The sequence below is a fragment of the Tenrec ecaudatus genome, chromosome 1, assembly GCF_050624435.1.
Source record: "Tenrec ecaudatus isolate mTenEca1 chromosome 1, mTenEca1.hap1, whole genome shotgun sequence".
Lineage (NCBI taxonomy): Eukaryota > Metazoa > Chordata > Mammalia > Afrosoricida > Tenrecidae > Tenrec > Tenrec ecaudatus.
Genome location: NC_134530.1, coordinates 1,768,903 through 1,882,878, shown reverse-complemented (window position 1 = coordinate 1,882,878; position 113,976 = coordinate 1,768,903). Strand labels below are relative to the sequence as shown.

General features: G+C 54.4%; 4 protein-coding genes, 1 long non-coding RNA gene and 2 other non-coding genes across 8 annotated transcripts; 5 read left to right on the top strand and 2 right to left on the bottom strand.

Annotated features, from left to right (window-relative positions):
• The first annotated feature begins 7,469 nt into the window (after positions 1–7,469).
• On the top strand, positions 7,470–7,576 carry LOC142438150 (U6 spliceosomal RNA). Its single transcript, XR_012782579.1, has one exon. It is a non-coding gene; the product is annotated as a U6 spliceosomal RNA (small nuclear RNA).
• Positions 7,577–8,801: 1,225 nt separating this feature from the next.
• Positions 8,802–8,906, top strand: LOC142438178 (U6 spliceosomal RNA). Its single transcript, XR_012782606.1, has one exon. It is a non-coding gene; the product is annotated as a U6 spliceosomal RNA (small nuclear RNA).
• Positions 8,907–12,616: 3,710 nt separating this feature from the next.
• Positions 12,617–22,235, bottom strand: LOC142442942 (uncharacterized). The gene is made up of 3 exons (XR_012783490.1): positions 21,871–22,235; positions 19,981–20,056; positions 12,617–18,770 (listed from the first exon to the last, which is right to left on the bottom strand). It is a non-coding gene; the product is annotated as an uncharacterized LOC142442942 (long non-coding RNA).
• On the top strand, positions 22,074–35,776 carry SCAMP4 (secretory carrier membrane protein 4). Its single transcript, XM_075544429.1, has 7 exons — positions 22,074–22,159; positions 29,259–29,309; positions 30,950–31,078; positions 31,600–31,756; positions 32,882–32,983; positions 33,730–33,847; positions 34,287–35,776. The coding sequence occupies exons 2-7, from the start codon at positions 29,303–29,305 to the stop codon at positions 34,464–34,466; spliced, it is 693 nt and encodes a 230-aa protein (XP_075400544.1). The 5' UTR covers positions 22,074–22,159; positions 29,259–29,302; the 3' UTR covers positions 34,467–35,776.
• ADAT3 (adenosine deaminase tRNA specific 3) lies at positions 22,100–28,138 on the top strand. The gene is made up of 2 exons (XM_075544369.1): positions 22,100–22,159; positions 27,083–28,138. Exon 2 carries the CDS (start codon positions 27,097–27,099, stop codon positions 28,126–28,128), a length of 1,032 nt encoding a protein of 343 aa, XP_075400484.1. The 5' UTR covers positions 22,100–22,159; positions 27,083–27,096; the 3' UTR covers positions 28,129–28,138.
• Positions 35,777–54,301: 18,525 nt separating the features above from the next.
• CSNK1G2 (casein kinase 1 gamma 2) lies at positions 54,302–66,130 on the top strand. 2 transcript variants are annotated; one of them, XR_012783488.1, is made up of 12 exons: positions 54,302–54,557; positions 61,303–61,757; positions 63,554–63,594; positions 63,697–63,766; positions 63,842–63,990; positions 64,092–64,326; positions 64,419–64,504; positions 64,571–64,655; positions 64,722–64,845; positions 64,945–65,028; positions 65,116–65,222; positions 65,317–65,347. XR_012783488.1 is itself a non-coding variant. In XM_075544352.1 (12 exons), the coding sequence occupies exons 2-12, from the start codon at positions 61,571–61,573 to the stop codon at positions 65,369–65,371; spliced, it is 1,248 nt and encodes a 415-aa protein (XP_075400467.1). In that variant the 5' UTR covers positions 54,305–54,557; positions 61,303–61,570; the 3' UTR covers positions 65,372–66,130. The 2 variants fall into 2 exon arrangements, 1 of the variants encoding a protein (XP_075400467.1); XM_075544352.1 differs by having other exon boundaries at positions 54,305–54,557; positions 64,722–64,870; positions 65,317–66,130.
• Positions 66,131–78,536: 12,406 nt separating this feature from the next.
• BTBD2 (BTB domain containing 2) lies at positions 78,537–99,494 on the bottom strand. The gene is made up of 9 exons (XM_075544377.1): positions 99,055–99,494; positions 84,493–84,612; positions 83,164–83,320; positions 82,339–82,444; positions 81,986–82,183; positions 80,127–80,319; positions 79,722–79,809; positions 79,465–79,611; positions 78,537–79,243 (listed from the first exon to the last, which is right to left on the bottom strand). Exons 1-9 carry the CDS (start codon positions 99,456–99,458, stop codon positions 79,082–79,084), a joined length of 1,575 nt encoding a protein of 524 aa, XP_075400492.1. The 5' UTR covers positions 99,459–99,494; the 3' UTR covers positions 78,537–79,081.
• Between the last annotated feature and the right edge of the window lie 14,482 nt (positions 99,495–113,976).

Below are 113,976 nucleotides of genomic sequence, written 5' to 3'. Positions count from 1 at the left end.
TGACATATGCCACCATGATCACCAATACCAGGATCAATACACACACACACACACACACACACACACACCTCACTGCCTTGATGGTGCTAACCAGGACCCCCATGGGCACCCTCTAGGACAGAGTAGAACTGCCCCCTGTGGGTTTCTGAGCCTGCAATTTTGTCCACAAGTAAAAAACGTCAGCTTCCTCCTTCAGAGTGGCTGGTGGTTTCAAACTGCTCCTCACCTCAGAACTCACTACACCACCAGGGGTTCTTGTGTGATCCTTAGCCTGAAACTTTTAACTGTTTGAATGTAGATTTATCACTCCCCTAGCAAGCCCTCATACTCCTATCAAGAACCCTATAGGACGTTTCAGCATGGATCACACAGCTTTGAGTTTGTTTGGGGGGTTAGCCAGCCCTGGTGGCATAGTGGGTTAAGCATGGGGCTGTTAAACACAGCTCAGCAGTTCTAAAATACCAGCTCCTCCACGGGAGACACACAGGCTGCCTACTCCCATAAAGAGTTCGTGTCAGAAACCCACAGAGGCGGCTCTACCCTGTCCTGTAGGGTTGCTATAAGTCTGAATCAACCCAAAGTCAGTAACCCAGCACTGAAGGGGCCCTGATGGACTACACAATGGGCTGGTAACCTCAAGTCAGCAGTTCTAACCCACTGGGATCTCCAAGGGAGAGAGATAAAGGTGTCTGCCCCCCCACAGTTATAGTCTTGACCCAACCTAAGTGCAGGTATCTCTAGCTTGTTCCACGATAAAACTTCTTCCATACTCATTATTTGTACTTTTACCTTTTTATCATTATTAGTTTATCTTTATCACTTTATTTCGAGCTTGCTCTTTATTGATTTTATTGTGAAGCACAGAAGGAGTGCAAGGGTTTGTAGGGGAGATAGGGGTGAGGGTGGGAAATAGGGAGGGTGAGGGGATTTGGAGAGTAAACAATGAAGGGGAGATGGGTGGAGGGAGCACTAGAACTGATTGTGGTTACACAACTCATTTTAAAGGTGATTTAAATGAGGTCTTGTGCCAGAAGATGAGCCACTCAGGTCATAGGACACTCACAAATTCGATGGAGAAAGAGCCACCTTCTCAAATTAGAGTCGGTCATAATGATGTGGGTGGAGTTAAGTTTTCAGGATCTTCATTTGCTGATGGACAGAGACTCAAAATGAGAAGAAACAGCTGCAAGCATTGTTAGGTAGCTAGATTTAGGGACAGGGGCTTGTGCCCCTATGCCTGCAAGGCCCCCATAGAGGAGGGTGGAAAGAAATCAGGCAATCATTAGACGCCTATGAAGACGCTAAACTGCGCATGCTCATACTCAAGCCTCCTAGCCAGGTGGGAGGTACACCTGGGCGGGCCTAACTAGGCCCAGGCTCATGACATCACCCAGGTGGGCTTAACCCAGCCAATGGGGCCAACCAATACTTCCAACCACACTTTCCCCCAGCCAGGGGGTGGGTTAGAATAAAGGCAGGGAGCTCTCTCTTTTTTGCCCTGCTCCTGGTCAGTGGCAGGCCTGAGGGTGGGGGCACACACACACTGCCTCAGGGTGTGCACCCACAGGCCCTGTTCTGGCGCTGCTAGGGGCCCACAGCCTCTCTTCCCCTGTGCTCTGCCCCCCTTGCTCTCTGGCTTCCTTGCCCTCCTGCCCCTTGCTCCCTCAACACCCTGGTCTCGGACCCGCACCCCACCCCGTTGTGCACGTGTGGGTACTCTTTTTCACGAAGTTGCTTGTGTCCAGTTGTGAACCCCTTTGAGGTTGTAGAACCTGAAACTTGTCCTGTCCTTCATCAAAACCCACTTGGATCACGAAACGGGCTTCGGTGAGAATTCTTCCACAGTGCAAAGCCAAGAACTAAGGAAGCACCCACTCGAGAAACCTAACAGCATTGATTAATAATCCAAATTTAGGGTATACTAAATATGAATCTAGGAAAATTGGAAATCCTCAAAAATGAAATGGTGTGCCTAGCGCTCTTGGGACACTAACCTCTGACCACAACCCCAGCATGGACTCTTCAGACCTCCCCCCAGCTCCCTTTGGGCTTACCCTAAGCCAAGAGGGATTCTATGGGCCCTTCTCACCCAGCTAATGCCTGCAGTCCCATTGCCCCACCCACCCCCAGCCCGTCAACACGTCAGACTTTTTATTTGCTATATCACAACTCATATATTTCAAATGGACAAAAAAATTCATTTCATGCACAGTATCTTTTTAAAAAAATAATTTTATTGGGGGCTCATACAAACATCCATCCATTGTGTCAAGCACATTTATACATTTGTTGCCCTCATCATTCTCAAAACATTTGCTTTCTACTTGAGCCCTTGGTATCAGCTCCTTGTTTTTCCCCTCCCTTCCTGCTCCCCCCTACCTCATGAACCCTTGATAATTTATAAATTATTATTATTTTGTCATATATTATACTGTCTGATGTCTCCCTTCACCCACTTTTCTTTTGTCCTTCCTCCAGGGAGGAAGTTCTATGTAGATCCTTGTAATTGGTTCCCCTTTCTACCCCACCTTCTCTACACTCTCACAGTATCATCACTCTCAACACTGATCCTGAAGGGATCATCTGTCCTGATTCCCTGTGTTTCCAGTTCCTATCTGTACCAGGGTACATCCTCTGGTCTAGCTGGATTTGTAAGGTAGAATTGGGATCATGATAGTGGGCAGGGGAGGAGGGGGGAGAGGAAGCATTTAGGAACTAGAGGAAAGTTGGATGTTTCATTGTTACTGCACTACCCCCTGACTGGCTCATCTCCTCCCCAAGATGCTTCTGTAAGGGGATGTCCAGTTGCCTACAGATGGGCTTTGGGTCTCCACTGCACTCCCCCTCATTCACAATGAGATGAATTTTTTTGTTCTTTGTTGCCTATACCTGATCCCTTCGACACCTCATGATCACACAGGCTGGTGTGTTCTTCCATGTGGGCTTTGTTGCTTCTGAGCTAGATGGCCGCTTGTTTACCTTCAAGCCTTTAAGACCCCAGACGCTATATCTTTTGATAGCCGGGCACCATCAGCTTTCTTCACCACATTTGCTTATGCACCCATTTGTCTTCAGCAATCATGTTGGGCAGGTGGATATGGAATGCCAGTTTAATAGAACAAAGTGTTCTTCCATTGAGGGAGTACTTGAGCATGCACATATCTTAAGGTAACTTGCCCTTGAGTGGGAACTTCCTTTCTATTGCTTTCAGGTCTACAAGGCATATCTAAACAAAAAAAAAGTCGTACTGTGGAAAACGAAGACTGCCTGAGTCGAATGGGGGGGCAGAGAGGGCCTGTGGTGTTTCCTGATGATTAATTCTATAGCACTGTCCTCGGATGGCTGTAGGAGGTTCATCTTTTCTTCAGAAACCATTTGGTGCCGGGAGTTCCTGCAGTACAGCCTGCAGTACAGCCTTGATGATGGAGGAGTCCGGCCATGATGCTAGATGGATATGGCTCTCGCGTCCACCACGCCACTGGAGCAGTGATCTCCGTTCTAAAGGGCTCAGCAGTGACCTACAGTTCTCAGGCCTAGTCTGCATCGCTAATCCTGTCTCCACCCCCCCACCTAGCTTAACGCAACACCTCACAGAAACCTCCCCTCTCTTCACCTGTCTGCTGGTGCCACAGCTGATAGGGGGGAGTTGTAAAGATTTTTGTTACAAATCTTAGGGCGGTGAGTTGGGTGTTCCTGGGCATTGAGATCCATGTTTGATTGTAAGGCACATGTGTCTCCGGTTGGGTCCATTGTCTGAGCCCGACTCCGCCTTGTGTCGCTTTGGTGACTCCCAGCTTGGTCTTTATCACAGCGTGCTCTGAGGCTCCAGCTGCGACTTTGACCCCCAGTGTCTGAAACTCCCAGAAGGCCGGCTATGGTGCGGTGTGCCTGCACACAGGGAATGTCCACCAGCTGCCGAACACGGTGTGGCTTCGCGAGGAGACCCAGCAGCGGATCTGGGCTGCGTCTATGTCCCCTGGGGAGAGGAGCTCCGGGAAGTCCATGCAGAAGGGGCTTCGGGTCTCAGACAAGAGTTTCGCCTTGGGCTGCTGCGTCGTCCTTGTCAGGGGCAGGGTGGGATTGCTGGTCTGGGCGTGCGGAGCAGGGGTGATCCTTTGTGGGATCCGGCGGGCTCTGGAGGAATCAACTGACCGGAGAGCCATGGAAGCAGATTCCCAGACTGGTGCCAACTGCCTGCACGGACGCATAGGAGGGAGGAGCAGCTGAGGGTGCTCCCTTACCCACAGGCCTGCCACGGGCGCTGTGTGCACCCCTGACTCGCTCAGGCCCCCAAGACCTGCCCCATATGTATGCAGTCTGCGCATCGGCATTCTGGGAAAGCTCAGGAGCAATAGGACGGTGAGGAGGAAGGAGAGCCAAGGGACCCCTCTCCTGGATTGCAGCCCCAATCCCTCCAACCTCTTTTGGCTTCTTGGCCCCATCCTGTTAGGGAAGCCAGCCCCTAACACATCATTCCAGGTCTGGTAGGCACAATTGTAAAGCGATAATAAGTGAAGGTCATAGTAAAGTTATAGAGAGCATGAGAGACAGAAGAGAAGTATTGAAATTAATGGAGTCAGACATGATTCATAGTAGCATGCTCACCTCAGCCCTGCTGATGGTCCAAGTGGAGGGAGAGAGAGAGCTTTAATGCTAGCCCAGGCTTTTATCGTCTCTGGGGACATGCAAGCCCCCTAATTACAGGTGAGGACAAACATCACAGGAAGGGGCTGTGCTATAGGTAATACAGTAATGAGAGGGGGTGGTCTAGGGACATACATGCAATAGGAAGAGGAGGGATTGGGGGTATACATGTGACAAGATGGGCTGATCCTAGAGTCAGGATGGCAGCCTCACCTTGGTCATCCTTGGATGGATTTGACCTCTCTGGGGTCTCCTACAAGGAAACAGACAACTACTATTCTTATCCGAAGGGAATGGGTCCTACTTGTGGGATAAACAGTGGTGTCTGCTTGCTCTAGATGGCTGATAGCTCTTAGGGAGGAAGAATGACCCTGACCTACTTCTGATGACCTCCAAGTGCACAGTCATTCACAAGCAGCTCAGTTTGGCATATATTTGGGGGAGACAGCTTGGGAGAAATCTTTGTTTCCCACACCATCCCTTTGCTTTTACTGGGCCCTCGACAGATACACCACACCCTCGCCTTCTCCCACTCCTTCTGGTGGCCTGTCTTCCCTCCAGGCCTCTCTGTGGGGGGTGGGGGGTGTTTGGGGACCATCCAGCTCCAGGTTTCTCCCTTCCTCAACCCTTTTTGATGGGGTTGGAGAACAAAGAGACTGGGTCTTCACTCCTTGATTAATACAATTGTTTTGTTGGGGGGCGGGGTGGGGGGTGAAATGAATGCAAAGATCCATATCTCAGGCATTGTTGCTAGGTGCCCCGTCAGTTCTGACTCAAAGCCACGGTGTACAACGGAAGGACACACCACTCAGTCCTGCGAGGTCCGTGTTTGAGCCCATTGTCGTAGCCACTGGGTCCATCCATCGCGTCAAGGGCCTTCCTCCTTTGCTCTAGCCCTTGCTGTACCGAGCGCCATGTCCTCGGGGCCTGGTCTCTCCTAATCACCCATCCAAAGTATGAGAGGTTACATTTTTGTCTCTAAGGAGCATTCTGTCTGTAGTCTTCCAAGACAGCGTTGTTTGTTCTTTTGGCTCCAGCATCATAATTCAAATGCATGGATTCAGGGGGAGGGGGCGAAATGAGGAGCTGATGCCAAGGGCTCAAGTAGAAAGCAGGTGTTTTGAGAATGATGATGGCAGCAGATGTACGAATGTGCTGGACACAACGGATGGATGTATGGATTGTGATAGGGTTGTATGAGCCCCTAATAAAATGATTTTTTAAAACGCATGGATTCTTCTTCTGGCTGCCCTGTGCAGTTCCAGCGCTCCGAAAACCTTATGCTTAGCAGGCATTAATGAGTTGAAGTAGGCTGTTGTTGGTCATTTTGAGTGAGATAAATCGTAGGATTGACTCTACTGGAAATGACAAACTCAAGAACAATGTCATATGCATCTTCAAAAGGGACATGTCGAGCTCTGTCTTGAAGAGCCTTCATTTCAGACAAAGAGCATTGCAGACTGAATTTTAGCACCAGGAGCCCTGGTGGCCTGGTGGTTATGGGTTAATCGAATAACCTTGAGGTCAGAAGCTTGAAACCACCAGTGGTTCCTCGGGAGGAAGGTGAGGCTTTCTACTCCCATAAAGAGTCGCAGTCTTAGAAACCCACAGGACCAAAAAAAAGAAGAAGGAAAGAAAGAAACCCAGGGGCCATTTCTACTCTGTGATACAAGGTTGCTGTGAGTCAGAATCGACTGATGGCAGGGAGTTTAGCTTGAAACTGAGTTAGGCTGGAATCTAACACCTGTGTTAGATCTCCCTTTTGATCCATTTTTAATTGATTGATTTTTAATACTTTCTGCTTTCTTTTGGATTGAGGTTTTTCTCTTTTGTTTGGTCAGTATTGCTGGGTCCTTTTCTCCTTTCTTGTCTTCATTTTTTGTGTGTTTTTCTGTAGCGGAAGTCAGAATGGGTGGACCTATGAAGGTGGTAACTGGACTAATAATCACCTGGGGCACGGATGGGGAGGTTGTGGAAATTAAGCGTCGATGATAGCAGTGGTTCAAAAAGGAAGATCATGTTCCAAAGATGATTGTGGTGATGATTGTACACCTGTCTTAATATAAGACTTCAACTAGCGGGTTGTATGATATGTTAATTGTATCTCTTTTTAAAGAAGACCTTGAAGTGCAATGCTGTCTGCCATAGGATACTATCTACCTGTCTGCAAGGGCATCCAGTTAACACAACAATTATTCAAGTATATGCACCAACAACTAAAGCTAGTGATAAAGAAAGAAGACTTCCACTGACCACCTGCTTTAGTCTGAAGTTGATCAAACATGCAAGCAAGATGCATTGGTAGTTATTGGCGACTAGAGTGCAAAAGTGAGAAACTAGGAGGAGGACATAGTGGTTGGAAATATGGACTTGGTGACAGATGTGAAGCTGGAGATTGCATGATGGGGTTTTGCAAAACCTACAACTTCTTCATTGTAAATATCTTTTTTTCCAACAACGTAAATGATGACTGTATACATGGACTCCACCAGCTGTAACACACAGGAATCAAATTGACTACATCTGTGGGAAGAGATGATGGAGAGGCTCAGTGTCAGCAGCCAAAACAAGACCAGGGGCCGACTGTGCAACAGACCACCAATTTCTCATTTGTAGGTTTGGGGTAAAACTAAAGAAAACAGAAACAAATCCACCATGAGAACCCAAAATCCAACCTTGACTCCATCCCACTTGAACTTGGAGAACATTTCAAGAACTTATTTGATGCATTGAACACAAATGACAGAAGACCTGATGAACTATGGGAGGACATTAAAATCATCATGCATGAAGAAAACAAAAGGTCCTTAAAAAGACAGGAAAGAGTGCTCGCTTCGGCAGCACATATACTAAAATTGGAACGATACAGAGAAGATTAGCATGGCCCCTGCGCAAGGATGACACGCAAATTTGTGAAGCGTTCCATATTTAAAAAAAAAAGACGGGAAAGAAAAGATCAAAGTGGAAGTCAGAAGACATGCTGAAATTTGATCTAAATCACAGAGTAGCTAAGGCAAATGGAAAAAATGACGAACTCAAAGAGCTAAACAGAAAACTTCAAAGGGCAGCTCAAGAAGACAAAATAGAGCATTAGAATGAAATGTGCAAAGATCTGGAGATAGAAGCCAAAAAGGAAGAAAACACAGCATTAAAAAAATCATCTTATTGGGGTCTCATACAGCTCTTATCACCATCCATCCATCCACCCATCCATTGTGTCAAGCACATTTGTACATTTGTTGCCCTCATCATTCTCAAAGCATTTGCTTTCTACTTGAGCTCATTTCCCCCTCCCCCACCCTCCCTCCCTTATGAACCCTTGATAATTTTTTTTCATATCTTACACTGACCAATGTCTCCCTTCACCCACTTTTATGTTATCCATTTCCCTGGGAAGGGGTTTTATGTAGATCATTGTGATCGATTCCCCCTTTCTTCCCCCACCTTCTCCTTCCCTTCCTGGTAACGCTACTCTCATGATTGGTCCAGAGGTGGTTCTCTGTCCTGGATTCCCTGTGTTTCCAGGTCTTATCTGTATCTGTGTACACACTCTGGTCTAGCCGGATTTGTAAGGTAGAATTGGAGTCATGTTAGCGGGGGGGGGGGGGCATCATATTTCAAGCTGAAAGAACTAAATAAAAGTTGAAGCTCCATGTTGTAATATTGAGTGACTCAATCGGCAAAATATTGAATGATGCAGGAAGCATCCAAAGATGATGGAAAGGGGGAAAAAAGAGAAGTTACTATATCAAAAAGTGGTTGATGATCAAACATTTCAAGAGACACAATAAGTTCAAGAGCTAACAGTTATTAAAGGCAAACTATAGAAGTGATCCCTGAAAGTATAGTCTTTAACAGTTATTAGAGGAAGAGGTGCATGCTGCACTGAAAGCATTAACAGAAGAGCAAGGTTCTAGGAATAGATAGAATATCAATTTATTTTTTAAAGATAATTTTACTTGGGCTCTTACAGCTCTTGTAACAATCCATACATCAACTGTAGCAAGCATGTTTGTACATATGTTGCCATCATTATTTTCAAAACATTTACTTTCTAGTTGAACCCTTGGTATCAGCTCCTTTTTTCCCTCCCTCCCCCTCCCACCCTTGTAACCCTTTGATAACTTATACACTATTATTTACAAATCTTACACTGAGTGCTTGCTTTGGCAGCACATATACTAAAATTGGAACGATAGAGAAGATTAGCATGGCCCCTGCGCAAGGATGACACGCAAATTCGTGAAGCGTTCCATATTTTTAAAGAAAAAAAAATCTTACCCTGATTGTTGTTTCCCTTCCCCCACTGTTTCTGTTGTTCCTCCCCTAGGGGTGGTGGTGGTTCTGTGTCAATCATTGTGATCGTTTTCCCCTTCCTCCCCTCCTCTCCTCACCTTTCCCTTACCCTTCTGGCATCGCTACTCCCATTTCTGTTTCTGAGGGGTCCATCTGACCTGGATTCCCTGCAGAATATCAATTTAAAGGTTCAATACACTGGTGAAGCAGTAGTACCCACTGGTCTGTAGCATGGAATTTGGAAGACAGCCACCTGCTCAAGCCACGGGCAGAAATCCATAGTTGTACCCATCCCAATGAAAGGCGCCCCAGGAGGACGTGCAACTTATTGAATAATATGATATCACAGGCAAGTAACATTTTGCTGAAGGTAATATTTAAAGAGTGGCAGTAGGTACACCAGGAGGGTGCAATTCAAGCCAGAAAATTCAAGCTGGTATGTCGTGAGAGGTATCAATACTTTTGTCAGATGGATCTTTGTTGGAAGCAGAAACTGCCAGAAAGATGCCTACTTGTGTTGCATTGACTACACAAAGGCATTCAACTCTATGGATATAGCCTTGAGAAGGATGGGATTCCAGAACACTTCATTGTGTTCTTGCAGACCCTGTGAATGAAAGAAGAGGCAGTCATTCCGACAAAACAAGGGAACACTGGATGGCTTAAAATCGGGAGAGGTGTGAATCAGGGTTGTATCCTTTCGCCATACTTATTCAACCTGTATGCTGAGTGAGTTAGTTTATTGTGCCAACAAGGCCGATAAACACATGTGAAGCCCACAACAAAATACTGCCTCGTCCTGCACCATCCCGACAGGCCTTGTGTGTCCTCTTTTTGCTGACCTGTTTCCAAACATGGTGTCCTTCTCTCAACAACATATCCAAAGGACATGAGACAAAGTCTTGACATCCTTGATTCTAAGGAGCATTCTGGCTGTACTTCTCCCAAGACAAATTGTTTTTTTCTAGAGCTCTTAATACTTTTTAATTTTTATTTTTAGCTCTTAATACTTTTCAGTACTCTTCCTCAGCATCAATTCTCTGGCCTTCCTTATTCATTGTCCAGGTTTCACATGTATATGAGAGCCAAAAACAACCACCCAAACCCAATGCCTTCTGGTTAATTCTTACTCAGAATCACCCTATCGGGCAGAGTGGAACTGTTCCTTAGGGGTTCCAGGACGCTAAATGAGACAACTGAAAATATCATGCTTTGGGGTCAGGCACACTAGTGCCCAATGTGACAGCTTTTTCCTTTAACACTTGAAAGAGGTCCTTTGCTGCAGATCTGTAGCAGCGGAACAGCTAACTCCTGAATGCCCCGGAGACCTGTGGCAACCCTTCCATTTTGCGCTTGTGCTGGACTCTCCGTGCTCTGCATCTGGGCGCTCACTTCGCTCTTGGGGAGAGAGGCACATACTTCTTCACGGGAAAGGGGCGAGGAGATTGGCTAAGGAGGGGGGCTGGGAACAAAATGAAGAGTGAGGCAGACTGGGACATCTCTGAGGAGGCGGCAGGGCCATGTCTCTGAGGAGGCAGCAGGGGCATGTCTGAGGAGAGGGCAGGGGCGGACAGGGCTGGCAGGGCGCAGCCTGGGGGCAGGGGGTGGAACTAGCAAGCCTATGCACCTGCCCCATCCCAGGCCCCACTCAAGCCCTGGTCCCGAGGGCAGAGATGAGCCCGCGGTGCAGCTCTGTCCACCGTCCGCCTTCCCCAGGGCCCGGCTCCGCTCAGGGGCGCAGAGGGGCCGTGCCTGCCGTGCCGGAGGAAGGGGTTTCTGGTTTCCTGGGGGGCCGCTCTCTTCCACCACTGGAGTAGGGGCACCCCCAGAGCCCCAGCCTCAGGAACTCAGGAAGGCCTGGCAGCATGGACTGGCACTGAGGGCGACGCCCACCATGGTCGCAGCGCTGCCGCTTAAGACAGCCCCCAGCCCCCAGCCCTGGGCGAAGCGGAGAAGCCTTGGTAGCACAGAAGCGTCTGCGTGCTGAGCTGGTAGACAGCATGTCAGTGGTTCGAATCCACTAACCCCGCCGTAGGAGGAAAGCGAGGCTGTCTGGCTCCCATAAAGATATAAGAATTTCAGGGAACTCCCAGGGGCCGTTCTAGCCCTGCGAGATTGGTGCTGTTGCCATCTTGAAACTCCCAATAGCTCTGGAGCTTGAGGCTGCCCCTTAGGCTGGAGCCAAGAACAGAGCGGCCTCATCCGGGGTCTGGGTGAACCGGGGGTGGTGAGAGATAACCCCTACATGCAAATCTGCCTTCACCGACCCCACCCAAGGGAAGCAGTGAAGGTGCTGGTGAGCAGGAAGATTCCTCACAGCCAGGAAGGAAATGGGGGGGCAGTCACACCAAAATAGCTCCACTCAATCAGCTGGTCAGGGGTGGGGGCAGGGATGTGAGATTTGACTGGGGTGAAATCGGTGGAGAGGGCCCAGCACCCCAGCACCCATCCCTCCTCTTCCCACCCCCCCCCTACCCACTCACTGCTGGCCTTAAAAAAAGGCCATGTGGGGAGCTTTGGGACTTCTTTTGTTTTTCCTCGTTTAAGGTATAAACGGAGAAGAAAAGATCGTCCAGAATAAAATGCAGAGACTTTCCCCCGCATTGGGCGGACAGTGGCCCTGGTGCAGAAGCTGTCGGAAGACAATGAAGTGATCATTTCAAAAATGGAAGCCTAACCACGGACAGCAAGGCGCACACCTTGGGAGCAGGTGCTCCACGAATTTGCACGGACATACCTGGCCTTCCCAGGAACCTGGTGTCCGTGGTTACGAGAGGGTCTCCCGACTACTCAGTCAGCACTTTGAAATCACCAGCTTTCTACTTCCGTACACAGTGCCCCTCTCAGAGCCCCCGGGGGCAGTTCTACCCTGTCCTGTAAGGTCACTAGAGTCACCATCAACTCGATGGCAGTGGGTTTTGTTTTATAATCCATAGGCTATTCATTCTGATGTCTGGTGTAAGCAGGGACCAAGATTTTTTTCCTCCTGAATATAAAATGCAGATTTTTTCCCCTTCCGGTCAACACTGCTGATGGGGTCGGCCCTTCTCGTGGTGAGCCTGTCGTGTGCATTGTGGGATGTTGGGCCGTATCCCTGGACTCCACCCACTCGATCTCTGGAACACCCTCTTATTGTCACAGCATCAAATATCCCCTCCTCTGGTTTTCAAACTTGAGCTTGTACCAGACTGCAGGAAGGCCCATCCGGTACAGCCTGGAGTTTCTGGTTTTGTGGGTGCAGGGTGAGGCCCCAAGAACCCGCATTATTTCCAACAGAGGATGCTGCATCTGGCTGCGGACAAGCCCCAGCTCTGCCTCTCAGGGTGACGGTGAGCGAGGTCTCCTTGCTGGGTGCTGGTGCTGGGGGTGTACAGGGAAGGAGCTCCAAATACTCATTCCAGCAATACTGCCTTTGGCCAGCAGGTGGTGACGTGCCCTCTGCTCTTTGGAGCGTGGGAGAGGGAGGCGCTGGGGCCTGGCCAAAAAAACAATAAAAGGATTTCCTAGGCTGTAAATGTACTTTTAAAAATAGTTTATTGGCATCGACTTCACATACCATACAATTCAATCGTTCAGTCGTATTAAGAAGAGTTATGCAACCATCACCACAACCCATTTCAGAACATTTTCTTCTTCCCCCCCCCCCCCCTCCGCCCCACACCTCTTCATCCTCCCCTGGGCAATTATTAATCCAGTTGCTGTCTCTGGCCTGGATTTCACACGCAGAAAATAATCAAAAACACAAACAGGGAGTAAACCCACAGCAATGACTAGACAACACAGAGAAACGCCTCAGACAAAAAGCAAGCTGAACATGCTTAAAAACGGAAACAACTTTAAAGTGGGTCAAGAGGGAGATCAAGTGATAGGGTATTGCCTTTTAGCTGAACACAACCATCTTTACTGTGCTGTGGGCCTGATCGTCACGTCCCTGGACAATATTCAGAGGGGATTCACTGGAAGCTTCCCCCTTGTGTGGGCCTTGCAAGTGGATTTTGGGTAGGCTGTAGATGTGTAGAGAAGCGCACTTCCTCATCCTTCTCCTGAGTAGTGGCTGGTGGATTTGAATGACTAACCTTGTGGTTAGCGGCCCAACCCTGTGCACCACCAGTTTCTATGGGGCAGGCTGCCTATTAAAATTCACAGACAGGCGGTATGATTGTACAACACTGCTTGATATGGTTGAACTACTGAATGGTAGGATGCCTGGATGATGTGTTTAACAAAATTGTTTAAAAAACAAAAGACTCCACTACCGTAGAGTCAATTCAGACTCACAGCACCCCTATATAGGGTCCCCGAGGCAAGGCTGTAAATCTTTACGGGAGCAGACAGCCTGATAGGTCTACCAAGGAACGGCTGGTGGGATTGAACTGCCCACCTTGTGGTTAACAGCACAAAACCTAACCCAGAGTTCCATGAGGGCTCCTTAGGCTTATAGTTCCTAATAAATAGTTCCATGAGCACCCTAAATTCTTTGGTCAATGTGTTAGGCTGGGTTGACTAGAGAATCAAATCCAGGGCCACTCATATATGGGCAAGAAAGAGTTTTATATCAAGGAGTAATTAAGCATCAATAAAACATTCCAGCCCAGTCTAACTCAAGTCCATAAGTCTCATACTAGTCCATACATCCAATACTAGTCAATAAATCCCTCCTCGGACTCACATAGCTGGTGGGTTAAAAGTTTTGTGGATCCAATGGTGGTGGAAACATCTCAGGTTTCAGCGTGGCTCCTCAACAGAAATGTGAAAACAGAGAGAGGGGCTGGTTTCCAGAGAGCCATTTATCTCGGTTTCACACCCAAATGTGGTCATCAAGCTGGGACATGATTGACTAGCTAAATTCCACCCATATCCTCTTACAGGTGCCATGTTGGCACACAAAAAAACCTAATTATCACAGCCCACCATGGAAAGGAGGGAAGAGTCAATCAGAATAAAATTAGTATATACTGAACAACAAGTGATCTAAAATTGATGGCGAGCAGGATGTAGGAGGCCTGGTTGGGCTTGATCAAGGGCAATGTAACCGAGATAAATTACTAAAACCCAAATGAAGGCTGAACATGATAGTGGGACCAGAGGAAAGTTAAAACGAAATAGAGGAAAACCTAGGAGGCAGAGGACATTTTTAGAGGTCTAAATACAGGGATGTACATATGTAAAGATATTTATATGTGATGATGGGAAATAGATCTATGTACATATATTTATAGGTTTAATACTAAGGTAGCAGATGGACATTGGTACTCCCTCAATTCAAGAACATTTTGTTCTATTACCCTGGCACTCCAGGATGCTCACCTTCCCAACACAATCGCTGAAGACAAAGTGGGTGCATGAGCAAGTGTGGTGAAGAAAGCTAATGGTGCCTGGCTAGCAAAAGATATAGCGTCTGGGGCAGCGGTTCTCAACCTGTGGGTCACGACCCACTTGGGGGGTTGAACCACTCTTTCACAGGGGTCTCCAGATTAATAACAGTAGCAAAGTTATAGTTATGAAGTAGCAACAAAAATAATTTTATGGTTTAGGGGCCACCACAACATGAGGAACTGTATTAAAGGGTCGCAGCATTAGGAAGGTTGAGAACCACTGGTCTGGGGTCTTAAAGGCTTGAAGATAAACAAGCAGCCATCTAGCTGAGAAGCAACAAAGCCCACATGGAAGAAGCACACCAGCCTGTGTGATCACGAGGTGTTGATAGGAGCAAGTATCAGGCATCAAAGACCCAGAACAAAAAAAAATCATACCATTGTGAATGAGAGGGAGTATGGAGTTCAGACCTAAAGCCCAACTCGACATCCCTTTACAGAAGGGTCACGGGGAGGAGATGAGTCAGTCAGGGTGCAGTATAGCACCGATGAAACATACAACTTTCCTCTAGTTCTTTAATGCTCCCTCCCCACCATTATGACCCCAATTCTACCTTACAAATCTGGTTAGACCAGAGCATGTACATGATTACAGATAAGAGCTGGAAACACAGGGAATCCAGGACAGATAAATAACTGGAGTAGTCACACCAGGAGGATAAGGGGAAGGTGGGAGGACAAAGGGGGAACTTATCAAAATGATCTACCTATAGCCCCCTCCCAGGGGGATGGGCAACAAAAACATGGGTAAAGGGAGACATCGGTCAGTGTAAGACATGAAAAAAATATATATATTATCAAGAGTTCATGAGGGAGGAAGGGTGAAAGAGGGGGGATAAAAGAGCTGATACCAAGGGCTAAAGTAGAAAGAAAATGTTTTGAAAATGATGATGGCAAGAAATATACAAATGTGCTGGACACAATGGATGGATATATGGATTTTGATAAGTTATACGAGCCCCCAATAAAATGATTTATTAAAATTTTTAAAAAGTAGTCTATACTTGAGGCAAATGTACTCACCAACCACAGGCACACAGACCTTGAACAAACCTACATCAGAGAGCTAGGGAAGTCCTTCACTGCCCACACTTTCTTCTGCTTTTTAAAAAACTCAACCCCAGCTCATTGTCATTGCTTGTCTCCTGTGACACGGAGCATCCTATAGTCCCTGCAGATGCACCACGACCCACGTGTAGAACTGCTTCCTTTACGTTTCTGAGGCTGTCGACTTTCTGGGAGCAGCCAGCCTCATCTTTCTCCCTAAGAAAGGCAGGTGGATTCAAACTGCTAACCTTGCAGTTAACAACCCAGTGCATAAGTAACCCGCTGGGCCATGAGGGCTCCTTGAATCTAAGCTCAAACATGCATTCATTCTGTCAATGAACAAACATGTGGGGTATGTTTTATCTGTTGGAAACCAATGGGTTTGTGCAGGTTTGGTATCATCTTTATATTTAAATTTCTGTCTCATCTTGAGTAGCCATGAGTTCAGCTTCCAATATAATTGAAAGACTTAAATGGAGTGGGTAGGAGGGGTTAAGACCCAGAACTGAATTCTTCCCTTGGGTTTCTATTTTGAGATCAACATTAACTTAAAGGGGGGCGAGAAAGTTTATTGTGCCAACCTGGCTGATAAACACATGTGGGGGTTAATTGAAGGGCGAAGAGATAAATGGCTTAGTGAGCCTCCCCTTTCTAGTTCTCGGGTCTCTTGCTTTGTGATGGTCAGACTGGGGTGCAGCTGCCTTAGCTAGTTCCCTGCTTTAGCTGGCAAGGCTCACTTTCTGCAAGACATCCCTGAGGAGAAGCCACATGGACCCACCCTGATGCAGCCCTGGGTGCTGGAGCAGCCGTGTGGAAGCCCCTGCCAGCACTGAGATGCTTACACATTCACTGACTCGGCTGTCCTCCTGCAGTTGGCATTATTGTGTGTGTTTTGCAAGATGGAGGAGGACTTTGTGGATTGGTTTTGGACATATGGGCTAATGTTGGACCGACCTGTGGGCTTGGGCAGCAGTGGGTTGGGATGTTTTGTTTTTTGATGTGCACTTACCCTTTATATAAAACTCTCTCTTTTCCATATGAGTTTCTGTGGATTTGTTTCTCTTAAGTACCCAGATTGACACAGGGGGGAGGGGGGACAGCAGGAAGCAAGGCCTGGAAGGCCACTGGAAAATCAGGGAATGGAGAGCCTCTGGCTCACAAGGGGGAAATCCCATTGTGCAAACAGTCACCATGAACCACCCAGATGATAGCTTCCATAAGGTGCACAGAGCACTCAGGCTGTGTGTACACCAGGACCACGAGTGGGGTGTGCACTGACCTGCTAACCCCACTGCTAGTCAGTCATGGGAATCCACCGGATAGAGATGAGGCTTTCTCTCCCATACAGATTTGGCTCTGAAACACAAGGGGGCCGGTCTACTACACTGATTTATAGGGGAGCTATATAGTCAGAATCGCCTTAATGGCAGTGAGTGACTTAGAGTCTCTGAAACTTACAGGGGCAGTTCTACCAGGTCCTATAGGGTCACTCTACGTCAAAATCAACTCGATGACACTGAGTCATTGGGACATTTCTAGTGATCTATGGGGTAGCTAGGAAGAGGCCCTGGGGGCATATTGGGCTATGCACTGAGTTGCTAACTACACAGTCTGAAGTTCAAACCCACCAGCAGTTCCTCAGGAGAAAGATGAGGCTGTCTGCTCCCATAAAGATCGACAGCCTCAGAAACCCAGGTGGGCAGTTTGGCTCTGTCCGATCGGGTGGTTATGGGTCTGGATCCACTCGATGGCATGAGCGTGGGTTTGAAGAACCAGCCTTTTGAGATCTAAAGGGCAGCGTGCCCTCCAGGAGCCAAAGTTCAGATGGCAGGAAGGAGGAGGAAAGGGGAGTGGGGACTGAAAACACTGGGAGGACGTGGGATGTGGCACGGTGCAGTCAATGGCATGAAGCAAAAGGTGTGTGACTTGTCGAAAACAGAACTGTTCTATGCGCTCTGTCCGCCTCCACCTGGTTCACTATGAAAAAGGAATGTTCAAAGGATGGTGATTTCTAAAATAAGGAGCTTTCAAACAACATACCTGGTAGACTGGATTGAAAAAATAAAAAGTAAGTGTAACCTAGGGTCCTATCCCTCAATGTAAGACTTGACTGTGAAACCCTGTTCTGTTGTGTCCGGGGAAGCAATTATGAAGTAACTTTGAGCTATAAAACCCCACAAACAAACCAAACTCACTGTTACCAAGTTGATGCTGACTCAGCCACTCTATGGGACAGGGTAGAGCTACTCCTGTGGGTTCGCGAGACTGTAACTCTTTGTAGGAGTAGAAAGCCTCATTTTTTTCTTTGGCAGAGCAGCTGGTGGTTTTGAACAGCTGACCTTTTGGTTAGCGGCCCAAAGAATAACCACTATAGCACCGGGGCTTCTGTCTCAGTGATAAAAGTGCACTGAAACTTCTAGATAAATTAATTATTTAGTATAATAAGGCCTTTAAGTTATTGCTTCTTCATGGGATCCTATAAAGTGCCCCGAAGTTGTTGTTGTTGATGTCAGGCACCATCAAGTGTGCTCCGATGCATAGCGGCTCTGTGCACCGCAGAAGGAAACCCTGCACGGGCCTGCACCATCCATGGATGCGGCCAGCGTCTATCCATCGCATGGAGGCCCTTCCTCTTTTCTGCCGCCCCTCCACTTTACCAAGCATGACGTCCTTCTCCATGGACTGGGCTCTCCTGACAACACGTCCAAAGTATTTAAGACAAAGTCTTGCTATCTGTGGTTAGTTTATACTCTGTTGTCAATTTGAGAGGATTAAGAGTGAAGGGGTGGAGATTAGCCCGTCCAACAGATCGCTGCTTGATGACCTCATTTGGAGGGGCTAAAAGATAAATAGCTCATTGGAGGTGGGATACATGCGCACTCCTTGGGAGACATGGCAGCTGACAAGATGAGACAAGGCTGATGGCAGCCAGAGCCTTAAAGCCATGTGGAGACAGACCCTTGACAGCGCTGAGATACTTCTACCACCACTGGACCCACAAACCTTCCCACTCACTGGCCTGTGTTCTTCCTGCATTTGGCTTCATTACATGTATTTTATGAGTCTGAAGAGGGCTTTATAGATTGGTATCGGACATATGCGCTAATATCAGACTTAAATGGGCTTGATTTGGACTGGACTGGGATGTTTTCTCAATATTCAATTGTTCTTGTATATAAACCTCTTTCTTATACACACGAGTGTCTATGAACTTGATTCTCTGGTCCACCTAGACTAACACACTATTCTTGCCTCTAAGGCGGACTCTGGTCATACTTCTTCCAACACAGATGAGTGTGTCCTTTAAGCAGTCCACGGAATTTCAATCGTCTTCTCCAGCCCAACATTCGAATGCATCCATTCCTCTACGGTCTTCCTTCTTCAGTGTCCAACGTTCACAGGCATAGGCTGCAATGGACCACACCATGGCGTGGGTCCGTGAACCTTAGTCTTCAAAGTAACATCCTGGCTCTTCAATGCTTTAAAGAGGCCTTGGGCTGCAGACCCAAAGCTGAGTAATAATTGCTCACCTCTGGATGGTGTTACTCTAAAGGCCTGGTAGTAAATAAGTACTAACCCACACTAACTTAAGTGAAACCAAGCAAACCGAACCTGCTGCCACCGAGTTGATTCCAACCCGTGGCAAGTCTATAGTGTTACTAAAAGTGGGCAGTACTGCCCCATTGCTGTTAGGTGCCACGGTCGAGTCGATGGAAGTGAGGGAGCGACCTGTGTGCCAGTTCTTACACTATGGTGGCTTCCCCATTGCCATATTGCCAGACAGGATGCCCCCCCAGTATGTTAAAAACACCCGGGCTGGAACTTCCAAAGACCTGACAATCTGTGGTGGGGGGTTGAGTGGTGGAGCTTCAAAGAGTTGGTTGGAGAACGGAATCAAAAGGGGATTTTTCAAGGAAGTGCTTTTGAAGCCTTCCATTTCCAAAAGTTCACCAGTTGGGGGTGGGGGGAGGAGAACCTTAGGCATCACCGCAGACTGTTGTCTGACTCGCTTCCTGTGGACAGATCGCAGGGTGGGGGGAGGACGTCAAGTGGCAGGCCAGCCAGGGTGAGGGCGTTGCTGGTGCTCTCGGTGAAATGGCTGGAGTAGGGCCAGCAGGTCACTGTGCACGGGGCCCACTAAGCAGCTGACATAGACGGAATGTCAGAGGGGATGCCGTGCGATACAGCTATGAGTGGCCAAGGAGCGCCCAGTGTCACCTGGGCTCACTTGCTGCCTATAGGCAGCCTAGCCCCGCCACCTTTGCTTCTCACCCAGCCCTGGTGGGATCTTTGGAATATTCTGTGCTGCTCAGAGACAGCTCTGTGATCGCTGTCTCCCTCTGGGAACTGCTCGGTATCGTACATGCTACTCCTATTGCAGTGTCTCATTGTTAAACCCACAGTTCAGGATTATCGTGGGACTTGAGTGGTGGAGAGGACCTGGAAAAGGACAATGCTTCCCCAAATGTGCACTCTGGTGTCAAAGTTCATAATCACGATGTACTCTGAGGACAAGCGAGGTGTCACCGAGATCACATGCGTGGCTGCTGGTCTCCCCACTGGGGTCACCTTTTAATACACGTCTATTGTCCTGATGGTGTGGTGGTATAGTGGTTACCTGTTGGGCTGTGATCCACAAGGCAGGCAGTTCGAAATCACAGTGGTCTTCTGGAGAAAGGCGGGGTTTTCCACTGCTGTAAAGAGTTAAACAGTTTCTTTGTGAGCAGTTTTGCCAGTTAGTAAAAATACACACATAACAATGTGTCCAAGGTAGAAAACCTTCTAGAATTGAATGTGGTGACAATTGCACAACTCTTTTTAATATGGTTGAATTGTACGATATGTGGATAAAGTGCTAATAGAACTGTTAAAGAAAAAAGGTACGGTCTCAGAAACTCACAGGGGCTGTCGCGATCCTTTTTTATAGAGAGTCACTGTGAGTCAACATCACCCCATGGTGGGGCGTCGTCTCACTTGCAGTGAGTGAATTGGCTCCACTACTCCAGGGCACAGGCCAGTCTGAGAGGTTAACACAAGGATCCCAGCACCCCTTAGAAAGAGCAGAGAGGCCCCAGGGGGAACCTACAGGATGGAGAACCAGAACAGCAAGTGCATCTGTTTCTGTCCTTAAATGCCTCCCACACACATATAACACACACACAACTGGGGCACTGAATTACAGCACAGGCCATTGTGATCTTTGCCCTACTGGGCAGGGTCCAGTGGATTTTCTCCACCTCCCTGTCCCGCCGTGGAAGTGGAAGGAAGTCTCCCCATCCTGCTTCTGGGAAGAGACTGGGCTGAGGGGGCCCACAAAGGGAAACACCTGGAGCTTATGAAACCGCCCACAGCAAACCCACGAGGAGAGGCAACAGGATGAGCAGCGAGACACCCAGAACAGTGGTTTCGGCTTGGTCCCTGGAGGCTGCGGGCAGGCGGTGTCTGGCAAAACCAGCTCCTCCTCCGCGGACTGACTTTCAAGATTGTTTTTTGCAATCTTCCCGCACCAGAGGGGTGTGTGTGTATTTTTGACTTTTGATTGTGAATTGGCTGAAGGCTTACAGGGCAGATTACCGGTCTTACATTCAACAACTTACACACAGCTTTGTTTCAATTCCTCCACGGTCACCCCCTCGGTGTCCCAGCCCTTATTTCTCTTTCTTCTCAGGTTTCCTGTTTGTGTTCCTCTTTTCCTAGAACTCTGAACTCTGTCCCTGGGGAAAGGTCACCCTTCAGATGTTAAATGGTGGGTGAGTCGAATAAAGGGGCGGGCTCAGGTTCCAACCTGAAGGAGGGCTGTGGGTCCTGCTCTTCGGGTCACCTTGATCTCTGACCAGTACACCTTTCAGGAGCCGTGGTGGGGGTAGTGGTTACACAGAGTGGTGCAATCCGCACGGTCAGGTCGACAGTTAGAAACCATCAGCAGCTCCCCAGACCAAGACTGGGCTTTCTACTCATGAGCCAGCGTGGACTCCACGTCAATGAACTCTGCTCTGCCCAGCTCCTCCAAGGGTCTCCCTACCTTTTTTCCTCCCTGGCCAGTCTGTGGCCAATTGCTATGGGGAAGGGGGGGCGGGAAGGCCAGTGTGTTTTGTACTGACTTCTCCCTGCCTGGTTGTCACAGCATTACCCCCACTTCCAGGAGGCCTGCAGAGGCTTCCCGTTTGCTGGGGATCCTGGGTGAGGTGCCTTTGGGTGGCTCTGCCCACCCCATCAATCCCTCCATTGTCACCCCTTCTGAAGCGAGCATCCCAGCCCGTTTCTCTTTCTCCTCGGGTTTCCTGTTTCTGTTCCTCTTTTCAGTGGTGCCCAGGAGGCCTGTTCGTCTATGGGGCCGACCGGAACAGAGGCCTGCGACCCCACCCATGGGCCATTCCTCCCGAGCCACGTGACACCACTGGGTTCGCCAGGGGACGCTACGCAGGTGTCATGCCCCCTTTCCGCCCTTATCTCCTCACTTTACTCCTCTCCTGTTGGCTCTTGGAGCTACGATGATGTCAGGACCCACCTGGCCCCGAAGCAAGCCACACTGGGCGTGCGGAGCGGCGCCGCCAGCGCGGCGCTGGAGGCGGTCACGTGGCCACAGCTCTGGCGAGGGGGCGGGGCGCGCGTACGGCGCGCGCGGGGCCTTCTGGGGATTTGAGTCCGGGCCCCGTCTCCGCCCTGCGCCGCCGAGGCCGGCGAAACTACGTTCCCGGCGCACTTTGCGGCGGCAGGAGGAGGCGTGGCTGCCGGGCAGGAGGGCCGGTTGCTAAGATCTCGTGAAGCGCTGCGCTGATACGGGCCGTCTCTTTCAGGTAAGGCCGCGGGTAGTGGTGGGCCTCGCTGCGGGGCTCCGGACGGGGAGCGGGGCTCTCGGGCTTCTAGGGCGCCGGCCACGCGGGGCGCCAGGGTGCGGCCAGGCTTGGCCTGCGCGGGTCGCGGGCCAGCGCGCGGGCGCGTGAGAGGGACGCCGGGCGGCTCTGCGCGTGTGCGTGCGCAGAGGGTGGGTTGGGCCGCGGGACTCCCACTCCCATCCCTCGGGGGCCCGTCGCTTCCATACGTGCGCGCGCCCTTGCTCCCCTGCGTTGGGGACCCCATAGCCCCAGGCCGCTGGTCTTTGCGGCCAGCCCCCCCGCCCTCGGCCCCCCCGCCCTCGGCCCCCCCGCCCTCGGCCCCCCCGCCCTGTGCTCCCTGCCCACGGCGAGCTTGGCTCCATACATGCCACCACTAATGAACCCCAGTACTTAATGGCAAGTTTAGAGACTTAAGGGCTTCTAAGTAGTGAGATCTCCCCTGTATCCCAAATGCAGGAGAACTACCAGAGGGGTCGACCATTTAGCCCCAAATACCAGACACCACATGAAATTTGACTTTGTGGTGTCCAGTGTCAAATGCTCTCGTGTTTGTAGGAGAAGCCCTCAAATACTGCACGGGACACGCATTTTTGTATAAGATACGGCCAAAAGACACCACTGCCGTCAGGTAGATTTGAACTCATAACACCAAAGCCATATTTGCAGCGGTTTCGACTTAACAGGACAGAGCAGAACCTCTCTGGAGGGTTTGCGAGGCTGTAGCTCTCGACTGGAGCAGAAAGCTGGCTTGGTGAGCCGTTCAACTCCTAACCCGCTGCTGCTCCTGTCGCTGTTGTCAGATTCCATCTCAACTCAGCGATCCCGTGTACACCAGAACCAAACACCACTCGCCCTGCCCTGTACCATCCTCACCATTGTTCTTGTGTTTGAACCCTCTACGGCTTCTTAGAACCAAAAACTCCCTGCCACCCAATCAATTCTGACTCATAGTGACCCTATAGGACAGGGCAGCACTGCCCCTGTGAGTTCCTGAGACTCCCTCTTCACAGGGGTGGATACCCTCATCTTTCTTCCTCGGAATGATTGGTGGTTTTGAAGTGCTGACCTTGCGGTTAGTAGCCTGATTTGTAACCACCATGCCACCAGGGCATCTCCACTACAGCTTCTAGGACAACCTTACATGGGGCTACCAAGACTGTACATCTTTAGGGGATCAGATGGCTAATCTTTCTATAGAGGTGCTAGTGGGTTTGAACCAGTGGCCTTGGGATTAGTAGCCCAATGCTTAATCCACAGCACCACCAGGGCCCCTTGCTTCTATGGACTAAAAACTCATTTTATCTTAAATGCACATTTGAGGGGGTGCCTCACTTGGGGAACTTGTCAAAAATGAGGATCCCTGGTTTTCCTGTGGTTCTGGTGGTAGCAAAGGGTTGAGCAGAGGCCAGTGTGCCAAGCGGGAGGTTGAGGCTGGTGGCCAGAGCCCAGTCATCGAGTTGATGCCCACTCATGGTCATCCCTGTTGATGTACAGCCTCAGGGGCCTTCTCGGGACTCCTCCACTTGGTTCTGCAGGACTCCTGTGGAGGGGAATAGATGCTGCGGAGGTGTGCTTTTAAGTAATTCAAAATAGCGTAGCTCGGAGTTGAGCATACTGTCATCAGGCTGCCAGGCCCCATTCTGTAATGGTCACCACTGTTACAGAATGCTATTGCACTGTGACCCCTGGGGTGTTGACACGTCTGAACCCCCCACCAGCACCCATGACCACCACCCTCAGTTCCAGTGACAGTAACCTCTAGGCTGATCGGCCCCTTGAGCAGCCTTCAGGAGGACTCTGTCTTGGGCAGACACACCCTGGAGTCTCCCTGGGACTTGGCTGCTTTTCCTTCTGGGGCTGATAAGATAAGGTCAGCCCACACGCCCTGTGCCCAGAGCCTGACTCAGCTGAGCAGAGGTGTCACCACTGGACAGGCCCCTGCTGGGGACAGCTGTGGGACAGCTAGAGGATAGCTGGCTCAGGGACCTCACTGTGGCTCCGGTGCAGCCAGCCCAGACGCTGGTGGCCCCATCATGGCCATCATCACCTCAATCAGCTCCAGGTCTTCACCTGGCTCCTCCGCAGGTCCCTCCAGACCAGAGCGTGGGTCTTTTTAGCTGGCCTCTCCATACTGGAGGTACAAACGTGCAGTTTGTGCCCAACTACCAACGTTGCAAGCTTGGCAGTTAGAATCCACCCGTTTGTCCAGCAGAAGAAAGCTTGGCGGTCTGATTCTGAAGTGACGGCAGCCAAAAGCCCTGTGGGGCTCAGTTCTCCTCTGACAGGCTGAGCCGCATGGACGACCGCAGGTTTGGCTCGGAGTCAGGGTGGGTGTGCTGTTAGGGCTGATGCTTAGGGACAGACAGCCTGGCAGAGCACATGGATGGAGCAGGGAATAAGCAACATGGGCTCTGGAGGTGGAGCCCCCAAAGCCCAGGGTCACAGCTCAGACAGTGACCACCAAGGCTCACCAAATGGCCTGGGCCCGTGGAGCCTTCCCTCTGCAGGGTGGGGCTAGCACCTGTCACCCCTTCCTTCGTGTAGCACAGAGAACAACCTCAGGTGCTGGGGCCACCATTGGGGCCTTAGGGTGGTGATGGCGCTCTCTGCGGCCACTTGAGGCCATCCCCCCGCCCCCGGGTTTCATGTTCAGTAGCACTTTTATTGAGATGTTCACATATCATGATCCGTGCCCCTGTAAAGTGTACCCAACGTCGAGTAACTCGGTGCATTGCAGGTGCAGTTGCTCCCCAGGGTTGCCAGGATTTCTCCCGCTGTGGACCACTGGTGGGTCTGAAACCACGGGCCCTCTGGAGACGTTAGCTGGGGGCTTGTGTTCGTGGCTGGAGCGCAAAGCGCTCAGTCTTACTCCCCTCTGTGCAGCTATCAGCACTAATTCCAGAACATCCCACCACCACAGAAAGAGCCCTGCACCCGAACCCTCCCCAGGCCTGGTCACACCACTCTGCCTGTGGGCCTGTGCATGGTACTTCAGACTCGACAAGGGGGCTTCAGAAAGTTCTGGGGGCAGGAGGGACAGTGAGTTTCCCCGTGCGCTTCCTCTGTGTGAAGCCCCTCTGTGTGTGTCTAACATCTGCAGCTTGTCCGTGTTCCCATGAGCTTCTAGGCCTCGCCCTTCTCTGTGGGTGAGCAGTGCCTGTTGGATCTGGATGGATGGGGTGTCCCCACCTTTTGCTCCTGTGAACGTGTGTGCAGGTTTCTGTGTAAACGTGCTTTTACCACCACCACCCATACCCTTGAGAGGATTGCTCTCCCCGGCCCCTAATTCTAACACTCAGCTGGCGGCTGGCCAGCCATCTCCTGACAGCAGCTGCGATGTTTAAACTGAATCAGACAGAGGTTCAGTCTCAGTGAGACAACAAGACTGCATTTGTCCTTGGCCTTGGAGACAGGGTGTGTGTGGTGGGGGCTGGCAGGGCCAGCTCTATGGATTGGGGATCATGTCTGTGGTGTGGGAGGCCGGGAGGGGCAGCCTTGCAGACTTCCCCGTAGACCCTGCCTGGCACGGGCCTTGTGCTACAGTGGCACCGGGCGCCCGGGGGTCTGTGAAGTGTCACCTCTTCACTTTGCCTCGTGTTCTGGCGCCATGAACACCGGGGTCTGTGTGTGCCAGACTGGGGGAGACGGCCTCGTGGCGCCTGCTGAGAGGAGAGCGAGTTGGGGGAGGCGTCAGAGCTGATGAGAGAGAATCATCACCAGCATTAATAGCCCAAGGCTGATTCCCACGAGATGGGGGTCCGACATGCCTCCACCTGCCAACCGCCTCACCAGTTCTGACACCTGCCGTCCCTCCCACAGCAGCTTCTCTGCTTCTCTACGGTTTCATAATTTCCACAGTGGCCACACAGAACTTAAAATCCATCCTCGTGGTGATGGCAGCCGGCACTATTAGGGAAGGAACAGTTGACCGCACAAGATCAGAAATGTCTGGGGTACAGTTCTTCAATCAACACAGTCTCTTCTCAGCTGTGCCCATAGGCAGGCCTCTTTCTAGCCTTCAGCTGTGGGCTCACCAGGTCTCTGCCCTTCCCAGACAAGTCACAAAACTCTTACTCTGCTGACCAGGGCCTGGAGGCACCATCTCTGCCAACAGGCCTCCCTTCAAAGGTTCTCGCTCGGGATCTTGCTCCCTGGCCTGGAGAGCCTACAGACACCCCCCACATCCCCACTGGCCTCTGCCTCCTGCCTGCTTGTGGCGCCATCTCTGGAGTTGCTGCGCTCTCGCCCTGGGTCTGGCTCCTGGGTCTAGGGGTTCTTACACAGGAACCCTGGGTCCAAAGGACAGGCTCCACTCCTGGCTCTTCTTTCCCGTCTTTCTGAGTGGTATTGACCTCCTTTTCCCTGCCTCTGGGGTGGCTCAGGTTAAACCCAATGGGTTGGGGAACTGGCCAGTCCCCTCCTTAGGGCTTCACATAGTTCTCTGCAAGGCTCTGCCCCTAACAGCATGCCACGCATCTTATATGATTATGAGCTGGCATAGCGGTTGTGAGTGGGGCTGCCATCCATCTGCCAGTTTGAAGGGGGAGAAAGGCAACCTGATGGGCGGAGGACTTCCAAGACTGGCAGCCTTTTCCAGGGCAGCGGATCACTCACTGGGCAGTTCCCCACTTAGTCACCCTAGAGGGCAGGGCAGAACCACCCCCACCCATAGCCTCAGCTCCCTCTGCACCGGCCCCACGACCTGGGCTGTCCTCGGAGTACCGACGTGTGCGTGGATTGCATCTCCATAGTCATACCGGCACAAGCAGCGACGGCTGACACTCGGTGCCCCGCATGCGGGTTTGGTGTGCGCCCTGCGATGCTGCTCCAGGCGAACTCCACTGCCGATGACGCCCTGCCCTGCTCCGGTCTCTGTCTCCACAGCGGGAGCCTGGAGGATGGAGCCACGGGGGAACCAGGAAGCTGGGAGTGTGGAGCTGGGGCCGCCGTGGCAGGCGCTCCCCGTCCTGTCGGAACAGCAAAGCGAGGCAGTGGAGCTGGTGCCCGCCTTCGCCGCGCCTGTGCTTGATCCGCGCCAGACCTCCCGTCTGGTCCGCGAGGTGTCCGCCGCCCTCCCGCTGCCCGGTCAGCCGCACCTCAAGCGTGTGCGTCCCAACCCCGACGCGCAGCGCCCGCACGCGCTGGAACTGCTGTTGTGCCTGGCGGGGCCGCGCCCGGGCACACGCACGCTGGCCGAGCTGCTGCCACCCGCCGTAGATGCGCGCGGCCTCGGGCCGCCCTTCTTGGCACCTGTGCCCGCCCGACCCCCGCTGACGCGCGCCCAGTTCGAGGCAGCCCGGGCGCACTGGCCCTCGACCTTCCATGAGGACAAGCAGGTGACTCGTGCTTTAGCCGGGCGACTCTTCTCCGCGCAGGAGCGCGCCCGCATGCAGGGCTATATGGAGCGCGCCGTGCGGGTGGCGCAACAGGCAGCGGCACAGGGCCTGCGGGCCGTGGGTGCTGTGGTGGTGGACCCCATCTCGAGCCGTGTGCTGGCAGCTGGCCATGACTGCTGCAGTGACGCGAGCCCCCTGCTGCACGCCACCATGGTGTGCATCGACCTGGTGGCCCAGGGCCAGGGCTGCGGCGCCCACGACCTCGGGCCGCACCCCGCTTGCTGGTTCGCATCAGCCACCGCCCCCCAGGGTGTGCGCCCGGGCACGGTGCGGAAACTGGAGCGTGAGGACTTGGACGGACTTCCTTACGTGTGCACTGGCTACGACCTGTACATCACTCGTGAGCCCTGCGTCATGTGCGCCATGGCCCTCGTGCATGCCCGTATCCGCAGGGTCTTCTACGGCTCACCCTCGCCTGATGGCGCCCTGGGCACCCGCTTCCGCCTGCACGCCCGGCCCGACCTGAACCACCGCTTCCAGGTGTTCCGTGGCGTGCTAGAGCACCAGTGCTGCGCCCTTGACCCCGACACGTAGGCCCCAGGACCCTGTCGGTGACCCAGACAACCTCCACAGCGCACATGATCCGTGGACCTGTCTTGCCGCTGCAGAGTTTGTCTCCGGACCCACGCCTGCCTGCAGAGGGCAGTTGAATTACGCCGCCCCACCCCCTGGTAACTAAAGCTCAGGTTTTGTGGACTCGCCCCATCTGCTCAGAGCCACTGCCTCGGACCAGCCTGCTTTCAGACATTGGGCTCCTGTGCATCGCTGTCTGCCGTGCCCGCTAACCATGCTGTGACTGGTACCACCTGGGACCAGCCTCTTCTGTCAGACACCCCATCACCACCCGTAGCTCTGTCTGCCCATGCCCACCACCAGGCAGTGACTCAGGCTGGCTCCTGCTCAGAGCTTGTTTTCCAGGGACGAGCAGGTGGGGCCACCTGCACTGCACCCTGCCTGGCCCCCGAAACTCTTGCGCCCAGCAGCCCCTGTGGGCCCGTACACTTGGCCTCTGCCTTTGCTGTCGGAGCACTTTGGTGTGCAGAAATAAACAAGTGAACCTGGCTCGTGTGTGTCCATGGAGTGGCTGACCCACTGGGGCAGGGCCTTGGGTGCACCCCCAGGCCAATCAGCTTGTGAGGCAGGCCGTGTCCAGGGCGTGTGCCATGGTCCAGGGCTGCCAGGGTCCCCAGTGCCCACCGTGGAGCCGTCTTTCTGCTTTGTGTATTTGGAAAGAAGAGCTGGGGTCGAGCCCAGCTGGGTGTGTCTGCTGCTAGCTGACCTGGCAGGATCCAAGCCCTCCTAGCCCCCATGGTGAGGCGTGGTCAAGAGGCATGCATCCTAGCTCCTGGCATAGGTTCAGCTCCGTCTGCATGTGGGTGTGAGGGCCGGAGAGGCAGTACCCCTCATCTCAGGCGTGGGATTGGAGACCCTGAGGACATGTGTGTCAGAACCTCCCCCCTTCCCCAGCGGCGTGTGTCCTGAAAACAGGGGCCTCACTCACATTGGACAGGGTCCTGACCCCTAGAGACTCTGGGCATGAGAAGCAGAACCCACAGCAAAGAGCCCAGGAAGGTGGGGGCAGTGTCCCCGTCCTGCCATTGAGCCCCTCACAGACGCTGGTCCCCTCTGACCATGGGACCTGATGCCCCTGTCCTCTCTTCCAGGTGGGCCGTGGCTTCAGCTCCACGCCGTGTTGGCCACCGCAACCATGTCAGGTGAGTCCTGCTTCTCGTTCCCTCAGAACGTGTCACAGACAGATGGCATCCCTGTCTGCCCCCATGACACTTGCCCTTACCTAGGGCGCCTGCTCAGGAGCAGACCCCTCCCAACAGTTGGGTGTCTGAACCCTATGTTCAGAGCAGATCTCTCCAGATAACGGGTTCTGGTACCTGGACCGTGAGCGGACTTTCCTGACACTGGGGTCCTGGGCCACCTCTAGGGGAGCAGGTGTCTCCTGGCGGGGAAGTACACTGCTCACTACCTGCTGTGGGTGCCATGGTGCCGGCTCAGGCAGTGGACTGAACCCCCACAGGGGTGTGGCATGGACACTGGCAGGTCCCGTGGACATGAGTAGCTGGCACAAAGGAGTGCCCCGCAAGGTGGACGTCACCCACAACTGACCTCCCTGCCTTGCTCCCTAGCTCCTCATTCCTAGGCCTGGCTGGCATGGTCCTGCCCACAGGCCTTTTCTTGACTGCTCCCTGCCCTGGACTGCCCTTCTCACTCTGGCCTACTTCTCACTCTGGCCTCCTGTCTGTCCCCCTTGCGGCTGGCCACCAGAGGGGACCTGCCCGTGCTTAGCCTACAGGTCTCCCACCTCCCTTGGGTCAAAGGCCAAGTCCTCTCCGAGGCCCAACATCCTGCTCCGTCTGCTCCAGCCATACGGGCCTTCTCACTGTTCCCCCAACCCACCAAGCCATCTAGCCCCAAGGCCTTTGCACGGACCAGGCTCTCAGCCAGGAGTGCCTCCTCAACATGGTGTCAGGCTCCTTTCTACATCCCATAGGCCTTTGTCCCAGAGCGGTCTCTTGAGTGAACCCTAACTTAAAACAGCTGCTCGCCTCCCATCCCTGTGCCTCCCCACCCAGAGTGTGCATGAGACTGGGCCCCAGCTGTCTTGTTCCCCATCCTGGGGAAGGGTCAGAAGACTGTCCAGGGCCATTGTTGACTGTCCTGGAACGGGCCTGAGCCATCCCTGATGGTCTTAGAGAACCTGTGCTCTCCCCTGAGTGCACATGCCTCACCTGGGGCTGCTGGGACATCGCTGCCTGCTGAAGAGGGCTCCGAGCCACCACATCTACAGCCTTCAGCCTGCAGGTCTCGGGAAACGAGACGCCTGCCTCTTACAGCTGGCTCTAAGGCCCATCGTCTTCCACTCTTGTTTCCGTTCCCACAACCCCCATCTACCTCCAACTCTCCTGCCTTCCTCCCATAAAGCCCCTGTGACCCCATGAACCCATGGTGATCAGGGTCACCACCCGCCTCCAGACCCCACTGCGTCTGTCCGTCTGCAGGGCTGTGTTCTCCAGCTCCAGGGCTCGGGCTCATCTTGGGGCTGCTGTCCCCAGCCTGGCCCTCACTTGCTGCTGTCCCCTGCCTGGCCCTCACTTGCTGCTGTCCCCGACCTGGCCCTCATTTGCTGCTGGCCCCGGCCTGGCCCTCACTTGCTGCTGGCCCCGGCCTGGCCCTCACTTGCTGCTGGCCCCGGCCTGGCCCTCATTTGCTGCTGGCCCCGGCCTGGCCCTCACTTGCTGCTGTCCCCGGCCTGGCCTTCACTTGCTGCTGTCCCCGACCTGGCCCTCATTTGCTGCTGGCCCCGGCCTGGCCCTCACTTGCTGCTGTCCCCGGCCTGCAGAGAAGGAGAACAACTTCCCGCCACTGCCCAAGTTCATCCCGCTGAAGCCCTGCTTCTACCAGAACTTCTCCGACGAGATCCCCGTGGAGCACCAGGTCCTGGTGAAGCGCATCTACCGCCTGTGGATGTGTGAGTCCTCGTGCTGCCCCAACGCGCCCCCCACCCCGCCTGTCAGAGTGAGCAGGGGGTCTGCCTATGGCTGTGTGATTTCCCTCACTGTCCCAAATATACCCCCAGCTTGTTAGTGTGCGGGGGAGTGCATGTGGATGTGAGTCTCCTCTGCCTAGCTCTCCTACGCCCTGTCAGGAAGCTCCCAGACCTCCACACATGGGAGCTGAACAATAGAGAATGGCCACACCCCTTGTGCCCCCTGAAGATTCCAAGGGTATGGGGTGGGGGGTCATGCCTCCCCAAGACTGACCAACTACTGGCCATACAGTCTCAGTGAGGGCCCCTGGGTTTCTGATGAGTCTCCCCAGGGGGCAGTGGATGGAGGGTCACCTCGCTTGACCCTTGCCAGCAGGGTGAACAAGAGGCTTGGACCCTGGTGCCTGGCTGGGAATGGCCCTGTGGGGAGAGCAGTTCAGGCGGGGTCATGGGAGGACAGACGCGGCCCTGCCAGGCTCAGGCCTTCCTCTCCCTCCCCCCAGTTTATTGTGCTACCCTGGCGATGAACCTGGTGGCTTGCCTGGCTTGGTGGATCGGTGGCGGCTCCGGGGCCAACTTTGGCCTGGCCTTCCTATGGCTGCTGCTCTTCTCGCCCTGTGCCTACGTGTGCTGGTTCCGACCCGTCTACAAGGCCTTCCGGTGAGTCCACCCAGGCCCAGCGGCTGCGCTCGCTGTCTCAGGGTAGAGCTCACAACCCACCTGCTTGACTTGTCTGCACAAACGCAGGCTGAGTGGCTGCGAGCCCACCCCCACCCCCACCCCCACCCCCGCACCATAACTTTGGTCGAGGACCAACCCCTGCCCCCACCCCCCACAGTTGGCCGTTCTGCATGGCTCCCCTGTAGGAGTGGTGAACCAACTTACTCCCATGTGGAGGGCCCAGGGCCAGGACCAGGCTTCTGGCACCAGCAGCGTGCACAGGCACTTTGCCCTCTTTGCAGAGCTGGGCCACCAACACCAGTGTCCTTGAAGGACATTCCCACCCACACCACTCTGCAGCTTAGGGATGGCCCTGACTGCCTACTGTCCTGCAACAACACAGAGAAGCAGGCCAGGGAGGGGTCATCTCCCCTCACCTGGAGGAGCCTGTGAGGTGCGGGGGCCCATGGCACACACTGGGCCGTTGTCAGGAAAGTTGGGTTCAGGTTGCCCACACCCCACAAGTGCCCTGGAAGAAAGGGCTGGCTGTGTTTTTGCAGAGCAATCTCTGAGTCCCTCCCACAGAGCACAGTGCTCCTCTGACCTTGGACCCCATCCTGGACCCATTCCTCTCTGACCCATCGCACCAGGGAAGCACATTTAGCTTCTGTCCTGCGAAAGACGGAGGGGGGGGGGCACACAACTGCTCAGCGGGGCAGTGGCCTGTGTGCCCTGCCTGAGAACATAGGCCTCCATCCTGAGAATCCACTCAGCGCAGGCTGTTGGGCCAGTGTTGGACGAGAGTGCCAGGGTCAGGACGTGGTTCTCACCCTGAGCCGCACAGCCTCGGCTCAGTCAGGTTTGGGGTGATGCAGGTGTCTACTAGTCAGAGACTCAAGTTCACCCCGAGGCCGCTCGAAGAGAAGCCTGGCACTCTGCTCACAGAGCTTGGGGACCAGCCCAAAACCTCAGGGCCAGGGTTGCCCCTCGCTCACCATCCTGTGAGACGGGCACCCTGGCATCAGATGTGCTGGCCCAGCTGAGTAGGGTGGTGGGTCAGTGATGTAGTCACCGCCCAGGTCCCAAGTCTTCTCTCACCGCTGAACCAGGTCTCCCCCCCCTTAGGGCCGACAGCTCTTTCAACTTCATGGCGTTTTTCTTCATCTTCGGGGCCCAGTTCGTCCTCACCGTCCTCCAGGCCATCGGCTTCTCCAACTGGGGCGCGTGGTAAGTGGTGAGCTCTGCTGGCGGCCCTGCACTGCCACTGGGGCGCAGGGATGGCTCTGTGACTGCACCTTCACCACTCATGTTGTAGACCCAGCCTCATGATTCTGGGCTCAGGGGAGCTCTGGCCTGCAGCCTCCCCGTCCTGTGGGCGCCCATAGACCGCCCTCTATCCCCACACCTGCCCTCATGGGCTAGGGCTGTCCTGCGGTTCCATGGACGGCCACTAGGGGCGGTGTCATATTGTCTTTCCTGGTCCGGATGTTTTAAACCACTGAGGAGGGCTTGAAATCCACCCAGCAACAGTGCCTCATAGGGACTGCCCCCACCCCCCAAAACTTAACCCCTCCCCTCACTCCAGCCCCACTCCAGACGCAGGCCTCGCCTCCCTCAGACTGAACCACAGCCCTTTCTCTCGGGCTGTTGGTTCCTTTATATGGTGGGGTTCCTGACAAGTCCTGTCTAGTTCCCACTGTTGGGTCAATTACACGGTGGGCTGTAATTAGAGTCAGGTTCAAACCCAGAAGCTGCTCTGAGAGGAAAAGAGGAGGCTGTGAGGTCTTTGGGGACCCTCCCTGAGGAGCAGTACCCCCCGTTCCAGAGGGGCACCGTGAGTAGAATGGACTCTAGCTGTGAGTGTGTGTGAGTCTCTTCTCATGTGAGCCACCCCTCTCTGCACACCTGCCTTTGTGTGCTGGCTCCCTGCTGAGGGACTGTGGCCAGGCACCCATGCTCTCTGTCCCCCACAGTGGCTGGCTGGCCGCGATCAGCTTCTTCCAGACCAACGTCGGGGCCGCCGTGGTCATGCTGCTGCCGGCCATCATGTTTTCCATGTCGGCCGCCATGATAGCCATCTCGCTCATGAAGGTGCGTGCACCCAATCCTGCATCCCCTGCACTTGGTCCTCCCCCAGCCCCTGGGCAGCAGGCCTCCAGAGGGGAGCGGGAGGGACCCTCAGTGTGTGCCATTGGGGTGATCCTGATGCACTGTGGCCCACATGAGAGTCCGATACGGAAAAGCCTGGAGGCAGAGAGCCTCGTCTCCCACAGAGCACAGTGGTGGTGGGTTAGCAGGCCTGAGCTAAACGCACGTGGTGGCCAAGCACACCCTCAGGGCGGACGGGGGAGGGCTCTGCACGCTCGAGTTTCCACGGACCCTGTTCCCTCCTAGTTGTGAAGAAGGAGTATGACTTTGAAGAAGAGGACGCACACACACACTCACATATCTCATTCTCACACTTACATGCTGACGCATACGTTCACCCTCCACTCACACCCTCATCTGCCTGCCCTCTGTCACCTTCCAGGTACACAAGATCTACCGAGGGGCGGGCGGAAGCTTCCAGAAGGCGCAGACAGAGTGGAACTCGGGCACATGGCGGAACCCACCATCCCGAGAGGCCCAGTACAACAACTTCTCAGGGAACAGCCTGCCAGAGTACCCCACCGTGCCCAGTTACCCAGGCAGCGGTGGCCAGTGGCCCTGAGGGAGCTGGCTATTTGGCCCTGCCCCCCACTTCACTGCCAACACCCCTAGGAGGTGGGCTGGTGGGGCCATGCTGTCTTAGGGTAGGGTGGACTCCGCTGCCAGGTCTGGGGTCACACTACATTCATCTCGCTCCCTAGAGCGGATTCAGCTCAGCACTGCCTCGGACACCCTGTCTCTGCTGTCCAGCAGGGCCCCATGGCTTCTCCCCATAAAGCCCACCCACAGTCCTATGTGTCCCACTCAGCCCTGCCCCCTCAAGGTCCATTGGGACCCCCTGCAGGGGAGGCGACAGAAGGCAGGCCTTTGTCTCCTCCACAGCTGTGAGATGCCCCACCCCCACGCCCACTGCTGTGCTCTTTGCCTAACAGCTCCCCGTGGGTGTGTTTGACAGCCTGCGACTGCCCCCTTGGTCCCCTCTGCCCACAGCTAGAGTGTCAGTGTGGACTGACCCTGGGGCTGGTGGGACCACCCTGTCCCCTCCATCTGGCCATCTCTCAACTCGCTGCCAGGCACTCTTGCAACAACTTCTTTTGACCTGGATAACTGAAGGACTGTAGGATTGGGGATCTCAAACCCGGAACCTCTTGGATCCTGATTCATGGTAGATCCACTCATGGAGTTGCGAAGCAAGTGGCTGGGGCCAGGGTGAGGCAGCCCCTCCTCAGAGTGTGAGTCCTGGAAAGACAGGTGGTCTGGCTTGGAGGAACAGACACACTGTGGCCCCTGGGCCCTGACAGACGGCTCCAACCATGGTCTGCAGGAAGCACAGGGCCTGCGAACTTCTTGGGAACCCATTTTCTAAGAGCCTTCCAGAAGGAAACGGAAATGATGAATTTGTGCCTTATTGAATCTAACCCCAGTGGGAAGTGCTGGGCATCTCAACTAACTGCCCAAACTCATTGCAGGGGATGGTGTGGACCTGAAGCCCCATTGGGCATGGGGTGTGGGTGCCAGGGAACCCTGCTTCCCAGTATATCTGACATGCCCGCTGAGCCTGCTACACCCCATGCTCCAGTGCTGACCCTCAGCTCCTAATTATCCCTCCAGGACCCCCCGAATTGCCTTATCCCCCCCTCCCCTGCCTTGGTTCCTGTATATGTCTTTCCCAATGGCCACGTGTGCCAGCAGCCCCTCCGCTTACAGGGATGGCTGGGGACGGACCTGGGCGCAGGTGGGACACCTGGCTGCCGCCGCCTGCCTGGGTTGGGGGCCTGTGTGGGAAAGGTGCACCTTCGTTGTTTTATTTTGATATGTGAAAAAGTGCCCTGGGAATGAATAAATCTTTCCGTCGCGCGGCGCGGGCAGGTGTCCTTTGTGAGCATGTGTGCGGGCCGCGTGCTTCTCGGCCTGGCGCACCGCGTGGCTCTGGGCGCCAGGTGGCGGCCTTGCACCTCCCTGCAGGGTCCGGCTGTGACGCCCGCTCCTGCGTGTGGGTGGAGCCTCGCTCACTGCAGTCACCCAGGGACGAGCAAGGTCTCGGTTTTCCTCTGAAAGACCCCTTTTATTCCCGCAGAAGTTTTTCATAGGAAAAGGGAAACGTGGGATGGGGACGACCCAGCGTCACTGGGGCTCTTGGAATGAGCCAAGAAAGGTTGCGGGGAGGGGGAGGCCGATGGAGCCCCTGCTCGCGCATGCCACTGCAGAGTGGGCCCGGGACTGGCAAGGGCAGGAGAGAAGGGGGCTTACAAAGGTGCAGGACACCCGGGGACTACCCTGCAGTGGACACACCAGGCCGCAGCCGCTACCACTGGGCCCGTGATGAGAGCTGTATTTTGGATGGAGGGGGTCCCCGGTCCTAAGAGATGCGTTCTGGAGAGGAGTCTACGTGGTTGCACTCACAGGCCTTGCCACCCGCCGGCTTAAAACGGACAATCAGATTCACAAGGAGCCCTGGGATGCCGCCGCGGGCTGGGCAGCGGGCTGCTGCCTGCAAGACCGGCGGTTCAAACCCACCAGCCGGAGACAGACGAGGCTTTCTCCCCCTGTGAAGATGCACAGCTTCCGAGACCCCGCCTGGGTCTCCAGGAGGGGGTTCGGCCCGGCAGTACTGAGGGTGGTTTGGTTTATTCAGGAGATTAGCTGTCTGTCAAAACCCCACTTAGAAGGGATGAAAGCCAACCTGTTCCAGAGAGCCCTCCTTTAACGGAGGACAAACCCTGCCCCAACCTTTGGTTCCCGGGGGGCTGGTGGTGGTTTGGCCGGTTTTGTTTTTCGGTTTTACTGGCTTACTCAGTGCAACAAGGAAGGCATTGCATTGGGTAAAAGCAGGGCTGTGACTTTGGGGACTGAGGTGCCCCTCACCTTTGGTATTTGCATGGTATTGTCGATCTCCTCGCGTGCATGTGGGAGCTGGGTGTTGAATGAGGAAACCTGGAACTATCCGTGCCGGCGACCACGGAGCGCTGGAAGAACAACCCGTCCGGCTGGGAGGGCTGTGCAGAGACAAGGACGGCGAGATGTCTCACACACTGGGGGCCTCTTACCAGGAGAGGTCGTCACGAGGAAGACCCTCAGCGAGATGGGCTGGCACAGTGGCTGCAGCAACAGGGCCCAAGCTGAGCAGCGACTGTGAGGTTGGTCCAAGGCCAGCAGTTTTGCATTCTGTTGTGTGCGGCGGGCTGGCTCTGGTTCAGAACCAACTTGATTGCAAAACTACTGATATTGAATCCACATGCCATCCAATTCAGTGTTGTAATCACATTAAAGAGTTCTGCAGTTGTCACCACAACCGGCTTCAGAACATCCTGTTCGTTCGTGCCCGCCTTGTTTGGTAGTCAGTCTCTGGAGAACGGGAGTAAAGGGGTTGCCTCCCCTGACTCCGACCCCAAGTGTGTCAGAGTAGGACAGTGCTCTGCAGGGCCTGCAGTGCTGGGGTTTCAGAGGCAGAGAGCCAGGCCTTTCTTCCAAGGCACCTTGTGTTAGACTTTAGTAGGTGGGCTTGTCCACCCTGGACAGTTGTTGTTATAGTTAGGGACCATTAAGTAGGTTCTGACCCACAGCAACGCTATGTGCACCGGAACCCTGCCCGGTCCTGCGCCACCCTCACCACTGTCCCTGTGCCGAGTCCATTGTTGCAGCCACGGTGCCCGTCCATCTCCATGAGGGCCTTCCTCTTTTTCGTTGCTCCTCTGTGCTTTACTGAACATGATGTCCTTTAGGGACTGGTCTCTCTTGACATCCGATGAAGTCTGGCCATCTTTGCCTCTAAGGAGCGTTCTGACTGGATTTCTTCCAAGCCAGTGGCATGGTGGGTGCACATTGGGCTGCTAACCATAAGGTCAGAGGTCCGAATGTATCCATCACTCCTCAGAATGATGAGACTTTCTATTTCCTTCCTTGGGAGCCTCCAAAATCTGCTCCCTTTGGTACGCATGTCTTTGTCTTGGGTTTTATCCTTATAGTAGGGGGTCTCATATAATATTTGTAATTGACCAAAATCCTCACGATTTGATCAATAGTGACATCATAATAAATGGAGAAATGATTGATACTGTCAAGGATTTTGTCTCACTTGGCTCCACCATCAATGTTCATGGAAGAAGCAGTTAGATCAAAAGATGAGTTGCATTAAGTAAATCTGCGGCACATGGCCTCTTTAGAGTACTGAAAAGAAAAGGGCCTTGCTTTGGGGACGCGGGTGCCTGGCTCAAGCTATGGTATTGTCATTTGCCTCAGATGCATGTGAAAAATGGACGCTGAATAAGGAAGCCAGAAGAACTGATGCATCTGAATTTGTGGTGCTGCAGAAGACTATCGAAAGACCCAGGGACTGCTGAAAAGACAAACTGATCTGTCTTGGAAGAAGTAAGCCCAGGGTGCTCCTTAGAGGCAAGGGTGGCAAGACTTCATCCTATGTACTGTAGACAGGTTGTCGGGAGAGACCAGTCTCTGGAGAAGGACATCATGCTTGGTAAAATGGAGGGGTAGCGTAAAAGAGGAAGGCTCTTGCGATGGATGCAAATGGACATAGTGGCCACAACAGTGGGCTGAGCATAGCAACAACGGCGAATGCGTGCAGCAGCGTGGCAGTGTTTCATTCTGTTGTGCATAGAGAGGATCATGGTAGGTTGGAACTGAGTCAATCACACCTAAAACAACATCACCCAACATACTGTCGTCCCGGTCCATCCATGCCATGAGGTGTTTTGTGGCTTTATCATGGTTTGTCAGCAATGCATAATCGTCCATTGTGTCTATAAAGTCTCTTTAGCCAGTCTTCCACTGGTGGGTATTTGGGCTGTTTCCAGCCTCTTGCTGTTCTGAACAGTGCTGTGGTGAACACGGGAAAGCAGGTGTCTGTTCGGGCTCTGGCTGTGACTTCTGTAGGGTGTACACCCAGCAGAGGGATTGGGATTTCTGTTCCCGGTTGTTCGAGGCAGTGCCACAATCCTTTCCACCATGATTGTACACCTTAAGTTGAGTTGGAAGCCCTCAACGGGAGTCCCTCACCACCTCTACCCGATCCAGCCTGACCAGAACTGCTTCCCTTCTGTGGTGAGTATGCCTTATGAGGCCAAGGAGTCCAGGGTGGGTGAACCCATCACTAATCTTCCTGTGGGCACTGGGAAACCACCAGGTGGCTCAGAAGAAAGGCCTGGTGATCCACTTCTGGATCAGCAGGGAGAATCCCATGGAGGCCCCGGTCTGCTGAGACACCTGCGTGGTCCCCAGGAACTGGAACTGACTACAGGCAAACTGGTGTGTGGTTCTACTTTGTAAAATAAGACTGAGATCAAGCAGGTCCAAAACCAATCCAAACCCAAACCCACTGCCATCGAGGCGATTCCAGTGCACGATGGCCCTGTGGAGGGTGTCTGAGGCCAGAAATCTTCACAGGTGCAGATAGATAGCCTATCTTTCTCCTAAGGCAGCTGTTCTCAACCTGTGGATCGTGCCCCCTTTGGGGAGCGAACGACCCTTTCACAGGGGTCGCCCGATTCATAACAGCAGCAAAATGATGGTTATGAAGTAGCAACAAAAATAATTTTATGGTTGGGAGTCACCACAATATGAATTGTATGAAAGGGTCTCAGCATGAGGACGATTGAGAACCACTGTCCTAAGGAGTGGCTGGTGGATTTGAACCATCAGCCATGAGGCTAGAAGCAGCCCAGGGTTAACCCACGGTGCCACCGAGCTCTTTAAAGGCTGACAAGTCGATGTAAGCGAAAAATTTGAGGCATACGTGTCATAAAAAAAATCAAATCTCAATTTATTAATCTCTTGTATTTTTCTTATCATCTGTCTCTACTGTTTCATTAGGATTAAATTGACTATTAAGTGTTGCCAAATTTTAATTAGTTATTCAGTAGGATTTTATCTTACTTATTGCACTAAATTATTAATATAACTTTAATCTATTCTTTTGTTTTTTATTATTTTACTTTTCTTTCACTTACTGTTTTATTTATTTCATTGCTTCAATAATTTTATTCAGTTTTAGTCGTAAAATCTGTTGCTTTACTTTCTATTCCATTTTATTTACCTTATTCTATTTCAGTTAATTTCTTGCATTTTTATTCAATCCTGTATTGTTTTTCTTATTTTATGTTAATGCTATTGTTTATTAAATTTCATTTTTAATGTATTCATTCTGTTTATTCAGTTTTTAATACCTCTACTTAATCTATTCTTATTTCCATCATTTAATTCATTTTTGATTTACCCAATTTGTTCACTTTAAATTACATTTACTCTGCTTTCTTTCATTTATTTTATGCCATTTTATTCACTATATTTCACTTGTTTTCTCTTGAGTTTCGATTTTATTTTATTTTTTGAGTTGGCAAACACCCCCTCTTCCCCTGTTTTTCTGGCAGGCCCTGGGCAGATGGCTTTTCAGTGTGGGGTGAAAACGGACAGCCGGACAGCCTGGTCGCCAAAAATCACTTTCCTGGCTCGGCTGCTCCTTCCGCCCTCATCCTGCCCCCCCTTCCCCTCAGACCAGGTCCTGGGGCTCCCAGGTGCCACTGTACAGACCCTCTCTTGGAGGCCTGGGTGTGGCCCCGGGAATGAGCCAGGCCTGAATGGGGATGTCTGGGAGGAAGAAGCCCGCACTCTTGGGGAGCTCTGAGAAAGGTTCCCCCCTCCTGGGACCCCAGTTTTGGAGAGGTTTGGGGAGCAGCCACCTGGAAGGGCTCTGCTATGTGGTCGTGTGCTGCATTGCTCTCCAACTGTCCACATCAAACCTGTGTCACAGCTCTGTGTGTGTGTGGGCGGGGGTGGGGGGCGAGCAACCCCAGCTCCTCAGAGGAACAGGTTCCACTCCCATCAGTGACCTCCCAGAGGTGTCCCTGCCTGAGACCTGGGGACTGTGTGCTCTGGACATTGAGGGACCTGCAATCACACGGGGCCCTAGTGGCACAGCGGGTTACATACTGGGCTGCTAATTGACCGCAAAGTCAGCGGTTCGAAACCACCAGCCCTCCTTGAGTCAGGAGCCTTCCTAGGCTCATAAAAGGTTACGCTCTCAGAAAGCTGGTTGGCGTTCGGCTCCTAACTGGAAGGTCATGGTTCAAACCTGCCAGCTGCTCCTTGGGAGAAAGATAAGGCTGTCTGCGTCTGTGATGGCCCCAGTCTCCTAACCCACAGCGGCAGCCCCACTGGGCCCTATAGCGTCTCTGTGAACGAGAATCCATGCAGTGGCTGGTGGTGAAGCTTGTTTTTTGAGTTTCAGTCCAGTCCTTTGAAAGTTTGATGTGTGCTTGTTTTAAACCACTTTCTTTTTTTCCCCTTCAGAGAACACTGTATATTACTCCCTTGTTTTTCTCAGATGTTTTTCCTATCTGCCTTCTGGATTTGTCAGTTCTTTTCCTGTATAGGTTCCCTGGCGTAGTTGAGATATGCATCGGGCTGCTGAATGCAAGGGGTTTTTAAAACTATTTACAAATTTATCATTACTTGTACAAATGCATATAACTATATACTGTCTAGTTCCCCAGAACAGAGATGAGGTTTTTCACTCCTGTAAAGAGTCACCATCTCAGAAACCCCCCGGGGCAGTGTAACTGCCCTGAAAGGTCTCTGTGAGTCAGAATTGACTTGATGGCAGTGGGTCTGAGTGTCTCCCACCCCAGCCCCCAGTTTTCTTTCCTATATATGAAAGGAATGGCCTTTTAAAAAAATTAATGTTTTTTCTCCTCTGACTTAATTACTTTTCCCTGTTATGATTTTTTAATTGTACATTAGGTGGGGAGCCCTGGTGGCGTAGTGGTTTTGTGTTGGGCTGCTAACTGCAAGGTCAGCAGTTTGAAACCACCAAAGGGGCTTCCTACTCGGGTTCCCAGTGCAGGCTCCGAAACCCACAGGGCAGTTGCCCCGCCCTGTGTATTGGGTCGCTGTGGGTTGGCATACATCAACGAGATGGCAGGGAGTTTGGTTTGGTTGATATGCCGTGGGTGACGTTTCAGGTCATTAACTCTGTACTCAAAATCTAAACTGCCAATCAAACACCCCGCCCCACTCCTTGCTTTCTCCTCGCCCCCTCTTGTGGACCGCCATCTCCACTTCACCCAAGTTTGCACCCCTCTTAACATCTAGTCTGTGGCTTTACCCCCCACCTGCCCTCCCCAAGCACTGCTTTTGTCGTCCCTGGACCACAGAGGGGGGAGTTTGGGAGCAAGCTGGGGACCAAGCCCTGGCCTGGTGTACTGAATGCCCCTTCTCTGTTCTCCTTGCCACCCAGGTCAGCAGTTCGAGACTACCAGTCCTCCTCAGGAGTAAAAGGAGGCTTTCTACGCCTGTAAAGCATTACCCTCTCAAAACTTCCATCCCCTTGAGGCAATCCCCGGTGGAAGCTGGTGGGCACCTCCCAGGAAGACGTGCGGTTCTCCGCTGCCCATGATCCGGAGGCTGTGAATCTCAGAACCACAGCTGGTCTCACACCCTGTGCTCCACCGGTTCACTCCCCCCATGGAATGCTTGGGGCCACCTGTGCCAGATGGCCCTCCATCCGGCCACCTGCATGCCCACAGGGCACCTCCTCCAAGCTGCCCTCTCCCATTGGAAGGTTGCCTGACTCCAGCCAGCACTGCCAATGGCCACCCCTTTGGTCCCAGACTCTGCCAGGAGGAACCAGGCTGCAGTGACCACTGTCAACTAAGGGCCTGATGGGACTTCAGGACTTTCCCACGGCGGGATCAGCCCTCCTGGAAACTGATCTGGGTCCCCGGGACCCCAGGTGTTACTGAGAACTGCCTAATGGGGATTTCAAGGCTGTCAGCTTGGGGAGGGGCAGGGGAAGAGGAGTATGGTGGTGGCTGTGAATTGGCTCAGCGCCTGTCACCACGGCACGGGACTGGGTGGTGCACCAGCCACTTCATGGGAGAAAGACTTGGCTTTCTACTCCCCAAAACAGTTACCTTCTCGGAAACTCCCAGGGCAGTTCTACCCTGCCCTATAGGGTCGCTGTGAGTCAGCGTGGACTTGATGACAGGGAGTCTTTCCACTCCCATAAAGAGTTACACTCTCCGAAGCCCCAGGGGCCGTCCAACTCTGTCCTATCGAGTCAAGGTTTGGGTTTTTTTTTTTAACAACAAACATCTTTACTGAAAGGGCCTCTGGCAGCAAGATGGGTTTCTCAACACAAGCATGAGCAGTTCAAACCCCCCAGTCGCTCTGTGGGAGAGAGATGAGGCTGTCTGCGTCCAGAAAGGTTTACATCTGGGAAACCCTGGGTAGCGTCGCTGGGAGACGTGGGTTGTGGGCATTTGCTTTGAAGCCCTCTTGGAGGCAGACTGCCACCTTTTTTTCCCAGAGTGGCTTGGTGGCTTCAAACTGCCCACCACATGCTTTAGCCGCAGCTCCACTGGAGGATGGACTGGAGGACAATGGGCTTGATCTGAACAGAAGTAGATCCCCGCCTCCTCTCCTGCAGAGCCGCTGGGCTGGCTCCACTGCCCAGCTCAAGCCGTGAGGATTACAGGGTCTCAGACCTGGAGAGTTGAGGTAGGCACACAGACGATCCCCATGGCGTCTGCACCCTGGCACGCATGATTTAGTTCATAGTCTAGCCTCTCTCCCACCGAGCGGCTGGTGGTTTCAAACTGCCGACCCTGTGGTTAACAGCCCAACATGGAACCCACGGGGGCTCCCCTCCTCCCATTAAAGGCCAAAAGACTCACTGCCATCGAGTCAACTCCGACTCATCATGACGCTGTCGAGCAGGGCAGAGCTAACTACCCTGCGGGCTTCTGAGGCTGTCGCCCCTTAAGCGAGTAGCAAGCTTTATCTTTTCCCACAGATTGCTTTTGCACTTGCCCGCGTCCTTCCCCTCTCCCTTGAAATCTTTTTTTTTAAAACATTTTATTAGGGGCTCATACAACTCTTATCACAGTCCATCCATATACATACATCAATTGTATAAAGCACATCCATACATTCCCTGCCCCAATCATTCTCAAAGCATTTGCTCTCCACTTAAGCATCAGGTCCTCTTTTTTTCCCCCTCCCTCCTTTTTTCCCCTCCCTCCCCCTTGAAATCTTATCAGAAGCAGTCAGACTTAGTTTCTACCTCACGGTGGGTTTCAACCACTAACCTTGTGGCTAGCGGCCCACTGCCCACCTCATAGTGCCACAAAGGCTTGACAGCCTGGGCAGCTCCCCGGGGCAGTTCTGTAGCCTATGGGGTCTCAGGGGGCTGTGTCACCTGAAGTGCAGGTATTTTACCCTGAAGCAGGGCAGCCCATTTACCTTCTCCCCAAGTCTGACGGAGAACGCGACTTTTCCTTGAGAGGGCGTGTGGTGCACAGCAGGTTCTTTGTGGGCACGGTTTGACATCAGAATGCATGGAATATAGACCTCTGGCTGTGGAGTTTATACTTTGGGAAGTCACGCAGAGGCATTGTACATTAACTCAGGTTTCAGAGCCATCATGAAACATCACTGTGGACCAGGAGCAAGCAAACAGAACAAGGTTCCTTAAGTCTCAGGATGCGCTTGTTGACCGACTTTCAAGCACTAAGAGGTAAATAAGAAAGACTTTTGGTGCACGTGACCCTTTTAGATGGCATCTGAATCCAACCTGTCTGTTTTTGAGCCAGGTAGCGAGTTAGGAAAATGTCAGCGAGATGGCTTCAGTAACGTACCTTAGGCTAACTGCATTAAAAAAATCATTTTATCGGGGCTCATACGACTCATCACCATCCATCCATCCACTGTGTCAAGCACATCTGTATATTAGTTGCCCTCATCCTTCTCAAAACATTTGCCTTCTCCTTGAGCCCTCTGTCAGCTACTATTTCCCCCCTCCGCGCCCCGCCCTCATCAACCCTTGATAATTTATAAATTATTTTGTCATGTCTTACACTGTCCGACATCTCCCTTCACCCACTTTTCTGTTGTCCGTCCCCCAGGGAGGGGGTTATATATAAATCCTTGGGATCAGTTCCCCCTTTCTACTTTACCTTCCCTCCACTCTCACCACTGGTCCTGAAGCGATCATCTGTCCTGGATCCCCTGTGTTTCCAGTTCCTATCTGTACCAGTGTACATCCTCTGGTCTAGCCAGATTTGTAAGGTAGAATTGCGATCATGACAGTATGTGTATGTGGGGCGGGGGTGGTGGTGGTTAAGCATTTAGGAACTAGAGGAAAGTTGTATGTTTCATCGTTGCTGGCTCATCTCCTCCCTGTGACCCTTGTCCAAGGCTAACTGCATTTTGTAAGGTTTGTTTTCTCCCCCAACTCCATTAAGTAACACCACTTGGGTTTCACTCAGAAGCAATTGGATGGCAGTGGGTTTGCCGCCTGCCTGCACCACCCTGCCCCCACACACTTGAACTGGGGGCAGGCCGGGCATGTTTCTAACCAACGCTCATTATCTGGTGCCGCCAACTCATAGCAACTCTGAGAACAACAGAGTGAAGCAAAATTTTTTCCTATGTCTGAGCCCATTGTTGCAGCCACTGAGTCCATCCATCTGATGGGGGGAGAGGGGCTTCTTCTTCCCTGTTCCTTCATTTACCGAGCATGGCATCCTTCTCCAGGGACTGGTCTCTCCCGACAACGTGTCCTAAGTATGTCAGATGGAGATCAAAGTGGATGTCAGAGGAGACTCTGAAAAAACTTGTTTATTTGTCGAGTAGCTGAGGCACAGGGAAGAGATGAGGTCAGAGAGCCCAGCAGAAAGCTCCAAAGGGGAGCTCGAGGGGACCAAGTAATGCAGAAGAATGAAATTATACTAACCAATAGGTGGTCACAAAGGCAGTGAGATTCCGCCCACAGGCCCCTCCAGGTCATCCTGGCTGTGTCTGTGGTGCTGGAAGTGAGCGCACCAGGATTTCAAATGCTGGCAGGGTCAGCCATGGGGACAGGCTCCGGCAGAACTTCCAGACTAAGACAGACTAGGAGAAAAGGCCTGGCCACTTACTTCTGAAAACCCAGCCATGAAAGCCCTGTTGGAGATGCAGGGTTCCCCAGCTTCAGAGCCACAAGCCCCGTTTGCGGGGCAGCTTCACGTACCCAGCAGGGGTGCCTGCAAGGATGAAGCCCACCCACTGCCCGGGCCCCGCCCAACCGCAGGCCTGGACCCTGGGTGCCTGAGACCCAGGAATCCACTCAAGGGCACAGTACCCGCCCTGCCCCACCATTCCGGGGCATGTTATTTACTGGGATTAGCTTCACACCTCTTGTTCCTGGAGAGGGTTCTGGAAAACAGCGGAGTCATGCGTCCCTTCGGCAGGCACACGGACACGGACGCGGACACCTTGATGCCTGCCTGCGCTGGGCCAGGCCCCCAAGGCCCTGACCCGTGCCCCAGGCGGGATAGTCCTTTGTAATGTGAGCTGCCCTTGGGCCCCGGGGTTGGCACGGGCTGCGGGCAGCTGCTATCTGACCTCAGCTTCCCCTCCTCATGGCTGGCTCTCCAGGAGCGGGAGCTGACCTGCCTGCCGTGGTCAGTCACCATGGGGCGGAGAGCCGTCCTCTGGTGCCCCACAGGCCCTGGCAGGCAGCACTGCCTCTGTCAGGTCAGGTGTCTGCATTAAGAGTTTGAAGCCCAGGGAAGTGGCAGGCAAGCCACGTTTCACCTTTTTTTAAAAACCATTTTATCGGAGGCTTGTACAACTCTTATCACAATCCATACATATATATACATTGTGTCAATCACATTAGTACATTTATTGCCATCATCATTCACAAACCCTTTGCATTCTATTTAAGCCCTTGGTATCAGCTAATGTTTCCCCTTCCTCCCTGCTCCCCCTCCCTCATGAACCCTTGATAATTTATAAATTATTATTTTGTCATATATTACACTGTCCGATGTCTCCCTTCACCCACTTTTTTGTTGTCCATCTCCCAGGGAGCAGGTTGTATGTAGATCCTTGTAATCAGTTCCCCTTTCCACCCCACCCTCCCGATATGGCCACTCTCAGCACTGGTCCTGAGGGGTTCATCCACCCTGGATCCCCTGTGTTTCCAGTTCCTATCTGTACCAGTGTACATCCTCTGGTCTAGCCAGATTTGTAAGGTAGAATTGGGATCATGAGAGTGGAGGGGAGAAGCATTTAAGAACTAGAGGAAAGCTGTATGTTTCATCATTGCTACACTGCACCCTGACTGACTCATCTCCTCCCTGTCACCCTTCTGTAAGAGGATGTCCAATTGCCTATAGATGGGTCTTGGGTCCCCAATCTGCACTCCCACGCATTCATGATGATTTAATTTTTTTTCTTCTTTGATGCCTGATACCTGATCCCTTCAACACCTCATGATCGCACAGGCTGGTGTGCTTCTTCCATGTGGGCTTTGTTGCTTCTGAGCTAGATGGCCGCTTGTTCACCTTCAAGCTTTTAAGACCAGACTGTATCTCTCTTGATAGCCAGTCACCACCATCAACTTTCTTCACCACATTTTTAAAAAACATTTTATTAGGGACTCATACAACTCTTATCATAATCCATACATATATCAATTGTATAAAGCACATCTGTACATTCTTTGCCCTCATCACCACATTTGTTTATGCACCTTCTTTGTCTTCAGGAATCGTATCGGGGCTTTGCCTTTCAAAACCTGTTTTCCCATCTCAGAAATGGGAACCCCCAGGCCACGATCCCTCCGTGGGGACAGAGGCCTGGCTAGAGAGAGAGCACAATGTATATAAAACTCCCTGCCATTGAATGATACCCACTCCCAATGACCCTGACGGGCAGGGTAAAACTGCCCCTGTGGGTTTCTGAGACCGTCACTCTTCTCAGCAGTCGACGACTGCACCAGCTCAGCTCTCTTGCGCACCCTTGGCTGCCGATGCAGGCGGTACTCACAGTCCCTCCACAGAGGTCGGAGGTCGGCTAGGCTGCTTCGAGTCCAGGCCCTCTGAACAGATGACGCCCAAGTGTCAGAGGGGGCTGCACTCCAAGAGTTCTCAACTGTGGCAGTTTGGGAAGAGATCACCAGGGCTTTCCTCAGAGGCACCAGAGAATAGGTTGAAGGTGTCAAAGACTTTGTCTTTGTTGGATCCATAATCAGTGCTCATGGAAGCAGCAGTCAAGAGATCCGCAGACGAGTTTCATCAGGTCCGTCTGCTGCACAGGCCTCTTCAGAGCATTGAAGAGCAAGGATGCTACTTTGAGGGCTGAGCTGCGCCTGACCCCAGCCATGGCGCTCTCCGTGGCCTCCTACGCACGTGACAGTTGGACACTGAGTAAGGAAGACCGTGGAGGAATGGATGCATTTGAACGGTGGTGCTGGAGAAGAGAGAAAAGGGCAAACCGGTCTGTACTGGAAGAAGTATGGCCAGAGTGCTCCTTAGAAGCAGGGACGGCGACACTTCATCTTATATCCTTTGGACATGTCAGGAGAGATCAGGCCCTGGAGGAGGGCATCATGCTTGAAAAAGAGGCAGACCCTCGTTGAAATGGACGGACACAATGGCTGCAACAATGGGCTCCAACCAAGGATCATTGTGAGGATGGTGTGGGACCGGGCAGTGTTTCATTCTGCACATGGGCCAATATGCATTGGGACTGACTCATGGCGCCTAGCACTCACTGCCATCGAGTTGAATCAGACTCACACCAACCCTAGATAAAGGGTTGCTTCGGAGGCTGTGGACTTGAAAGGAGCAGACAAACACCTATCTCTCCCTTCCCTGGGTGGGCTCGAACCCCTGACCTTGTGACCAGCAGCCTCAGCACTTAACTGCGGGGTGCAGGGGAGGGGACTGGCAGGGGTGTTGTACTTTCTTGGGATGGAGTGGCAACAGGGAGAGCAGCTTCCCATCTTTTCAAGGTTTATTTTACTGCAAGTCCCTAAGGGGCTGTTTCCCACATCCACCTTTCTCCAGCAGAGCCCCCGAAATGGAAGGCAAGCAGTCGGGAACCTGGGGTCCCCACTGACACAGTTCCCATCTGAGTTCCCTCAGGTCCCATGTGGTCAGAGAGAAATAAATGTCCTTGAGGCCCAAGGGCCTGCACTGACCATTCGCCACTCATTAATTCACACAAGGATCTGTTCCCGCCTAAGTCACCCCCCACAGTCGTCCATGCCTGTGGGGAGCAGAGAACTGGAAGAGAGTGTATACGGATGAACCCTTTATTCTCACGGATTAAGAAGTCTGGCAGGCTGGGTTTCTGGGCTGGAGGTAAGCCTCCACTCTGTGAGTTGGAGGTGAGTCCTGATCACATTCTCATGACTAATGTCACCCACTAGATCCTCCCATCATAGTGCTGCCACAAGGCTACCGTTACAAGCACAGGGCTGATGGCGATGTAGTCGGCAGCTTTCACTACAGACGCTTTGCAGACAGTCACTCCCTTACCTGCCCCCGGCACTGGGGTTAGGCTACTCTTCCAAGATACTCAGGGTTAGGGTACAGCCCACTTTGTTAGGTTTATGGTTACCTGTAGTTAAGGGGGCTTGCACATCCCCAGGGTATATATGTCTTGGTTGGAAATATATTTGCTCTCTCTGCGTGGACCTGGTTCCTGAAACCATGGTGGTCTCGGAGGGGAGCACTTACATGCTTAGTCTTGTCTGATGTTTAATTTTATCCCTCAGTTAGATTCTGGGTGCTGGGACCCCACATATCCCTAGACAGTCTTGCTCTGGACCCCTAAACCAACCTCCCTCACCATCCACCCAAGATCCCAGTACACTGTAGTCCCGTCCTCCCATGATGTGGGCCCTCTAGGTGCCCTCCTGTTGTTGGGGCCATTGAGTCCTTTCCAGCTCACAGGGACCTGATGTACAAGGGAACAAAGCCCTGCCGGGCCTGCTCAGCTCCTTCACAATTGCTCTTATGTTGGGGCCCCTAGTCGCACGCCCTGTGCCAGTCCATCTTGTTGAGGGTCTGCCTCTTTTTCGCCAACCGGCTACTTGATCAAGCATGATGTCCTTCCCCTGGGGCTGGCCTCTCGTGACATGTCCAGAATGCATGTGACAAGGTCTTGTCATTCTTGCCTCTAGGGAGCATTTTGGCTGTAATTCCTTCAAGAGAGATGTGTTTGTTCTTCTGGGAGCCCATCGTAGTTTCAATATTCCTTGGCAACACAATTAATTCCAAGTCACCAATGCTGTGGTCTTCCTGACATAATGTACAACGTCCCCATGCATGAAGCGCTGGAAAATACCATGACTTGGGCCAGGGGCACCTTATGACTCAAGGTAACATCCTTGCTTTCCAACACCAGGTCTTGTGCAGCAGACTTCCCCAGTGCCACGAATTCATGGATGCGCACAGGTACCTTACAGACAAAGAGGGCCAGAGAGGGTAACTGATCTGCTCGTGGCCACACAACCTGTGGCTGGCATCAGCCCAAGGTCCGCCTGCCTTCCCACTTCTTTCAGCTGCAGAAGCTGCCCCACCATCTCCAGGAGGCAGGCCAAGCTCAGGCTGAAGGCACCACCAAACGCTGCCCTCCCCAGAGGCATGAGCAGCAGAGGCTCCTGACTGTCCAGAATGAGGAAGAGAACCAGGAAAGGGAAGTCTGAGGACCCACAGGCCTGGTTCCCAGCTGGGGCGTGGTTGATTCACTTGGGGACACTATCAGGGGAAGGAGAGCTGGGGGCAGTGGGAAAGGAAGCAAGGTCTGGTCTTCCTCAAGGAGGGGCAGCACCCACCCCCACCCCTGCTGCTGGGCAAGACCTAGAATGTGGCCTTCAAGGACTTCCTGTTGGGTTTGGTTTCAAACCCTTTGGGCAGTGGATAGGTTTTCCAGGCATCATTCAAACACCTTTCGTTTCACGACATTGGTTGCAGTCCCAACAAGGTATCACAACTGAGCCCACTTTCACCCTGGGTCTCCGGTTTCCTTTCCTCCTCCTTCCTCAGCCATTCTGAAACTTGGCGCTGGGGCAAATGCTGCCCTTTTGACCTATGACTGATGACTCTAAGGTGTTTGCTCTCCCCTCTGGTGTTAGCATTTATCTTAGAGCCCCTCTGCTGTCTGACTGCTGTGGTTTTCCGAGATTTTAATTCTTTCCCAGAATAGAAAGTGTGGTAGTTACAAAATCTGGTGTCAACTTGCAAAGGGGTGGAGTCTAACTTGTCAATCAGGTCACAGCCGCCATGGAGATAAGTAGCTCACTGGAGGCCAGACAGACTCTGCTTAGTCATCTTGCTGACAAGCCAGAAGTGCTACACTGATGGAGCCACGTGGTGATCTACTCCATCGCCACTGGATCCACAAGACTTTCCACTCACTGGCTTGTGATCTTTCTTCCTGCATTCTGCATCATTGCCTGGGTTGCGTGGGTCTGAATAAGAATTTACAGACTGGAAATGGGCATATGGGCTAAGATCGGCTCTACAGACTTGACCTGGACTGGGATGTTTTCTTAATGTGCAATTGTTCTTTTATATAAAGCTCTTTCTTATACACATGAGTGCCTATGACTTTGTTTCTCTACTAACACAGACTAACATAGAAAGCTTATCTTCCTCCAGTGGAGGGGCTCAAACCGCTGACCTTATGGTGAGTATCCTATCGCATAACTGTTAGGGGTAGCATTAGGGTTGTCCCTTTACATGCCAAAGCCTCCCTTCCACTTTACAGGAAATTGGAAGCTGCTTAAAGCTGGAGGACATGCACACATTCAGGTCTCTGAGACAGGAAGCTGGTAAACTTGGGTGGGACTCCTTCCAGGGCAGGTGGGCTTAATTCAGTCATGGGGTCAAACAGTATTGTTGGCCACACCTTCCAATAGTGGGAGGGGAGGGCCCTGAAAAGCCAGAATTTTTCTCTCTGGCTCTCTCCAGTGTTCCACACAGTTAAGTGAGGCCGAGGTCTCCTCTTTTCCAGCTCCTACTTGGCTGGACTTTGGGTTTCTCTGGCCTCAAGTTTCCACATGTGGCATGAAACTCTTTCTACCCTTCATAAAAACTCACTTGGATCACAAACCAGGCTTCCGTGTAAATTTTTTCTCATGTGAAGCGAAGGACTGAGGTATTTGTCCCACAACAAGAGAGACCTAACATAACCAGTACACCACCAAGGAATCACTTTTTTTTTAATCACTTAAAATGTTTGTGGGAGCAGATTAGCCTCATTGCCCGAGCATGGAGCATCATGGGCTCGAACCACCAACCTTAGGGTCAGCAGACTAGTGCTTAATCCACCATGCCACCAGGGATGGAATTGTAACCACAGTCTTAGAAAATTTACATAGGGTCACTATGAGTCAAAATTGACCAGATGCAGCAGGTTTTGTTGGTATTTTTTAGTTGAAAATTGAGCCACAGGGTTGAAGGCCGGAAGGGTGACTAAGGACCAGAGGCCCGTGGGCTCCACCAGTCTCTACTGGACAGTTAGCCTGGTGTTGGGACCTGCTGCTCTCAGTGCCATATCCCTCGAGTGACCCTCACACAGCTGCCTCTCACACAGCCTTAAGCAGCTTCCAATTTCCGATAGACATCTCTATCAGCCCAGGTTTCCAGGTCTTTCTCCCTCAGAGCCGCCAGGTGGCTTTAGACCACTGGCCCTTCTGTTAGCAGTGGAGCACTTAATCATTGTGCCATCACGGTGCCATTCGGTGTGGTTAAAAAAAACCCAACAATTATAAACCACACTCACTGCCATCGAGTTGATGCCAACACACAGCAACCCTCCAGGACAGCTTAGGACTGCCCCGTGGGTGCCCGAGATTGTAACTGATGCTAGGAGTACAAAGGCCTGTCTGTCTCTCGAAGAAGCAGCTGGTGGTTTGTTTCGAACTGCCGGCCTTATGGATCGCAGCCCAACGCATAACCATGGCCCACCAGGGCTCCTGAGTGGGCTTAGTCTGACCCTAAGAAGGTTGCCAGTCAGCCTTCTCCTTGCAGTTTCCTTCTCCAGTCTTATTTTTATTTTAGGGAGCCCTGGTCCTATTGTGGTGACACATGGGGCTGCTCACGGCAAGGTCAGCAGTTCGAAACCAGCAGCTGCTCCTCCAGAGAAAGACGAGGCTCTCTATCCCCGTAGAGTTTCAGTCTCAGAAACTCACAGGGGTAGTTCTACCCTGTCACATGTGACTGGCATTGAGTTTTGAGTTCCATTTGGCAGAGCAACTGGGCTGTAGGGAGGGCTTATAATGGGAGACCATGTTACCTTTTCCCATATAGATTTCAGCTCTTAGGGCTGCCCTTCCTAATCCCTATCCTGCCCCATTGCACCATTTGAAATAATTTTACCAGCTGTCCTCCTCCTTCCCTCTAGGACGATGACTCCCACCCCCACTCCCTCCGGCGATGGTGCCAAGAGTCTAGCTCACCGTTCTATTCTCAGCGCCATTGGCAGGCACTTGAAACATTTTTCAATTGATGCATCTCTTCTTCCAACTTCAAAGTCGCCCCACCTCAGGAGGCACGTGGGGTGCATGGGGACGTCCGGAGCTGATTCTCCGTCCGCCTTCCTCCCAGGATCTATCCTGGCTGTAGCAGGGCCTCAACGAGTGGGCCATTACTGGCACCTCTTCCCAGGGTCCCTCGGTCGAGGGAGGCTTACAGTACAAATCCAAGGAGTGTCCACCGTCCGGGTACATGACACAGGAGATGCGACAGACTCCTTGACCTGGTATTTTGGGTGGTGAATCCCGGATGTGGTGTCCCTCCCCCGCAGATGGGGCCTCAACGGCAGGGTCTGATGATACTGAAAACCCATGGGTGTAGTATTCTGGAATCCTCTTCTTGTCTCAGTCATGATCGAAAACCACCAGCTGCCACCTAGTTAACCCTAATTCGTGGGGCCCCATGAGCCTGGCGTGGAACTCTGCCCCGCAGGGCGTAAGCAGAATGCCAGGCCTTTCTTTCGAGGCGCTTCAGGGCATTCTTGCACCTCCAACCTCTTGGTTTGCAGCCTGGCCCTAATCTCCATGTGGAAAATTTCCCTTGGGGCCACCACGTGCGACATCCAGCCAGGAAATTGGTAGGTCCCTAAATTGATGGACACCAGATTCCTTCCCACTCGGAGTGCCCAGCCTCCCACCAATCCCCACGGGGCCCGTGCCACGCGAGGCCACGCCCCGTGGTGACTTCAGATGGCGAGACCGTGACGTCACAGAAGAGGCGGCTGGGTGGCGGCGCAGGGGGGCCCAGACACGCGTCGCCATAGCAACAGAGGGGCGGGGCCGGACTGGTGCCGGAAGCCCCGCCCCTCGACAGTGGGCCCCTCCTGGCTTTTTCCGTGTCCGCCCGCCTCCGGAGGCCCCGCAGGCAGGGGCCCGGCGGCCCCCGAGCAGCCATAAAGTGTGGCGGCTGTCGCGCGGCGCCGCCCAATGTCGCAAAGCAGGCGGCGGGGCGACGCGCTGTCTGGCCGTCTGGCGCCGCCCCGCCCTACGCTGTGACGTCGAAACGCCGTGCGCGCCCGGCGGCTGCGCAGTGCGCGCGTCGCGGCCGCCGCCCCCAGGCCGACGCTGGCGGCGTAAAGCGCGCGGGCCCTCGGCGGCGGCGGCGGCGGCGCTCCAGACGCGGTGCAGAGCCGGGCGCCGGGCGGCGGGGACGTGGCCCCCGCCCCGAACATGCGGAGGCCGGCTGGAGCGGCGTCGGCGCGGGAGCGGGGGCCCAAGCGGGCGCCGGGGCGGGAGCGGGCCCGGGAGCGCAGGGCCGTGGCGCGCTACTGAGGCGAGTCGGGGCCGCCCTGCGCGGTTGGCCGGGGCCACGACGGAACCCAAGAGGTAACGACGCGCGCCCTCCACGAACACCACGGGGGTCCGGGCCCCCGCGGCAGACCCCGTCCCCTCACTCCCGACCCCCTCCGTCCAGCTCCCTGTCCCGCGGTGACCGCCCTCCGCAGCCCCCGGGCCGAGTGAGCCCTCTGAGCCCCACAATACAAACCGCCCCCCCCCCGCCACCCAGTGAACACCCTTTGCAGCCTCTCGCCCCACGAGCCCCATCCCCACAGACCCCCACAGTTTAGCTCCCCACCGCTCGGTGAATAATTCCCACCACCACCACCCCGTCCTCAGTGAACTCCCTCCACGGCCCCTGACCCAACGAGCACCCCTTTCATACTCCCCACCCCCCAGTGACTCCCCTCCACAGCCCTGACCCTACAGTCCAGATCTCCGCCCCCCCCAGTGAGCCCCTTCCACAGCTCCCCTGTCCTGTGAGCCTCCCCTTTATACCCCTGCCACCTGGTGAGCCTCCGCGCCAGACCCCTGTTCTCCAATCCCCGTCCCCTGGAGCTCCCCTCCACAAGGGCCCAACGGTTCTGAGGCAGACCCTTTGCCCCTCAGCGACCCCCATTTCCAACTTTACTTGCATTGGGTCCCTCTCCACATGAGACCCCTGCAAAAGCCCCTCTTCTCTGCGCCCCTACCCAGCTTCCCCAGCCCCCCCCAGTCCAGGCTCCTGCCCTGACCCCGAGCCCCCCTCCACACCTCGGTTTCCCGTCACCGACCCCTCCTCATCCCACCTCGGAGACTAGCCTGACTGCACATTCCTGCCTGGGCTGAAAACCCTCACCTCATGCCCCACCCCCTTCCTGCCTCCGTAGACGATCCCCTGCGGCCCTTCAGTCCAGGCCCACCACCCTGCACTCGCCCCCCACGGCGCCCCGGGACGCGGAGGGGGGAATGGGAGCCCCACGGGAGCAGTCTGAGTCGAGGAGCCCCCTTTGGGGGGGCCTGGGTCCCGCGGCTGGCTTGGGTGGACCTGTTGCCGCGGCGGCTGCGCTGCCTGGGAACTGGGCTCCTGCGGCCACGCCGCCCCTTCCGCCGGCTTTGTTTTCCGGAAACCTCGGATCCGGGAGGCCTGGCCGCACGCTGATCCCCCGCGCTCTGGTTTGCTGTGGGTGGATGTTCACATGGGGCGGGGGCTAGTGGCGCTCCCCTTGCTCCCCTTCCCTCCGGGCTGCAGAGCGGGGTGCCCCAGCTGGGGGGTGGGAGTGCATCAGGCCTCGCCAAGGGGTTGAGGGCAGCTATGCCCGGGTGCAGGGAAGTCCCCGTGGCACAGGGAAAAGGGGAAGTTGGCAGCTGCCGGGTGTTTGTTGCTGTTTCTGAGTCTCCACGGCAAACCTGCACAGGGGCTCCCTGGGAGACAGGTGAAGTCGGGGTGTGCCAGGTGTGTGTCAACGGGAACATTTGTCAGGTGGAGGAGAAAGGGTGGGATCTGGTCCCAGGGTGTGTGGGTCTGTCCCTGCGGGGCGTGGTGGGGTGGTGTCCTCAGTGACTCCTGTCTGCTTCGTTTAGCAGCTGGGCCTTCGTAAGAGCAAACCACAGCCACTTCCTTGGTAGCCCCTGGTTTCCGTAGCCACACGGTAACAGCCTGTGAGTGACTGGGTGGAGGAAATGAGTGAGCAGCCTCCTGGTTGTCCTGTGTATGTGGAGATGCTCATTCTGAGCACCGTTGATGGGGAGGCTGGCGTCTGCATGGTCAGGTGATTAGAGCACCCTGTGACCTGCTTAGTGACACTTTGAAGGGAGCCTGACCACTGGTCCACATAAAGACCTGCACCAAGACCACACTAAAGGACGGACAGTGGGCATCTCTGCCTGCGGCATCCACGGCCTGTCCAAATCTGCCTCGCTGGCATCTAGGTTTGCCCTGCCCCCAGTAGCGGTGAGTGGGTCAGCCTCTGGCCCACCTGGGTCCTGAATACCCAGAGGGCTGAGCAGCCTAGCCATGAGGTCTCCTGAGCAGGACTGGACAGGTTGTAGAGAGTCTTGACAGTGTAGGTTCCGCCCATCCACTCTCCTGACCCCGGTCCTGGTGGGCTTGGCCAGTGTCACATTGGGCAGCGCTTCCTTGTCATGAGCTGAGTGGCAGAGCTGTGTATGTCTACCGAAGCTGTGCCAGGACAGCAGGTTGTGGCAGGAGGTGCCTGGTGGCAGCCTGCACCCTGCACTGTAAGCACCCTGCTTTGGCCTGTGCCGGGAGCCAGGCTGAGTGCCTGTTTCACATGTGAGGCCTCCAGACCAAGATATGGCCTGAGGTCTGGCCTTCCTACACTGTCAGCTCCCTTGTGGGTGGGAGGGCAGTGCAGGATCTCCTTGAGTCTTGCCCAAGTGCCCAGTTGTGGGCACAGTTGCCCAGGCTCTGCTAGACCCATCTTCTCTGCACCTGCCTTCCATGCGTGGGGATGCTCAGTCATTCCAGCTCAGCGTGCTCACCCACAAGCCCAGAAAGATGCCCCTGGAGCATTTCCATGACTCCGGCATGTGGTTTGAGGAGTGCCTTTCAGTTCCCTGATCTCCAAGTTGATGACACGGTGAGCTGGGGCTTGGGGGATGGGGACACCAACATCTGAGGTCAGTTCTGCACAGGCGCCCTCTCAGTCTCCATTCCTTGTCTCCACCCCTGTACCTTGTTCACCTGCCAAGGTCCTGAGTCCCAGACAACGACCACAGGTGTCACAAGCCTCTGACTGCCCAAAAGGGCCATGCTGTCCCCTCGGCCCACTGCCCCCGTCACCTGAACTGTGCTGTAATCAGAAGACCTGGCTCGTTGTTTAAATAATTCAGGCCAACCCCATCACCTCCTGCCATCTTCTCGTCTTCCCTGGTGTCACCTCGCAGGGGTCCGTCCTGTGGGTCTGAGGTGTCTGCTCGCAGGGAGCCAAGTGCAGGTTCTTCCTTGCCTGTGACCCCAACTGCCACGAGGACAGTGCCTGCAGCTCCCCAGCCATGTGCAGCCAGATGGGTGAGGGCACATAGCCAACTAGGGTCCTGCTCATGCCAAGACCAGCCTGTCCCCCTAGAGTGCCCAGCAGGGGAGTACATCATTTTGACACAGCGCCCAGGTCCCTGTATCCTGCCTGTGGGGTATGCTTGAGACACCCAGATGGTGCCCCTCAGCAGAAGTCACCTGGGGGAGAACAGGTCCCCTGCAGCCATGGTGAACAGGGACAGAAAAAGCTTCACTGGTCTGCCAAACACAAATTGCCACCGCTTTTGTCAGAACTGAAGGCTGGCTGTTCAGGCAGTCGATGAGATGCCTGGACGTGACCTGGGTCTGAGCGGTGCTGGTGAGTGTCCCGGAGGCTGGTCTTTCACACTTGGTCACCTGGCTCTAGTGACCACACAGCAGAATGGAGCCGCCTGGGCTGGCGCCATCCTCACTATCTTACCCTGCCAGCCCAGCTTGTCCAGGCTGCTCCGCTTTGCCACTGATCGTCCGCCTCACCACGCATTGAGTCTCGCTGCCCCCATGTCTCGGGTTGCCCTGGCTGTACGAGTGCCGAGGGGTTTGGAGTGGAGGTGTGCAATGTCCACCTCCAGGCCACCCTGCATGGAAGAGATACACACTCAACCCACTCAGAGCTCCAGTGGAGGACCCGAACCTGTGGTGGGGGTCCTGGTTTACACCAACTGGCTGAAGCGCCCAAGACCTGCTCCTCGTGCACACAGGTCCCTGGGGGTGGCATGGGCACCTGCCCATTTCGTGTGGCTGCAGTGGCACTCGGTCCTGGCTATGGGGAGCTGCCAGGACTTGGCGGAGATGTCCCACCCTTACCGAGGCCTGTGACAGCTTCTGCATCCCTTAGCCTCTGGGGTCCTCTTGACTGCAGTGGACGTGATGTGGGCCCTGAATGGCATCAGGGATCCGAGAGCTCTGTGGGTGGCTGTGGCCCTCTTCCCAGTGGCATCAAGACGGCACTGAGCCTCAGTCACACATCCTAGAGATCTGGGTGTGTGCTTCACCACGTGGACACAGTAGTGCAGGCTAGTTCCAGAACATTCCGCTGCCACTGCCCTGGGCATTCGGAACAAGGACCAGTGTACTGCACATGTGGGTCATGACCTCCGGCCACAATGACCTCCAGGGCAGACTAACCATTTAGCTTGGCCCAGCTTCTGTGGACCCTGACCAACAGACGAACAGTTTGCCGCCTTGATTCCATGAAGCGTTCGAGAGGCCTCTGGCCTTGTGAGGCCCAAACCCACCAACGCCCTCTTCTGGACCCGCAGTGGCACAGACACGTAAGCCCTCACCTCATCAGGACCCTGGTGGTTCAGTGCCTGAGGCTCTGGGAGGCAGGGTGTGGTGTCCTCTGCAGAGCCTGCCTTCCCGACAGACTGGGCCCCTCGGTGCTGCCTGTGTGGTTCTTGCTTCGGTTCTTGGTGCTTTCCGTTGCAGAGCATCACAGGCCAGCACAGAACGTTTTTAACATCGCCTCAGGTCCGGGAGCCAACACCCTTCCTTCTAGAACTTTTCACACACACCCTGACAGACATTCTGTTTACCATGCACAGACTCACGGGCTGTCACACCCACCAGGTGATATAAGCAAGCGCCCCATCCTGTGGTCTCCACAGTTTCCTCACGACTAGATGCCCTGCTCTGTGACTGTGCTCCCTTCCTGGCAAGTGCCCCCACATTGCTGTTGGGGATCATGGGATTGGGGGCATGTTAGGAAGCCCCCAGAAACCCACTGAGGGCCTGGCCTCACCAGTGCCAGTTACACTCGTGTTAAAAGGGCCCAGGTAGCATGTGGGCTACAGGCTGGGCTGCAGGAGGCAGACCTGGCCACCTGCTTCTGTAGAGGCTGCTGTCGGCAGGTGACCTCAGTTGGTTCCAACTCGCCGTGCCCCTGTCAAGCAGTAAGCAGCTGCCGGGCCTGCGCCAGCCTCATGATTGCTACGCCGGAGCAGCACCGCGCCAGTCCGTCACCTTTGTCCCTGAGCCTCCACTTTGCCAGGGACTGGTCTGCCTGAGGAGCATTGTGCTCATGGGACTGCTGACCACACAGCCGCAGTTCTACCCTGTTCTATAGGGTTGCTATGGGTTGAAATTGACTCGGTGGGCAGCGAGGTTGGATTGTTGGTTCATCTGAGAACGTCTACGACGCGCGCCATCTTTGCTTCTATGCCTATGGCTGTACTTCCTCTAAGACAGCTGTGTCTGTTCTCTGTTCACATGCATCCCGCGGTCTTGGTGTTCACCATCCGGCACTCACGTGCACTGAGGCCTGGCACGTCCACATGTGCGAGGTCTTGTGGGGCAGTCTCCCCAGGCCGAGCGTGCCTGGTTCTGGACTGCTGCTGGCCCAGCTGCCTTCTAGCAAACCCTCTTCATGGCTCTGAACTGACGGTACTGCTCAGCTACTGCCCATGCCTGTGACCCTCTGACCCCCGACAGGGGGCTCTTCTCCTCGGCCACCCTGTGACTGTCTCCCATTCTTGGTGTGGCCTGTCCGTCTGTCTGCCAGCCTACTGTGTATTAGTGAGGAATTGTGCACACTGCTTCCTCCCACCATCCACTAGGTTTCTGCTGGAGGGGCCTACAGAAATCTGGAGCAGGGTGTACAGAGGTCTTGGGACACCTCTGTGCCCACTGCATGTGAGGGCTGGGGGAGGGCTGCTGAGGCATGCAAGCTCCGGGCCCTGGTGTGTCTGGGAGAGATGGGACAGGGTCAGCTCCGTGGCCGGTATCTGGCTCAGCCTGTGAGGGAATGGGGCTGCCAGGTCAGGAGCCACCCGCCCCTCCTGGATGAGTGACTTGCCAAGTCTGAGGCTGTTGGCCTCCATGACTTCTGACGGCGTGGTGTGGGGGTGAGGGCCGCCACTGCCCCATTCACAGGTGGGCGCCTCTCAGACCCTGTGTGCACTCAGCCGGCTCACATGGGCATCCCAGCCCACGTCTGGGCACCGAGCCTGTGCAGACATGCCTCCGTCCAGACATGCCTCTGCACAGCCCACAGGGCAGCACTGTGTGTCTGCTGGGGCTGTGGCCCTGCCCCCACCCAGCCTGGTTGGTAGTGGGGGGGGTGGCAGGCCAGTGACATCAGTACAGGAACTGTGACATCATTGTAGGGCTCCAGGCTCCCATGAGGGGCTGGCCTGGGCTAACAAGATGGAGGGTTCTCAGAAGGACGGCTAGGTAACTCGCCCTGGATTGTAACCAGTGGTCAGCTGGGGTGGGGGGTTCCATCTTATCCCAGGCACCTGCATGAGGCAGGGCTGGGGATCCTGGACAGGAGAGCAGTCCCCTCCCCTCATGTGGCCCTCGAAGGCCCCCCACCCCCATGTCGAGGATGTTGGTGTTCTCACATTGGTCTCTGCCCCTTCCTCCTGTGGTATCATTGTAACCAAGCCTCGGGTGATGTCTGACTGCCCCACAGGGGAGCCCTCTTGTTGCACGGGGATGGGGGGAAGTGCATCCCCTCATGGCATGCCCCCCCTGGAGCTGTGCTGCAGCCCCTGCTGATCAGTTCTCCACCTGCCCTCCTGACTGCCAGGGTCCTGTGGCCTGGAGGGCGGGACTCTCCTGAGGCTGGAGGTGATGACCAGGTGCTCAGCAGATGCTGGGAGGCCCACTGGAGTCTGGGTCTAAAGGGCATGTGCAGACAGGATGTGGCTTTGGGATAACACGCTGTAGGGGTGGATCTGAGGCAGGCCCCTCGCCCAGCTGCCTCACACTCTGGTAACTGACTGTGTTTTAGGGTCCCTGCCCCCCTAACCTGTTCCTGTTTCCCCACAGCTGGGAGCCACAAGATTTAGGGCAACAGGACCTGCCAGCAGAATGCCTTCAGCTTGCAAGCACACCTCTGAGGCCACCAGGATGGGCGCAGCGGCCGGGCCTCTGCGAGCTCCCTCCGTGCACTAGCTGGGCTGCAGGCCTGCCTGCCGCCTGCGCTGCCATGGTGTGCTAGCCGCTGCTGCCGCTGCCACCACCGGGACCTCAGCTTTCCGCAGCATCGGGTTCGCACGGCAGAGTAACCGTGGAGAGGCCAGGGTACCACAAACTGATGGATTTTGACAAGAAAGGAGGGAAAGGGGAGTTGGAGGAGGGCCGGAGGATGTCCAAGGCCGGTGGGAGCCGGACCAGCCACGGTGTTCGAGGCACGGGGACCAGCTCGGGGGTCCTGATGGTGGGCCCCAACTTCCGAGTTGGCAAGAAGATTGGCTGCGGGAACTTCGGGGAGCTCCGCCTGGGTGAGGCCCAGGGCTGGGGAGGGGGGTGACCCTTCCTGGGGGCCAATGGGGGCAGGGCCCCACCAACACCACCACAACCTGTGCCCAATGAGAGGAGTATGGGCACCTGGCTTGGATTGTGGAGTGATCTCTCCCTGGGTGCCCGCATGAGGCATCACCTGTGTTATGAGTGCTCAACTGGGCCCCACACTCGTCTCCCCTTCCTGAGCCCCAGGCCGAACTTAGGCTTGGGCTCTGACTTGGACCCAGAGCCCACTCACGTGTCTATGGCCCTTGGGCCTGCTGCTCTCAGGGGCTCCCAGCCCCAGCCTGCTGGTGGACAGGACATGCAGGCTAGTCAGTGGGACTCAGCTTTCTGACAGGAAGTGTCTGTCCTGGGAAGACAGATGTCTGGGGTAGGGCTCAGCGTGAGCACCATCGTGACTCTCCTGTAGCGGGTGGGCACTGGCAAGCCTGGCCTCATGGGCACTGCTAGTTTCATGCCTGCCCCAGGGCTGCTTGGGGGCAGTGCTTCACTGCCCAGACTAGGCCACTTGTGCCCAGAGGTTCCCCCTCCCCACCTTCCTGCTTATCCATGGTTTCAGACTGATAAAACTCCCTGCCGTCGAGTCGATGCGGATGCATACTGGCCCTTCAGGACAGGGTAGAACTGTCCCTGTGGATTTCTGAGACTATTTACGGGAGTAGAAAGCCCCGTCTTTCTCCCAGGGAGCGGCTAGTGGTATCGAGCTGCTGCCCAGTATGTGACCATTACACCACCAGGGCCCCTGTTCCTAGAATCCAGGGACTATGTGTGAGTGTATTCTCCTACCTGGGATTCCGTGGGCTTCGCATCGACATTTCCCAGCATGCTCAGAAGGCATTGAGTCTTCGTTCCTCCTGCCTCACTGCAGCTGCCCTCTCACTTTGGACCCCAGCCTTGCCCACGTTGGGCTGTGTGACACTCCCCATAGCCCTTAGGCTCTGCCACGTGTGCCCCAGCCTTCTCCCTCTCCGGGTTGGATAATTTGTTGGCCGCTGTGCTCTCCCCTCCCGTGCGCTGTGCCCATCGTGTGAGTGGCCTGTCCAGTTCTAGTTTCCATTTGGTTCTCTGTTGGGATCTCCATCTGCTCTGAGTCCTCCTACGGCCATAGCTGTTGGTGGCCCCTCTGAGTCTGGCCTGCATCCACTTTGTTGCCTTGCTGTTAGTATGCACGTGGGTTTACTTGACATGGACTCTGAGCAGTTTTTCCCAATGTGAGCTACATGGACCCCGACCCCCCAGCTCCACCCCTGTTTTGCTGGAGTGACCCAGTGGGGCTATGAGTAACATTTTTTTTCCTGAAAAACATTTGTTTGGAAGCTAGTGCCTCAGGTTTGAGTTCTGTGGGAGTTGTGTCGATTCCCAGAGATTGGTTTGGTTTCCAGTGCTGTTGGGTGGATCCCCCTTCTCTGGCTGGGGGCTTCCAGGGTCTTTCCCACTGTGTGGTGTAGTTCCTTTCAGGGGCACCATGTGCATGGATGGAGTAGCATCCTGGGTCCCTTCTCTGTGCACCCCCATTCTGGTGCCCTGGCAGCCTGCTGAGCAATGATGCCTAGGGTGGCTGTGGGCACCAAGTTGCCCTGCTTCTGTGGTTGTAGAGACATTTCACACTGACGGGACCTGGGTGGGGGGCACGGGCCAGGTGCCAATGGGGCTGGAAGTTGGCAGAGGCTTACTGGAGCCAGGATGCCCAAAGGGATGGGCAAGGCCAGCCTGCTCCCATGATGCGCTTACTTCTGGCCTTCCCCCCCCCTCCCCCTCCCCTCTTTCTCAGGAAAGAATCTCTACACAAACGAATACGTAGCGATCAAACTGGTGAGTCCTACCCCGTTGGCCTGAGCCCTCTACTGCCCCCTCCCCCCCCCCACGCCTGTCAGGAGTTGGTCCCATTGCCCCCTGCCCTTACCTCACCCCCAGGAGCCGATCAAGTCACGAGCCCCCCAGCTGCACTTGGAATACCGCTTCTACAAACAGCTCAGCACTTCAGGTACCAAGGGCAGGGGAGGTGGCCGACTCGCCTTCCCGTGGCTCTGTCTGTCTGTCTGACTGGCTGCGCCCACAGAGGGCATCCCCCAGGTCTTCTACTTTGGGCCGTGTGGGAAGTACAACGCCATGGTGCTGGAGCTGCTGGGGCCCAGCCTGGAGGACCTGTTCGACCTCTGCGACCGCACCTTCACGCTCAAGACTGTGCTTATGATCGCCATTCAGCTGGTGTGGCGGGGCTGGGCCGGGCTGTGGGGCAGGAAGCGGGCGAGGCGGACCCAGAGCACCGTGGTCAGGCCTCCCCCTGCCCGCCACTCACCCGCCCGCAGATCACGCGCATGGAGTACGTGCACACCAAGAGCCTCATCTACCGAGACGTGAAGCCCGAGAACTTCCTGGTGGGCCGGCCGGGCACCAAGCGGCAGCACACCATCCACATCATCGACTTCGGCCTGGCCAAGGAGTACATCGACCCCGAGACCAAGAAGCACATCCCCTACCGCGAGCACAAGAGCCTCACCGGCACCGCACGCTACATGAGCATCAACACCCACTTGGGCAAGGGTGCGCACGGGGAGGGGGAGGGCAGGCCGGCACAGGGAGGGAGGGGGCAGGCCCCACCTGCTGAGCCCCCTTCTCCCTGCTGCCCCATGCAGAGCAGAGCCGTCGGGATGACTTGGAAGCCCTGGGCCACATGTTCATGTACTTCCTGCGTGGCAGCCTGCCCTGGCAAGGGCTGAAGGTGGGTCCTGGGCAGGGAGGGTGGCTCCTTCCTGGGGCGTGGGGTCTGACACTCTCCCACCTCTAGGCGGACACACTCAAGGAGCGCTACCAGAAGATCGGAGACACCAAGCGGGCCACGCCCATCGAGGTGCTCTGCGAGAACTTTCCAGGTAAGAGGGAGCCCTTTGGGCAGGTTCCCCGGGTGGACGCCGAGGCACGCTGGGCTCTCTCCGCAGAGGAGATGGCGGCCTACCTACGCTATGTGCGGCGGCTGGACTTCTTCGAGAAGCCGGACTACGAGTACCTGCGCAAGCTCTTCTCTGACCTGTTTGACCGCAACGGTTTCGTCTTCGACTACGAGTACGACTGGGCCGGGAAGCCCCTGGTACGTGGGGGCTGGGGGCCGGCGGCTGGGTGGGGGCGATGGCCACCACTGTCCTGATGCCCACCTCTCTGCAGCCCACACCCATCGGCACAGTGCACCCCGACTTGCCCACACAGCCCCAGCTCCGTGACAAGGCCCCCTCGCACCCCAAGCACCAGGTGAGGATGAGTGAGGGAGGGCCCCGTTGAGGAAGGGAGCATGTGGGGACCTGGGTGACCCTGCCACCTGCCCCTGCCCTCACACAGGCGCTAAACTCCACCAACGGGGAGCTGAACGCAGACGACCCTACGGCTGGCCACTCCAACGCACCCATCACAGCGCCCGCGGAGGTGGAGGTGGCTGACGACACCAAGTACGTGCCTAGGGGCAGCCGGTGGGGCGCTCCTGGGCCCACCTTGGGACTCTCCCTGTGGCTGAGCCCCAGCAACCCCCCCCCCCTTCCCCAGGTGCTGTTGCTTCTTCAAAAGGAGGAAGAGGAAATCCCTGCAGCGACACAAATGAGCGACCAGTCTCTGCTGAGCCCTTGGCACCACTGCCGGTCAGGCCACAGCCACTGCCGTTGGCCGCTGCAGAGCGGGCACCGCCTCCACATGAGACGACCCAGGTTTCTCCTCCGCGTGTCTGCCCTCCCCGAGAGCATGAACTCTGCCAGCGAGGAGGCACGCGCCTTCCTGTCTGCTGGGTGAATCAAGTCCACCCGGTCTCCCTCCATCCAAAGCCCGTTTTCATGAGGGGGGCGCAGGGCTGGCCGCTGCTGCTCACAGGCCCGGCCAGATGCCAATGGCGGTGCTGCCCGGGGCCAATGTGTTGGGGAGAGGCCTTGGGCCCCCTAGACCAAAGGGGCAGGTGGGGGCAGGGTTGTGGCCGCCCCCCAACCAAAATGCTGCACCAAAGCTCTCCCCAGCCCCCCAGCCTCGCCGGCCTCACTTGGCGCCGGCTCCTCCTGCCAGGCGGGTGGCTGCAATGCACCTGCTTCCAGAGGCTGGGCACCGGATCAGCGGGACTGCCCCCTGGCATAGCTGTCTGGGCCCCTCCCTCGTCCGGTGCAGCCAGAGACAAAACCGCCTTAAAGTCTCTGGTGGCCGGGGCATCGCAGGGCCGAAGGCGGCCTCGGCAGCGGCCAGAGGGCGGGCGGCTGTCGTACAAGTCTAGTTCTGCTTCACAAAGTGTACAGAAATGGCATTTACGTTTCTTTGATGCTTCCTTGAAGCCATAGGACTTAGGGGCTTTTTTAAAAAAATAAAACAAAAATGAAACCAATCCCGAATGTGGTGTCACTTCTAGGGGCCCAGTGACTGCTCCACCTCCCCGTTCCCTTGGCCCTTTGGGCAGGATGGAGTGATGGGACCTGGGGCTCCAGGTAGGGCCCACCCTGGAAGGGCCACGGGCACATCAGGCTCTTGAGAAACTGGATTGGTGGTAGAACTAAGGTCACAGCTACATGGTCTCTCCTGTGCTCATGAACCTGACAAGATGGGAACTCACAGACACTACCACAGGGTGGATTCTGACTCTGGGCAGAGCAGAGCTGGCCCTGTGGATTTCTGGGATTATAAGTCTGTCTTGTCTTTCTCCCACTGGGGGTGGGTGGTTTCAAACTACAGGCCTTTCAGTTAGCTGCCATGCATAACCACTGTGCCCCCAGAGCAGGCACGCTTGGTGGCCACCAGACCCCCAACACCTGAGGGGTCCCAGGCAGTGACTAGGGCAGCCACCCCATTTGAATTGTGCAGCGCAGATCGACACCCACACCACGTCCCAGTCTTTTCAGGGCACAGAGCTGTGACCAGGAGAGCCTGGCACCAGAAACCACCACAGACTGCTGTCCCACCCTAGTCTGAGCCAGGCCAGCGACGCCAGGGCTTCAAGACTTGGTGATTCCGGGGAAAGCAGAGGCACACATAATGGTGAGGCCCCTGGTTCGTCAAAGGAAAAAGCTCGACAGGAGAGAGCCACAAGAGCAGAACCTGCAGGTGGCGCTACAGCGAAACGCATGGAAACATACACCACTGAGTCCCGAGTCCCGTGCAGTAACCAGCGGCCTTGAACCTAGGATTCTCGGGACCCCTTTACAAAAGCACAAACCAATGAACCTCACACAAGAACCAAAACACCAGAGGCCACACTTGACCAGCAAAGGGGTCCTAGGAGACCCCCAAAGCCATAAGTGTAGTTTTACACTCAGCACCAACAGACCAACTGTTCCTCCAGAGAATGAGCATTTGAAACTCACTGTGCTTCAGAAATGAAAACAGAAACGAGATGGGGCGAGACCAGGAGAACTGGAGACAGCTGATAGCATTCAGGAACGAATGAGAAGAAAACTGATTAAAAATAGGTTTCAAAATGCCCAAGATTCAAAAGTGGGAAAGTTTTTAGAAGGTGCTGGTGTTGGGTTAGGCTTGGTTCTCTGGAGAAGCAAAAGCAATCACAGGAATTACTATACAGAAAATAGTCCACACACTTGTAGAACTGGCGCAGTCCAGTCCCATCAAAGCCCATGAGTCAGGTGGTTCATGTGAGGGCTCTCCTGACTCAAGTAGCTGTGGAGCCCGAGGGAGCAGCAAGACCCCAGCTGGATGCAGAATGGGTGGAGTAAGATGGCAGGTTCTGATGGCTCTCAGAGCCCATGGGCTATATGGCAGTCTATTGGCTCAACTCCAAAGAACCAGTGGGCTGTGAACCAGATAGACAATCGAGACCAACCAGCAGTTCTCTGCACAGCTCCACCTCCGAGATGAAGTAGGCCATGCCCCAAGGAAACATAGTTAGGAATATAACCTACCGGGTTGCCCTCCACCTTAATCTTCCCGTGTGGGGTGGGGCTCAACTGCCAAACTATGGAGAATCCCGACCTAGCCACACCGACACAAAAAGCCTAACGTCACACAGGTGGAAGCTTGGAAAACAGGAGACTTGGAAGACAAGCAAAAAGCCTGAGGAAGTAGAAGATGGGCAAAGAATAATCCCGTTTTTGGAAGACAAGTAGAACTAAGACTTTAAACTGTCACCCAAGAGAATCTTCCAGAAGTCAACAGACACAACCAAATGGAAAGGGGCCCAGTGAGCACTGGAGAAAAGTAGAGCCAGAAGTCATTGGCTGCAAGATCCTTTCTAGCAGAACCGGCGCTGAGAAGATCATAGTTCGCCGTCAGTCAACCTGTCGACCTGTGCAGGCCAGCAGAAGACGTCGGGTGCTGAGCGGGACTCGGCATCTCCAGAGATGCTGCTCCGTACAAACAGGCGGGCTCAGTAGAGGGAGCCAGGGCCCTTCAGGAATCAACATGAAACCGTGACAGAGCGCTTTGGTTGCTGGTTTAACAAAGGCTGACGTTACGATGAAAAGGTTACAGGAAATCGTCCTTGACATGAGAATCACTTTGGAAAGAAGTGCGTGCATCAGCCCTTGCCAGTAGGAGGCAAACTTTTCGGATGATCCTCCAGAGCTGGAACTGAGAGGACGACATTGGTCAACAGCGACATCCCAGGTACTGGGAGAGGTGTCCATCTGCTCAAGCAGTGACGTCACGTGGAACAGTAGGTACCATGGAGTCACTAGCTGGCTTTGTTTAGGATAATCCACTGTTCTCCAAGAGCCATCTGTTTTGTCTTCTCTGAGCAACATGAGGATGAACTGGGAGTCACCCCACCCTGGCCCCCAAGCCCTTGCTGGAGATGCTTGCCAGTCAGCTCCCCAGGGATGCAGTCTTTCTTTGGGTTTTCAGTTTTCTCGGGAGAGGCCGTTCCAATGGCTTCTACTTAGCCTGCCCTACCTTGATGGCCCTTAGCCCCGTGTCGGGGATCTGGTACAGGGGGGTTCTCGAACTAAGAACGGGCCCACTGTGAGACGGACTTGAGCTATCACTCCACTCGTGACGACCCCGGATGCCTGGGCCACAGTGACATTCTGGGTCTCTGAGTTGCCATCGACTCGATGGCAGTGAGTTTGGTTTTGGTTTAGCATCAGTGTCATTTCAGAGCCAGTGGCCAGAAACCCCCGAATGTCTGGTGACTTCCTTTCCCCCAGTGAAGTCACTCATAAAACCCTGCAGACCCCTTGAAGGACGCGTGGGAGAGAGTAGACAAAGCCTTGGTCTCGCCTCACCCCTGTCCGAAGTACGGGGACCAGGCTCACCACCCTCGCCTCGAGCACCGGCTGAGCTTCTTCCAAGACGGATCGGTTTGTGCTTTTGGCGGTGCAGGGAACTTACAAATACGCTTCTCCAGCACCGTAATTCAAACGCACCGGTTCTTCCTCTGTCTTCCTAGCCAGTGTCCAACTTTGCCATGCACAGAGGTGGTTGAAATGCCGTGGTTTGGGGCGGGGGCACCCTCGTCCTCAGAGTCACATCCTTGCTTTTCAACCCCGGACAGAGGTCTTGTGCAGCAGCTTGGCACTGTGAACCCGACTTTACCACTGTGCTGAGGGACGCGTGGAGGGGCCCAGCATCCTCTGAGACTGCCGGGGCTACTGGTCTGTGTAAGCCATGCTCGGCTGGGGAGCTAGTTGAGATACCTAGTTAGAGTTGGGGTGATTGGACCCCAGGGTGATTGGACTCCAGTGTCAGTACTTAACAAGTGTACATGGAGTGGTAAATGGCGCCTACTTATGTAAGGCCTACGTCGGCGTAAGCATGACTTGTTATTAGTCTTGTAGCTAGAGACTGTGTCGTTTGAGATGATGTGTACCGGTGCCAAGATGACAACGGGTGAATTCCAATGGTTAAAGTTAAGTGTTAATTTGACTAGGCCACGATTCTCAGTGGTTTTGCAGATAAAATGCAAACATCTTCCAATTTTCCATTTTATGTGAGCATTCAATCCACTGCAAGGGGGTTTCCATCCATTGGGTTGTGGCCTACAACCAGTGTATACGGACCTTCTGGCAAAGCCTCCTCCCTCTCAATTCAGCATCGGCCTCTGGTTCTTGGCCGTCTCACCAGCAGTTTGGGGATTTGCCAGCTGCTGCAGTCCCATGAGTCAGCAGCCCGCCATTTGAATGGCGCATTCGGAGTTTGCCAACTCCTGTAAACACGGGACTCTGGAGAAGCCTCCAGCCCGACAGCTAACCCACAGATTGGGGACTTGCCAGCCTCCACAACTATGTTAATCATTTCTGTGAAACCTCTATGTCTGTGGGTGCACACACGTCTCCAAATACTTTCACCTGTCTGCGGGTTATTCTTTTTAGCTTGTTACGCATACTCAGAGACACAGGGCTTCAAAAAGCTGGTAGAAAAACTTAATAGATAATGGAATGTTTCTATGCAATTTCTGAAACACCCCCCCCCTTGTATATGAATTTCACTGCCTTTTCTAGTGAATCCCACATAAGGTAGGATTTCTCTCTCTCTTCCATCAGACAGAGAAGCAAAGTCCAGATGTCCACAGTACACTGCCTTTCATGGAAGAAAGGGTAAGACACAAGACACACACACCCTTCTGCTCACTAGTGCACACACACACACAAATGCACCCAAGTGAAACCAGCAACAAATGAGACTGGTTACCTCCGGGGGTTGTGGGGAGCGGCGTGGGAAGAAGGGGAATGTGGCCACAGGGGAGTAACATGCCTCTGAGTATGCTGGGTCTTTCTATCTCTGATTCATGGTAAAGTTTCACATTCCCCCAAATAAATAATGTTCACTAACCTTTACATCAGACCTTGTTAAAAAAAATCAACAAAACTCTTGAGAACAAGATATGGAGTAAGTCACCAGAACTTTGCTTTTGGTAATGAATTCTTAAGATCATTTTATTGGGAGCTTTTGCAACTCTTCTAACAATACATACATCAGTTGTATCAAGCATATTTGTACATATCCTGCCATCATCATTTTTGAAACATTACTTTCTGTTTGAGCCCTTGGTATTGGCTCTTTTTCCCCTCCCTCCTCCTCCCACCTTTGTGACTTCCTGATAAGATATAAATTCTTAGTCTTTGCATATCTTTTTTTCCTTTTCATATACTACACTGCTGTCTCCCTTCACCTCTCATCTGCTCCAGTGCACAAGCTCCAGTCTAGCCAGAACTGCAAGGCAGGACTGGGGTCATGATAGGGAGGGCTGAGGGAGCCTCAAAGAACTAGAGGAGTATTGTGTTTCATCGGTGCTATACTGCGCTGTGGTTGAATCATCCCTTACTTGTGACCCTTCTGTGAGATGGATTTTGGGTCTCTGCTCTGACCCCTCTCATTCTCACCAATATGTTTTGTTGTTGTTTTGGGTCTTCTGGTGCCTGTTACCTGATTCTGTTGACACCTCGTGATCGCACAGGCTTGTGTGCTGCTTCCATGTGGGCTTGTTGCTTCTCTGCTAATGGCTGCTTGTTTAACTTCAAGCCTCGAAGACCCCAGATTCTGTATCTTTTAATAGCCAGACAACCATCCACTCTCTTCACATTTACTTGTGCACCCATTTTGTCTTCTACGATCGTGTCAGGAAGGTGTGCATCACTGAATGCCAGGTTGTTAGAACAAAGTGTTCTTGCATTGAGGGAGGGCTTGAGCAGAGTTGGCAATGAATTCTTGTGTTACCAAAAGCATAAGCAATAAAAGATGTTAATTGGATTACATTTTTTAAAAAAGCTTTTAAAAAAAAGCTTTAATATGGGGGAGGGCAGAGTGGAGACTCAAAGCCCATCTGTAGACAATTGGACATCCCCTTACTGAAGGGTCACAAGGAAGAGAAGAGCCAGTAAGGGTGCAGTAAAGCACCCATGAAAAATAAAGCTTTCCTCTAGTTCTTTGATGCATCCTCCCCCCATTATGATCCCAATTCTACCTTACAAATCTAGCTAGACCAGAGCATGTACACTGGTACATACAAGAACTGGAAAAACTGGGAATCCAGGACAGATAATTACCTCAGGACCAATAATGAGAGTAGTGATACCAGTAGGGTAGGGGAAAGGTAGGGGAGAAAGGGGGAACTGAGCACAATAGTTAATATTAACCCTACCCCCCTGGGGGAAAAAGCAGAAAAGTGGGTGAAGGTAGATGGCGGATGATGTAAAATATGAAAATTTATAATTTATCAAGGGTTTATGAGGGAGGGAAAAATGAGCTGATACCAAGGGCTCAAGTAGAAAAATATTTTGAAAATGATGATGGCAACATATGTACAAAAGTGATGGATGGATTGTGGTAAGAGCTGTAAGAGCCCCCAATAAAATGATTTAAAAAAAACTAAGTGTGCATACGAAGACGTTTGTTTTCAAAAAAGGAGAGAAAGTTCAAAACGGAAGAAGGTATTTGGAAATCGCGTCTCTGCCAAGGTTGACTATCCCGACTACACAATGACCGCTTAGCTCAGCAAAAGGACAATCTGGTTTTTAAAGTGGGTGGGCATCACTGCTTCTCAGTAATGTTTCCCATTGTGTGTATGAACCAAGCTTCCGTAGTAATTTATTTCACAAGCATATCAAACGAGTCCCAATACGTTGGAGATTCGAAAGCCCAACTCTGGCAAGATGCTGGTCTGTTCTGTCTCCCCGCAGCCCTCCTTTGAGTGCATTCCCGGACATCTCTGGGTCTGCACACCACTGTAGTGTCCCCTACAACTCACGGAAGCTCGAGGGAACGTCTCACATGGTGGTGAGTGCAGTTCAGTCCAAGTTCTGCAGGTCAGGCCAGGGAACCAGGGAACGCTCTCCACTGCGGGCTCTTTTCTTCCCTGCTCCCTTCTCAGGGAGCGCGCTTCCTCCACAGCATGATGGTGTCGCAGGTAAGCCTGTTGGCAGTTACTCACAAGTAACTGTGTCTCCCTCAACCTTCTTTCCGGACTCATACTGCGAAAGTTCATTTGGGGGCCAGTTACGTGGTGCAGTCTTATTTATGTATATATTGGGGCCTCTGGCAAGATAGTCCCAGTAGGCATTGGCCTGCTGCTAAGCAATCAGCCAGGCTTTCCCTCAGGCCTCTTCGGAGTTTTCTTTTCCCTCCCAGCTGTAGCACATAATCCTTGACACCCATTGTTGGCGTAAAAAGCAGCCAAGATAACCATTACACCAGCCGCTCACACCCTTCACCAAGGTCAGAACTCCCTGGCCTCCCAAACGGGCCTACAGCCACAGGTGTATGAAATCCAGACTTCTAAGTCACACAAGCAAATGTGGCTGGAAGGCCTCGATTGATTGAATACCACTCAGTTTCTTCTCAAAAGACCGATGCACTGCCATAAAGTCAATTCAGATGAGAGTAGATCGCCCCTGTGGGTTTCTGAGACGAGCTCTCTCCAAGAGTAGAAAGCCTCATCTTTCTCCCTCGCAGCTGCTGGTGGTTTCAAACTACTAACCTCTCAGCAGCCCAACACATAATCCGCTCTGCCCCCAGGGCTCTGCAGTCATTCTGCTGGTGGGAATTTAGGCGGTTGCCCACTTGCTGTTGTGAACAGCGCTGTGGTAGACTTGAGCCTGCGTGTGCCTGCTCCCGTGCGGCTGTTCATTAGCTGGGGCCTATGCCCAACAGGGGTTTCTGGATCGTATGGATTCCCACTTTCAGTTGTGTGAGGCGGCACCCTGGCATTTTCCACAGTGGCCGGACAGACACACGTGAACCTGAGTGAAGCGCAAGGTTGGCCATGTACTGCTGCACCCCTTGGTGGACGATCTTCAGCAGAATTTTACTTGCATGGGATGTTAATAACCGGTAGGCAATTTGCGGATCCGGCTAGGTCAGTTTTCTTTGGAATGGGTACAAATATGGATCTCTCTCCGTGGTTCGGTCCAGCAGCCATCTTCCGAATTTCTTCCCATGGTTAGTGAGTGAATCCTTCCAGTGCTTCATCGACTGATTGAAATATTTAAATTGGTATTCAGTCAATTCCTGGAACCTTGTCTTTACTAATGCTGTGGGAGTCCGGGTTGACTAGAGAAACAAATCCAGAGAGCTTTATATCAAAGAGTAATTGTAGATTAAGAAAACATCCCAGCCTAGTTCAGAGCAAATCCCTAAGTCTGATATTAGCCCATATGTCCGATACCAGTCTATAAAGTCCTCTTCAGACTCACGCAGTACATGCAATGACGCCGAATGCAGGAAGATCACAGGGCAGTGGGTAGAAAGTCCTGTGGATCCAGTGGTGGTGGAAGCTTCTCAGTGCTGGCAGGGGTCTCCACATGGCTCCTTCTGCTCCAAGGCTCTGGTTCCATCAGCATGACTCCATGTGACTTGTCAGCAGGAATGTGTAGCAGAGAGTGTGGCCCACCTCCAGGGAGCAAGACAGGAGTTCCCAGAATCCTCAGGAGAAGGCCAAGCCCACACAGAGCCCTCATTGGCTGTGACATGATTGACAGGCTAGACTCCACCCCTTCACTCAAGTTGATAGGGAAGATGATGTCACTGTCGCAAATACCTTCAGTGCAGTTTGGATTTCTTCAGAACCACTGGTTCTTGAGCATTGCACTACCTCTGGAAATGGTTGAAAGTCAACTGGTTATTCTTGGTCAAGTGACTGTGTTATGCTTCCTACATTCGATCTCTCGCCCACAGAATCTTTTAATATCCCAACTAAGGCTTGGATATTTTTTAAGTTCTTTCAGTTGCAGATACTGCTGAACATGTTCGTCCCTTTCGTTTACTCACTCTAGGTCTTTGCATATTTTCTTCTAATCTACTTTGTCTTCTCGAGCTGTCCTTTGGCATTTTCTAGTCAGCTCTTTGCTTTTTGCCATTTCTCCCAGTTGCCTTAGCTACGCTATCATCTAGAGGAAGTTTCGGAGTCTCATCCTCCCCTGTCTCTTTCATGACTTTTGCTTTCTTCATGAATGATGTTCCTGACGCCCTCCCGAAGCTCTTTCAGGTCTTCGGTCACGAGTGTTAGGAGAGTCAAGTCTATTCTTAGCTGTTCTGAAAACACAGGTGGGATAGACGCAAGGTGGTACTTTGGCTCTCGTGAGCTTGTTTGCATTGTCTTCAGCTTCGCCCTGGCTCCATTGTCTGCAGGTGTCATCCAGTAGGGTCCAGCGAATAGTGACCCTGTGCACAGCAGACCGCTGGCCCCGTTCGAGTCCGCCTTCACAATGGTTCTCATGTCCAAGCCTGCTGTTGCAGTCACTGCGTCCGGCCATCTTGCTGTATGTCTTTCTCTTTTTTGCAGCCACTCCGCTTTACCATGCGGGTGCCCCTCTCCAGAGATTGGTCTCTCCTGACAACATGTCCAGAGTACATGGGACAAAGTCTCACCATCCTTGCTTCCAAGGACCACTCTGGCTTCCATCCAAAACTTATATATTAGGCATTTATTATCTGCTCTACTTCCCCCATGGCCTCATTTGGGCTGCCGATGTCGATGTCGAGCTTCTGTATTGTCTCCATGGGTGTGGTCAGTGTGATTCTGGAGTACTCCACCTATAGAGGCTGACAAGCATCGTGAAAAAGTTATTGGCGATGAAGAAGTCATTGGTCTTGTAAAAGTCTATCATTTAATCTCCAGCTTCGTTTCTGTCACCAAGTCCTTTTATTCCAACGACTGTCCCTTCTGTTTCCAACTTTTGCATTCCAATTACCAATAATTATCCATGCATCCTGAGGGCTTGGTTTGATCGATTTCAGGTTGAAGACATTGGTATGGTAGAGTTCTTCAATTTCCTCATCACTAGCTTTAGTGGTTGGTGCATAAATATGAGTATTTGTTGTATTAAGTGGATTACTTGCATGAATGTAGATATCACCCTGTAACAGGCAGATATGTACTCCAAGATAGATTTTGAAATATCCTTTATTTTTAAATATCCTTTTTAAAATGATGAATGCAATGCCATTTCTCTTGAATTTGTTATACCCACTTAGTAGATCATGTGACTGCCTGATTCCGAATTGCTCATACACATCTATTTCGGCTCACTAATGCTGTGATGCTGGGGGCGCTGTGGCTGGTAGTTCAACTACCCACAGAGTCACCCCAAGGGCACAGGTGTCTGCAAAGCTCCCAGGCTTAGAACAGACTCCAAGGAAGGAGTAGGCTGTCTTCTCTGAGGAGCTGTGTTCTTAGGTGCTGTCGAATTGATTGCACCTCTTAGCGACCTGATGTACAACAGAAGGAAACACTGCCTGGTCGTGTGTCAACCTTACTACAATTGTTCTTATTTGGGGCCACTGACACCGTGTCAGTCCACCTTGTCAAAAGTCTTCTCTTTTCTATGCGTGGATGCTTTAACAAGCATGAAGCCCTTGCCAGGGACTGGTCTCTCCTGACAACGTGTCCAAAGTCCTTGAGACAAAGTCTCACCTTCCCTGCCTCTAAGGAGCAGTCTGGCTGTACTTCTTCCAAGACAGCTGTGTGGGTTCTTTGGCCACCCACTGCACGTTCCATATGCTTCACCAGCACCAGCATTCAACACATGGATTCATTTCTGCTGTATCTTCTCCAATGTTCAACTTTTGCAGGCAAACGAGGTGCTTGAAAATATCGTGGTGTGAATCGGGAGCATCTTAGTCCTGCAAGTAACAGCTGTCTTGTGCAGCGGATTGACCCGAAGCAATGCGTCTTTTGAGCTCTTGACAGCTGCTGGGAACCCAGGACAACTTCCATCTTATCTCTAGTGTTACCCATTGGTTCGGTCGTGTTTTTGTTTTCTTTACACTGAGTTGTAGTCCATTCTGAAGGCTGCAAACACAGAGCCCCCCAGAAAGCCCAAGGGTGACACAGACATCCATTACACCCACTCATGTGTTTGCCTACCTCTTTGAAGTGTGGCAGAGCAAGGATGTTCACGTTGAGAACTAAGGTGAGCCTGATCGAAGCCATGGTGTTTTCATCGTGGACACGGAAGAGTTGGGCATTAAGTGAAAAAGACGAAAGGAAACCAGGTGCATCTCAATTACGGTGCTGTGAAGAAGAAAGCACGATGGATTGCCAAAAGAACGAATTGTCTCAGAAGTACAAGCACAATGCTCCTCTGACACCGTCTCACGTGCTGTGGGCACGTCGTCTGGAGAGACCAGTCCCTGGAGAGGCATCGTGCTTGGTCCAGCGAAGGGGCGGCGAGGGAGAGGAAGGCGCGCTCTGGAGTGGAGGGACAGCGTGCCTGCAGCCGTGCGTGGGCTCTGCCATGAGAAACCGTGTGAGGAGGTGCGGGAGCCGGCCGTGGTGCGTCCGCTGCAGATCCCTACAGCACCAGGTGACAGCAGGCATCTCTCTGCTGGCATTTGCGACACGTGTTGTTTTCCTGTAGTGTTGCTTTTAGCTTCTCTTCCTGTATTTACAGTAGCTGGTTTTGTTTCCTTCTCTAATCCAACTTCTTTCCAGTGGAAAGTTTAATCCATTTATACTGCAATCATGGCAGGGCTGCTGTCTATTTTTCTATTTAACTTAGATCGATGACACCTTTTGTTCTTGGCTTTTTTTTGGGGGGGAAGGCATCTTTCATCCCCTCTACTGCTTTTCAGAGCCAATCGCGGAGCAACAGCGAGCTTGCTTAGTTGGTTCCCCAAAGGCTGTTGGTTCTACAGGGCCACAGACATGCCTCAGTATAAAGACTTACTTCAGAACACGGCCACTGGCAACACAAGCACAGATCGGCCCTGACACACATGGGGTTGCCATGGAGGGGTAGGCTCGTAGCAACCCCTACTTCTGGGTTTTGAGTCCTACTTATTTACGTTTATCAGTGCCGTCTAATATCAGCTTGAAAAGTATCAGGTCAGATACCTTCGGGCAGGCCGTAGCAGCCAGTCACTTCCCCGTGCCCCATGCCCCCCTCTAGAGCTGTCCCCAGGGCCACCATGTATTTCCGGGACTCCCGGGGGCCTAAGGATGGTAGGCTACCCAGGTTAGACTCATCCTGGGATTGGGTGGTGGTGGTCTTGGGGGCCTCATACACTCGCCCTGGGGACAGGCGGTGGGGACATGTCTTCACCCACTCAGCCCCAGGGCACCTGCCCTAAAGCAGCGGTCAGTCCCCACATACTGATGAGGAAGTGACCTTAGGATCTGGGTGTGGTCAGGTGGCACCTGTAAGTACACAGGTGCAGGTATGGCACCCACACCACGGAAGCTCCATCAGGGGGCCCTCACCCACAGCCCAGAGTGCCTTCCTTCTCACTGTCCACGAGGTCAGGCGCCCGACACTGAGCTGTGTCCTGTGGATTTCTGGCCTCACAGTTGGGTAGGGGTCCCACATGGGTCTCGACTAAAATAATCAGGGTTTAGCTGACTGCTCCTGCAGGCTCTGGGGGAAGCACCTCCCGCCTCTTCCAGTGTCTCGAGGCCCCACTTGCATCTTCAGAGCCGCAGGGGCGTCTCCCAGGATCTCTGTCTCCCTGTGATCCCCCAGGGCCCCGAAGTGATGAGGGTCATCCCCCACTGTGTGGTCTGCAGGACCCTGTACTGAGGAGCCATGTCCACAGGCCTCGGGGGCCAGTGGGGGCGCCTGGTGGCCACTCTCCTGCTGCCTACCCGAGGTGCCCAGGCCTAGCGTGTGCCTGACCCCAGGTCCCCCGATGTACCTCGTATCCATGTCCACCTGCCACCTGGCCTGATGGGAGGCAGCTGTCAAGTGACCCCAGATTGACCCTGACCCTGTGGTCAGAGGTAAGTATCTACAGGTGGGGGTGACCCCAACTCCTGATCCCAACCCCCTACCTAGGCCCTGGCTGTGCTCCCTGGGAGGCGAGGGGCAGAGCTCCCCATTCTTGAGCACCCCCTGCAGTAGAAATACAGGACACACGTTTCTTTGCTTTATTAAAAAAAAAAATTCATGGCGGGGGGGAGATGACCTGAGGGACTCACTGGGCAGGAACACATGGTGGGGGGGCCACAGAGGCTTGGGGGTGGTCACTACAGGCCAGGGTGCACGCTCCAGACTTGGGCACTAGGCTAGGGTGGGGCATGGTATGTACAGGCAGGGGTCGCCCTGGGGCCCCGGCAGGCCAACGGGGGCAACTCATGCAGCATGTGGGCCGGCTGCCCCAGGACAGCTGGTGTCACTGAGCCTTGGCCCCAGACAAGAAGGGAACCAACAGATCTGGGCCCAGCAGAGGGGTGGGGCCCCCACACTCACGGCATGCCGGCGTGGCCTCAGGCCCGGGCTGGGGCCTCGGAGGCCCTGGGAATGGACGCGAACACGGGACAACAGGACCTTTTCAAACAAAACACAGGACGAGCCCCACGTCTCTCCCGGGACCTGAACCCGGATGCATTGCAGTGTGCACTGAGAGTAACCCCGGCGGGGGTGCGGCCCCTCTGGGACAGCCGGTGTCCGCCGTGGGCCTAGGTGTAGAAGATGACCTCAGGGATCTGTCCGTCTTCCACCGACGTGCCGTTGTTGTTGCCGGCCGCGTAGCAGAAGGTGAAGCAGGTCTTGGCCCCCGTCGTGGGCGACTCATGGGTCACCTTGCGCAGACCTTTGGTGCCGTAGTGTGAGTCTGGGCCCTGCGGGGGGTGTGGGGTGGGATACGGTTAGGGGCCCGGGGGGGCCCATGACCATCGCCAGGTAAAAGCTAGGGTCAGGGGCCCAAGCACCGCGGTAGGCAGTGGGTAGGGGCAGGGTGTCCGTGTCCAGGGTCGGGGTAGGTGTGACTCGGGTCACTCCGGAGGCAGGGCGGTGGGGAGTGTCGCCCAGGAATGGTGGTGGTGGCGGGCGGGGCGGGCACCTTGAGCGTGGCGCAGGCTGTGTAGTTGACGTTAGGCAGCACCTCTACAGGTTCCTTGAACATGACGCGGAAGGTGCTGGCGGAGCCGTCGCAGCTGAAGCCGGTGTCGTTCTGCCCCAGGACAGTGTTGCTGTCCGTGTGGATGATCTGTGGCCGGGGGAAGGGCCCTCAGTGTCCGACACCGCGAGAGGGGACCCGCCCCCAACTCAGGCCCACCCCCTCTGCACAACAAGTGCGGGCCTCGCTCGGGCAGGTACCTGGATGTTGACTTGGTAGTCGGTGGGCCCGTGGATGGACCCGTAGAGGCCGAAGCCCACCACGAAGATGCGCTTGTTCACCGAGAACCTGGGGGCGGGACGGCTTTAAGGACGGCCCCCCACATGCCCAAAGTGTCTCCCCACCCCACTCAGGAGCCTTCAACCACCTGGGGCTGCTTGCCTGCACTTCCTGTGGGCCTTGACACTGACAAACGGTCCCCCTATGGTTAGGGAACCCAACTCACAGTACCCCCAACTCTCAGTCTCAAACTCTCATCACTGGTCCACTCTGAGTCATGGAGACCCGATAGGAAGGTTGGACTTGCCCCTGTGAGTGTGCATGTCTGCAACACACTCAGACCCAAGCCCGCTCCCCTCCTTCCACGCTCAGCCGCCGCTGCCCACCTGACGCGGTCGCTGGTCCCGCTGTAGCCCCAGCGGCTCTCCACCTGCTGGAAGCGATTGATGCTGCACTCCTTCCCGCGAAGGCAGCAGCGTGGCCGGTCGATGAAGTCCACACGCGGCTTGGGGTTCACGGTGAAGTGCAGGAAGAGACTGACCACTTCTCGGTCCATGAGGATGCCAGACTGGGCGGGGCCTGCGGGCAGAGCACGTGCTGAGGGCTCAAGGGGCCACCTGAGCTGCCCACCACGGCCGCGTGCTGTGCGAGGCCAGGAGCCTGCAGCCCCGAGGCCACTGGAGCCTTGCTACCTGGCATCCTGCAGGAAGGTTGTTCCCAATCTCGCATCCCTGTGGGCAACTGGGCCAGGGGTCTGCTTCATCTAGGCACCCTAAAGTTGGCCTTTCAGCAGGCAGTGCCCAGGCTCCCAGCCCCCAAGGACACAAGTGGTGAGCCCCCAACATCCACAGGTAGACGTCTGACCAAGGGTGGGAGCTGACGGACAGCCAGTGCTGCAGAGGCTTCTGAAGGTGGGCCCTGAGCGAGGCCACCACATCAGCCACGCACAGCCTGCGACACAGTCGCCTGCCACACAGCTCCCAGGTCCTCATAGCTGGGCAGAGGCCACAGTGGGGCCAGGGCCTCCCTCCCACCTCTCCAGCGGCTCGCTCGCAGGAAAGGACGCAGGACACGAGACAAGCGAGTTTATTCAACCTGATGCAGTCTCACGGGCCCTCACATGGGACTCTGGGAGGGGCACAGTGGGGACAGAGGTGGTGGAAATGTCATAACCGCGTGACAGTCTCGCAGGGGGCATTCTGAAGACGGCACCGGGGTCGCTGCCGGCACCTTCAGCTCCTCGAGTCTTCCTGAGCGGCTGCCACGTGACCGCAACCGTGGGTGGCCGGCCCTTCCACCACTCCTGGCTCTCTCTCTCTGGCACCCCGGAGGGGACAGAGCCAGGATGAGACCCCGGACTGAATACCAGACGCACATGTGTTGGCACCCACAGACAGCCGTGGGGAGGGGGTGTCCTTCACTAGGAGGCCGGAGGGGGCACAGGCTGGGGGCGCAGTTCTGGCTAAGTGCTGGGAAGCCCATGGGCACGCGTCCTGGCAACTGTGAGGGGCACTAGAAGCTGCACCAGGCTGGGCTTCTGGCTGTTTCTGGGAGGCAGTTTCACCAAGAAAACAGGCAGACAGGGAGCTGATGGGGCTGAAGTGGGAGGGGAAGCTGGGTGGGGGGCAGGTCTGGCAAGAGGAGGGACAAGGCGTTGGCGCAGCACCACCTCAGTGCCATGGGCCGACGAACTTAAGTCAGCACCGGTGGTGCAGGCTGGCCCGGGAGCCCACCCCAGGGGATACTACCCTGTGGTTGTCAGGACAGGGACCAGGATGCTTCTGGCAGGGCATGGGCGAGACAGAGACGCTGTCCCAGACACCCCTTGACACGATACACAGCACACACTCAGGACACACGTCGTGGGGACTGTTTCTGTGCTGTGACACTCAGGAGCCTGTAGGGGAAGCGTCGAGGCGGCTGCCCACCCCACTCAGCCAACAGCTCCCGCAGTACACCAGGGGTCCAGAGTGCACACCGGCGAGCAGAGTGCACAGGCTCAGGGTGGGCTCCGGCCCGTGGAGACCCCAGAGGGGGCAGAGGAGATGTGGGGTTGACTAAATGCTGTGCACAGGGCTCTGGGAGGGCCAGCTTCCGTAGGAAGGCGCTGGGGTGGCTGTGGGGTGAGCGCCGGCGGGAGTCCCAGGCTGTCCTCCTGCAGAGGGCCTTGGACCTCACACAGGGCGGCCAGGGACTGTGGGGCAGGGTCACCGAGGGTGCCCAGGGTCCCCGGGGGCGGCGTTACCTGCGGCGAACTCTTCGATGGTCATAAGCGGGAAGCGGATGAGGCCCAAGGCGGCACCCAGCACCTTGCGCTTGTTCTCAGGGGTCACCTGCAGTTGCTGGCGCTGGCACTCGGCTTCCGACCAACGCACCACGGCGTTGAAGAGGCGCACCTCGCGGATGCCCAGCGTGTCCCTCTCCAGGACGGCCACCAGCGTGTCTGTGGGGTGGGTAGGAGTCTCACGACAGGGCATGGTCCGGCGGGCAGGCCACAGGCCAGCCAGCCAGGATGCCTCAGCAGCCCCTCAAGGCAGACAGCCCCCCTCCCAGCCCCGCCATTTGGCCTTGCTTAGGCGCAGGCACCGCGGGCCTCACCCAGGTCGATGTCAGTGAAGCCCTCCGCGGTGATGGCGTCGGCCGTATTCTTGTCGATGTTCTCCAGGCACAGGCTGGCCAGCTGCGGCTCATCGAAGAGACGCGCCTGCGGGAGGGCGGCAGCAGGGTGTTGGCGGGGGCCCAAGTCTGCTGCCTCGACACCCCCCCCACCCACCCCACACACAGCTACCTTGCTGCCCCAAAGGCCAACACTCCTTCCCAAACTACCTCCTCCCGCCAGGATGTCATCAGACAAGGAACTGGGGTACACTCCTCAGCCCCATGAACAGGCAGCACAGCTCAGAAACGCGGCCACCCCAACCCTTACCACCCACAGCACAGGGACACAATCCCCCCAGGGAGGGTTAAATGCACACCGCCCTGGGGTGATGTGTGTCCCCCACAGGCCTGGGAGCTGCCCTTTGGAACCTCAGACCCAGAATCATGAGGGCCTGTGAGCCCCCAAGTGCGGCATCCCACATGGCTGTGGGCACCATAGGGGACCAACAGTGGGGTCCACGCTGGCCAGGGACTGTGACTCGGTTAGAGACTTACGATAGATGGGCCCCCACGCCCCCCAGATGCAGATGCCCCCGCGTCTGCAAAGGCCCACAGAGAGAGTAGTGGACCGGTGTGTGCGTGGGTGTGCGTGTGGGTGTGCGCGCGGGTGTGCGCGCGAGGTGGCTGCCGACAGATGGGGAGAAGCCTTCAGGGTGGGAGGGACCCCAGCGGTCACAGGGCAGAGCGGGGTGAGGCCCGCGGAGCTCGCACGGGCACGGGGGAGGGGCGTGGGGGGGTGTCAGGCGCGGCCCCTCCCCCGCACACCTGCGTGAGCAGCATGAAGGCGTTGTCGGCGCGGAGGTTCTTCTTCAGGAACTCCACGCAGTGCGCCTCCAGGGCGGGCACGGCGTACTTCTTGGCGGTGTAGAGCGTGGTCATGACCGTCTCGGGCCCGATCTGAACCTCGTCCGAGTAGAGGAACCTGAGGAGCAGGAGGAGGGTCGTGCTGCTGCGCCCCGGGCTGCCTCCCCGCACCCTCTGGAACCTGGATGCCATGCTGGGGCACCACTGTGCAGGGCTGCAGCCTGTGAACACATGACGGGGGCAGGACGTGTCCACTGCCCCCTCCCCCTGCGCCCAGGGCCCTGTCCTCAGACAGGGAGGCTTTCACGCTCGTACCCCAGGGCCAGGCCTCTGCATGCGTGGTCCAGCCCACCGGGGGCCAGATGATGGGCCTCAGACAAAGGTGCACTGCCCACTGCTGCCCACAGTGCGGTGAGGATAACAGAAGGGGGGCACACACAGAGGGGTGGGGCCATCCACTCTGGTGGCCCCTCAGGTTAAGCATAGGGGGAATCACATACCCCCACCTCACTCCCCCACCCTGACCCTCCCAGACACATATACAGCCAGTACGTCCAGTTCTCACTGTCTGCCCAAGAGGCATGCGGCTCCTGAAGCCCTGCAAGAGGCTGCCCGGCTGGCCCACTCATACAACCACCCTAGGGTGGTACGCAGAGCACGGGCCATGCCCACAGCTGGGTGCTACTCAGCCAGCGAGGACAGAGTCCAGTCCCTGTCACAGAGCGCTGGGCCACAGCAGGGCAGACATGGTCAGAATGCCACCATCTTTTCATTTTGCCATAAACTTTCTCTCTGTGTCTCTCACACGGAACACCACCAGGCTCAGTGGGAGGGGAGGGCAAGAAGCTACACTGGGCAGAACTCCTGGGGCAAGAGCTGGGCAGGAGCATGTCCACATAAGTGGGCAGGCGGCTGCAGAGCCGGGTGCGGCAGTACGGGGCGTGAGTTCTCCCTCTGGGCTGAGGAACGTTCTGGAACTCAGCAGTGGTGACCGCAGGGTGACTGTGGATGTATGAAAGTCCTCCAAGCGGCCGGTTGTGGGCGTGAAGCCCAGCTGTCTAACTCGCTGCCGGTGTCCATGGGTCCCTCTCCCTCAGAGCAGCTAGAGCTTGACCTGCTGACCTTGGGCTCACCGGCCGAGGGTACCCACTCAGCCAGCAGGGCTCCTGGGGGCATCCCGGCATGCAAATGACATCGCAGTTTAGACAAACAGACGGCTGAACCGAGGGACGCCGGGGACACTCTGTGCCCTGTGGCCATGGCCCCCCCCCCCCGCGGGGGCGCGCTCACTTCAGCAGGGCCAGGAAGGCGGCGGGCTCCACGTCGGGAAGCTCGATCTCCGTGGATGTGGTGGCCATGCCTCCGTTGAACATCGCGTCGAAGACAGCGCTCCCCACGGCCAGCACGAACCTAGGGGGTCAGACAGGTCCTCCGTTAACCTGGGGCCCAGGCTCCTTGCTGTCCTCGGCACACACAGGTCTTGGGGGGGACGGGGGGCGTCACCCGAGGGGAGTGTCCAGCTCGGGTGTGTTGGAATGCCCCACCGAGGGACCGCCCCTCGCACGCACGCACACACACGGCTGCGCACCGCATCAGAGACGGTGAGTGAGACGCACGCAGTCCGTGGAGGAAGCGCAGTTACTGCCCAGGGTCCCACACACTTATCCTCTCTGTTGACCGTCTTCCAAGCACCTCTCACCCCCCAGCCATTCCTCCATCACCAGCACCTCTCCATTCGTCTCCTATCGGGCCACAGCGCACCCCCCTGGGCCTCCCTCCTCCATCTCCTCTGTTCTCCCACTGGCCCACCCCAACCACCCCTTCATGCACCTACCACCCATCCTCCTCCACCCCCACATCCTCCCACCATCCACGCAACCCTGAATTTAGCCGGTGCTTAAATCCAATACAACTGTACTTGTAGAGAAAAGAACACAGACACAGGAAAGACAGCAGCTTGGAGATGGAGGCAGAGGGGAGGGCTGAGGCCACAAGCCTAGGAATGCTGGCTGGGGCCAGTGGAGCTGGACGGGGCAGGAAGGATCCTTTCTCAGAGCTTTGGGGGCGTATGGCCCCTCCAGCCTCCAGAACTAGGAGACAGTGTGTCTCTGCTGTCCTAAACTGCCATCTGCGCCCCCCCCCCCCACCCCGGTTTTGGTCCTTTGTCTCACGGCCCAGAAGGTTTCCTGTCCCCTGCCGACAGGGAGGCCTGGCCCGGAAGGAGTCCCCAGTGACTGGAGTCCCCAGTGAAGCAGTGACTCCCACTCTGCTATAAATAACAGCTGTGAAGGCTCATGTGCTCGCACGCTCCTGATCCCTCCTCCTCCACCCGAGGAGTCTTGCAGGGTGGCTGGCGAGCGTCAAATCCACTCCTCCAGTGCCCTGCAATGGGCCCAGGGTCCTAGAAAAGCCACCCAGCTCTCCATTGGGTCTGCTCCTGCCCCAGCCAGCCCTGACTTCCCCAGAACCTCCCACCTTCCTGAGGCCCATGGTCTGCCTGCACTCACCTCCCTCCCCTGCGCGCCCACCCACCAGCCCTCCTCAGTGCTTGAAAGCCAACATCACACGTGCAAGTCCAAATGGCAGGGAAAGTCCCCGGCCGAGGGGGCAGAAATGTCCAGAGACCAGGCTGGCTGACAGGGCAGGGACTGGTGGGGCCCCAGAGATGTGGCCCTTAGTCAACCCTTCAGCCCAGGGACAGACGCGCCCCAGGGCTCACCTGTCCCTCCCGGTAACTTAGAATTCTCAACCATAGAATCCTCAGCCTCGTGGCTTCAGCTCTCACTTGGTGCATTTAAAAATTGTTCCAGTTTAAAAAAAAAAAGAGGGAAAGAGGTGGGTGAGGCACTGATGAAGCCCGTGACACGGACCGCATGGGCTCAGTCGGGCCTTCCTTAGGTGGAGCGAACGGAATGCGATGACTACAGATGCAGTCAGGTTAAAATCCAACAACTCCTATCACTTGATGAGGAGGCATCTGTGCGGACAGACAGGGGACACTGCGTGTGGAAGAGCAAAGAGGTTGCCGTGAAGACTCCCGTGCGCCTGACCCAGGCAGGGCCTTCTCCATTGGTCCACTTGCATCTGAGAAAGTCGGGCATGGACTAAGGAAGGCGGGAGGGGAATCATGGTGGGGCTGGAGAACATGGAAGTCCCAGGGACTGCTGGAAGGACAAGCCCACTTTGCCACGGAGGTTCCTTTCTATTTCCCTTGGTTGTTATTTTCTGTGTTGTGTGTTTTGGGTAGATGGAATCCGGGATGGGAAAATCTCTAGGGATGGTCACTGGGTTCCTGGCTCTGGAGGGTGTGGCGGATGGTAGCTGCTGACAGTGAGCATGAGACGGAGGGAAATGCTCTACAACGACGGCGGCGGTGACCGGGCAGGGCTGCCGAGGTGTTTGACATGGGGAGGAAGGGCCAGTACAACTGTTTAAACAAGAAAGGGATCCTGAGCCTTTGGAGACCAGAGGACAGCCTTTGTGCGAGCACCCCTTCCACACGGGAACAGCGTAGCCATCGACGCGGGAAACACGTGTGTAGACTATTGAACACCCATCAGTGCTGTCTCCAACTCAAAGACAGACAGACACACACACAAATTAAAAACAACCAACGAACCAGAACCAATCACTGGCGGGGTGGCCCTTCCCTTTCACCCCCCCCCCCACCACCCTGAGCATGTCTGACTGAAGAAAAGGATGAAGCGCAGTCCCAACCATGGGCGGCCTTAGGAAGCCCACCCTGTCCACAATCCTCGGAGGCCGACCATGGCGGGACTCGTTACAGGGCTCCCTGCACTGCCTCTAGAGTTGTCCAAAGGTGGCCGGTTGCAGGCAAAAAGATCGGCAGTTTGGACTCCTGCCCCCACCCCCAATGGCTATCGCGTCCTCCTCATGGTCACAGGGGTTACTGTCTGCCGAGATGACGCACTTGGCTGCACCCGAAACACTGTCGTCCTCTGCCGAGTCACAGGGCAGGGAGGAACCACCCCTGTGACTCTCCGGGCCAGTCTCTTCGCAGCAGCACCGGGCTGATCAACAGCAAGCTGAAGGGAGAACAGAATGCGCCTCTCGGGCGAATTCCCACATGGACCGCTGTACCGCGTGTCCAATAACAAAGATCTTCAAGGCAGTGGTTCTCGACCTGTGGGTCGTGACCCCCTTGGGGGTTGAACGACCCTTTTACAGGGGTCACCCGATACATACCAATAGCAAAATTACAGTTATGAAGTAGTAACGAAAATAATTTTATGATTGGGGGGGTCACCACACCACGAGGAACGCTATTAAAGGGTCACCGCATTAGGTTGAGAACCCCTGCTTTAATGGGATTCGAAAAGCAAAGACGTTACTGTGGTGACTTGGGGGGGCAGGTGGCTCAGGCCTTGTCTTTCCCAGTGTCCCACGTGCATGCCAGTGCTGGACAGGGCAGGCGAGGAGAATGACTGCAGTTTGACAAGACGAGCCGGGGTGTCATGTGGCAGCAGAAAGCCAAAAGAGAGACCCCCAAATGTCCAAGTCGCAGCAGCCAGCTGTTAAGGCTCCGGGGGCAATTCAGTCAGGATGCGGTGTGGGGCCATCCATCAGGAGCCACCCAGCCGGTCCGTTCCTGACGATGACTCCCATGCCTCGCGAAGACACGCAGCTGGGCCTGCGCCCTCCCCACAAGTCGAGAGAAAAGCTCGGTGCGTCCTCCGACTGCGGTCCTTAGACGCCATGCTCCTGCTTGGCCTTCTCAAGCTGCCCTGTTCGCCAGCACACTGCCTCAGTCAGTCACGACAGGCCTCATGTTCAAGAGAACGTTCCAGAGTCGCAGCATGTGGGTGTTGTTTGTTCTTTCTTTCCTGGCTTTGTAACCCCCTTTTGCTTCTTTTCTCCTCTGATGTTTTTTTAAAACATTTTATTAGGGGCTCATACAACTCTTACCACAGTCCATATCAATTGTGTACATTCTTTGCCCTCATCAATTTCAAAGCGTTTGCTCTCCACGTAAAGCCCTTTGTATCAGGTCCTTTTTTCCCTCTCCCTCATGAGCCCTTGATAATTTATAAATTATTATTTTGTCATATCTTGCCCTATCCGGCGTCTCCCTTCACCCCCTTCTCTGTTGTCCGTCCGTCCCCCAGGGAGGAGGTCACATGTAGATCCTTGTAATCGGTTCCCCCTTTCCAACCCACTCACCCTCTACTCTCCCAGTATCGCCCCTCACCCCCTGGTCCTGAAGGTATCATCCACTTGGATTCCCTGTGCCTCCAGCTCCTGTCTGCACCAGTGTACAACATCTGCTCTATCCAGCCCTGCAAGGTAGAATTCAGATCATGGTAGTTGGGGGGAGGAAGCATCCAGGATCTGGGGGAAAGCTGTGTTCTTCATTGGTACTACCTCACACCCTGACTCATCTCCTCCCCTAGACCCCTCTGCGAGGGAATCCTTTGATGTTCTTGAAGTCATTCCACAACGCCCTGTGGGGATGTCTCCAGTCAGCAGTGTGTCATATACCAATCTGTTCTTGAGATGTTCTCCAAGTTCAGGTGGGATAGACTCAAGGTCAGATTTGGGCTCTTGTGGACTTGTCTTCACTTCCTTCAGCTTTAACCTGAACTCACATATTGGCAATCGGGGTCTGTTTCGCCGCTGGCCCGGGCCTGGTTTCAGCTGCTGGCACCGCATGCTTCTCCACTATCTCTTCCCACAGACACCCCAATTCCATTTGTCTGTCCAGTGAGACCCAGAGGAATGGCAGCTGTTTATGCTGTTGGACAATGTTCTTGCAATACAGAAGTGCCAGGGAGCCAGTTCCGACCCACAGCGAGCCGATGCCAGGGAACACCGCCTGCTCCTGCGCTGGCCTCACCCTGGTCCTTACGTCTGAGCTTGTCGGAGCAGCCAAGGGGTCCTTCCACCTCGACGAAGGCCTTCTTCCTCATCGCTGCCCCTCTACTCCCTCAAGTACGATGTCCTTCTCCAGGGACGGGTCCCTCCTGACACATGCGCCACCTGCCACCTCCAGAGCCACGTTGATCACAAGGCCCCGTTTCCCAACACCCGCTCCTCCTCCGTACTAGCGTCTGCGTTCCGATCACGAATAATCCTCGGTGCGTCCTGACCGCACGGCTGATCAGCTTCGGACTAAAGAAGTTGGGAGCACCCTTCACTTCCTTCATCACTAGCGTTGGTGACGGGTGTGACTGTGAACAGCTGTATTAGCCGCGCGACTTCTAGGTCGTCTCGACAGACGGGGCTGTGCTGCCGTAGATCCTCAACTGCTCCTTTTGACGCGAGCATGCTGTCAGTCCCTGGATTCGTGCCCCAGCAGACCAATAACAAACCATGTGGCGGGCTAAGCCAAAACGGCCCGTAGCAATCCATTCCAGCACGCTGCCTACGACATCCAAGCGGCTCCACACCGCTTCATTCTGGTCCTTTCCAATTTCCCTACATTTTGCCTACTGCACCCAGGTCAGGAAGGATGCCTGCCATGCTTCCTTCTCCTGAGCGGTGCCACACAGGCCAGCACGCCCTTCATCCACTTACTCGAGCGACTACGAAGAACAGAAGAGGGCGCTCCGTAGGGCAAGCAAGGGGAGACTTCTCTCACATCCTCTGGAGCTGCTGTCGGGAGACCAGTCAGTCCCTGGAGGAGGGCAGCATGCTTGGTAGGGGGGCAGTGAGAAGGGATGGACGGGCACAGTGGCTGCACACCGGGGTCGGGCACAGGGACAGTGGTGAGGACGGGCAGTATTTCCTTCTGTCGCACAGAACTGACTCAACTACTCAACTCTTCTGAAATGGAACAACTTCCTGACGAAGCCAGGGAAATCTTCAACCTTAAATACTTGTCTCGGAGCTTAGACTCTGAGCCCAGGCCAGTCTGTGGGCTATGTGGCTGATAGTGGGTGCCCCAAGGACTCTTCCTGTCTCCCCAGATTCTGCCTCCTCTCAGTTCTCTGACCGCAGACTAGACCTCAGACGGGTAATGGCAGATGACTGCCACTCCCCATGGAGGGGCAGTCCTGTTCTCAGGGACCTGATGTGGTCTGAAGGGCCACATGAGTCCTGCCTGACTGCCTGCACCGGTCCCAGGAGAGCTTTCCTGTTCCACAGGAGTGGTCTCCCACGGCTTGTTGGTTGGGTCTCCTGCCATTCTGCTCAATGGGTCAAGTCTGTTCTTGAGATGCCCCCCAAATTCAGGTGGGATGGCCCACTGCTGGCCCCCTTCCTGGCTCTGGGGTCCCGCCTGTGATAGACTGATATGCCGACAGTCCTGATTTTGTGCCAGTTTCCTTTGTCCTGTAAGTGGCCCTGTGGCTGTGATTTCTTGGGACACCTTGATGGCCTCAGGGAGCCTGGTGGCCTAATGGCTGCATGTTGGGCTGTGATCCACAGGGTCGGCAGTGGGGACCCCAGCCGTCCCCGTGGGAGAACGAGGAGGCTTTCTACTCCTGTCAAGAGTGGCAGTTTCAAAAGGCCACGGGGGCAGTTCCACCCTGCCCCACAGGGTCCCTGTGTGTCGGCTCCCTCATGGGGACCACTGGTCTTTGTCCCCTTGAAGGGTTAATAAACTGCATTACCTTTGGGGTGTGGGGCAGTCTGTGCCCACGAGATCAGAAAGCCAGAGTGCTGACAGACAGGTGGGCGCCAGCATCTACCCACGGTGCATGGCCGCCCAGGGGAGGGAAGAGCCCGAGAGTCCCTCAACAGACGGTGGGCAAGCACAGTGCTGTCCCTGCGGCCCATGTGGCGCTGTCCAGGCATGGAGAGCAGTGGCTGCCTTAGCCCACAACTGGTATGCGTGGATGAGCCCTGAAAACACGATACTCAGGGAGATGCACCACGGCGGACACACACAGACACGGCCTGCCCGTCTCCTGCATGTGACATGCAGTCCACACTGGAAAGAAGTGGATTAGCAGTTGCCTGGGGCTTGGGCTAGGGCCTGGGGTGGGGAGTGGGGATGTCGCAGACGGACTGCTTGGTGGGTACAGAGTTTCTGTTCGGAGGACCGAAACGTTTCAGAAAACAATGGAGCAGATGGCTGCACAATTCTGAGAAAATGATTCATGTGAATAGGAAACATGGGTAACATGGCCAATGCTGTGCACTTGACCATGTCAGGAAAAAACTAACAAAATAAACATGCAACTCGAGCAGTCAGGGAAGAATTAAATAAGTAAAATAAAAACAACCAAACCAGGGTGGGGAGTGAGTAATTTTTTAAAGGTAGAAGTAAAGAAAGAGGAGCTAATGACTAAAACCACGGGCTGGTCTGTCCTGTAAATTCACCACAAGCAGGCCGGAGAGGCAGAAAGACACAGCAGCATGTGGAATCAGAGAGAGGTCCTGGCTACCCATACTGAGCTTTAAAGACAGTCCACATAGTGTGGGATTACAAAACGGTACGCAGATGGCGTGGGATTACAAAGGAATGCAATCCAAGTTTCAGGGTCTGTTGTGGGGTGCCATCAGGTCAGCTCAACCCAGGCACCACAGAACAAAATGCGCCCACCTTGCACCTTCCTCACAATTGTCCGTGCCTGAGCTCACGGTGGGCGCCTTGCTGTCCACCCATCCTGCTAAGGGTCTTCCTCTTTCGCTGCCCCTCCACTTCCTTCCTCAAGCGTGATGTCTGTTTCCAGGGACGGGTCTCTCCTGACATGTCCAAAGGATGTAAGACGAGGTCCCACCATCCCTGCCTCTGAGAAGCACTCTGGCCCACTTCTTCCAAGACAGACTGGTTTGTCCCTGAAAATTTTAATATTCTTCTCCAGCCCCACAGTCAAATGCAGATTCTTCTTCGGTCTTCAAGATTCGTGAGGGAACGGAGAACGCCATGGCTGGGGTCAGGTACACCTCAGTCCTCAAAGTAGCATCCTTGCTCTCCAATGAGCTCAAGATCTCTGTGGAGCAGACGGACCCGATGCAACCTGCCCTTTCTTCTCCTGCTCGCTGCTTCCCTGAGCACTGACTGTGGACCCAGCAAGACGGACCCCTGCCCGCTGCATCCTCTTCTCTGTTACCATGGTCCGGTTGTGAGGGTTTTGGTCTTTTTGTTTGTTTGCTTTTTAAAAATGATTTTATGGGGCTCTTACAACTCTTGTTACAATCCATACATCAGTTGTATCAGACATATTTGTAGATATATTGCCATTATTCTTTCCTAGACATTTACTTACTTTCTTCTTCTTTTTTAACATTGTAATTTTTAAAAATCATTTTATTAGGGGCTCATCCAACTCTTATCACAATCCATCCACACATCAATTGTGTAAAGCACATTTGTACATTCACTGGCCCAGATTTTGATTTTGGTCTTCTTGACGCTGAGTTGTAATCCATCGTGAAGGCTGCGATCCTTGATCTTCATCAGCTAGTGGTTCAAGTCCTCCTCACTTCTCAGCAAGCAAGGTTTACCACCTGCTTCCCGCAGATGGCTCATAAGCCTCCCTCCGGTCCCGATGGCACATTCTTTGTCAGAGAGGGCGGTTTCTGAGGATTTGCTCGGCATGCGGATGGAATAAAACAGTGAGAGGGAACAATCCTGCCACACCCCTTTCCTGACTTTTTAAAGAACGGTTTATTGGGCGCTCTTACAGATAGCCCAACATTCCACCATTCAGTGTCACACACTCAGTTCCAAAACATTTTCTTTTTGAACTCCTTGACGTCAGCTCTCCTTTGTCTCCCTCCCCCCTTTTTAAAGCTTTCCTGATTTTAACCACGGCATATTCCCTCGTTCCCTTCATAGAAGAGGCCCATATTTGTGCCCAACGGAATGGTCAACCTATGGAACAGTGCCACTGATGTCACACGCAGGTAACACTCTGCTAAATGTCATCCTACAACGGCAGTTGCAGCAGGTGCACTGAAAGGCAGCTGCCAGAAGTTCATGCCGGGTTCAGAGACCAGAAGAGCTAGATGGTGCCTGGCTACCGCCACCAACTGTGCTGAAAGGCTCTGGATGAAGTGGGAGAAACATGTGGAGCAAAATCCACACACAAAAAGACAACCGGTCTCACAGAGACGGGCAGACCAGTCCAGGTGGCGGTCCTTTGATGCCCTTTCGGACTGGAAGGGAACTCATCCCCCCCGCAGGGACTCTCAGCCTTCAACCCATCCTTTGAGATCAAGCGGGCAGTACTTACCCAAAGGCCGAGTGTAGAGGTCGGCAGAGGTGGGCACATGCAGGGAGGGGTGGGCTATGGGATAGCCCCTTGAGGGGAGTGCAGAGGGAGTGCTGCATCAGGATGGGTATGAACTGCTGAACTCAGATGTGCCAAGTTCACCACAGACAGTGTGTTTGTTATGAAATCGGCACATACCCAGAGGCAAGCTCAGAGGGCCAGGGAAGAGGGCAGCAAGGAGACTGGGCGGGAGGAAGTGCGGCATGTGATGTCATGCTAGGTGGGAACTGTCACCGACGAGGACACAGACCACAGCGTGTCTGCACTGCAGGGCGGAAAACCGATGGGCTCTTTCCCTCACAAGAAAGAGTGGGAGGGGAAGGGGGAGGGGCCAGAGAAGATCATTTTTAGTAAAAGGACGTGACAAATATAAATCTGCAGCCACCACAAAAAGAATACATGTGTGGTGACACAGAGATGTGTATGGGTACGAACACTTGGTCACATGTGACCCTGTGGTTAGCGGTCGGCACCCACCAGCGGCTGCTTCTGTGAAGACCCTGAGGGCAGCTCGCCTCTGTCCTAGGCTGCGGCTCTGAGTCTGTCACCACCGGTGGGCTTGGTTTTGAGGGGTGCAGACAGAGCAGGAGCTGTAAGCACACAGGCACACGCAGGTGGATGTGTGCATGCATGTACATCCACATACAGAACGCACTGTTCTGGATACTTTTTGGACATGACCAGGCATCTCTTGGGATTCGGTGATCTGGGTTTGGAAGCCTAGGACCACAGTCTCGTAGGCAATTGGAGGCCCTACACAGGCCTGTGGTGAGTACATCTTGAAAGCTTTCTTTCCACTGGTCACCCAAGACTCATCTCTGGGTCTCTACGTGCGAGAGAGAAGCACAAGGTAGTCTGCAGGGCTGGTCAGTCTACATTGGACCTCGGCCTCCTCTACCCTGAGACCGGAAGAACTAGATGGTGCCTGGCCACTGACAGACACACGATAAACGGGTCCTGAGAGATGGGAAGAAACTGGGAAACAGGAGGCAAGCTTGTAAAAAGTCCATGCTTCACTGGACCCTTCACGCTGAAGGGCTCCCGGAGACAAGGCCTTGAGATACTCTTTAAGCCTCAAACCCAAATGACCCTTTGAGGTCACGTTGTAGCTAACCAACGGCTCATAAGAGAGTGACCATCACCTGTGAGGAATGACCTCCTCTTAGAAATCATCTGTAGAAAACCAACTGGTCAAAACTTACGCTAGAGCAGTGGTTCTCAACCTGTGGGTCACGACCCCAATTCCTAACAGTAGCAAAACAACAGTGATGAAGTAGCAATGAAAATAACTTTATGGTTGGGGGGTCCCCACAAGTTGAGGAACTGTACGAAAGGGTCGTGGCACTGGGATGGTTGAGAACCACTGGTCTAGAGCAAAGCCGAGAGAGAAGGTGGGTGGGGGCAAGGATAGAGAAACAGCACAACCAGAGCCAAGTGGGGAGAAAGTTCAAGTGGTATCACCGAGTAATCGGCGTAGACACTGCTACACTGGAACAGAAATTACTATGTAAAATCCCATCTAAAACACACAGCATGACTTCAAAGACAACAACAAGGCTACACAGATTGCATGGGCACCAGGACCTGACGGTGTTACTGGTGACTTCTCTAAAACTGTGGAAGAATGGAAGATGTTTCACGTGGCCCAGAATATGCCAGGGAGCTTTCCAACTCATCCATGAGGTTGGCAAAGCCTTCCTTCAGCCTCAGAAAGCCAGATGAGGCAGAGTGCACCCCACGTGGTCCACTGCACGGTGGGTACGGACCCCATGGCATTCTTCCTCAAGGGGTCTACTGCAGCGTTGCAGAAGTGACACCAGGATACTGCAGACTGGCTCGACCACAATCCGCTTGTGCAGCCTGCTTCACAGAGGCCCTGGTGCCACAGCGGTTAAGCACTTGGTGACCACTGCGCAGCACTGCAGTTCAGGGCTACGGCAGACTCACAGCAGGAGAGGCCTAGCCTTTCCACGCAACCTAGGACCCCCGGGGGTCAGCCCTCCTCTGTCACATGGGGTCACCCTGAGTTGGAATTAACCCCAGTCCCCCAACAAAAACAGCGTCCTTGGTCGATGGACAGACGCCATCTGCTCATCTTGGCAGAGGCCACGAGCGCACTGGACACCACGGACTCAGCAGCCCTGGAGGGAGCACAGAGTGAGACATCGCCCTCACCGTGTTCAAGAGAATCTCACAGAAACCAGCAGCAATGACCACCCCCGACTATCCAACACCGAGGCTGCTTGTCAGTGCCCCTCCTGGGCCACGTCAGAAATGCCACTGCCTCTCCGGGGGCAGCAGAGCTGCAGAGGAGCGCGTGACCCACAGAGGGCAAACAGGAGGTGAGTACAGAGAAAGCCCTCGGCTGCCCAGCCCAGTGCAGGCGCCACTGGCCACGCTGGACGCACTGCCATCCAGCGGATACAAGGCAGGTGGAAGTGACTGCCCCTGTAAGTTTCAGAGGCTGTAACTCTTTCCGGGAGCAGAGTTCCCGGGGAGCGGCTGGTGGTTTCGAACCGCTCACCTTGCAGTCAGCAGCGCCATGAGTAACCACCACAAGAGGGCTCCTCAGACACCAGGGGCTGTGCAAACGTAAATGAATTACAAGTCAGACGAGATGAACGCTCCCGCTCCCTGGGTGCACCGAGCACCCTCCATTGCTCTCGGGCCACGTGGGATGAGCCGTGTGGCTCTCCTGTGTCTCCATGCCACAAAGCACTGCACAGGGCAGGAAAGCTGCTAAACTTCCGTGCGGGTCAGTTCACACCGTGTAAAGGACAACACACAGGAAGGGGGAGGCTCCAGAAGGACTATGTGGAGCCTGAACTTCTATACCCGGATAAAGAAAACGACAGAATGTTCTTCCACGCGGCACACAGGCACACCTGTGCATGCTCTGATGATGAACATCTTCCCAGACAGACGGCCCAGCCTTCCCAACCTGGTACCTCTGGGAAGCTCTGCCTCCCCAGCACATCCCCACGCTCCAACTGGCCCACGACTTGTTTTTGTAAATTAAGTTTTACTGGAACACAGCTACCTGGTATAGCCCAACCACTACGGATTTACAACAGAACTCACTATCTGGTCCTTACTGGAATTGGCCTGCCCCTCACTAGAATGTTCCAGGAGGAAAACGGCTGTCAGTCCTACCTGCCTCTGGGCCAGTGCCCCAAACCAAACTCACTGACACTCACAGGCCCTACAGGACACTGTACAGCAGCCCCTGTGGGTGGCCGAGAGAAATTCCATGGCTCGGGACAAAGTACAGGTACCTGCTTCTTCAGCCTCCACCCCCTTGCCAGCATCCCCCACTTTGGGAAACTGCCTGAGGGCCAGGTCTCTCTCCCACCTCTCACAAGCACCTTCAGATGGCTCGCCTTCTTAGCCCTGCTTGTCCGGCGTGGACAGTGCCGCAGGCAGGAGAGTGTGGGGAGTGGGAGGCGGTCAGCCCCCTGCCCCACCACTCTACACAGAGGTGGGGGTACAAGCTCAGTGCCCGAGAACCCAGGCTACGTGACACAGAGACTAGCTGGACAGAAAGAACCAAGGACAAGGGACTGCTTTCCCATCACAACTGAGATAGCACCCACCTTAGGCTGGGGGAGGGGTGTCTGTGATAGCCTGGGGGAACACTCCAGAAGGGCCCCAGCTGGCTTAGGCCCTCTCACCCTGGGCAGCAGCCTGGTCCAGCTCAGCCTTCCCCAAAGACAGGCATGGGGGTGGAGGGGCAGTTTTGGGAGCAGGGATCCTTGTGAGACCAGAGTTGGGGGGAAGCTGTGGGGGAGTAGGGGGGTGCCCCTGAGGTGTCACAGGGTCTGGGCTGGCAGCAGAGGGGGGCTAGGTGGAGTTTGCCCAAAGATTGAGATAAGGCTGCTGGGGACAAGGGTGAGGATGCAGAGGGTAGGGCGGGGGATCAGGATAGCTGGGAGGGACCTGAGATTGTGGGGTGCTGGTTCCCTGGTGGGGGCCGAGTGGGGTGTGTGGGAGGGAGGGGTCTGATGAGGTCAGGGGATTGTGTAGTGGGGTCCCTGTGAGTGGAAAGGCAGGACCCCCATGGGGGGATGGGTCTCTGGAGGGGACAGTGGCTCCTCAGCTGAGGTCAGCTTCTCAGGTGGGCCTAGGTACCTGCATACTGGAGGGCACGGGGTATGGTGTGGGGGATGCAGGGTGAAGAAATGTGGCATGTGGCAAGGCTGAGGGTTTAGAAGGGGCCCAGGTACCGAAGCCTTGAGGTTTAGGCTGAGATAGGGGCTGGGTGGAACATGGGGGTCGGGGGTGGTTCCAAGCAGGAATGGGGGTATAGGAATGAGCCTGGGCTACCCAGGTGTCCACAGCTGGGAAGGGGTCTGGGGATGGAACTAGGGTTCCCAGTAAGGAAGATGGTGGGGGGCAGGGCAGAGCCTGAATTGGCAGGTTTAGTACACCCCCAGGATCCTGTGGGAATGCGGGTGCAGGAGTGAGCAAGTATATGGAGAGGGTACAGAGCCCAGGTTCCTGTTGTAGGGAAGGGGTAGAGACAGGGGGCTGAGCCTGAGTCTTGTGGTGGGGATTAGCCAGTTAGAATGAAGGGGATGGGGGAGATAGGGATGGAGATGGGACCAGGTCCTTACCAAGAGGGATTAGTGAAGGGGTGAAAGACCCAGCATCCTTGTGCAATGGGGTCCTAAGAGCTAGGGTGCAGGGTTCGGGGTCCCTGAATGGAGGGGGTTGACAGGGCCCCATTAGCGGAAAATGGGGTGTGGCTGCAGCCCATGTAGGGTACAAGGCCCAGTGCCGTTGAGGAGAGGGGCAGGGTACAGGGGTCCCTGGGTGGAGATTGAGGTTGCAGGACCCAGGATTCCCTCAGGGTGAGGGGCCTAGGTAGCTGAAGGTCGTGGGGAGGGATGGGGTGCCGGGTAGAGTGCATGCAGGCAGGAGTGAGGGCCGCAGGGCCTAGGTAGTTAGGCCCAGGATGCAGGGCTCCCTAGCAGTGAGATGGGGTGTGGGGTTCAGGGACTCCGTGGGGGCTGGGGGCTACATGGCTTGAGATCCCCATAGGGGTTAGGGCCTGGGAAAGTGGAGGACTGAGGTACAGGGTCCGGTGCCCCCCACACAAACGGGGTGATGGCTGCCGGGCTCAGTTAGCAGAGAGGGATGGGGGTGGGGCCTGGATAGCGGGGAGAAGGCCTGCAGAGCCCGTGGTTCCTGCGTGGGTGGGGGCTTCGGGGGCCAGGTAACAGAGGGCAGTGTGCAAAGCCCACGTTCCCCGCGAGGGTGGGGGTCCCAGGGTCTGGGGATGCAAGGATTGCGGGACCCTGGGTGGGGAGGGAGAGGACAGCAGGGTCCGGGATTGCCGCAGAATGAGTAGGCCCTGGGTAAATGAGGAATGGGGTTCAGGGTCCGGGGTCCCCAGGACCGCAGGGCCCAGGTAGCAGGAGGATGGCGTGCAGGGTCTAGGGTCCCTGTGGGGGTGGGGGGTCATGGAACCTGAGGTACCCGCGAGGGAGGGTGGGGGTCACAGGGTCTGAGCCTCCCCCGGGGAGGGCAGGGGAGGGCTGCAAGGCGCTGGGTCTGCGTGCGGGGTGAGGGTACAGGGCCCGGGTAGCGGCGGCACGGGATGCACGCCACCGGTCCCCGCGGGGGTGGAGTCACGGGATCCGGGTCCCGCGGGGGTCCCGCCCGCGCCCACCTGTGCGCCGGGATGCGCTGGGAGGTGAGGCCCTTGCCCACCAGGAAGTGCACGTCGCAGAGCACCTCGTTGTTGAAGAGGAAGGCGAAGCGCTCCTTGACCGTGGGCTTGGTGGCCTGCCAGTTGTACGCGGGCTCGCGCAGCAGCGCCGCCCCGGGCCCCGCCGCCTCCTCGGCCGCCCGCTCCCCGCACGCCGCGGCCTGCGCGCTCGGTCCGGGGCCCGGCGGGGGCGGCCCGGGGGCGGCGGGGCCCGGGGAGGCGGCGGCGGCCGCCGCGTTGCCGGGGGCCGGGGGCGCCGGGGGGGCGGCGGCGGCCGCGTTGGCGCTGGGACCCAGGCCGCCCCCCGCGCCCGGCCCGACCCCCGGCGGGCACGACGCGCGCCCGCCGCTCCCACCCGCCGCCATCTTGTCGGCTCCGCCGCGCCGCGGGGGCGGGGCGTGCGCGGGGCGGAGGGCGGGGCCTGGCGGGGGACGCGCGGGGGCGGGGCGTGAGCGGGCGCGCGGGGGCGGGACCGGGCAGGGGGCGGGGCGGGGCGGGGCCTGACCGGGCGAGCGGGGGCGCACGGGGGCGGGGAGGGCGTGGCCGGGGCGAGGTGGGGGCGGAGCCCGGAAGGGAAAGGAGGGGGTTGGGGAGGAGGCGCGGTGCGGGAAAGGCGGGAGTGCGAGTGGAGGGTTCTGGGAAACCCGAGCCCACCGGGAGACGTAAGGGGTCTGAGGCTCTGGGGTCTCCGGCCTAGGGAGTAGGGGTGGGTGGGTCACTGACTAGGATCGTAAGAGGGGACCCGTGGTGGCCTTAAGAGGGGCATGCAGTAGGCAGGGGCAGCTCCGGAGGGCAGAGAGAGGCATGAGGGCTGGCAGGGGCCCAGATTCTGATCCTAGAATCCTGAACCCTGAGCCCCAGAACCAGCTTCTCTGGAGCGGGGCTCCTGAACGCCGGACTTTCAAACACCAGACACAAATGCAGAGCCCAGCTAGAATAAGATTCTAGATTCTGGCCCCTTAACCCTAGAACCCAGACTGCGCATAGTCCTGGACCCCACACCCCAAATGGCAGGCCCACAAACTCAGATCCTAGACCTTGGGCCTAACTGAGGACCCAGCTGTGAGTCTCAGAACCTCAGTCTAGACCCTGGGACCCCAACCCTACCCATAGACTTGGAATACCCGACTCCCAATTCTAGACCCCATGTCCCAGACCCAACCTGGAACTTCTATTGTTAAGTCTTGCACCTCAGGCCCTAGATCCTAGATACCAGACCCCAACGCCCAGACTTTAGGTCCTAGAACTCAGAACCCAGGCCTGGACCCTAAAACCTCAAACCCGCAACCCCACACTCTGAACACATCCCTGATCCGAAATCCCATATTCCAAAAACCAGACCTTAAACTCTAGACCTCAGGCCCCAAATTCCAGAACCCTGGCCTGCCCGGGGATGCTTTGCCCACTCAGTGGAGCGGATTCCATTGTGCAGAATAGGTAAATTGAGGCCCTGGGAGCTTGCTGATGGATGGGGGAGGGATTTGTGCATTCAAGATCAACAGACATACAGGGGCCTTCCTTCTCTAGCGCAGGGAGGTGAGGCCAGGACAGAGCTCAGCAGCTCCAAAGCACTTTCCACACACAAAGTGCCCAACAATGACTATCAAATAGGTACTGATGGGATGGGACAACAGTGGGATCGCACACAGGAACCCTTGTGAGGGTGGCTCAGGACTGGGCAGTGTGGGTGGGAGCCACCCAGTGGCACCTGACGACAGACAGATAGAGGTGGTTGCATGGCCCGCCTGCCAGCCCGCCTAGCCCCACATCTTCCCGAATGCCCCACCTCACAGAAAGAGCATGTCCATCTTGACCACAGCGTTTTCTAGAGCCCCATCTGGCCAGCTCACTGCCTGTGCTCGCTGGAGTGAAAAAAATGTATGTAAGATCAAACTGAATGTTTAGAACCGAGGAAAAATGCATCCAGAACCTGGGGGTTAAAAACTGTTTTGAGGGTTTGTTTTTGTCTTTCACCCTAAAAGTACTTGGTGAAAAACAAAAGAGAAAACTCAGGAGACATAAAAAATATATAAGAAAATGAATGTCGTCTCTCTAATAGTGGTTAACCACAAAACCTCCAGTCTCTCTGGAGGGAGGAAGAGGAGGCTTAGAGTTAGTCTTGCAAACCCACAAGGGCTGTTCTATCCGATCGGCATCCACTCGAGATAGCTGTGAGTGTGGGTTTTTTAGTTTATGGATCAAAAGAAGATGAAAGATCTTTTGATAGCTGGGCACCATCAGCTTTCTTTACCACATCTGCTTATGCACCTGTTTTGTCTTCAGCGATCATGTCATGTTGGGAAGGTGAGCATCATGGAATGCCAGTTTAATACAACAAAGTGTTTTTGCATTGAGGGAGTACTTGAGGAGAGCCCCAATGTCCATCTGCTACCTTAATACTGGTGTTAGTCCTGGTGGACTGGAGAAACAAATTCATAGACACACATGTGTAGAAGGGAGAGGTTTATATACAAGAAGAATTGAACATTGAAAAAACATCCCAGCCCAGTCCAAGTCCATTAAGTCCGATATTAGCCCATATTTCCTATATCAATCTATAAAGTCCTCTTCAGACTCACGAAACACATGCAATGATGCCGAAGATCACAGCCCAGTGGGTAGAAAGTCTTAGGATCCAGTGTCATTGGAAACATCTCAGCCCTGACAGGGGTCTCTCTATGGCGTCTCCAGCTTCTGAGGTCTGGTTGCGTCCACGTGGCTTGGCTTCTGCAATGTACCCAGGGAGTAGCAGAGAGAGAAGTGTCTTCAGACTCCTAGGAGGAAGTACCAGATTTCCCAGAATTCTCAGGAGGCCATGTCCACAGAAGTCTCATTGGCTATCTCCAGATTGACAGCCTAGACTCCACCCCTACACTCTGAATCCTTAAACTGCACTTTTTTTTCTTTTGTAACTGGCATTTTATTGGTTGTTTTGAGATCAGTACATAGACATTATGAACAATTTGTACACAATCCTTAATGCATGTACCAAAATCCTAAAATGGCATGTAGATAAAATTTGTTTCTAAATTCCAGTGACTTTCCAGCTTTAAATTTGGAGGCAAATTTTAAAAAAGAGATAATCAAGTACCATTATCTTCAAGTGCTGGTAAACTTACATCTTAAAGCCCACTAATTCACAATTCAATGTCACAGACTACACACTCAAATGTTCAATCCTTCACAGCACGTAACAAAGTGATCAGGAACACTGGACTACCACGACCAAAGCTGTTACAGAATGCACAGTTCTGACCAGAGCCATGATGGCAGAATGGTTTCAGACACAGTTCTGTTAAGAGAACAAATGTGGAAACAAAGTTTTAAATGTTCAAGTCATACAAATGCATGACAGTGACTCAAAATTGCCATTATGAATGTTTTGTATTAGGGATACAAAAACTTCCCCGCTTCCCATGGAATGTTATGTTGACACCCAAGACAGTCAAATCTTCCCACAATTTAACATCCCACTATTTTCTGGTTGTACTAAAAAATAAGCAACCAGTAAATTACTTCACATCTTTAAAAAAGCATTTACACTTAAAAAAATGGGATGAATTGGGATTTCCTTCTTTTTATTTTAACAATTTATTGGGGCTGATACAATTCTTTTCACAGTTCATACATATACATACATCACTTGTATAAAGCACATCTGTACAGTCTTTGCCCTAATCATTTTTTTCTCTTTTCTTCTTTTACATTTTATTAGGGACTCAAACAACTCTTACCACAATCCATACATATACATACATCAATTGTATAAAGCACATCCATACATTCCCTGCCCCAATCATTCTCAAGGCATTTGCTCTCCACTTAAGCCCCTTGCATCAGGTCCTCTTTCCCCCCACCCTCCCTCCCCGCTCCCCCCTCCCTCATATGCCCTTGGTAATTTATACCTCGTTATTTTGTCATATCTTGCCCTATCTGGTGTCTCCCTTCCCCCCTTCTCTGCTGTCCCTCTCCCAGGGAAGAGGTCACATGTGGCTCCTTGTAATCAGTTCCCCCTTTCCAACCCACTCACCCTCCACTTTCCCAGCATCGTCCCTCACGCCCTTGGTCCTGAAGGTATCATCCACCCTGGATTCCCTGTACCTCCAACCCTCATATGTACCAGTGTACAGCCTCTGTCCTATCCAGCCCTGCAAGGTAGAATTCGGATCATGGTAGTAGGGGGGAGGAAGCATCCAGGATCTGGGGGAAAGCTGTGTTCTTCATCGATACTACCTCACACCCTAATTAACCCATCTCCTCTCCTAAGCCCCTCTATGAGGGGATCTCGATTGGCCGACACTTGGGCCTTGGGTCTCCACTCTGCACTTCCCCCTTCATTTAATATAATATATATATACACATACATATATACATATACACATATATACACATACATACACACACTTATATCTTTTTTTTTTTTTGCATGATGCCTTATATCTGGTCCCTTGGGCACCTCGTGATCACACTGGCCGGTGTGCTTCTTCCATGTGGGCTTATTTGCTTCTGAGCGAGATGGCCGCTTGTTCACCTTCAAGCCTTTAAGACCCCAGACACTATCTCTTTTGATAGCCGGGCACCATCAGCTTTCTTCACCACATTTGCTTGTGCACCCATTTGTCTTCAGCGATCCTATCATGGAGGTGTGCAGTCAATGATATGATTTTTTGTTCTTTGATGCCTGGTAACTGATCCCTTTGGGACCACTTGACCACACAGGCTGGTGTGTTCTTCCATGTGGACTTTGTTGCTTCTGAGCTAGATGGCCGCTTGTTTATCTTCAAGCCTTTAAGACCCCAGTCACTATCTCTTTTGATAGCCGGGCACCATCAGCTTTCTTCACCACATTTACTTGTTCACCCACTTTGGCTCCAGCCGTTGTGTCGGGAGAGTGAGCATCATAGAGTTCCAATTTAATAAAAGAAGGTATTCATGCATTGAGGGAGTGTTTGAGTAGAGGCCCAAGGTCCTTCCGCCACCTGGGATTTCCTTCTTAAAAATGTTTCTAGAGCTACTAAAAAAACTTGCATTTACAAAATAGTTGATAAAAATATTCCTCTGGATTGTACAAGGGCCCACTGATGAGACGTGACAAACATGAATCAGACTGGGCTTCTTTCTCCTGCCTCATCAGAGGCTGCACTCTCCTCGTGTTCCGTTTCTCTGTTTTCCGCAGGTGGATCTTCTTCAGCTTCTTGGTCAGCTGCTTCAGCCTGCTTTCCCTTGCTCCTCTCTTCCCTTTTGCTTGCACTTTTTTGTCCAAAGATTTATCCTTTCCTGGTGCCTTTTGGGGCTTCGTCTCCACTTTTGCAGGTGCAGGTTTCGCTGACAATCTCGCCGACCTCCTCTTGGGCTCCTCCTTCACCGCCCCTTCGGCGGCCGAGCTGACCTTCCTCTTGGGCATCGTGGCTGTGGGCAGGGCGCTTGCAGGACGCCTTCGGACCGCGGGGCACCGACAGCCTTCTCCACGCCGCTGCCCGAGCTGCTAGGACCCGCGGCGGGGCGGTGGGAGAACCGGATGGAACCGGATTGGGAGCCCGCCCCGTCCTCCCCCCGCGTCCCCCGGCCGGGCCGCCCCCCGCCCCTGCCCATTGGCTACTGGGCTCCCCCCGCCGAGTCCGCGCCTCCGCCCGCGTGCAGAATAGGTGAGGCGGGCCGTCACTCCGCCGCTGCGCCCCGCCCTCCGCCGGGGGTGGCCCCCACCCCTCCCGCCGCCTCCAGGGGCTCTGGACCCGGGGAGTGGGGGGCGGGGCGGGTGTGTGTGTGTGGGGGGGGGGGGGTGTCCCCGAGGCCGCTCCCGCCTCTCCGCGCAGCTTCTTAAACTGCACTCTTAATCCTAAAATTGACACCAGATAGGTGACTACCACATACTAAACCTGTAAATATATGCATGTAGATATATTCCCCATCATCATATATAAATATATTTACATATGTACATGCCTGTATTTAGAGCTCTATAAATGTCCTTTGCCTCCTAGCTCCTTCCTCTATTTCCTTTTACTTTCCTCTTGTCCCACGATCACTCGGGTTTCAGTAATTCCTCTCAGTTGCATTGCCCTTCATTAAGCCTACCAGGTCTCCTACACCCTCCTTGCCACTGATTTTGGATCACTTGTTGTTCCCTTGTCCATGGGGTTGTTAACACCCATTTCCTTTCCCCTGCCTCCCCCTCTCCCATGTCCCCCTGGAACCGTTTGTCCATTGTTTTCTGCTCCAGATTGTTTATCCCACCTATCTTATCTAGATAGACCTGCAGACATAATAATAAGCACAGAAACAAGACAGAGCAAACAAAGCAACAAAAGAAAACAAAATAGCAACCACGACAGAAAAAAAAAAAGAAAAGAAAAGCCTATAAATCGTTCAAGGTTTGTTGGGACTGTTTCCACTCAAGTCTGATGGCGTGTCATGCCCTGGTCCCAAAGTCTATTTTTGGTGTTCTCTGGGGATTTCGTTGCTCTGTTCCTCTTGCTGTTCTGTTGCACACCCTTAGTGTTTCCCCTCAGTGTGGTTCGGTCAGATCCCACATTGTGTTTCCAGTATTGTCACCCATAGCACTGTGGGTCAATAAACAAGCAGCCATCTAGCTGAGAAGCAACAAAGCCCACATGGAAGAAGCACACCAGCCTGTGAGATCACGAGGTGTCGAAGGGATCAGGTATAAGGCATCATCAGGGGAAAAAAAATCTTACCATAGTGAATGAAGGGGGAAGTGCAGAGTGGAGACCCAAGGCCCATTTGTCGGCCACTGGAGATCCCCTTGCAGAGGGGTCTAGGGGAGGAGATGAGTCAGTCAGGGTGCGATGTAGCACCGATGAAGAATACAGTTTTCCCCCAGATCCTAAATGCTCCCCCCCCAACTACCATGATCCGAATTCTACCTTGCAAGTCTGGATAGAGCAGAGGTTGTACACTGGTGCATATAGGAGCTGGAGGCACAGGGACTCCAGGGTGGATGATACTTTCAGAACCAGGGGTGTGAGTGGCGATACTGGGAGGGTAGAGGGTGAGTGGGTTGGAAAGAGGGAACCCATTACAAGGATCTACATGTGACCTCCTCCCTGGGAGATGGACAACAGAAAAGGGGGTGAAGGGAGACATAGGACAGGGCAAGATAGGACAAAATAATTTATAAATTATCAAGAGCTCATGAGGGAGTGGGGAGCGGGGAGGAAGGGGGGAAAAAAGAGGACCTGATGCAAAGGGCTTTATGTGGAGAGCAAACGATTTGAAATTGATGAGGGCAAAGTATGTACAGATGTGCTTTACACAATTGATGTATGTATGGATTGTGATAAGAGTTGTATGAGTCCCTAATAAAATTTTTTTTTTAAAAAAAGAAGAGAGTAGTGATACCAGGAGGGGAAGGGGATGGTTGGGGAGAAAGTGGGAACCGATCACAATGATCTACATATAACCCCCTTACTGGGGGACAGACAACAGAAGAGTGGGTGGAGACATCAGACAGTGTGAGACATGGAAAGATAACGATAATTTATAAATTATCAAGGGTTCATGAGGGAGGGAGGAGAAAAATGAGGAGGTGTTACCAAGGGCTCAAGTAGAAAGACAATGTTTTGAGAATGATGATGGACAACAAATATACAAATGTACTTTTGACACAATGGATGTATGTATGGATTGTGATAAGAGTTGTATGAGTCCCCAATAAAATGATTTATATATTTAGAAAAAGACCAAAATTGTCACAACTGGACTAAGAGGTAATATGATAAATGGAGGAAAGATCGAAGTTGGCAAGGATGTTGCCCTGCTTGGGTCTTTGCATTTGGTAAACCAACTGCACAAGACCTCTTTAACGTGGCGAAATGTTTTGAAAATGATGATGGCAGCATACGGACAGACGTTCTTCATACAATTGATGTTTGGATTGGTATAGGAGCTGTAAGTCCCCGATAAAATGATTTATAAAAAAGATGAAGAAGATGGAAAGGACACGTCTTGTGTCATCTGCTTATCACCGGGTGCTCGTGAGCCTTCCTCCCATCCGGATGCCACACTCTCCGTCACAAGGTCCGGCTTCTCTGAGGATTTGATCAGCATAGGGATTGAACAAGCATGGCGAGAGGACCCCACCCTGATGCACCCCAATTTTAAGCCAGGAAGTATGCACATACCTATTGGCCCACACGTACATGCCGCATGAGCACGCTTGTGCCCATTGGCCCACACGTACATGCCGCATGAGCACGCTTGTGCCCATTGGCCCACACGTACATGCCGCATGAGCACGCTTGTGCCCATTGGCCCACACGTACATGCCGCATGAGCACGCTTGTGCCCATTGGCCCACACGTACATGCCGCATGAGCACGCTTGTTTTGGAATACGTGTTGTTGTGCCATTTATAGTTGTTATTCTCTACACAGAGGGATCTCTTTCCATAGCTTTAAAACAAACAAACAAACAACAGAAGCCCCAGGTAAATGTCTTTCGGGGAGGTTTTTTGGCTCTCAGCCAAGACCCACCAATGACATGCTTCAGGCCCCCCAGGATTTTCTGCAGTCCCCGTCTGTTTACTACCATCCGAGCCACTTTTCTTGCAGGTGATATGAATGATCTTGTTCAAGCATGACCCACTCTGTTGGGGCTGCTTCCTTTGGGATGGGCACACATGTAGATCTTTCACAGTCTGCTGGCCACGTAGACCTCTCCCAAATTTCTTGGCATAGACTAGTGAGCGCTTCCAGTGCTTCATGAGTTTGTTGGAATATGCAGTCGTTATTCGGTCGATTCCCAAAGCTTTGTTGTTGGCTAAAGCCTCCGGGCCAGCTTGGACTTCTTCTTTCAGCACCATTGCTACTCCTTCATGGGCTCCCTCTTAAAATGTTGGAATGTCGCCTAGTTCTTTTTGGTTCTGCGACGATGTCGCTCTGAGGACCACGGTGCACCTGACCCACGCCATGCCATTCCTAAGTGCCCCATTTGCCCGTGGAAGCTGGACAATGAAGGAGAAAGATGGGAAAGAGTTGGCACTGTCAGGAAAACGACACAAACTGCCTTGGAAGAAGTATAGCCAGAATGCTCCTTAGAAGCAAGGATGGTGAGACTTCATCTCGCTGTGCTTTGCACGTGGAATCAGAAGGGGCCATTCCCCGGAGAAGGACATCATACTTGGTGAAGTGGAGGGGCCTCAGGAGGGAGGAAGACCTTCAACACGTGGAGGGACACCGTGGCTGCAGCTGCGGGCTCACACATGCGAGAAATTGCGAGGATGGCCCTGGACCAGGCTGTGTTTCCTTCTGTCGGACCTAGAGGGTCGCTGTGAATCCAGAGCATACGTTCCTGAGAGATCTTGAGGGTCAGGGACGTAATTCCGTTTGCTCAATTATCAGTGCAAAATCTTAAGCCCAGACCAGACCGCTTAAATGGACAGCATCTAAAGGAACTGCTGTGTATGTAACTTAATAGGCAAGAAGGTTTTCCCCGAGCATGGAGTTCTTGTGAAGAACCATCTGCGCAGGATCAACCTGACCGCCGCACACTTGAAGGGGAGATGAGAAACGGGGGAGGAGGGGCACTAGGCAGAGGAGGGTGAGCGCGGCTGGCTGCACCTGTGTTTTCTTTGTCCCCAATATTTCACCGTCAGTGCGGTTTGCCTATCAGATCATCCTTTTTGCTCCCCATCACTCACCGCCATCGACCCATCGTGGCCCCGTGGCCGCAGGGTAGAACTGCCCGTGGGTTTCCAAGATGCCCCAGCGGTGGTCTAGGCTTGAGGAAGGCAATCAATCCCAGGAGTCACAGTGGTGAAGTGGAGGGGCAGCAGTCCCTCACGAGATGGACCGTCACAGGGGCTGCAAGAACCACTGCGAGGACAGTGCCGGGCGGGGCAGCGTTTCCTCCTGTCGTGCGTGCGTCAGCGCCATCTCGATGGCACCTAAGGACCAGCAGCCGCACCAACAGAGATAGCTTCATTACATAAAGTGCTCGAGCAAAGCACCACCGAACCGTGTCTGCTGAAAACTTCTATTGAAGACAACAGTAACATGACAGCGACCAACCTGCCTGATTCACTGGCTGATTGGTCCAGGGATCAACGTTGGCCAACGAAATGAGAAGGGGAAAAAAATAAATAAATAACCAGAAAGGGGAAGAAAGAAAAAAAAATTTTTTTTAATCGACCAAGCTCAGCCAACAAGTCGATGCTGACGCGCAGGGAGTGACCCTAGAGGACAGGGTAGCACTGGCCCTGTGGGTGTCTGAGACGGTTGCTCGGACGGGAGTACAAAGGCCCATCTTGCTCCTGCGGAGTGGCTAATGGGTTTGAACAGCTGACCTTTTGGATGGAAGTCCGACTCCTAACCGGGGCTCCGCCAAGCAGAGCAACTGGGGAAGTCCCAGGAGGGGAGACCTGAGGTCAGAGTTCTGGTCCCAGCCTCCAGGAGGGCTGAAAAGAGAGGTAGGTAAGATCTGGGTTGGAATGCCACCGCCCTGATCGCCTGGTGCCTGAAAGCCACACTAGCCTGGGGTGCTGTTTTCTGTGGGCTAATGAACGTCTGTCCTTGCAGTCTTAAGCAGGTTGCATCAGGCTTTCCGTTACCCTTGGCGGAGGGCTGTAAGTCCTGCTGCAGCCCCAGGGCAGAATGTCTTTGAACACCTCCCACTAATGGCTGTCCTGGCAATGGCTTTGATCTCCCGTTCTCTGTCCTTGCTGGCAGGGTGCAGCTTGTACAACGGCATTTGCCCCGTGAGTGGAGTTCTGCTTCCAAACCACATAAGAAGTCATCGAATACCAAAAGTATTCACTCACTGCCAGAAAGAGCAAGCAAGTCTGTCTGGGAAGAAGTACGGGCAGAGTGCTCCTTAGAGACAAGGACGGCGAGACTTCATCTCGCCTACTTGGGACGTGTTGCCAGGAGAGACCAGTCCCTGGAGAAGGGCATCAAGGGGGGCAGAAGGCTTCCAAGGAGACGGAGGGGCACAGTGGCTGCAGCCACGGGCTCAGCCATAGGAACCCTGGGAGGACGACACAGGACCGGGTGATGTTCGGTTCTGTTGGGCACGGGGTCCCGGTACGTTGGAAGTGTCCCAGTGGAAACTAACAAGAGCAGACAACCTTTAAAAGGCGTCACGGGAGGGGCTTGGAAGGGCTGTGTGTGCAGTGTGTTCTCTGGCTCCCGAGGAATTCTCTGGCCATAAACTTGGAGCCTGCAAACAACCTGGGGGAAAACCACTTCCAGCCTCTTCCAGAGTCCAGAGGATGTGGTGTCCTTGGCTTTGGGCCCCTTCCTGTGTCTTCCAAGCCAGCCACATAGGACCTTCTGGTTTTCTGGTCTGCTCTGGCCCTCCCGCCTCCCTCAGATGACCATGCGGACCACCACCCCCCGACCCCGGTGGTGTAGAAGGTTAGACCAGGAGGCAGCCAATGGAAACGCCAGAGGTTCAAGTCCCTGGAGGGGTGACTGGGCAGGACGGTCTGGCCACCTGCTTTGAAAACGTCAACCCCTGGAAACCGTATGTACTGAGTACAGCCATACCCTGAAACCCGCGGGGTCTCCGGGTCAGAGGGGCCACGACCGTAAGTGGGGTCTGGCTTCGTGAGGACGTTGGGGCCCCCACCTCCTGATCCCAGGCTTAATCTCATCTGCACACTCGGCACTCCTGTTATCCGGAAAGCAGCCCCAGCCACAGGCCTGGGAATCAGAATGCGGCGGCATCCAGGCCTGTGGTCCTTTATTCTGCCGAGCAGAGAATCAGTAGGATGTTCCCCGCTGCAGTACAAGGGGGCAATCGAAGAGCATCGCCTCTCCGGTTCCTTCCAGACCAAACTCTCACTCATGTTGTTGTGAGACGCCATCCAGAGGGCTCCGGCCCACGGCGACCGCGTGCACGGGAGAACCCCGCCCGGTCCTGCGCCGTCTTCACCATCGTCCTGCGCCCGAGCCCGTTGTTACAGCCACCGTGTCCGTCCATCTCATCGAAGGCCTTCCTCTCTTTCACTGCCCCTCCCCTTGACCAAGTGTGATGTCCTTCTCCCTGGGGACTGGTCTGTCCTGACAACACGTCCACAGCACGCAAGACAGAGTCTTGCCATCCTTGCCTCTAAGGAGCACTCTGGCCCTGCTTCTTCCAAAACAGATCCGTCTGTCCTCTTAACAGCTGATTGTGATTCCCAACAACTCTTTAGGACAGGGTGGGTCCACCGGGCCCACCCCTGTGGGCTTCTGAGACCACACCTCTCTGCAGGAATAGAAAGCCTCGGCTTTCTCCCCGGGAGCGGCTGGTGGTTTTGAGCTGCGTATGTTGAGGTTACCAGCAATCATTCCATCAGTTCTCCAGACGGGCATGGGCTCATTCCAAACAAGATGTTTTAAACGTGTCGCTGACCTTTGGGGCTGGCTACAGACAAGTCCTCTTGTCCTACACTTGTCCTGGACTCCTGACTCCTCGGACAGCCTAGTCTCCTCGTTTTGTTGCTAGATGTCATCGGGTTGGCCCCGACCCGTAGTGACCCTTGTACAACAGCAGGTGACACTGCTGGGTCCTGCTCCAGCCTCACCGTGGCTCCTGTGCTTGGCTGCCCACGGAGGCAGCCGCTGTGGCTGCCCGTCTCGTGGAGTCCCTGGAGGATGCCCACACTGCCGTTTTCAGGTGGTACATGCTGAAGGGCACTGGGGAAGATCAGAGAGGTGGAACCCCACCTTCAGCGTCGTCTGGACTTAGACGCAAGACAGGCTGAGGACCGACAGCCTTGCATTTTGATGCATTCAATAGAGGTGTCTATGATTTTTGGCAGCGCCGGTGGGTTACATATTGGGCTGTGAGCCATCAGGTCAGCAGTTCAAAACCACAGCTGCTCTGTGGGAGAAAGGGGGCTGTCTGTTCCCAGGAAGACTGACAGCCTGGGAAACCCACGGGGGCAGTTCTGGTGCACTCCGTGGCTGTGAGAGTTTTGATTTTGTAACGTCACATTCAAGCAGGCAGACCTCTGTCCCGCTAGGTGGCTTCTAAGCTCAGGGCTCCCCATCATGCCCCATGTCACCTCTCGGCACTGCTGGGGGTGGGGGTGTGTGTGCTCCTTGCCAATCTCCCAGCTAAGGGGGAAAGAAACCCACAAACAAATTACTGGATCCTAGAATGACAGTGAAGAAGGTGGTGGAGGGTCGCCACCTGCCCTTGGCCCTACTTTTTTTAAGCAAACATCTGTCAGGAACCCACCTGGTAGGGCTGGACTCTCAGCCCAGCTTCCCCCAAGGCCTGGTGAAGCTGCCTGCCTCCAGGGGGCACTGTTGACAAAGCCGATCTGGGGATTCCGTGGGTGTCTGCAGTGGCTACAATGTAACAGGGCCGTGGTCTGCGGTGGCGGTCAGCGGTCAAACCCTGCCCTCCAGGCAGGACCAGGACCAGGACCAGAACAGGAGGATCCATTTCCGGCCAGTGCACCTCATGGGACCTGCTGGTTAGGTTTCAGAAGAACAAGAGCGTTGGTACTAAATCTAGGAAGAAATCAGTGGCAATGTCAACCCACGTTGTTGTCAGGGGTCAAGTCTGTTCGGACCCACAGACCCATAGCCACCAAAGAGACACCGCTCTGTGCCAGCCTCACAACACTGCCTGTGCTTGCGCCCATCGTCGCAGCCTCTGTGCCAGCCCATCTCGACCTGCTTCTTTGTCTCTGACCCTGCACTTTACGCAGGGTGACGTCCTTCTCCAGGGACTGGTCTCCTGAAAGCACGTCCACAGTAAGGAAGACGGTGTCTCACCATCCTTGCCTCTGAGGAGCATTCCGGCTGTACTTCTTCCAAGACCATGTGTTGATTCTTCGGGGACTCCTCACCATAATTCAAACGCATCGATTCTTCTTCGATCTTCCTTGTTCAGTGTCCATCTTTCACATGCACTTGGAGCTACTGAAAACACCACGGCTTACGGCAGGCGCACCTCGGTCCTTAAAGGAACCTCCTTGCTTTCCTTTCCTCTTTTTAAATCACTTTGAATATCTAATTAGAGAAAGTTAAATTACTAGGTTAGATGAATTGGACATCAAATGTTTGATATGTATAATATTTATAAAGTAATATATACATTATACAATATAAAAAACGCATTCCACCATGACAGCAATGTAATGAATGCAATAAATATAAAACACACGATATGAATTATTTCTTTGTAATAGCGGAAAATATGCGTCAAGCAGCTTATCTCAAGTTGAGCGGTTCAAAACCACCAGCCACTCCTGGGGAGAAAGATAAGGCTTTCTAGTCCTGGAAAGAGCTTGGTCTCAGAAACCCACAGTGGCCCCACTCTGTCGGATGGATCTGCTATTGGGTTGGAATCAACTGCTAAGGGGACAAACCAACCTAACTGTCTGCTAGGGCCTCCTTGCTCTTTAGCCCTCCAACGAGGTCTGTGCAGCAGACTGACCAATGCAATGGGTCATTAGTCTCTCGACCGCTGCTTCCACGAGCATCCACTGTGGAGCCAAGCAGGGCGACACCCTTGACAACTTCAACCTTTTCTTTTTTCCCACTGAATTATGTACTTTATTATTATTTAATCATTTTATTAGGGGCTCATACAACTCTTATCACAATCCATACATCCACCCATTGTGTGAAGCACATTTGTACATTCATTGCTGTCATCATTCTCAAAACATTTGCTCTCCATTTAAGCCCCTGGCATCAGCTCATTTCCCACCTCCTCCCTGCTCCCCTCCCTCATGAACCCTTGATAATTTATGCTATTATTTTGTCATATCTTGCACTGTCTGATGTTTCCTTTCACCCACTTTTCTGTTGTCTGTCCCCCAGGGAGGAGGTCACATGTACATCCTTATAATCGGTTCCCCCAAACTTCAATCTTTTCTGCATTCATCACGATGCTGCCTGTGTTAGTCTGGGTATACCAGAG

Bases quoted from the DNA above. Each gene is read 5' to 3' on its own strand.
- ADAT3 (XM_075544369.1), top strand. From the start codon at position 27,097: ATGGAGCCACGGGGGAACCAGGAAGCTGGGAGTGTGGAGCTGGGGCCG.
- SCAMP4 (XM_075544429.1), top strand. The intron at 31,079-31,599 runs GTGAGTCCTCGT...CCCTCCCCCCAG, and splicing joins CATCTACCGCCTGTGGATGT to TTTATTGTGCTACCCTGGCG. The intron at 33,848-34,286 runs GTGCGTGCACCC...GTCACCTTCCAG, and splicing joins TAGCCATCTCGCTCATGAAG to GTACACAAGATCTACCGAGG.
- CSNK1G2 (XM_075544352.1), top strand. From the start codon at position 61,571: ATGGATTTTGACAAGAAAGGAGGGAAAGGGGAGTTGGAGGAGGGCCGG. The intron at 63,991-64,091 runs GTGTGGCGGGGC...ACCCGCCCGCAG, and splicing joins TTATGATCGCCATTCAGCTG to ATCACGCGCATGGAGTACGT. The intron at 64,871-64,944 runs GTACGTGGGGGC...ACCTCTCTGCAG, and splicing joins ACTGGGCCGGGAAGCCCCTG to CCCACACCCATCGGCACAGT.
- BTBD2 (XM_075544377.1), bottom strand. From the start codon at position 99,458: ATGGCGGCGGGTGGGAGCGGCGGGCGCGCGTCGTGCCCGCCGGGGGTC. The intron at 79,810-80,126 runs GTGGGCAGCGGC...TCCCGCCCCCAG, and splicing joins GGGACCAGCGACCGCGTCAG to GTTCTCGGTGAACAAGCGCA. The intron at 79,244-79,464 runs GTGCCCGCCCCG...CACCCCCCGCAG, and splicing joins CAGCCTGCGCCACGCTCAAG to GGCCCAGACTCACACTACGG.